We start from the raw sequence: 144179 nt of genomic DNA, 5'->3' as shown, positions 1-144179 counted from the left end.
TTTGCTAATTTGCCGGTTCCTTATTGTTACGTGCCGAGATTCCTACCGTAATACTCGGCCGGTCACGGACATTTCGGCCTTATGTTATTTTGGTCTTCTATTGGTTACACTGATAATGTTTCCCCGAGCTTGGTCGGGGTCGATTACGGGATCATGTATACAATGTTCTCGAGGACGGACATTCTGACCTCGTGTTCTGGCTCGATGGGACTCGGGGTCGATCTTCAACCCCTCATGTTCCGAACCCGATCTGTCATGTAATAGACGAGTCCGATTTTGACCGTATACAAACTTATTTTGTCCTCAAATTTTAACTAAAAATCTTACCTTTAGGACAACTCAGGACATTTTTGTCCTGAAAAATTAAACTGAAAAAACTAAAATTCAGGACACACTGGCTAATTCCTAAATAGCAGCCCCTTAGAGTGGCTACCTGGAGTCATTTCTACCTTAGAGATGAGCATGTTATGGGCCTTGCAAAACATGCTGAAACTACTGCTTCATAGTACCCCACCTGTTGTATTTTTAAGAGAAACTTTCAGAAACCACTATGTTTTAGTGGTTATTAGCTAGTAGTAACTACCATTTACTATATTATTTCTTATAGCTATGTTTTCAGGTTTTTTAGAGTATATTTGATGTATTTAAGTTAGACAGTAGCATTTCTTGGCGTGAAACGGGGGATTACAGCTAGATATATTATTGTATTCGACTGTATTTACGGCGAGAAACAGGGGATTACAACTAGATAGATTATTATATTCAACGGTATTCGACTGTATTCACGATATGTATTTGTGAATACAGTAACGTAAATAGCACAATTCATGGTCTATTCAGTTGTTTTTAAACGGAAAGTGAATCAATTAACACAAATAGACTTCTAATATAACTCAACAAACTAAATTATAAATCTGAATAAACAAATACATCTGAATACATAAATTATATTAATTAAAAAACATATGAATACATTCATGAAATATAGCGAGACAGTGAATACAATGAAATATATGGAATATAGCGAGATACATTGAAATACAATGAGAAAAAGACAATGAATACAATAAAACACATAGAATACACCGAGATACATTGAAATACAATGAAAGCCATATTTATTATATCAGCTCAATTCGAGTACTTTTTCTTGTTTGCCACTATTACACCACCACCGACGCCGACACCAAACTGATAAGATATTTGTTTACAGATTTACAATTCAAGATATTTGGCAATGTGTAACTAACTATCTCCACCGCCGTCAACAGAAATTGTGCCTTCGTTAAAGGAAGAGCGGGAGGAAAACGATTGAAGGACCGGCACAAGAAAGTTACACCAAAAAATTCTTGGAACTTGAAAAATCTTTGAGTAAAATGGTCTATGCCCTCCATGTGATATAAGTATCTCTAATTCGATTCACAAGATCCTCAAAAGACCGGCACACGAAAGTTGAAGGTCGTGGTCGGAGAATCCGGATGTCGGCGACCTGTGCTGCTAGAATCTTCCAATTAACACGAGAACTAGACCATAAATCCGACGGTGAGACTAATTTATCAACGCCGAGCATGAGATTTGAAGCCGGTATCTGAAGTAGGCCATGAGATCTGATTTGTTAAAACAAGAGAAATTTTCGTTGAGAGAGAGGGAGTGTGGAGAAAAATCTGAAAGAATAAGAGAGAGAAAAATAATACAAAACGTATTTTATGGTTTAAGGATAGGAAGTGATCATAAATAGATATTTAGCTACAAAAATTAAAAGGTAACTATGTAATATAATTTTTTAAAAAGGTATTTATTTAAAATAAATAAGATATTAACATTTGCTATAGGTAAAAATTTCTATTTTTAACCCAATTTTCTTGCTATAAGGTAAGCTCGAGTCTCTTGCATTTCCACATAACTGTTCACTGATTTTTTGCGGGCTCTTTATTTTCCCACGTAGAAAGCATAAATATCAAAGACTGACTGGATAACATTTATAACACGCACAACTATCCACGCAACATCCAAATCTATGGCTTCTATTCAACACATCTCAAAGAATTAGCAAACACCAACTTAAAGCTCTCCATCATTCCCTTTTGCATATATAATTGCCTTTTACCCCGCTGTTTTAGAAGGAAAATAAAATCTCCATATTCCCCAAAATTTAAGAACAAGAATTGATCAGCAATACAACTAAAACCAAATCAAACAAACACCTTCCAAAAATAGTTATGGCCAATTCTCTCCTCTCTTCCAACTTCATGGGTTCTCAAATCTTTGTCTCTCCTCCCACCCCTAAAACAACAAAGTATTTCCATTTTCACTCCAAAAGAAAGTCTTTAATCCCTCAATCAATTCTCAACAAAAAACCCAATTCAGATAATTCAAAGAATATTCCTTCAAAAGCTGCTTTAGCTGCTTTACTCTTTTCTTCAATCACTCCACATGCCTATGCTCTTGATAATACTACCCCTACAGTACCAACCCCTCAAGTGATTCAAGCTGAAGCAGCCAATCCCACCACTTCAAATCCATTCTCTCAAAATATAATCTTGAATGCTCCAAAGCCTCAAGCACAGACCAATCCTGAACTTCCAGAAGTTTCTCAATGGAGATACAGTGAGTTCTTGAATGCTGTAAAGAAGGGTAAAGTTGAAAGAGTCAGATTCAGTAAAGACGGAACTACCCTTCAGCTTAATGCTGTTGATGGCCGTAGAGCTAGTGTAATTGTGCCTAATGACCCGGATTTAATTGACATTTTGGCTATGAATGGTGTTGATATATCAGTTTCTGAAGGTGATTCTGGTGGTAATGGGTTGTTTAATTTAATTGGAAGTTTATTCCCTTTTATTGCTTTTGCTGGATTGTTCTATCTTTTCCAGAGATCTCAAGGTGGGCCTGGTGGGCCTGGTGGGCTTGGTGGGCCCATGGATTTTGGTAGATCAAAGTCCAAGTTTCAAGAAGTTCCTGAAACTGGAGTGTCTTTTGCTGATGTTGCTGGTGCTGATCAAGCTAAATTGGAGTTACAAGAAGTAGTTGATTTTTTAAAGAATCCTGATAAGTATACAGCTTTAGGTGCTAAAATACCAAAAGGGTGTCTTTTGGTGGGACCACCTGGTACAGGAAAGACACTTTTGGCTAGAGCAGTTGCTGGTGAAGCTGGTGTACCATTTTTCTCATGTGCAGCATCAGAGTTTGTTGAGTTGTTTGTTGGTGTTGGAGCTTCTAGAGTGAGGGATTTGTTCGAGAAGGCGAAGTCGAAAGCGCCTTGCATTGTGTTTATTGATGAGATTGATGCTGTGGGAAGGCAGAGAGGTGCAGGAATGGGAGGTGGGAATGATGAGAGAGAGCAGACTATTAATCAACTCTTGACTGAAATGGATGGTTTTTCTGGAAATAGTGGAGTAATTGTTTTGGCTGCAACCAATAGGCCTGATGTTCTTGATTCTGCATTGTTGAGACCTGGGAGGTTCGATCGACAAGTGACTGTCGACAGGCCTGATGTTGCTGGTAGAATCAAGATTCTTCAGGTTAGTGTATTCTTCTTCTCTTGGCTTCAACTTTATGCTTGTTCTTGTCTAGTGTTGGTTTCCTCATTCATTATCCTTTGGAAAAAACTCAAAAGGAGTCATATGTAGTGATTGAAATTAGCAAATTTGCAATTTCATTATGGACATACTTCATACGGTAGACAATAATGTGATATGCTGTACCTTGAGGTAATGTGAGTGTTAAAAATGCATTTGCTTGATCTATTGAAAAATCGTTGTAACTTGGTGAAAGTGTTGCTGAACAAGCCTGAAGAGTTCCAATTTGAAAAGCGTAGTATTTTTCTTAAATATTTTTTTATTACATAGGGTTCGGGGAAGGGGAAATGGGGGAGGGGAATATAAGGCGGAGAATCGAGCCCTCACCAACAAGGTGAAAGTTCAGGTAGCCAACCAACTATACTACTAAGATATCCCCTAAAAGTGTGGTTTTTACAGGTGATATATCAAAAACTGAGTATACTAATGTTAAACACAAGTCCAGTCCCCATATCTGGAAAACAGACTTCTGCTTTCTCGAAAAATATTTTCTGTTTGTTGAACTGCTTGTCTTACCATTATGCATGACAGGTGCATTCTAGAGGAAAGGCCCTTGCAAAGGATGTGGACTTTGAGAAGATTGCCAGGAGAACACCGGGTTTCACTGGTGCAGATTTGCAAAACTTGATGAATGAAGCAGCGATCCTTGCAGCTAGGCGTGAACTAAAGGAAATAAGTAAAGATGAGATATCTGATGCTTTGGAGAGGATAATTGCTGGACCGGAGAAGAAAAATGCTGTTGTCTCAGAGGAGAAGAAGAAGCTGGTAGCTTATCATGGTATGAAAAAAACTAAATAACACACTTAGTTAGTAGTCACTCTTTTTGATGGTGTGTTTACATTTGGATTACAGAGGCCGGCCATGCCTTGGTTGGTGCACTTATGCCCGAGTATGATCCTGTTGCCAAGATATCTATTATTCCTCGGGGCCAAGCTGGTGGTCTTACCTTCTTTGCCCCTAGCGAAGAAAGACTTGAGTCGGGCTTGTACAGCAGGAGCTACCTAGAGAATCAAATGGCAGTTGCACTTGGTGGAAGGTCAGATTTACCTATTGTGCAATGTTTATGTTCATCCTTTTGCACCTGTTTAGATGTTTATTACTCCAGTGTATCTTGAAGTTAGTTATTTGCCCCTTATAATAAGACTGAAGTATCAAACTGCACGCTATTTCCTCCTTGTATAGTTGCTTCTAATAGATCGGAGTGCTGGGTTCTTAGGGTAGATGATCTTATTAACTCATCCATTTCTCGACTTCCCCTGCTCTTCCAGGGTTGCTGAGGAGGTTATTTTTGGACAAGACAACGTAACAACTGGGGCATCTAACGATTTCATGCAAGTTTCACGAGTGGCAAGGCAGATGGTTGAGAGATTAGGGTTCAGCAAAAAGATCGGACAGGTTGCCATTGGAGGAGGTGGAGGAAATCCTTTCCTAGGTCAACAGGTACAATCATCATGCAAGTTATCTTTTTCGTTTCAGTGCTGCAAGAATTGTTAATCATGCCTTAAACATTTTCGTTGTTTAATTTCAGATGTCAACCCAGAAAGACTACTCCATGGCAACAGCCGATGTGGTTGATGCTGAAGTAAGGGAATTGGTTGAAAGAGCATATGAAAGGGCAACACAGATTATCACAACACACATTGACATCCTACACAAGCTTGCTCAGCTGTTGATAGAGAAAGAAACTGTTGATGGTGAAGAGTTCATGAGCCTTTTCATCGATGGCAAGGCCGAGCTATACATTTCATGATTTCACCAATATATCCTCATGAATCTGTTGTATTAACAAAATATATACATACAATTGTACACATTGAGAAATTTTCATATTTTGACAAGTTAGAGTGAAAAACTTGACATGCGCATTTACCAACCAAGCAAATGATTCTCTTCCTTTGTCATACATAGTTCTAAGGCAATCACACTCAAACAAATGATACAAGAACTTTAGGCTAATTTTGTGGTGACAAGAATAAATGATAGAACCAAAAGAATGATACAAGTCGGGTATTATCAAGATCAAGATCCTCTTCCTCCTCGTTTTTTCTCTTCGAGAATTGCAGCCTCATTCAACATGTCAGCTGCATCTTTGTGCATGTCTAGCTTGGAAAGTGCAACTGCTTGCATGTAAAATGCTGTAGACCAATCTGGGTAGACACATTGTGATTGCATTGCATCTCGAAGGGCAGCATCCGGTTGATCACACATGAGATAACAAAGACTTCTCCGTGCATAGACAGTTGGAGACACCATTGTTCCCACATCTACGAACTGCAATGAGAAATGAAAATAAGCAAATTGCCCTAATGTATATTCATTCATCTTATCCAAATAAACAAGCCAATAAACACACTCTGTTAACCTAAAATCAGCTAGATCATCATTTACTAGCTAAAAACAATGAAGTATAACAAGAATTCAAGAGACCTATACTACTATTGCAGAAAAGGTGATCGAGTAAAACTGTAAAACATCAAATGGAGCTGCAAATTTCTCCCTGCCAAATCTGCAGTAATCTCATTCTCAAAAAGGCAGTTTACGTCGTGCTACAATATTAGCATAGAATGGGCCTCTCCATTGGATGTCCCATTTAACATGGCAGATTTTACCACTCACTCAAACAACCAACATGTCACAACCCGGTGAGCTAGACCAGCTAGAGTATAGAATTACATGTCAAGAATGCATTGAGTCTATTACTTGGATTATTGGCCAAGGATGACTCACTGGTCAAACAAATAACCAAAATGTCACCAACTTGGTGAATGAGGCCACGTACAGTTAGATGTGGAAAAGTCACCATAAACACAGGCCCCATTCAGATATTGGTCTTCTGTTAAATGGTTGAATTTAGATGGCTTTAAAGGAAACTGAAACTTCAAGGAGATGCACCAAGTTTGAAATTCCAAATCAGATACATAATAGATTTGGGGAATGTCAATGAACCCAACCAAAAAGTGGCACAAAACCTGCCATTCCCACCCAAAAAGGAGACTCATGTCTCTATCAATCAAGGGAGTACTAGTTATGGCATCGAATTGTATAATGGTTTTCCGGAGTTAGTATGAATCATATTCCGGTCTAAAGTCTCGACTGCGTCAGAGTATCTTTATTGCCGATAACGACCTTACTAGAATGAATGCAAATACCTGAGAATAGCAATCTATGGCCGTTTTAAAGTCCTTGTCCCGAAATGCCAAGTCTCCCCGTTTTCTTGCCTCTAACATATCCCTCATCTGCTGAGTCCACTCTTGGAAAGACAACTGCATCATTGGGTGTCCAGCATTAATATAAGGATGTCAAAGAAACAGACACTTCTGCAGTGGCAGTTTGGGTCAAAAGAATTACCTCATTTGTCCCTTCATCGTCTTTATAATGTGTCATTACCAAAATCTGATGAATAGCTGTGAGATCCATTCTCGAACAAGCATCACCCATTGCAGAAAGAGGGTGCTGTGGAGTTGGTGGAGCTTCCTCAGGCTTAGGAATACCCAACATTACATGAGATGCGACCTGCAACCAGAATACCAGCAACTCCTTTCAACCTCTAATTGAATAAGACAAAGCAATCGATAAGAGTCTAGACTAATGAAAACAGAGTCAAAGTTCCTGCCAGAAGCAGTTGCTCATAATTGCCCATGACAAAAAGAACAGAAGATGTGCATACATTCATACAGAAAGGCATGTGGGGGCATCTTAAGATAGAGGAGAAATGAGGAGGCAAGATTACATACACGACATGAGGTAATTTTGCTTGATGAAAGACCAACAAAATTCAACGACAATATGAGCTTTTTTCGCATATCTTTTGGAAGGGGGGAGGATAGAAAACAAGACATCAAGAAAAATAGAGTACATTATGGCGGTAGGACTAACATCAGGTTTACTTTGCAATGGACCAAGTGTTGAAACGAGGTCTTTGGTATTTGGTCGCTCCCTGGGTTCATACTGCAAGCAGCGTGAAGCCAGATCAAATACAACGGTTGCCTCTTCTGTCGAGAAATTTCCCTCCAAATGTGAATCCATTAATAGAAGAATGTTTTTGCCCCGTATCATATCAAGTGCCTGAAACATAAAGGAATGAACTGAGCACATAAATTTCAAAGTTGATACTTAAAACAGTTGCATAAACGGGGAGAAATTATAAAACAAAAATAAGGTAAACACAAATAAGGAATGCTCTTCCGAGAGAAAGTGAAAGAAATATACTCAACATGAATGTTAACGTCACACGAATTTCTTCCTCTTCAGTTAAAAAGTTAAGCAAAGGTACATAAAAAGCATGTGGATGTTTAGCTTAGTCAAAACAGTTTCAAACTCCATTCCCGGCCTAATGTCCAACTGCCCTCCTATTACTAGTCCAACAACAAAAGTCGTATATGGTCCCTTGTATCAAATAATTTCCAGAGCACCAGCACATAAATGCAGCATGAAGTGTTCCCATCATCATGAAGTGGCACTCCCCGAGACTTGCAGCAAAAAGAAATGGATGTACAACTGACAAACAGACTCTTAGAAACTTACATGACCAGGAGGAATATGTTTTCCACTTAGCAGATCCAAAAGGACAGTTCCATAGCTGAAAACAACACTTTCTTGAGTAACTCTTCCTGCAAATAGACAAGAAATTATTCCTCCCCTAATATAAGTTAACAATGAGAAAGATGATAAATAGAAAGCGTTAGATATCAATAGAATCACTAATGCAGCTCATAATGACATCTTGCCTTTTTCAATTGTCATATTTAAGTTCCATCTCCCCCTTCTCCCGAAAAAAACATACTGAAAGCAGGAATGTAATAGAACTATCAGAACATAATAGTATAACACCAGCATCCCATGAGTAATACATGGTTATGTAGGATTGGAATTCCAAAATCACTCTAAGGGTCTGAGATACATGAAAATCTCTTCTTAGTGAACAGCCCTACGGGGTTATCGTCCCATCCCCACCGCCACCACCCAGCTACCAATTTCAAGTATCAGACTAGTGATAGTACTTGACCATCAAGTAAAATCTTAAGTGATCATCTGTCAAAGAGAAAATGAAAACACCAACGGAATCCGCATATATAACACACATGGAATCCTCATCTCTTTTCACATAAGTGCCAACTTCCAGCCAACAGGACAGAATGATTGTATTGTGTGAGGAGATTTAGCCAACCCCCAAAAGTTCCGATCCCACATAACATCAGTATCCAATACTCAGGAGGTGTATAAGCTCAAGTAAGAAAAAGTTAAAACTCAACCGAGAAAGAAGTTAGAAGCTTTACCATTTCTTAAATACTCAGGAGGTGTATAAGCAAGGTTCGTGCTATAACTTTTACCATCCCTGCTATTTTTCATCAGCCCAAAACAAGAAAGACGGGGATCGCCATTCTGCCAAATCATTTACCAAATTAAGACATTGGTACAAGTAAACTCAGAAGGCCAGATTACCTCTTTTATTCACTGGAGGGAGGGGGGGGGGGGGCCCTAGAATGTAAAGAGGACAGTTCAAGCTCAAAAAGAAGGGGTCCATCAAAACACCTCGTCGAAGAGAACTCTATATGCGTTCAAGTCATGGTATAGTGGTCGACCTTCACTGCTACAGTAATCCAATGCTTCAGCAATATATAGAGCCACCCTTAAACGCATGGCCCATTCAAGGGTTTGATTCTCCCCTGCAGAGAAGGAAAGAAGCAAATGCAGTTCGCAGAAACCATGAGATGAAGGAATATATAAATTGCATCAGATTAAATAGGGACGAAACTGCATGCTAAAACAAGTATATAACCAGGAGGTATATCACGAAACTTGTGTATCAAAAAAATAACCACACACGAGACATACAGATATAAACCTCTTCAACACCCTTCTCGCATTTCCATGCTTAAAAATGGAAATGTCGTGCTCGTAGATAAAGCCCAGCAAATGTCTCAATTTTCCAAGTAACGTCTTTCATCACAAAAATTTAAGTTTTTAGTGCCCAAAACAACCATCTGCCTCTCTAATGCGCAAACGAAGATCATAACTATCAACTACTAAGATACAAGTTAGTCGATAAATCAAAAAACAAGGTTAATATCTCCAAACACTTATCAGAGAATGCAGTTAATGTTAACTTAAGCTTTTCTTCAACTATGAGCAATCAAATAATCTTGATTTTCTCCCTTCGTTCCTATTGAAAAGCAGCAAGATTGAAGCTAAAAAAACAGAAGTAGCAGTAAAAGATAAAGGCATACAGTGAAACAGATGTTTAGCAAGTGTATCATTTGGCATGTACTCAGCTACAAGCAGCCTCTCATCCCCATCAGAACAGTACCCAATCAAATTAGCCAGCCGTTTATGCCTCAATTTCCCAACACCTGATGCTTCATCCTGTAGTTACAACAAACAAAAAAATCAAATAAATTCACATTAAACCAACAACAAGAATTAAGCCTCAATCTTAAACTAGTAGAAGTCGGCCATATCCATTCCGCTCTATTTGGGTTCATTTCAAATAGACATTAAACCCTAACTTTAAAAAATGAATAAGCAAATGACGACTCCCAAAAAAACAAATATATTGAAGAAAAGTCCAATACCGCAAACTGTTTAGGATCAGGCCAAGCCGTTTTAGTAAATTTCTTAACAGCGATCCAACGCCGATTCTGCAAACGGCCCTTGTAAACCATATTAGGTGCCTTTTCACCACTTTCAGAAACTATAAACTCTGAGCTGAAGTTATTCGTAGCTGCTTTGAGCTCAGAGAGTGAGAACTCCGAAAAAACCGGTACACCACCATCACCCACGGCGGCGCCGGTGCCGTTGGAAGCGCGTGGGTGGCTCACTCCTCCATGGCGCTGATCCTTCTCTGAGCTTAACTCTTGCAGGATTGAAGATTGACAACAACCCATTGATAACTCGTTCGAGTTGACTCAGTAACAACTCACTCACGAACTCCTTTCAATTACTAATAAACACCATAACCAAATAACAAAATACTAGTGCTATGCTACCAATCTTATTCCTCAAAAGAAACCCAAAAAAAAAATAAAAAAAAATACAGCTTTATATGAATAAATTAATCAGATAATAGCTTGGCTTTTTGTTTTTTTTATTTTTAATATACAGCTAGGAAAAAGGGGATTTGAGCTATGGAAATGATATGAAATGGAAGAAAGCAAAGTGAAAGTGAAAACACAAAGCTTTGATTTTTCATTGACCCATTTGTCTTTCTCTTACACCTTTTCTGTTCTGACACAGCTTTCTGTGTTTACTTTGTACCTTGTTTTGTCCTGAAAATAATTCATGAGGGTATTTTCGTCCATTTATTACTGTTTGAGATTGTAAAAATCCCGCGATAAAGAATCTTATAGATTATATTACTGTGTTTACATAAATAGCACCGTTATCAGATTTTGTTGGGTTAGTTATTGCGGTATTAGTTATTTCATCCTTCCATGGGTATAAAAAATACAAAAATTTCGAGATTAATTATTTTTCTACTAATTAAATATAGAATAAATTCTTCTTAAATTTAGTTTCGAGATTAATTATTTCTTGTCCCTCGTACCAAACGAGCCCGTATAGTGCAAATAATTTTTGGCATAATTCTCGATTATACAGTTATATTTATCAAATAAAGATTTTTTGTTTGTCAGGGCATATGGAGATAAGAATTGTAAAATTTTAAAAAAAAGTTTTAAAAAAATTCAATTAAAAATAGTATTTAAAAATTAGAGTTGTGTTTTGACATTAATATAATTTTGAGTTTTTTTGAATTTTTCTGAGTCATCTGAGTGAATAATTTTGAAAAATAACTTTTTAAAGTTTTTAAAAGTTTTGAAAAATTTAAAAATTAATCTTCAAGTGAAAATTAAAAAATTTATGGCCGAACACTCATTTTGAAAAAAATAATTCTTTTTGGAAAAAAGTGAAAAAAAAAAATTGATGGCCAAACGGGGCTCTTAATTTTGATAATTCATTACTTCATACACTAGTTAAAGTTAGCATTACACTGGACCACACATTATTTACTTATCTAATAGGCAATGACAAGCAAATTTATTGACAAATTATCACTCAATTTATTGCGTAAAGTAAAACATAATATATTAATGTTTCCTTAAAAGCAAATTTAATTATATAGCTAAGATGAGAGGAGTTTGTTTGATTATCTTGTACTTATAATCAATATCAGGTTAGATAAGAAAAGTAAGTGAAAAACCATTAGTATTAATCCCTTGAGGTGGAACAATTTAAAAAGATATAGAACCAAAATTTTAAAATTAAAAGGAAAAATGTTACTATTTGATAAACGCGTGTTCACAAGTGACGGTGACGTGGTAGATTTTATCGTCCATTTTAGTTATATGGTATTATTTATTTTAAGTTCAATTAATAGTTTATACCGTATTAACCTTCACTTAATAACTCTTAACTTTATCTAATTAATCAAAATCCTAATTTTGATTTGGAGACGAGTGAATTTTTACATTTTTTCACCTATTCACCTACATATTTTTGGGAATTCACACGTGACACGTCAAACAATTTTTATATTCTAGTACCTTCACGTGCATTTCCTTTTACATATTTGACCTTGTGACTCATGCAAACGCAAAATTTCTGACCCACGTGGGCTTCGTCCTTCTGCAGCGTCTTCATAGGGCCGGGAGAAATTAAAAAATGGCCAAATTTACAAATAATAATTGAAAAATAGTAACTTTTAAAAAAATTTAAATTTAGTCACCTTTCATGTCAAAGATAAATTTAAACAATAATACTGTTTAAAATTCGTAAAATATTAAAGCATAATATGCTGGAGTTCGAATTTTTTACATGTGAACTTCCACCATAACATACTGGAATTTCATAATGTGCTGAAGTTCCAACATAATATGCTGGAAATCCATACACAAGTGCTCTAATCTCCAGTATATTATGCTTGAATTTTTCGTATGCTGGAGTTCCTACATAATATGCTGGAAGTTCATACACAGGTGCTCCAATCTCCAATATATTATGCTGGAACTTTCCGTGTTGCAGCAAAATAGTGGCTATTTTTCAATAACTTCATAAACGCTACCTATTTTTTAATTATCAGTTCGAAAACTGGCTAGCCCGTGCTATTTTGACCGTAGGATCTGTGTGCAAAGACAGTAAAAATGGTGTGTAGTAGCCACTAATTAAGGGTATCTTTAATTTTTATCCACTAATTATAATACTCAGCAAAAATAACCACCACTAATAGAAAAAAGACAATTTTACCCTTTCTTCCTCTCTTTCGCGTTGCATTTTCATCTGGAATACCCAAGGTGACTTCATGGTCGGCCTCCTCCATGCTTGGTCAACAGCATCAATCCCTCAATCCCTTATATGTGCACATCAATCCCTCAATCTCTTATATGTGCACATCAATCCCTCAATCCCTTATATGTGCACATCAATCCCTCAATCCCTTATATGTGCACATCAATCCCTCAATCTCTTGTCTCTCTCTCTCTCTAAAAGAAAATGTCGGAACCCCTCTTCATTTCACACACTATTGTTGTTTCTCTCAAGCACAAACTTCAACTTTCAAAACCCAGAAACTTTATAATAAATCCATGGATGAATTGCAGTTCAGTTCGACTCACAACTACTGCCACTGCCACTAAGTGTAGTGGAAAAGTGAATAGATGGTCCCTTTATAGCATGAATGCTCTTGTAACTGGTGGCACTCGAGGCATTGGGTACTTTTTCATTTGCTAGTTCATGATTTATGTTCTGTTTCAAGATATTTATAGTGTTCAGTCCATCTACAATTAAAAGCAACTATTATACATATTGTTTCCATCATACAAGTCAAGAAAATGGGAAACAAAAGACATATGTTATAAAGTAATCCTTGTAGAATTAAGAACAGGTGTACTGTAAGTGCAAGACCAAGATAATGATTGTCTGTCCTTAACATTTAAACATGGAATTAAAAGTTAAGGACTTTCAGTCCTTAACTTTTGAACAAGAAATTAAAACTTAAGGACTGTCTGTCCTTAACTTTTGAACCAAAAATTAAAACTTAATGACTGCATGTCCTTAACTTTTGAACCAGAAATTAAAAGCTAATGATTGTCTGTCCTTTAACATTTAAACATATAATTAAAGTTAAAGACTGTCAGTCCTTAAAATTTAAATATGGAATTAAAAGTTAAGGACTGTCAGTCCTTAACTTCTGAACCAGAAATTAAAAGCTAAAGATTGTTTGTCCTTTAACATTTAAACATGTAATTCAAGTTAAGGAATGTCAGTCCTTAACATTTAAACATGGAATTAAAAGTTAAGAACTGTCAGTCCTTAACTTTTGAACAAGAAATTAAAAGATAAGGACTGTCTGTCCTTTAACATTTAAACATGGAATTAATAGTTAAGGACTGCTAGTCATTAACATTTAAACATGTATTTAAAAGTTAAGGACTGTCTGTCCTTAATCCTTGTAGAATTAAGAACAGGTGTATTGTAAGTGCAAGACCAAGATAAGGATTGTCCGTCCTTAACATTTAAACATGAAATTAAAAGTTAAGGACTTTCAGTCCTTAACTTTTGAACAAGAAATTAAAACTTAAGGACTGTCTGTCCTTAACTTTTGAACCAAAAATTAAAACTTAAGGACTGCATGTCCTTAACTTTTGAACCAGAAATTAAAAGCTAAGGATTGCATGTCCTTTAACATTTAAACATATAATTAAAGTTAAGGACTGTCAGTCCTTAACATTTAAATATGGAATTAAAAGTTAAGGACTGTCAATCCTTAACTTCTGAACCAGAAATTAAAAGCTAAGGACTGCATGTCCTTTAATATTTAAACATGTAATTAAAGTTAAAGACTGTCAGTCCTTAACATTTAAACATAGAATTAAAAGTTAAGGACTGTCAGTCCTTAACTTTTGAACAAGAAATTAAAAGCTAAGGACTGTCTGTCCTTTAACATTTAAACATGGAATTAATAGTTAAGGACTGTTAGTCCTTAACATTTAAACATGTATTTAAAAGTTAAGGACTGTCAGTCCTTAACATTTGAACCAGAAATTAAAACATACAATTTGAAACTCAAGCTACAGGACTTTGTATACAGAAGAACAACAACAAAGTGAAGGACATTTTGTCCTTAAGTTTTTTTATTCAATTTGTAAAATAAGGCCAGTAGAATCAAAGTTAAGGACATAGTGTTCTTATTTTTTTTTTTTTGAATTCAATTTCTAAAATGAAGACACTATGTCCGGAATACAGAATTATCATAGGAGGCGATGTCTATAACTTTATCAATCCTCAGTTGATCGCCGCTTTGTGTAACTGCTGCTGCTGCTCGTTTCTTCTCTTTGTGTAACTGCTGCTTGTGTTGATAGCGTAGGTATAAGTTATACCAGAAGGGTATTTTCGTCCAGTCAGGTATAAGTTTTTTAAAGGAGTGGCTAAAGTCTAAATACATTGAAAACAGTGGCTTTAAAATAAAAGCCACTGCTTTTAGTGGCTATTTGTGCCGTTCGCCCGCAAAGACAGCATTCGCAGTTTCCGATTTTTCACGCCCCAATAGAGGCCCAATTGCTCAATTCAAAACAAAATTGGGCTAAATATTTTGGTCAGAGTATGGGTCTAAGCCTAGTCCAGTCAAATTACGCCTTACCTCAACCCAATTCTGAAAACAAAGACCATTAATCTTTCTTCTATGTTTTAGAAAAGCAACAACAATTGTTTGGGCTAAACCATCATTGTGTACTTTCTATCTTGACTATAGACTCCAAATTAATTTGTTAAATCGGGGAATAATATGCTTATTCACTTTCTTTTTTCCTTCATATTTCTGTTTTCGTACACGTAAAACTTTGAGTTTTAGCAAATTAATTTTGTTTTCTCATATTGTATTTTCTTAGTAGAGCAATGACGGCTTGTATGAGGCGATAATATGCTCGTCTTAGACTTGGTCATGTCTTTTGATTGATTAGACTCATGCAACACGTAGCGCCATTGAGGAAATGTAGACTAAAATGAGCCTAAATAAAGGACATGATGGACAATGAAAGTTTATATAACTAACTTCAATTTGTTGGGATTGAAATATACTACTCTCCGTTTCATATTAAATGAGGAAGAGAAAAAAAGAAAAGACTTTTGAAATTTGTGGTCTTAAAATCTTAAGGGGTAAAAAGTTTGTGGGGCCATGACATTTGCGTGGCTATAAAAGCTTTTCATTAAGGGTAAATGAGCAAAATGAAAGAGTTTAAAGTTGCATTATTTCCAAATTTAGAAATGTGTCATTTATTTTGGAACAGACTAAAAAGGAAAGTATCTCAGTTAATATGAAACGGAAGGAGTAATAGTTGTTGCAATAACTGCTTGTATACGGTGCGTCTTGCTTTTTTGGTCGAAGCTTATCTTCATGGACGTTGCCCCGTTTCACAATTAAATATTTGGATGTGAGGAAGCCAAATGGGCGTATGGCCTCCACTTGTTTGACCTCTTTTTAACACTAGTACTAATTGTTGTTCAAGTTCCACGGTCAACGGTTGATTAAAGATGGCAAAAATGAACTTATACTAGTAATTAGCGTCTTTGAAAAATTTCTTCCTCTAGGGTTTTAAGTCTATTAAGTTGTCCTTTCGGGATGCCCAGTTGATTTGGAGGACGATCATCTATATATATGACTTGGGATCGATCCCCCTCATTGATAGACAAATCCTAATTAAACGTAATGAATTGTAGATCTAAGATTAAGATATATCAGTGATATGGGACCATGTTCAAGAATAATAAATATCACGTATATGCTCAATGATTGTCAATGAATATGAGAATAATTGCACGCAATAGATGTGTCAAATGGCAATAAATGTAAGTAAAAGGAATTTATCACCCAAATATTGAATGAGGTGGAAGATTTATTCTTCTGACAGCAATGTGTGACAATAAACTATGAAGATGGACAAAGTGATCTTGGATCTTGTGAGTGGAAAAAGAGAACAAACAATGAAATCGAACAGGAACGACAAGACAAGCTTTCGTATATACTCTTGATAGTCAACTTCTTACAAATATGTTCTTATCTGAAAGGTGAAGAAATGATGGGCAAATTCTAGTTAAACATAATGAATTCTAGATCTAAGGTTAAGATATATCAGTGATATGAGACCATGTTCAAGAATAATAAATATCACGTATATGCTCAATAATTGTCAATGAATATGAGAATAATGGCATGCAATAAATGTGACAAATGACGATAAATGTAAATAGAATAAATTTATCACTCAAATATTAAATGAGGTGGAGGATTCATTCTTCTGACAGCAATGTGTGACAATAAACTATGAAGATGGACAAAGTGATCTTGGATCTTATGAGTGGAAAAGGAGAACAAACAATGAAATCGAACAGGAACGACAAGACAAGCTTTCGTATATACTCTTGATAGTCAACTTCTTACAAATATGTTCTTATTTGAAAGGTGAAGAAATGATGGGAAAATTCTAGTTAAACGTAATGAATTCTAGATCTAAGATTAAGATATATCAGTGATATGGGACCGTGTTCAAGAATAATAAATATCACGTATATGCTCAATAATTGTCAATGAATATGAGAATAATGGCATGCAATAAATGTGACAAATGACAATAAATGTAAATAGAATGAATTTATCACTCAAATATTAAATGAGGTGGAGGATTCATTCTTCTGACAGCAATGTGTGACAATAAACTATGAAGATAGACAAAGTGATCTTGGATCTTGTGAGTGGAAAAAGAGAACAAACAATGAAATCGAACAGGAACGACAAGACAAGCTTTCGTATATACTCTTGATAGTTAACTTCTTACAAATATGTTCTTATTTGAAAGGTGAAGAAATGATGGGCAAATTCTAGTTAAACATAATGAATTCTAGATCTAAGATTAAGATATATCAGTGATATGGGACCGTGTTCAAGAATAATAAATATCACGTATATGCTCAATAATTGTCAATGAATGTGAGAATAATGGCATGCAATAAATGTGACAAATGACAATAAATGTAAATAGAATGAATTTATCACTCAAATATTAAATGAGGTGGAGGATTCATTCTTCTGACAACAATGTGTGACAATAAACTATGAAGATAGACAAAGTGATCTTGGATCTTGTGAGTGGAAAAAGAGAACAAACAATGAAATCGAACAGGAACGACAAGACAAGCTTTCGTATATACTCTTGATAGTCAACTTCTTACAAATATGTTCTTATCTAAAAGGTGAAAATCCCCTTTTTGTTCTTTATCTCTTCCTATTTATAGGAGATATTCCTGAGAAACCCTAAAAAAGTACAACTAAAAGAATATTCAATGGAATATTCCTTCTTTCTATTCTAAACTTATCCTACCGTTATTTTCATACACCCGTTGCACGACCTCGGCACTAATCTTTCTTAAGACGACTCCTCACCCTTATGCCGTGGTCGGCTTAATCTTCGACCACGTCCATTTGCAGCTATTAAGCCAATACAGGGTTTACCTAGTGCGCAAAAGAGTGTCCAGCACAGAGTGCTCACCCGAAGGACATAGACTATAACGACTGCGAATTTTCCTGGGTTCCAAAAAAAAAGTCTATTAAGCTCGGTAGTGAGCATATGAAAATACTCCAATTATCGAAGACCTTATGATAGTCCTTTAATTAGCCAAATAATAGAAAAATACGCCCTCAAGTTCGTATTATTTATATTTTAAAAGGATAATTTTGTAGCCCGTAAAATAATATATTTATAGGGTTAATTATCAGTGTATTTGTCTAAACAATCATCAATCCTTTCTTAAGCTTCTCGCTTAATCAATATTCTACTCATTAGAAATAAGGGTAGATTTTGAAAGAAAAAAGAATGCATTAAAGGACTTCATATTTTCTTACAATGTAAATATTCAATACTTTAAAATAAATTCAATTTATCAAAACGACCACTAATATTTGGGATTGTAGAAAAATCAACCTACTGCTCACCGAAAAGATTGCACCTGGTCTTGTTCACTAAGGACAGATCTAAAATATCTTATATAATGAATATGAATGTGATAAAATTAGAAAAATTCATTTTCTTTTTCATGAAATATCTTCTAAAAGACACTCACAGTGTTCTTCCAGACACAAAAACATGAGTCCATGTTTCTATCTTCTTTTTCTGTTTTTTTTTTTTGTACCTAACGAAAGATTATTGTAGTGTTTTTTTTTTAAAATCCCACCCAAATTAGAAGGATCTATAGTGTTTTCACGCTTTCCCTCCAGCGTAACCCGAACTCAGGACCTAACGGTCGTGGGCGGTGGCGAAGCCAGAAATTTTTCTAAGGGTAAAATCTAATATTTTACCTATACATACAATATAATTTTTCGACAAAGGATAGTCAATTGACAATTCTTATAAGATTCTAGCTTCGCTCATGGTCGTGGGTGGAGGTGCTTTACCAACTGAGAAACCCTCACTTATCAAGATTATTCGTGTTAAAGTAATTATTAAGACGATAACAATTATTCTTTGCATCTTCTGGCATTTATTCCGACAAAGGATGGACATATCTGCAGATTATATTTATATTTAACTTGGATATAAGATCTCTGCAATAAGCAGACGATGAGAAATCCAAAAAAGAAAAAGAGAAATGCAAGTTGTAAAACCAAGAAACCAGAGCCAATTCACGTTGATTCCTCATGAGACTGCATTATGCGAAGATAAAGCTAACATTATAATGAAGAAATGATTGGTTCATTATTTTGTAGTAATTGATGAAAAAAAATGAGTAGTTCTCAATTATACGTAACAAATCATGTGCAAGTTGCTTTTGTTCATTATTTTTGCATCTATTTTTTGAGGATTAATTTTGTGCTGTAGATGAATAATCCAGTTCACATGTCGAATGTCGACTTAAGAATAATGGGCAATTTACTAATTAATGGAAATAGTCACTTATATATATAAATCTTAAAAGCAGAAGTCTATAGTTCATTCAAAGAATTGACGATCAAATATATAGGGGAAAAAAAACTAATTCTTGGTTTGCATAACTTATACTGTTAATTACTACTATACATTTCTTACAAAATGGTACTATCATCTAATTAAGGACGAAAACTATTTCTCCATTTGCTTTGAGTCGAATAGTTAGATCTGGATTAAAAAAAAAAAAAGATATCTTTCTGAATTGCCGGTCCTCGTTTAATTTAGCTGGCGTTTGGACATAGATTTAGTTAAAACTTAAAATATATATATATATATATATATATATATATATATATATATATATATAAATTGTGTTAAAAAATAATTTTTGAAAGTTGAGAAGTTGTATTTAAACGTGCATTTTATTTGAAAAAAATTAAAGTTTTATTAATGAAAGAAAATATTTCATCCAAAAGCTGATTATATTCCATGAACAAATAATATTTTCAAATTTTTTTTGAGAAGAAAAAAATCAAAATCTATGGCCAAAAGAGATGTTAGACAATAAAGTGTATATAGTTGTTTTTAAGTCGTTTAGAATTAAGGTGTAATTACTGTTTTTATAAAAGTATATATAAAGAAAAACTATATGGTGGAACTAGGACATTGGAAAGTTCATGAATTACTGTCTTAAGATGGACTTATTATTCCAATGTATTACCCCACGTAAAAGGTGTCAAATTCAACAAAAACAACTACAATTGGCATTACCTTTAGGAAAAAAACTCGACAAAATTTTTTCAAAGAAATGCAGATTAATTATAAACAGTAAATTCAATTACCTCACTTAAAATGCTATAAAATTAACAAGAATCTTCAGTATATATTTAACAGTAAACTTGTCTTCTTCCATTAAACAAAACAAAGAATTCCGAAAAAGTAACATTTCAAAGACGATCTGCGATGAAAAATTAAAGAAAAAAATATATATCTATGCATCATTATTTAATCAGAGAGAGCCTTGGAGCAACGGTAAATTTGTCTCCATTTTACATATAGGTCGTAGGTTCGAACAGTGGAAGTAGCCACTAATGCTTGCATTATGGTAGGTTATTATGGTAAGTTGTCTACATCACATTTCTTGAGGTGCAGCCCTTCCCCGAACACTGCATAAACGCGAGATGCCTTGTATACGGGGTATCATCATTTCTTTCGCCCTCTATTGTGTGAATACATTGAGCAATGAAACTCTAGCATTAAGTAAACTCCTAAACACTTTCTCTCCACCACTTTCAATTCCACAAATACAATCTTCCAATTCATGCATTTTTTTAGACACCATTTTCACTTCTTCATCACCTTTTTTTCTCAAACCCCACAATAAACTCTCCAACCCCATTTCTATAAATTCCACAATACCTTCATTTTCTTTCACTTTCTTTATTTTCTTTCCTAATCCAATCCAAGAGCAAGTTGGTTTTGGAAATGCCATTGATACCCCAAGTCCATTAAAAAGTGCAATTGAAACCAATTCTGTCACTTCTATTATATCTTTCATGACTTCTGCTAGCTCTGCATCTCCATCTGGCACTGCTACGCATTGTTGTGGTACAATATATTTTCCCATACATTGCACGTTAGACACAAGTTTTTCCATTTCTTTAGCCATTTTTCTCAAAGCTTTTGCATAGGAAGCAATCTTGGATTCATCTTTGCGCCTTACAGCTACCTGTTGAAACATAATATAATTAAAAGATTAAAAACACACTCCATTTTAGATACGACGATCACATAATTCAACATGCTATCAGAGTGAACAAGATCGATTATTTGAATTCTATAGCCTTTTTGAGGCTACTCTTTATTCTATCTCCTAAAATCATGTGGGCTAAATTTTGCCTTTAAAATAGTTGGATGATTTTGTTTTTCTTTTGTAGACAATTTTAACTCACTCAACTAAGTAGGGGCCAAAATTTAAAGAGTAGTCTAAAAAGGTCATTTGTGTCATGCACCGACAGGAAATTTTGGTTCAAATTATACGCGGGAAAGGGCGGGACTGCAAGGTTCTATCGTACGCAATTTTACCTGTACGTATTTCTGTAAAAAACTGTTTCCATGACTCGAACTTGTGACCTCTTGGTCATATGACAGCGTAACTCAAAACATAAAAAAATACTTTCATGTGTATACTTATGAAAAAGAATCAAGTTCACATGCACAGGAACGAGTAAAGACACATCAATTTTTTTTGAAAAACTTAAGTTTAAACTACCTGAGCAGTTAAATGCTCTTCTTTGAACGTGAGAATCAATGTCTGAAAAATTCCATAAACGTCAACAAAGTGAAGGAAATCATCTAGAAGCTTCTCGACCAAATCAGAATGGCCATGTAGAGATTCACGAGTTTGTGGAAGCTGAAGAAGATCATCAAGAGACTCATGAACAATCTTGAGTTGATTCAATCCATCACAAAGCCAAGCTGAAGTTCGATTTTCGGGCTTTTTAGCCCATGATTTAAGCTCGTTTAAATCATCTTTGAGCTGAGAAATTAAAGGATGAGATCGACAAGGAAGACTAGCTGATCGGACGTGGAAGGTTTTTTTGGGTTTATTTGAATGGTTAGGATGATTTGGAAAAGAAAGAGATCGACGGAAATTGGCCACCATTTTTGGTGTCATTGTTCTTGATTTTGATAGTGTTTTTTCTTTTCCCATTTGGAGAGAGAGATGGGAATTTTGTGAACAAAAAATGAAAGGGGTTAGACAGTTGAGAGTGTTTATATATAGGGACAAAGAGGTTTTGGATCTATAATTTTAGATCATGGGTGTAATGTATTATTGTCCTAATTAACTACTTCCATCTTTTTTATTTATCACTTTAGCCCCAAAAAATAATTTGATCCAAATAATTTTCACTATTGAAAACTAAGAATGAACTATTGTTTTTTCTCAAAGTCAATCATATTCCTTCAAGAAGGTATGGAGTAGTGATTAATTACTCGCTACTTAAAGAAAGATAAGTAGTAATATTATTATTTAGCCAAATATTCTTGACTCGACAAGTGAGGTTTGCTCAGTTGATAAAGTACCTCCATCCACGATCGCTAGGTCATGGATTCGAGTCACGTTGGAGAGGAAGTGTGGAAACACTATAGATCCTCCTAAATTGGGAGGAAATTAAAAAATTTAAAAATGATAAAAAAAAAAAACAAAACTCAGGGTATATGTAGAGCCAGATCTAGAATTTCTTGGAATTGATCAATGTTCCTCTAGCTAATAATTTAGCATTCAACCAAGTACATCATTCAGTCTTTTTGGAGCATGTGGGCCAACATATAATATTATGCATCAATATAATTCTATAAAATACCTAATTTAACAGAAAATCCATAGGTTCGCATGCCCTATATTTTAAGCAATACATACGCTATGTATAAATATGTAAAAAATTACAAGAAAATTAAAAAAAATATTACATTTAAACATGATTTCAAAAACATAGTGAGTTTGATAGTAAAAACCTAAATATTAAATTCATCAAATCAAAACTTTAATTTAGATCATCTTCAGCTAACCCCAAAAGTAAAGTAAAAGAGCATATATATTAAAGAGAATAAGGTATAATAGATCAAGAAATAAATCCAGCTGTTTGGGAAGGCAAAAAGGCAAAATCCCGTTACAAAAGCTGCATGGGAGATTGGAGATGATCTGTATTTTGTAATTCACAGGTTATTCTGGTTTTCCTGTTGTGCTGGAGCCTAGACATCACGTGCAACTCACACCCTGTCCTCTTTAATTTACTGTTTTATACTTATCCAACTGTTCAGAGCGTGGCACATGGAGGACAAAATGCGGGAAGTAAGACTCATATGGTTCGGGCACATTCAGAGGAGGAGCATTGATGCACCGGTGAGGAGGTGTGAGCGACTGACTGTAGTGGACACGCGGAGAGGTAGAGGGCAACCTAAGAAGTATTGGGGAGAGGTGATCAGACAGGACATGGCGCGACTCAGGATTACTGAGGACATGGCCCTTGACAGGGAATTATGGAGGTCGAGCATTAAGGTTATAGGTTAGGGGAAACTTGTGAATATTTCTACAGCACAATAGAGTGAGACTAGCCAGTTAGGAGTTAGACTAAGAATGTCATTGGTCGTCTATTGATGCAGGGCTTTACCTGCTAGTTGTACTATACCAACCATCTATTTCGTATTTCGTATTCTGTATTTCATATCTCTTATATTGCTGGTATTTTATTATGCATTTTTATGGTACTAATATATCGACTCCTGTTGCTTTTTTGAGCTGAGGGTCTCCTGGAAACACTCTACCCTTCGGGATAGGGATAAGGTCTGCGTACATATTACACTCCCCAGATCCCACTTGTGGGATTATACTGGGTCGTCGTTGTTGTTGTATACTTATCCAACTGTTCTAAGCTAAAACCTTTTGTTGCTGGTAGAGCAAACAAGTCAAATTAATTTCCAGAATGTCATTCTTGTACTATACTACCACTTGTGTAACAATTATTGGCTGTTGCGTTATTATAATATTTCTGATTTTTTTTTTTTACAGACTAAACTGTTAGTATGGAATATAGATACTGCCCATATTATTAATATTTCCTTTAATATGTCCTGGTTTATTTGGCGTTATAATTTGGAAAATGATAAGGGGAAAAACGAAAAGTTTTTCTTTTTTTTCTTCATATAGTTAACATAGAATACAGTCAAACATCTCTATAATAGCATCCATATATAACAATCATTCAATATAAAAGTCAAGTTTTTTCTCGAAATCGATTTTTATATTATGTTTTAATATATGTCCTCTATACAGGGGCGGATTTATGCTTACCGAAGCGGTGTCACGCGACACCGCTTTGTCGGAAAATTTTACTAAATATATATATATTAATACTCTACGGAAACAGATAACTAGGAAAAAATGACACCACTTGACATAAATTGTGTTTTGCTGTGTTGGTAATGTACTTGATTTTTCTCTAAGAGGTCAAAGGTTCAAACCTCAACTAGTATATTTTTCTTTTGCAAATTTAATTCTTTTATAAATTTCGACACCACTTACAAAAATTAATTGAGCAGCGGTTCAAAATTAATTTCTGGGTTGTGAGTCGCGTTGTCTTTTCAAAATAAAGAAAAAGCTTCGTATTTACGTGTTGAATGCGGTGAAATTAATAGTGGAATGTAGACCTAACTCACGTGTCCATTTATATAGTTGCCGCAATCAAAGGAAATCAAATAGCATACATATATACCTTTTTTGTGATCTCTTCAAAACGTGTGTATTACATTAGGTTACACGTAGGCAGAGACGGATTCGGGATTTTAATTTTATGAGTTTTGATTTTGGAATTATGACTTCAAGTGTTAATAACTGGATTTTGAATTTAATATTTATACATATTTCATGAATATAAATCATCAAACATACTATTTGAGCAAAAGTTACTAAGTTTGATCGAATCCGTAGGGCGGCTTGTGCCTCCGCCCCTGATTGTAGAACTATACTAGGTTTGTTTTGTTGTTATACGCTGAAAAGGAAACAAGAACGTACAACCGTTGCTAGTCTAACGAATTGTCTTTCCAACAGAAAATTTCATAATAGTATTATCTTAAAGGCATTTTCGCTCCTAAATATATAATTTACAGCTAGGAATTTAGGAAAAGTCAATCATTTTATGTCTATTCACATTATTGGCTACCTAGCAATAACAAAGGACGTTGCATGCCCCATGCAGTTTAATAATTGAGTTAGGTAATAAAGACCTTTTTGGTTAAAGATCGTTCGAGAAAGAAAAGCTCTTGTGGGTGGTATCCTTTTATTTTGAATTTCTTTGCTTAGCAGTTGAAATTAATTAGTAAAACACATATGATTGAAAACCATAAACAAGTTTTTGGGATCCAAAGTGTAGAAAAGGAAAATTTGCGTCACCTTAGCAAAGAAGAAAAGGTTTGGACATGCAAATATAAAAATAATAATAATAATTAAAAAAAAGAGCGTGAAAATCAAAGAAATATCATACATAGAAGTCCTTCCTGATTATCCTTCGTTTGTAAGCCTGATCTTTTACTTCTTTTATACTACTTTCCTTTATTTATTACGTATCTCTTAAATCTTTGATTGAATTATTTAATTATTCACCCACTTTTACGATTAATTCAGATTTACCTTACGTAGGATTCATTTAATAGAATTCTCTATGAGAATTTCTAAATTCCTAAAACTCGAGCGGAGACTTTAGATAAGAGTAAAGAGATTCTTATCCATTCCATCACATTTCCGTGATGACTACTGAGTGGAATAATTTCGTCCATCACCCGAATAACCGTTGCATGAAGAAGATCTTTTAGGATCTTTTAGGATTATGTTAGTGCTTAAGTTGAGGCCATTAATGCCCCTTAATTTGATCTTATCTTAAAATCAAGCTAAGCCACCATTTTAGGGCTTTTTACTTCAGGAGGCTTTGAGTGCAAAGAATCAGAATAAGAACAACCTGTAATCTCAGAAACGTTACAGTTGAAAATATTTTCCTTTGGTGGTCCTGTTGGAATAATAGTCATCGACGAGGCACTAAATTATAAGAGTGTATGCTCAAAAGTCAAAGCTCAAACTATGATTTGATTTTGAGTAAAATATATTAGCAGTTGAATAATGTTATAACCAATTCTGTCAACACGTCGTAATACTAATATGGTAGCAATATGCATGCAGGTTCAATAGAATATATTTCTGAATTTCGACGTCCGAATTCGGGATTTTCATTAAGAGGAGTCAAAATATAAAGAAATAAACTCACCTAGAAGTCAAGGGGTGTCATTATATAATATATATACATATTGTAAAAAAAGAAAAAATACCGAGCGAAACAGTATAATTTTTCGACAAAGCATATGGCTCTGCCACTGCATCCTACATGCCAAAAGCAAGTAGAGACTCAGAATTCACGACGTTTAAATTCAATATACGTCACTGCTGACACAATATCCAGCGAAAAAATGTAAGTACTATCGCAAATTAAAATTTTATTTTCCCTGAGTAGTGTAACTCGGTAAACTATAGTTGGCTGCCAAAAAAGTTAAATATATGCTCCACTATCAAGGGCGGAGCTAGCATATCCGTTAAAGGTTCAACGAATCCAATAATTTTGATATGTACCTTGTATTTGTCTAAAAAAAATTATTAAAAATATATAAATCGTTAATTTAGAATTCCGTAAATTAAAAGGATTAAAATCTAAAGCTGATATTTTCAAATCCTAGCTCCACCTCTGCCCACAATTTTATGTAGACGATTTGATTATTAATTATTTTTGCCCTTCTAAAAAGCTCCCTATTTTGCTCCTCTGATGATTCGAACCGACAATCTCAGGGTCGGAAGTGGAAGATATTTATCACTTAGCAATCCTCTCATGTGGCCAGGGGCGGAGCTAGCCCGTTGAGTACGGGTTCGATCGAACCCAGTCGTTTTGGTCTCATCCATGTATGTGCCTTAAAAATTCTATTGAATATATACAAATTATTAATTTAGAACTCAAAATCTTGAAAGGATTAAAACCTCGAACCCATAAGTTTCAAATCTTGGCTCCGCCTCTGCATGTGGCCGATTTTGGCGTGTATAATGAGCTTGCATGAGAACTAGTATGAAATTTGTTCACAAAAAAACAAGCGTTGAGAGCTCAGCTGGCAATGTTGGCTATTAAGTCTACATATGTTTAATGCACAAGGTGTGGATCACCCTGTCAAACTCTTATTATAGATTTTTAGTTCGACTTTCCTTTCCTGTCTCCATTTGTTTAGATATATTTAGGTGGTTGAAATTATTGGTTCTGTTTTTGATATTTGAAAATAAAATAACACAAATATACAATCCACCTATATATATTGCAGCAGAATAATTCAGTTATAATTTTGTAAATTTGTAGCCCATTAACAATAGTCCAATGTTTGAAAAATAAGCGTTTTTTTTTTTTTGCAGATCTTCAAGCACAAAAATACGGTGATTTTTTTATTCTTCTTCCCCAAGTTTGTATATATTTCTATTCTAGCTACAAAAATTCAAATTCATATGTAATGCAACTTGAAAACTTTAAATTTTCTTTTTTTCCAAGTTCCAAATAGCATAAATAAAAAATAAAAATTGAAAAAATTATTGTACGTTCATGATTTTGCAAATAAATCAACAAGAAAAGTCGATTTATACATAGATTGAACATATAAAATTTTAATTTTAGATTTAACTGCACATGTGCATTACATATATAATGATGTATAACAAACTTGTATATACAACCTCTAATAATGTATATCAGAAAAATAAGATAAAGACGAAGAAAAGAAGAAAGGGTCAAACATCCATGGATGTCTATTATACACGTACAATGTATATACACACTTATACATTAAAAATATATCTAATTTATACAACATCGTACGCATATATACACACTTATATATATTTATACAACATTGTATAAGTGCATATAAACACTACTTATAACAAATTTACACCAAAAAACACCTTTTGTCCATCACCACATTACAATTTTCGGTGGTTGCTGGTGTTGAATTTTTCCGGCGAGATTTTGGCATTTAAATCTGGGCTTCACCAGTAGCAAAGGATGAAACAAAAACTAAGAGAAATAAGAAAATATGAGACGAGGTCGCTGGAGATGCTCTTTTAGGCAAGATCTGATAGTTTTAGGCCAGATCTGATAGTTTTTGGACTGATATGCCAAATTTTATTGTGGTTCCTTAACCTCTCTTTGTCAATTAACTCAAAAATCGAAATCTAATTGACATAGAATGCGAGGATTATCACGAGTGTGTACAAAAATTCTGTAATTTTTAGGGAGAATGAAGAGAGATTGAGTATGCTAGGAAAGAAGAAAGAAGAAAAGAAAAAAAACCCTAGAAGTATGTCTTTAATAATGGGCTAAAGCTATAAGATTTTTTTCAAATTATATACAACCTGGACCAAATCAGATAAAGACTTCAAACCTAGGCCATTTTTAGTTGGGCTGTTGTGCCAAGTGATTAAATACGTAATTCTTTCTTCTTAAAAAGTTTTCAAAGGAAATTTTTTGGATAAAAATAAATTACAAGTGTAAATTTGTATTTGATAATGAGTTTCCTTGAGAAAGATTTTATGCAAAGGCAGATATAGAGTACCGGTTTTGGACTCATATGTCATTGGCGAAATCAGAATTTTTATTAAGGGTATCAAAATATATAAAAATTAAACATACAAAAAAATCGAAAAGAGTCAACATATAGTATATATATGCATATAATATTTTTTTGCTTACTTACGAAGCGTATATTTTCCACGAATGAGTGTAGATTAACACCCTTTGCTATAAGGTGGCTCCGCTACTGACCAATGCTTTTGATGCGGAATATAAAATTTATGCGTAAAATTTATAAAATTGGCAATAAATAACAGATATAACACATAACTTTACAAATACAATGAGTTTAATGCTAAGATTATCAAAGGTTAAACCCGTAATAATGTGTAAATCCTGAATCCGGTTAATGCCATCTTCAGATGATATTGGAATATAATTTGAATTTATCTCATTTGAATATTATACCATTTATATCTCGGGACATCCGATACAATTGAAACAATAATATAAAACTGTAATATTATTTTACATTTGCTTTAAGAGTCAACTTAGCACAATGAACTAATACACACAGTATACTATATTTGCTTTAAAAATTTTGACATAGTGAACAAACTCGAAGAAGTTACGTGGTTGGAATTTATTCTCCCTAGGAGTGGAGTATGGGTTGGCAATTAAAGTTGAAACAAAGTAGGCGACTTTTTTTTTTGTTGTACTAGTATTAGTACCCCCACAATATACGAATACTCTTGTAATCCCATAAAAACTTTATAAACTTTATATACATAAATGAATAACTATTGGCAGAAACTCAAATATTATAACCTCACATATATAGAGTAATATTATATGGAGTAATAATTAAAAAAATATTTAGTAATATCTTAATTAAAATTATAAAAATATATTCTATTGTTGTCGCAACATAGTACCTCTCACAATATCAACTCACACAATTTATTGCCTTTAGGGTTCCTATGATAAGAAATATAAGAATAATGTTGAATAGGGTGTATTAGTAATGTTGAGATTAGTTATGCTGACACTATTTCTTATCACTGTTTGGTTTGGTGTACTAAAACATTGCATAATTTTTTTAAAAATTGATTGTTTACAAAAATACCTTTCACATTCTTTAACTTTTTACACTATTTATATTGCAACATTTTTATTACCCTCCGCATTCTTTACTTTCTCTAAATTCATCTTCTTTTACATGAGAGCAAAATTAAAATAGAAAACTAATTGAAATATTGGAGTTAAAAGAGAATAAAAATTTAATTTCTATGACATATAATATAACATAACAATTATTTAAAAAAATGGGTAGATTTTAACAAATAAAAAGAACTTCAGTTTATACTTTGAACGAATCAAATGTAGGATTACATATGATATTATTTTGATTATAGTAGAATACTAAAGAAAAAAATTAATTAAAAGATCACAATATAAAAATTATACAAAGGATTTGGAGGGGTAATTATGTCTTTAACCATGTTTATGCAAGTATAAAATCCTTGCATTGCTAATATCATGGTTTGTTATAGGGGTGTACATAGGTCGGGTTGGTTCGGATTTTATAATTACCAAACCAAACCAATTGTGTCGAGTTATTAAAATCTAAATACCAAACCAAACCAATAAAACTCGGGGTTTTCAATCTCGGATTTTCGGGTTATTCGAGTTTTTCGGATTTTTTTCCGGTAAAATCTTTGTATAATAAAACATATAACGTATGCTCAAAATATTTCTTTAATCCTAGTAAGATACAACTATATAAAGTATTTTTCAAGAAAATAATATAAAATATGAGATGTGTCATGGCATTATCCAAAAATATTCAACAATAAAGACAATAAAATTTTGTAATATAATTATTGCTAATTAAAAAGCTATAATAAAAATAAACATAATCTAAAAGTATTAAGTCATGCTAAAATAAATAGACTAATAAGGGAGTATTAATTACATGACTAAACGTTAAAGAAAAATACAAATAGGTTATGCATTTTTATCTAAATTATTGCAAAAAAAAAAAGATATTCAATACATTCTCGTTCGTAATATTGAATTGAATGTCTTTTATTAGCATTAGTATTGATTTAATTTTGGTTTGGGCTTTTGTTAGCGTTATTTAATTTACTAATATTAATGGCTATAAAACTTATTGGAGCATTCAAAAGTTCTAAGTCCAACCTTGTAATACCTTAAAAGATAAAACTATAATTTTTTTAATAAAAATTTATAAATTACATCACAATAAGTATATTTATATATTAAATATATTTAAAATTTCTATATATGTAATGTCGGGTTTGTTTGGTTTCGGTTTAACTTTCTTTAGTTAAAACCAAACCAAACCAATTATGGTCGGGTTTTTTTTCCAATACCAAACCATAGTCGGTTTTTTTTCTGGGTTTGACTCGGATTATCGTGTTGGTGCGGTTTATCGGTTTCCTTTGTACACCCCTAGTTTGTTATGTATTAGTTATACATAGGATAATACCAAATATGATGTATAATTATTATACTTATATTAGTTATACATACGTTAAAAAAATATAGTACCAAATAAATGATTAATAATACACAAAGCGAATGCTTGTAATACACAAGTAGCTTCATTTTTTAAAATATTATCCCCACAATACATTGGTGTATAGCTTGATATCAGTTCCGATTGTTCCTATGTACATTTATAATCGATTAACTTTCTTCCAACATTATTGGATAGTTGATCGAATCAAATTACTTGCCCATGACCATTCTCTTTTTTTAGAATAACTTTAAAATTGTCTGAATCTACACTATCTCCATCTCACATTTTGATTCTAAAAACTGAATGCTAATTGGTCAAAAACTGCATGCCAAATGACTTCTAATTTCTATTGAAATTAACTAACAGTGAAAATTTCATTAAGCGGAAGAAATATAGTAAAATATCTGAAATATGAATCTAATACAATTGTTTAAACAAGACTACCTAGAACTGGAGCCACAGCTTCACAGTCGGTCTAAGAGTACTACAAATAAGGTTTGAAAGAAATAAATACAATACTGTCTCTGGAAATATATGAAAGAAACAACAATAGTAGACAGAAGGAGACGCCAAGGCCTGCAAAAGCCTACAAAACTACCTCGAGTCGCTTGATAAACCAGAAACAGCAATCTCACTACGGTCCGAAGTCTATAACACTGGGATCTGCACAAAAGAGTGCAGAGTGTAGTATCAGCACAACCGATCCTATGTGCTGGTAAGCGCCTAGCCTAACCTCGGCGAAGTAGTGACCAGGCTAGGACCAGACTATCAAATAAACCTGTGCAGTTTAACTATATACAACGGGAAAAAAAAGAACAGTAATATACAATCAAGTATGGGGAGGGCGGTAACATGCTGCGGGGGCATCGAATAACAATAGAAGAACAACAAATAAATATGAGGATCACCACGTTTCAATTGAAAGTAGAGAGGGGAGATCATGTTGCGGGGTACAACAAGTATCAGCAGGAAACCAGCAATTTAATATAGAGAAACTGTAACTCAGTTATCAATAAAAATCAGGAAAACAAAGACAAGTGCATGACATCACCCTTCGTGCTTTAACACTCTCTCACCAAAATAATACACGGCATCACCCTTCGTGCTTTAACACTCTTTCACCAAAACAATACACAACATGACTCTTCGTGCTTTACACTCTTCCTCACCCAAGCAACAATCACAAGGCAAATAGGGTAAGGGAATCTATAACATCGAAATAAATCAAGTGACAACAGAAAATCAGTAAATAAACGGAAAGGACAACATAACTCAATTATTAGCAAGAATCAGGAAAATCAAGGACAAGTGCACGACATCATCCTTTGTGCTTTTACTCTCATCCTCACCATATAATCAAGTAATGAAAATGTGCACGGCATCACCCTTCGTGTTTTTACTTTCATCCTCACAATATAATCAATATAATCGACACGGAATGGTACATCATGTGGCACGACATCACCCTTCGAGCTTTACACTCTTTCCTCACAAATCATACACGGCATCACCCTTCGTTCTTTAACACTCTTACTCACCCAAACAACAATCAGAAGAAATAAGGGCAAAGAAATAAATGAAATCACAATAAAATCCCGGCAAGGGAACAATAGTACAACAATCAAATCCCGACAAGAGAAACAATATCAAAATAATAACATCCTCGCAAGGGAGACAATATCATGATTCTCTCTCTCCTTTCTTCTTTCACATTTACTTTACAACTCAATACACAACTTGAGCCAATGCTCTATAACGTTCAATAATTCTATTCTTAACTTGAGTCAATGCTCTACAATGTTCAACAATTCAATTCTCACCTTGAGCCAATGCTCTACAATGTTCAACAATTCAATTCTCAACTTGAGCTAACGCTCTACCATGTTTAACAATTAAATTATCAACTTGAGTCAACGCTCTACCATATTCAATTAACAATAATACTTTCACAAGTCATATTCCTCAATAGAAATTATCATATAAAGCATGAACAATACGAAACGGAGTCACATTAATCATAGTATAAAACTCACGGGCACGCTTGACACCAACGTATAGATACTTGTCACCATACCTATACGTCGTACTCAACAAATAACACATAGCAATTAGGACACAACTCTTAATCCCTCAAGCTAAGGTTAGACCAAACACTTACCTCGATGCCACGAACACAATTCATGTCTCAATTATCACTTTACCCCTTGATTCCACCACTAATTCGCTCGTATCTAGCCACAAGTTACTTAATTACATCAATAAACGCTAAATGAATCAACCCCAGTGCATGAAAATCAGTTTTCCAAAGTTTTACCCAAAAAGTCAAAAATCGCCCCCGGGTCCACATGGTCAAAACCCGAGGTTCAAACAAAAACCCAATTATCCATTCTCACATGAACCCAAATATATAATTTGTTTTGAAATCAGACCTCAAATCGAGATCCAAATCTCCAATTTTTGAAAAACCTAGGTTCTACCAAAAACACCCAATTTCCTCCATGAAAATTATTAATTTTGAGTTGAAATCATATTAAAAGATGTTAATGATTGAAGAAAACGAGTTAAAATTGACTTACAATCGATTTGGAAGAAGAGTTGTCTTTGAAAAATCGCTCAAGAGAGTTTGTGTTTGAAAAGATGTGAAAAATGATTGATTTTTGGCTAAGTGTAAAAAGTTGCAGGTTGCAGGTATGGGAATTGCGAACAGGGTTCGCAATTGCGAACCCCGACCTTTGCTAGGTTCGCATTTGCGAGTTGGGAAATGCGAACAAGGGATCGCATTTGCGACTACTGGCTAGGAGGGGAGGCATCGCATTTGCGAGTTGGGAAATGCGTACAAGGGATCGCATTTGCGACTACTGGCTAGGAGGGGAGGCATCGCATTTGTGACAAGGCCTTCGCATTTGCGAGCGAGGCTTCGCAAATGCAAAGCCTGCAGGCATGCAAATGCACAACTGAAAGTCTGCAATTTCTATAGTCCAAAATCTACCTTGTGGCCTATCCAAAACTCACCCAAGCCCTCGGGGCTCCAACCCAAACATGCTTATCAACCTAAAAATATCATACGGACTCGCTCGTGCATTCAAATCACTAAAATAACATCAACAACTATGAATTTAACATCAAAATCATGAAATTTTCTTAAGAACATCAAACTTCCAATTTTCTCAAAAATAATCCGATTCACGTCGTTTCAAATCCGTTTCTTACCAAATTTCACAGACTTATCTTAGTTTACATATAAGACCTGTACCGGGTGCCGGAACCAAAATACGGGCCCGATACCATCGACTTCTAATCACAATTCATTTCCAAATCTCATAAATAATTTCAGAAAATAATTTTCTTTAAAAAATTTATTTCTCGAGCTTGGGACCTCGAAATTCGATTCCGGGCATACGCCCAAGTCTCATATTTTCTTACGCCTCCGGGACCGTCAAATCACTCGTCCGGATCCGTTTACCCAAGATGTTGACTGAAGTCAAATTAATTCATTTTATAATCAAAATTTATTATTTTTCACAGATTTTCACAAAAATGGCTTTCCGGCTACGCCTCCGAACTGCGCACGCAAATCAAGATGATACTAAAAGAGGGGTTTTAAGGCCTCGAAATGCAGAATTCACTTTTAAAACAAGTGATGACCTTTTAGTTAATAAAATTAATATATTAAATAAATAATACTAAAAATATTATTGATCAATTTAGACAATAATCTGAGTAGTAGAATAAAAGACTAAAAGCAAATAAAAAATTTATTACAAGAAAAAAACTAAATTCATCTCTAATATATTACAACGGGAGTAGCAAACGCAATATGGATAATTTTATGTTATGGTAATGCAATAACATGGACAAAGAATTAAAAAAAAAGGAAAAAGTTATGTAAATAAATAATTTCAGTATCGAGATATATAGAAGAATAAGACTTATTTGATCTCATTTACTAAATTAAATCTTTTATTATTCAATTATGTTTTGAATCTTATATGGCAATTTTAAATTCAATTTTTTTATGGATCTTTATTTATTTCAATTCTGTTTAAGCTCCTTCATTACAGTGAATATTATCAGTTGAAAGGAAGACTGAGATGGATTTTGACTCTTATATGACACAAGTTTGATTTACCTTGAATACGGTATCTTGCAGGTACATATTTTTTTTAAATTGGTATTTGATTAACCATCTATATTTATTAGAATTTATCCAATACGTTTAATACAAATAATTTTATTTTTTAGATTAGATAATACATTACGTTGATTGTAAGAAGGAATCATGATTAAATAAATTATTTTTATCGGCAACAAACCAAGCGGCAATTTGATTTTATTTATTCAAATGAATTAAACTTAAATCGATCCATAGATACTAATAGCAATATTATTATTATTATTATTATTATTATTATTATTATTATTATTATTATTATTATATGCACTTCTCTTTTTAATCTATTATTATATTAAACACCAAATAAAATGATTATATAAAAGTTTTATAGTAGGAAATATAATATATAAAAAAAGGAAGAGAGTGTAAGTTTTATACTTTGAATTAAGTTTATAATAAAATTAATATATTAAATAAATAATACTAAAATATTATTGATCAATTTAGACAATAATCTGAACAGTAGAATAAAAGAATAAAAACAAATAAAAAATTTATTACAAGAAAAAAACTAAATTCATCCATAATATATTACACGGGAGTAGCAGACGCGATATGGATAATTTTAAGTTACGGTAATGTAATAACATGGACAAAGAATCAAAAGAAAAAAAAAGAGAAAAAGTTATGTAAATAAATAATTTCAGTATCAAGATACATACAAGAATAAGATTTATTTGATTTTTGAGAAAAGAAAATTTTTCAAATAATAATGAGAGAAGTCATACTATATGGATAAGATACACATATCTAAAAATATTATGATAAATAAAACTAAAACAAAAATACAGACATTTGACATAATTTGAAGAAATGGTCCAAAACACAAAAACAGAGAGGATGCAGCAGATTTCGAGCCATATGAAGATTCGTGAGGGACGAAGATGAAGACAATATGAAGATGAAGAACAAGATAGTTGTAATTTGAGCCCAAGAAACCCAAGAACTTTTTGGGAATTCCAGTTTCACGAAATTTTGCAGCAGTTTCCTCTACTTTTAGAAAATCTTGGCCTCGATTTACTTCAATCAGTGCCCTCTTCTCTTCTGCTTCCCTGTGAATTACAACCATCTTATTCTTCATCTTCATATGGCTCGAAATTTTGTTCTTCATCTTCATAAAACTTGGAGACAGTGAATTTTGAGCCAGAGGAAGACAATATGAGGGACGAAGATTTGCTGAGTTAATGGTTTTTGCGATGAAAAGAGTTGTTGGTTCTTGTTTTTTACGCTGTATTTTTATGTATGCCATTGTATTCATTGTCTTTTTTATCATTGTAATTCAATGTATCTCGCTGTATTTCATGTATTTCATTGTATTCACTATTTTTTCATTGTATTTCAATGTATTCCGTTGTATTCTATGCATTTTATTGTATTCACTGTCTCGCTATATGCCATGAATGTATTCATATGTTTTTTGTATTAATATAATTTATATATTCAAATGTATTATATAATTTCTCTGAAGATTTCTATGTTTTTGGGGTATTTTTCGGTTGAAAATCTTTTTTATAACGGGAAATACAAATTTTGTGTGTTATAATTGAGTTTGTTGAGTTATATTAGGAGTCTATTATGTTAATTGATTCACTTTCCATTTAAAAACAATGTAATCCCCTGTTTCACGCCGTGAATACAGTTGAATACAATAATCTTAATCTGTCTAGTTGTAATCCCATGTTTCACGCCATGAATATAGTCGAATACACTCGAATACAACAACTGATTAGCTGGACTTCCCTGATTCACGCCTATTTTTGCTACTGCAGTAGCTTAAATACAGCTAATACATCTTATAACAACAGAAAACGTATCTATAATCCGTAATATAACAAATGGTATCTATAGATAGCTAATTACCACTAAAGGATAGTGTTTTATGAAAATTTCTCTAGAATTAATAAAGCATGCCCAATATTTGTCTCATGTTAGTCTAGTAAGTTAAATTAATTTGCTGGTAAAAGAAGAAATTTATTCAAGTACTTTAAAGGCAAGTTTTAGCTTATTGAACTAAATTCAAGTACTTTAAAGGCAAGTTTTAACTTATTGAACTAACAATAACAACATATCCACTGTATTATTACAAGTGGGGTCTGAAAGGATAGAATGTTCGTAAATTTCGCTCCTACTTTATGAAGGTAAAGATGTTATTTGTGATAGAGCTCGCTGAAGTAACAAAAATATAATTTAAATAGCGGTATCAGAAAAGGCCATTGAAATTCTCTATTTCTACAATAACATCCACTTCGTTGTAAAAATAGCACGAGATAGCTAATTTTCGGACTATTAATTGAAAAAAGTCAGTATTTGTAAAGTCAGTGAAAAATGGGCACTATTTTGCTGAAACACAAAAAAATGCAGCACAATATGCGAGATTATGGATCTCTTGCGTATAAACTTTCAGCATATTATGTTGGAACTCCAGTACACTGAAAGTTCCAGTATAATATGCTTGATTATAGAGCTCATGCATATAAACTTTCTGCATACTATGTCGGAACTCCAACACATTATGAAATTCTAGCATATTATGCTGGAAGCGTATATGTAATTATGCTGGAATATTTTTTGGATTTTTAAGGGTGTTTTTGTTCAGATTTTATCTTTACATGAAAAGGTGCCTAAATTTTAATTACTTTTGAAATTGTAACTATTTCTCAATTACCAGCTTTAAATCTTACTATTTTTTTTTTCCCAACTTGGTTGACATCATGATTTAGTCGACCCAATGTAAAAGAAACCAAGCTAATAAGGAGGACCGTGCAAATCCTTGAAAAACTACCCAATGTAGTTGGCCTTCAATAGTCTATAAATATATATACTTTAATATATTAATATAATTTATATGTAATATATATATTAATGTATATTTAAGGAAATTTTACTTCCTATAGCAATAATTGGATTGGATTGATAATATTGTGTGTTATAATTGATTTAGGTGAATTATATTAGGAGTGTAACCCGTTAAATTAGCAGTTTTCCGTTATTAAACAACTGAAGAGATCTATTATTACGTTGTATTCGTGAATACATGGTACGAATACATGTGAATACAATGGCTGACAGCTAGACTGCTCTTTTTTAGCTGATTTTTGCTATTCTATTCATGAATACAGTAGCTCGAATACATCGAATATAGTATCATAACAACTAAAAGGTAGCTACGGAAAGTAATTAAATATATGATAGCTATATAGAAAGTTAATAGCCACTGAACAATAGTCATTTCGAAAATTCCTCTATATTTAAGTAGCGGCTGTATCCAGCCAAATATGCTAAAAGCCCCAAGTCCTTTCGGAGCATCATGGGCCAATATCGGCCCAAACAATTCACGTCTATAGCGGGCGAGTCTTGAAATTAGCCAAATTGAACTTTCCTTCAGCTCTCCACTACCTGGCGTCGCTTTTGCTTCTCTAGCTCCTCCATCTCCCCCGACGCCGAATTCCTCATTTTTCTCCTTCTCCGGCGGAATCGAAGTGTATGCTCCTCTTTATCTCTCACTCTCTCTACATATTATCGTTTATCTGTCTGTCTCTAATACACAACGACAATCTTAGTTTATTTTTTTGGCCGCTATTTTACTGGAAAAAATGTTTTTTTTGGTGAATTGGACTATAATATTCTGTGTGCTCCCAGGATTTAAAGAAGCTTAACTCCAATATCTTAGTTTCCTGTGAGTTTTTACTAGTTAATATACTGGCCGGAATTTGTGACTGTGCAAGTTTTTGGCCAATATTATCCCTTATATTTGAGGTTAGGTCTATTTTGGTCCATCAAATATAACCCTGAGCATATTTACTCCTTTAAGTATGCTAAGTGAAGCAACTTTAGTCTCACTGACACACACAATGTGTTAAAAAAACTAACGCTGTTACCCAACTCTAATTCATGAACCAAATCTTCTGCTCTGAAACAAAATGTTTCCTCTCCTTAATGACACAAATTATCACTTTAATTCCTCATTTTTAGATAATGTCTTCTAAACTGACACACACATTGTGTTAAAAAAACTAACGCTGTTACCCAACTCTAATTCATGAATCAAATCTTCTGCTCTGAAGCAAAATGTTTCCTCTCCTTAATGACACAAATTATCACTTTAATTCCTCATTTTTAGATAATGTCTTCTAAAATTTTGACCTTGAAAATATCCCCTTCTGTGCCAGTTATCAACGAGAAAATGACACTGTATAGCCGCTGTAAAAATAATAGCCGAAAAAATGTATAAAATTTGTATATTTTTTTTTTGTATATATATACATTTTGTATGTTAATATACAAAAATTATACAAAATTTATATAAATTTTCGGCTACCAGATGTGAATAGTTTCTGAAACGGGCTAAAAGTGATAATACACCCTGGTTATTCGTTTGCTTCAATAATATGCCTAGAAGTGATCCTGGCAGCTGTATTTTTTTTTCAAATTTTAACTTTTCGTTTTGGAAAAATCAACCGAAATTTTTAAATGTATATATACGAAAATAAATATAAATTTTATATATTTTTTCGACTATTATTTTTATAGAAGCTATACAGTGTCATTTTCTCATTGAAAATTGCCACAGAAGGGGATATTCTCAAGGTCAAAATTTTAGAAGGCATTATCTAAAAATGAGGAATTAAAGTGATAATTTGTGTCATTAAGGAGAGGAAACGTTTTGCTTCAGAGCAGAAGATTTGCTTCATGAATCAGAGTTGGGTAACACCGTTAGTTTTTGAACACATTGTGTCAGTGAGACTAAAGGTGCTCTACTTTAGCATACTTAAAGGACTAAATATGCACAAGGTTATATTTGAGGGACCAAAATAAACCTACCCTCAAAGATAAGGGACAATATTGGCCAAAAACACTGACTGTGCACTAATTGGACATTCGTTAAAATCAATTTTCTGTAAAAGCCTTTTATTTGTGCAACCATCAAATTGCTGATTCGTTGATTGAATAGGACTGTTTTGTATACTGGTTCCAGATGGGTATTATTGCTGGTTTGTATTGAGAAAGACTGGTGCTTTCTTGCTTGAATTGACAAGGGCTTAGTGGATTTTGCATCTATGGAGATAACAAGTTAAAATTTGAAAAGCTTAACGTGGTTTTAAGACTCAAAATCAATCTATGGTGTAGCATTTTCTTGAAGTCACTGGTGATGGACATCTTTACGATAATAAAATTTCCATAAAGATTAAAGTAATAGCTGTGAACTTATACCACTGTATAGTTCTGTAATTCGTGCTATGGTTTTCAGTATGTGCTGTTGTCTTGTTGATATATATCTTTTATTAAACAGACTTGAGTATTTTTAGCTGTTTCTTTTCTTGAATAAGCATTTTGATGAGTGATTCAAGGGTCTATGGCTGGTTACTATAGAACATTTTTTCCCTTGCTGATAATGTCTTTTCCGCATGATGATGTTTCAGAGGAAATTTCGGCAATATTCAACAGTATCAAATATAATGGGGATGGTATTACCAGCTGAGCAGGCAGGCTATGCTGAGATGGAGAATGTTGAGATTACGGATACAGAGTTGTTCTATCATGTTAGAGGTGCCCTTAAATCTGCTCTCCAGGTTGGTCTCTCTAAAAACATATTTTGAATAAAAATAAAACTATACACTGATAATTTCTTGGGTTGGGTTTGGATGCCCATGCCACTGCACGGGAAATCAAGTTTGAACTGTATGAATCAACAGATTGAATTTGTTTCGCCGCAACCCTTTGTTTCTCATTGTTTATTTTGGCTAAGTTACTCATCAAAAAATAAGAGGAAAAGTATCTTTCCTGCTAAGATGACTGTTTCAAATGTTTGCTTGAATACAAGCATAGGTGCTCCAGATTGATTGACCGTGGTTGTCTTCCTGTGGAAGATGTGACTAAAACTAAGAAATTGTCACATCAGATAGGGGCGTGCCTATTATCTACTGAGTATGAACTGTGCTCCAAGCTGGTCCTCGAGGATTTCTCCGTTAGAAAAAGATTGATGAGGTGAGGTGCATAAGCCTTGCATGAATTTGACTTTAGATAGAAAATGGAGGGAAATTGGTAGGGCTTTTGTGAAGGTGATGTATATTGAATTGAGAAGTAAGAGGGCTCAGGTTCGAGTATTATGCATCTGACGTGGTATTTTAACTGTTAATTTCTGAATGGACGTAGAAGTGGTTAGTTAGACATGTTCTCTTCTGCCCCTCTCTTACTCCCTATATGTTTCCTTTTTTTCCCTTTCTTTTTGGTTGGGAGGGCGGGGAGGAGGGCGTGGGGAGGGGGAGTGGTGGTGGTGAGTGGGACGTGACTTCTCTCATTTATATTCAGCAAGCACTTGCCAGAGAAATGTTTTCATTTATTCCTTGTGCTTAAATTACTGATTGTGTTTTGTCTGTTTCACTTTATTTACTTTCCTGGCACACTTATCTCATTTATATTCAGCAAGCCAAATGTTTTCACTTATTCCTTATGCTTAAATTACTGTTTTTTTTGTCTGTTTCACTTTATTTTTTTTCCTGGCAAACATCTTCACAGATGTGGGTTGTCTGTACCTTCCTAGTTGCTATTTTCACTGGTGCATCTTGTGCAGTTTTTATGAATTGTGCTTCTTTATAGTCTCCATATATTTGTTATAGCACTGCAGAGTGAATTTTATAGCTGAATGTTGCGTGTATTAGGGTGATCCGGACAAATATAACCAGCTTGTTGGGGTTATGCACTGTAAGGAACGCCTTGTACCCGAGGAGGTTGCCCTACTGGTGGTATGTTTCCTTGGAGATTGCACAGGCAATGCAATCACTTTTTGTGGTGGTTTCTTTTGCTTCATGTTTTAATTTTCATTTTGTTTGGTCTTCGCATTTCAGACATGTTTAAAAGCTTTGTCAGGATCAGTTTCTTGTCTAGACATTGTTCATCATCAAAGTCTCCTTTCATCTGTAAGTTCTAAGTAGCTGTATTAACAGTCTGCATCTTTTAGATAAGAATAGAAGTTGGTAAGCTTGTATACTTAAATGTCTTATTCGCCTCCAGATTTTAGGAATGAGCATGTGGAACTATGGGACTGATGTAATGGATGCTTTGATGGAATTACTTATATCCTTGGTATGTGGCTTTAGTGCTGCAATCTTCCATGTTTGTGTCTAATTGTGTCTATGATCATGAGTCTTCTCCTATTCTGTAGGCTACATCCGGTGGGCAGTATGTCGATTTGTGCTTGGAAATGCTTGTGAACAATTTTGTGCCGCCTCCTTCATTCATATCGTTGTTGAATCAGCCACGTGGCATACTACGAAAGGGCCAAGTCATTGATCGTGTCCATTCAACTTTAATAGACATTGCAGAGTTAGTTCCTCTCTCCCCCTTGAGACTTGAGAAGATAGTAAAGGAGAAGATGCAGAAGATGCCAATCAATTACACAAAGGAACCAGTAAGTGCAGATACATGCTTTCTTTACAAAGAAGATTCTTCCACCATGCAGCTTATTAAATGTTCTGGTTCTAGTGACATTTTTTTGAATTAGTGAACCTTGCATCACCAGAACCTTTTGTTGATAATCTATTTCTTTTGTGTTGTCCTCCTTATTGCTGGAAGCTCCTAAATTCTTATCCATGTTTTTTTTCTTTGCCTGAAGTTCATCATGGCATATGTGGAGAACATGTTAAAACTGGAGGGTGGAGCAATTGGTGGTCTTGTTGGGGGAACTATGCTTGTGGCAATTATGGATTGGCTGATAGATTTGGATGTAAGTTGTTTGAAATTGAAGCTTCGCTCTGTCACTGTGTAGAAGTTGTTGCATTAACTTATCTTTCTTCTTGTCCTTGAGTTTCTTAGGTAGACATTGCATGGGATGAAATCTTAAATGAGGATTTCACCAAATGCATCTTTGATATGGAGCTGGAAGATCTGGATGGTCCAGTAGATGACGGTCAGCAAGATGGTGACCAGGTGATCTTCATCTTTTTACTGATATTCTTCTGTATGTTAGTGTTGCCAACTTGCCATTGCCACTAGTGTTGTTTCTTTGACTCTTTTTTTTTCTGGGATAGTGCGGTTGATGGTGATATATGTTTTCATTTCTTTTGAAGCTGAGAATAAGAAAATCACGTATCTGTGTAAAGATATTAATGTTGCAGTTATTTGGTTCACTTTGCGTTGTCTCTAGCCGGAAAAGCTTTTATGAGGGTAGTATGGAAGGAATGGAAGGAAAGAAATAGGAGATCATTACAAGTGGGTGACACTTGAGAGTGATTTTGTACATGTCCAGAGTAGTCTTGTGCCTCTAGTTTATTTTTGGTGCACACTTGATTCCTGTTTGTATAGATGATTGGGTGAATTTTGTACAGAACCATGTTTAGCCTAGCTTTCTCTACTTTTTGGTATACTATGTGTATATGGGGATTTCCCAATATTTATAGAATCATATACCTTATAACAAAATATGGTCTTAATCTTGAAGAATCCAAGTAGTTAAAGAATACCTGATGATTCAGAAGAGGACTTCATAACATTTCTCTTTAAATCTGAGTCAACTTGAGAAAAATTTGCCTTGTCAATATTGTGTGAACTCTGACCAGCATTTAAGTGGTCAAGAGTACTATTTTCTTCCGAATTATTTTCCTTAATAAAGGTCATATTTCCCACAGTTCTATTTTCACCCTTCCCGTATTCGTCTACCGACATTTCCTTTTTCATGGTGTTGATCTTCTGATCAAAAGATTGTATACAATTGGATTAGGGTCCAGTATATTCAAAATTGTCATCAATTAGAGAGAATTACAATACCGTATTACCGGCTTTGGCAAGATTTTTTATTTTTGTTCTTGTAAATGGTTATTTTTTCATGTGGTGTGCGGTTGTATCCCTTTCTCCACTTTTTGGTCAAGCTAGTATTTGATTGTATCTTGTATAAATACAATACACTAGGCATATCGAAAGTACTTATTATAAGGAAAATACAAAGAAAATAAGTAGCTTTGAGCTGATGATTGATCGAATTCTGTTAAAAATTTTCATCTCTCTTTGATTCTTTTATAAGTAAAATTATTAGAGCGGTCACCAGAAGCTCGATCTGCTGACCACAAGGTTAAGAGCATTGCACTCTACAGACTGAGCTCATCCATCTTTTTGATTTGGTTTTTGCCATCATTCTTTATATACTAACTAGCTTTTTACTCTCAGCTCCGAATTTCTTGGATGGAACGGCTTGGAAATGCCAGTGCTCAAAAATTGGATAGCTTGATGGTGCTTACCTTTGAACACCTTAACTTTTGCCAAGAGAGTGGACGCCTGAGTCAGGTAAACTGGACGCATCAGTGTCTAGTTTCTAACTCTTACATACTTTTCTTACATGCAGTTGTCTTTCATATGTTGTAGGTTTTTGAGACTCTTCTCCAGTCTTTTCAGCATACTGTTTTGACAGCATACAAGTCTAAATTTGCCCAGGTAACATGCGTAATATCATCTCTGACACTTGGGCTAGTCTTTCATTTAGTGTACTCGTTCATTTCCAGCACTTCTCGAACTTGATGTACACTATTCTTCTTAGTTTCTTTTTCTTACTTCTATGTGTACCTTCTTGCCCTTTTGAAAATTAAACTTAAACTTCTTGCTGATATTGCAGTTTGTCATGTTTTATGCCTGTACCCTGGATCCTGAAAACTGCGGCAGGAGATTTGCTGATACACTATTTGATATATTTAAGAGCAGTATCTATCCACAATGGAGGTGAGGATTATAGAGTTTCGAATCTTTGGCTTCTTTTTCTTGCTTTTCCCGCCTGTTGCACCCTGACACCGTATTGCTGATCAATTAGCTTAGTCATATCTTATGGATACACAAGCAACTGCTCGCTCAGTTTGCTATTCAATCTGATTGTTTAGAGGATTGCACTTTATGTAAATGGGTCAATGGGCTTAGGATTCTTTCATCTTTGAACGTAATTATGGAAGCTAATGAATAGTCTGTACTCCCTGTTTATAGATATATTTATTGTAATTTTGAATTCAACTGTCCCCTCTTTTTTGAATTTTGTTGGGACACTGCTTGGGGTCTCAACATTGGTCCCTCTATGATCCTGTCACTGAATTTACATGCACTCAGAGTAGTATTCTGTACTAAGACTAGCCGACTTTATGCATATGCTGTTTAGATAACATGCCATCAAATAGTGGTCCTTAAAAGTCATAGATTACTGTGCTTAAGTATCTTTTCAGTTGTGTTGGATAAGACAAATAGAAGTACTGAAAGTCATTGTCATTTCCTTGTCAGAAGGTAATGAAGTGCTTCTCGGTGATCTTGTTTTTTCAATTTCAAATGCTACTGAACAGATTTGATACTCTCTGGGAGTGGATAAATTTGATAGCTCTTTGCTTTCTAGTTATACATTTTCTCATGGTTGTTGGGAGGTAGTAATACTTTTATTGTTTTTTTTGCAGAATGAGTGCTGTTGCCTATCTTGCTAGTTATTTGGCTCGTACAAAGTTTTTGTCTATCTCATCTGTTGCTGAATATGTAGAAAGGTTTACTCGATGAACCTAACCATCTTCCTTTGCACACAATACTTTATAGTTGTAAGTTGCTCCCCCTGGTCAGTAATAAATTGAGGCACATCCCAAGTCATGGATTTCTTTCTTTTTGTGCGAGGATCAGTTTGGTTGAATGGTGTTCCACTTATTGCTCCAACCAGAGTGGTGGCATCAATCCAAAAGCTCACAAGGAATTCTATGCTGGGTGCCAGGTATTTGACAGCTTTGATGTAGTCAAAACCTTTAATGGTCTGCCCCACTCCCTCACACAGACAGATCCTTGTTCATTTTTGTGAAGTTATTTGTGGTGGTTTCTATTTTTAGGTGAAAGAATGACTATTATACTATTGTACTGTCAATCTTGAGACCAAGAGAATAGATCAGTGTCAATTCTGTAATCAGCAAATGATTCTCTTCAAGTACTCTTGGTATTGGTTGTTATATTGTTTCAGGAGTGCAGGGCTTTTTTCTGTTGTTAGTGTGGAATTAAGTAAAGGCTTTCCGAATTATATTCCTGGGGCTAATTTTATTTATATACCATGTGAGTGCTGGGAAGGGGAAAGGAAAGTGTTGGAAAGTTAACTTCCATATTTTGTGCATTGGGGGAAACTTTGAGACTTTGAGAAACTTTGAGAGAAGTGGTTAAAGACTTTGAGAGAAGTTTCCCGTATTGTGGGAAACTTTGAGAGAAGTGGTTAAAGACTTTTTCTTTAAAAAGACTTCTTCCAACTTTAATTTTGCAAAACATGTAGGGAACTTGAAGAAAATTTTAACTTTACTTTAGCACAAAATTTTCAGAAGCTTCGTTAACATCTAAACAAATTGTTACTGATTCTGTTCATTGTAATGCAGGCCATGATGTACATACTTTGTTTTCGCATGAGATCAATGCTTGCTTATCCTCGTATCAGGTCACGGCTCTCAAAGCACATAGAGGATATCCTGAGGCATCCATTGAGCCCATTAATGGTAATGCATTCACACACACACACACACTCTATCTCTCTATGGATTTCTTTTGTTTTGTATTTTATTTTTATTTTTTATTAGTTCGTGCGGATAGACTATTCGTGCTGTAAGCTTAGAGAGCATAAGAAAAATAAATTTGAGTGAGATTAGGTGATTCTATGGAATTACAGTGCTTTTAGATTTAGAGGTTAGACAGACCATGTTGCATGGGATAGAGTGTTGGCAGGTCAAGAATTCTCATGTCTAGAAGATGAGAGTAGCTGAAATGAGGATATTGAGATGGATGTATGAGCATACTAGGTTAGATTAGATTAGGAATGAAGTTATTCGGGATAAGGTGGGAGTGGCCCCTCGGGAGGATAAGATGCGGGAGACCGGAGACGAGGCTGAGATGGTTCGGGCATGTTAAGAGGAGAGGCTCAGAAGCCCCAGGTAGGAGGTGTGAGAGGTTGACCTTGGTGGGTATGAGGAGTAGAGGTAGGCCAATGAAGTCTTAGGTATATGTGATATAGAGGTAGGCCTAAGAAGTCTTGGGTATAGGTGATTAGGCGTGATATGACACAGCTGGAGGTTACTGGGGACATGACCCTTGATAGGAGGGTGTAGAGGTCGAGGATTAGGATAGAAGGTTAGTAGACAGTCGAACGATTCCCTTTGTCTTCCTTAGTTCGATAGCGTTAGTGTTAATTTGTTATCCCTTTATTCTTAGATTGCTATTACTACCATTTAATCGCAACCTTGGCTTCTGTAGTCTTTTTATCTTGTTGCTTCGGTCCTCTTTTTATCTTGTTGTTAATACTTGTTGCCATTACTTATTTTATCTTTTCTTTTAGCCGAGGATCTTTCAGAAACAACCTCTCCGCCTTCAAGGGTAGGGGTAAGGCTCCGTACATCTCACCCTTCCCAGATCCCACCCCCACTTGGGGGAATTCACTAGTTTTTTTTTTGTTGCTGTTAGATATAGAGGTTCCGTCGTTCGGAAAATGGTTAGATGCAGATTCAAAACAAAACTAAAATAGAGGATTTTTTTTGGGGGGGGGGGGGGGGGGGGGGATTTTGTGGATGGAAAGGCAAATTCTACAGAATTGTTGTAATACCAGCAAGTTTCAGGGAACTGAAATGTTGGGCTGATCATATCAATGGGATGCGTTGCAGACATTAAGATGGATGTGCAACCAGCATAATTAGGCAAGACTAGGACTGATCACCATTAACAAAAGCAAAGATTGATCGAGATGGTATGATAATGTCTTCCACCTCCAAATACACTCATTCGTGTGTGACATTGTGATGATTAAAGGTGTTAACTAAAGTCATATGAAGCAAACTTTCAAAAACTTAATATCTCTTGGGATTCATGCGGATTACCGAAGAACAGAACATAGTGGAAACTAGATTGATATTGAGGTCTATTCATTGTTGGTTTCATATTGCATAGTCCGGTATTTGTAAGTATTGTTTTGAGTTCGGTTAGATATTTGATAGCCGATCCCAACTAGTTTGTGATTGTACTGTTGTACAAGTTCATTCTGTATTTTCTTTGATATTAGTGCTCTCTAACGTAGCCAATAGTTGTATATCTTTCTCTGTTAGTGGATTCTGTACCAGTCTCCAATAAAATATTTTTTAACAGGTATGCTTGCCATCAGTAGTGAAAGAATTCCTTTGGTTGGCAAAAGTAACTAATCTTGATGTTCCTCATACTTTTTAACAGGTATGCTTGCCATCAGTAGTGAAAGAATTTCTTCGGTTGGCAAAAGTAACTAATCTTGATGTGCCTGATAACTTTGTATCAAGTGGTCTGCTCGAGTCTGATCTTTCAATCTCTTTTGGTGGTAGAGAGAGGCTTGACATGTTTTTCCCATTTGATCCTTGTCTGCTATTGAGATCTGACAGGTTTGTTTCTACATTGGACTATTGATTTCTCAAGTGCATTAATTGGGTTGATCTTGATTGGATATTCAAGTACCTTGGGAGATAATATTTGTTCTGCTAATTGTATTAATTAGTATGTTCTTATGTCTCATCTCTTATTATATGTTTTGAAGATTCATCCGGCCAAATTTTGTGTACTGGTCAATGGTTCGGAGCTCATATGACAATGATGATGATGAGGGTACTAGTGATGAAGACGATGTTGAAATTTGTACTGCAGGGAAGGGGATGAATATAGCTGATGGAGTCGCCCGAAGTTATGATCAGGATCTCGATGAATTTGATCTTGAAATGAGCAAAATGTCCATAACACCTAAAGTTGCTCAATGGTTTGGAGGTGAATTACGACCTGATATGCAGATGCCTTCAAGAATCAGACCATGTCCGGAGTCCTTGTAGAGATTAATCTGCCTGTTTGATTGTCGTGAAAAAGAGGAAATGCTTGCCCTTGCATGACAAGAGTCGGACCATGCCATTAAGAGTTGGAAATGCTTGTCCTCGACCTTGGTTGGCCATGAGCAACACGTGAAGATAATGCAATATTTCCTGCCTGCTTCACATCCCATGAAATGTTAGAGGTCAATTTTGTATTTATAGCAAAAGCTATTTGTAATATGTAGCAATAGTCGTTCCGATTATCAGAATTAATGGTGAAAATAGGTAAAGTTCTCTTGTATTTTCTTGTGGGTGTTAATACATTACGCCTAATATAAGTGTGTGTCCATATTTAGAAATGTAATGCTCCAGGCGAAGAGTGCAAAACATCTATATTTTCTCTAATCTCACTTTTATAGTATAAACTAGTTAAATTACCCGCGCGAAATAAAGAAAAAAAATTAAAATTAATAAATATTTATGTCATAATATTTGTAAAATTCTTGTTAATGTTTACTAGATAAATCATATTATTAATTAACAGAAGAAGAAACTTTTTTTTCCCCTTAACATAAATTGATCATAATCAAATAAATAGTCCAAAAGAGAGAAATGGCCATAGAAGCGCTAAACTCACTACCATAATAAGTTTCACAGGTCATGTGAATGTAGTGCCAATTTACGGATTGTTCAATAAGGAAAATGAGGAGAGAAAAAAAAGATCCTACGTTGCAGATCGATAAGTCAGTACTCAATACATTCCTAACAACTATAGGACTATCTGGTTCAACTTACATCTTGTTTGGATGGTTGTTACCCATTGTATCGTATCGTATTGTTACTTTAAATACAATATTTGTTTTGATTGTTACTTAAATTTTATTGTACCGTATCGTTAAATCCATCGTTACATAACGACGAAATGTGCCACTTTATGTAACGACCGATTTGGTGTGGTCGCGTCGTTACCTTGTCTTTTTCTCTCAATCTCACCCTTTATTATTATTAAATTATTTTATTTTATCATTTACCCTACTTTTTTATATAGTAATTTTACCTTGTATCATAATTTTTCTTTATAATATTGCAAGTTTATTCTTCATATTGTTGGTGCGTGATATCATGAAATGATGGCAAACGACACAATCTATTCAAACATTGTATTTATCAAACGATACAGTACAGTACAATACAATATGATATGATACATTATGAAACGATGTGTAACAACCATCCAAACAAGTTGTTAATCTTACATTGTCAACCAGATAAATAGTAAAAGGAGTTATAACTTTCTAATCAATAGTGTACTCTAGCAACTATGCAAAATTGTCTAACGTCCACCTCTTATAAAAGATAAAAAGCACATGCAAAAAGGAAATATAAGAAATGATATTAAGTGCTGGAATATAAGAAAACCAAGGTAGCATACCTGATAACCAAGTACGTACTCATAGTCCATTCGTTGTAAAATTTCAATCAAATAGATACAAACATTGGGTATCTATAGCATCCCTTTATAGCCATCCAGGTTTCATTTCAGTTACAATTGTTTATTCACACGGATGTTTAATGTGCAGTTACACAAATATTGGGTCAGTTACAGACCTTTGGGCTTATTCAATAAAAGTAATAAACGTTGTTATCCAGGTACTAATTATTTGACGAAGAGAAAAGTACATTAAATGCATTTGGACAAATTTATTTTGTAAAAACAAAACGGCTTGGAGATATATTGTAACTGAAAGATGTGTACTTAACAAAAGAAAAATGGGAAATAAGTGGGAAATATCAAAAAAATGAGAAAAAGATAAATAGCAATTCTAGTCTAAGAGAGGTGCCAACTCATCTTTTATTTTCCCTATTATATATATATATATATATATATATATATATATATATATATATATATATGTTATTTAACTTCTCTACCCTTATAATTTAGTGCTGATACCATACGAAAACTTTACAACGTAATTCAAGTTTATGGCCTTAAAACGCTAACAAATGAGTAATAAGCATGGCGAGGCAGTGACTATTGTTCCTTAGGTTATTTTTTATTGTTCGAAAAATATTTGAGGCGATCCGGGTTCAATCGCCTTGGCCTATATAGAAGGCGTGGGCTATAGCATATGAAAATTAGGGAATCAGGCGGAATTTCAATTTTATGTCCCTAAAACGCTAAAAAAATGAGGAACGGTCATGGCGAGGCGGTGAATATTGTTCTTTAGGTCATTTTTAATGGTCCAAAAAAATATTTAGGCAATTTGTGTCTGGGCGCTCGGGCCCATGCAGAAGGCGTAGGTATAATACACGAAAAATTTGGAATCAGGCGGAATTCAAGTTTTATGGCCCTAAAACCCCAAACAACGAGGAACGATCATGGCGAGGCGGTGACTAATTGCTTAGGTCGTATTTGATAGTTTGGCAAAATCTTGGCACCCTGGCCCATGTAGATAGCGTGAGTTATAACATACGAAAATCTGGGAATTAGGTAGAATTCTGGGTTTATGGCTTTAATACGCCAAGAAATGAGGAACGACCATGGCGAAGCGGTGACTATTGTTCTTTAGATCGTTTTTTATGGTCTGGGAAACTTTTAGGTGACCCGCGTATGATTGCCCAGACCCATGCAGATGGCGTGAGCTATAACACACGAAAGTCTGGGAACCAGGAGGAATTCCAATTTTATAGCCCTAAAACGCCAAAAAACAATGAATGGTCATGGCGAGGTGGTGACTATTATTCCTTAGCTGTTTTTATGGTCTCGGAAAGTTTTAAGCGATCCAGGTCTAATCGTCCAATCCCATGTAGATGGCGTGGGTTATCGCATACAAAAGTCTAAGAATCAGGCATAATTCTAGTTTTATGGCCTAAAACGCCAAAAAACGAGGAACGATCATGGCAAGGCGGTAACTATTGTTCCTTAGGTAGTTTTTATGGTCCAGAAAAATTTTAGGCGATCTGTGTCAGGATGCCCGGACCCATGTAGATGGCGTGGGTTATACCACATAAAAATTTGAGAATCGGACGGAATTCCAGTTTTATTGTCCTTAAAAGCCAAAAAACGAGGAACAATCGTGGCGAGACAGTGACTATTGTTTCTTAGGTAGTTTCTGATGGTCCGGTAAAATTTAAGGCGGTCCAGGTCAGGTAGCCTGGGCCCATGCAGATGGTTGGGCTATAGCACAAAAAAATCTAAGAATCGGGCGAAATTCTAGTTTTATGGCCCTAAAACGCCAAAAACAAGGAACGGTCATGTCGAGGTAGTGAATATTGTTCCTTAGGTCGTTTTAGGTGATCTAGCAAAATTTTAGGCGATCCGGGTCCGATTGCCTTAGCCCAGCCAGATGGCGTAGGTTATAGCACACGAAAATTTGCGAATTCGGAAGAATTCCAAATTTATAGCCCTAAAATACAAAAAAACGAGAAATGATCATGGCGAGGTGGTGACTATTTTTTCTTAGGTCATTTTTTATGGTCCGATAAAATTTTAGGTAATTTGGGTATGATCGCCCGGGCCTATGCAAATAGTGTAAGTTATACACAAATCTGGGAATCAGGCGAAATTCTAGTTTTATGAACCTAAAACTTAAAACAACGAGGAAAGGTCATGGGGGGCAGTGATTATATTTCCTTAGGCCGTGTTTGATGATCCGACAAAATTTTAGGGGATCTAGGCTCGGATGCCTGGGCCCATGCAGATGGCGTGGGCTATATCACATGACAATATCGAAATCATGTAGAATTCCAATTTTATGGCCCTAAAAGGCCAATAAACAAGAAACAGTCATGGCGAGGTGGTGACTATTGTTCCTTAGGTCATTTTTATGGTCCGACAAAAGTTTAGGCGATACAGGTCTGGTCGTCTGGGCCCATGTAGATATGGACTATAGTACACGAAAATCTAAAAACAAGCGGAATTCCAGTTCTATGGCCCTAAGACGCAAAAAATGAGGAACAGTCATGGCGAGACGATGACTATTATTCCTTAGGTTTTTTTATCGTCTCGCAAAAATTTAGGCGATTCGGATCCGGTCGCCCAGGCCCATGAAGATGGCTTGGGCTATAACACATGAAAATCTGGGAATCGTGCGGAATTTCAGTTTTATGGCCCTAAAATATCAAAAAATGAGGAACAATCATGGTGAGGCAGCGACTATTGTTCCTTAGGTCATTTTTATGATCTGGCAAATTTTAAACGATCTGGGTTCTATCGCCTGGGCCCATTCAGATGACGTTGGCTATGACACATGAAAATCTAGGAATTGGACGAAATTATAGTTTTATCGTCCTAAAAAAAGAAAAACGAAGGAACAGTCATAGCGAGGCGGTGAATATTGTTCCTTAGGTTGTTTTTGATTGTCCGATAAAATTTTTGCGATCCGTGTCTGGATGCCTGGATTCTTCCAGATGGTGTAAGCTATAGCACACAAAAAATTGAGAATCAGGCGAAGTTCTAGTTTTATGGCTCTAAAATGCCAAAAAATAAGGAATGGTCATGGCGAGACGGTGACTACTGTTTATTAGATTATTTTTATGGTCCGACAAAATTTTAGGCGATCGGGGTCCAGTCGCCCGGGCCCATGCAGTTGGCATGGGCTATAACACACGAAATTCTAGGAATCGGGTGAAATTCTAGTTTTATGGCCCTAAAACGCGAAAAACAAGGAACGATCATGGTAAGACGATGACTATTATTTCTTAGGATGTTTTTGATGGTTCCGCAAAAGTTTGGGCAATACGGGTCCGGGCGCCTGAGCCCATGCTGATGGCGTGGGATATAGCCTACGAAAATCTGGGAATCAAGCGAAATTCTAATTTTATGGCCCTAAAACTTAAAGAATCGAGGAACGGTCATGGCGAAGTAGTGACTATTATTCCTTAGGTCATTATTTATGGTCCGACAGAATTTTAGGCGATCCGAGTCTGGACGCCGGGGACCATGCAGATGGTGTGAGCTATAGCACATAAAAATCTAGAAATCAGACGAAATTCCAGTTTTATGACCCTAAAACGCCAAAAAATGAGGAACGGACATGGTGAGGCGGTGATTAATGTTCCTTACGTTGTTTTTGATGATCCGACAAAATTTTAGGCGATTGGGGTTCAGTTGTCCGTGCCCATACAAATAGCGTGGGCTATAGCACACGAAAATCTTGAAATCGGGTGGAATTCCAGTTTTATGGCCCTCAAACTTAAAAGAATGAGGATTGGTCATAGCGAGGCGGTGATTGTCGCAAATTCCAATCACCCAAATTCATGCAGATGTCGTAGACTGTAGTACACGAAAATTTGAGAACCATGTTGAATTCGTGTTTTATGGCGCTACAAAGTCAAAAAATAAGGATCAGCCATGGCGAAGCGATGACTATTGTTCACTATTTCATTTTTTATGGGCCCATAAAATTTAAGGAGATTCGAGGTCGGTTGGCCAAATTCATGTAGATGGCGTGGACTATTGCACACGAAAATCTGGCAATCATCCTAAATTCCTATTTTATGGCCCTAAACGCCAAAATGATGAACGGTCATGACGAAATGATAACTACTACTATTCATTAAGTCATTTTTTATGAGCATGCAAGATTTTAGAAGATTCGGGGCGAGTTGCCCGAATTCATGTAGATGGCGTGGACTATAGCACACAAAAAACTGGGGATCATCTTGAATTCCTATTTTATGGCCTAATACACCAAAAAAATGATGAACGTTATTGTTCATTAGATCGTTTTTATGGGCCCACAAAATTTTAGGAGATTCGAGGTCGATCGCCCAAATTCGTGGATTGTAACACACAAAAATATGAGAATAGTCCTGAATTCCTATTTTATAGCCTTAAATCGCTAAAAATAAGGAACGATCATGGCGAAACGATGACTATTGTTCGTTAGATCATTTTTTATGAGCCCGCAAAATTTTAGGAGATTCAGGACCACCCACACAAATTCATGCAGATGGCGTGGGCTATAGCACACGAAAATATGTGAATCATCATGAATTCCTATTTTATGGCCTTAAAACGCCAAAACAAACTAAAAGTCATGGTGAAGCAACAAGTATTGGTCACTAGGTCATTTCTTATGTACTAATACACATGAAAAAGTGGATATAATCACAAATTCGTGTTGTATGACCACAAAACACTAAAAAATAAACATGAAAGTCGTGGCGAAGCAATCAGTATGGATCACTAGGCCGTTTTCTATGGACATACAAAATTTCAGGTCAATCAGAATCCCTTAAAAATTCTACAAAATCAACATGGACTAATATACCCGAAAGAATAGATATAATCATAAATTCGTATTGCATACTCCCCAAAACACCAAAAGATGAACCCTAAAATCATAGCGAAGTGATGAGTATTGGTCACTACACCGTTTCTTGTGGATCTACGAAATTTCAGGCCAATTAGAGTCTGTCAAAGAAATTCTACAAAATCGATATGGACTAATACACACGAAAAAGTGGATATAATCACATATTGTATGCCCACAAATAATAGACTCGAAAATCACGACTATAGATCTACGAAATTTCAGGCCAATCGAATTCTATCAAAACAATTCTACAAAATCAGCATATACTAATACATACGAAAAATGAATATAATAATAAACTCAATGATTCGATATAAATTACTTTTTGAAGGAATTGCAACGTATGTTAGGCCACTAGCCTTCTCTTTTCCACTTATGGCCACGAGATTTTGACAAAACAATCCTTACAGGGCATTTAAATGGTTGGACCAAGATCAACTATAAGCTTATGGATTCGAGGCACCAAACAAATTATGAATGAGAAACTATCAGCTATGTCCATTTATAAGTATTATAAAAATTAGCTAATTTATAAAATATTATTAATATTAGTCATATATTACTAATATTAGCCAATTAGCTATTTGTAGCCATAAAAAGGTTAAAATTTTGCTTTCTTTTGAGTGGATGTTATTAGAATAAATTGGGTATATCTTAAGAAGCTTGAATCTCAGTTTGGAATGACTTGGTGGAGTTTTGAGGTGGTTTAAATTGAAAATTCGAAGTAGAAGATGAATATGAAAAAAGTGATATGTGTATCATATTTGTATCAAATGTGTATCACATGTATATCCATGTATACCTGTGTGTGAGATACATCCGTGATACATATTTGATACATGTGTCGCAAAAGAATTTTTTAAACTCGATTTTAACTACGAATTTTGATACCATATCAGTCCAAATCACCTTCAATCTTCCTCAAATTTTGTATATTGACTTATCTATATGTTTTCAATAAATTTCAACCATACCCATTGAAAAGTATCCTTTTTTTGCTTAGATTTTTGGAATCTTATATATATATATATATATATATATATATATATATATATATATATATATTGACTTATCTATATGTTTTCAATAAATTTCAACCATACTCATTGAAAAGTATCCTTTTTTTGCTTAGATTTTTGGAATCTTGTATATATATATATATATATATTGTATTTCATCACCTCATTTGCTACCTCATTTACGAAATTTCCTTTTCGTCTTGCATCTAATGTTGCTAATCACGCTTAAAAATATGGAAGGAGCTCTTTATATGTGATTCTTGGAGAGAAAGAACCTTATTTATTGTGTTTTCAATTTTTAATATGTGTCTAGCTAGTTTTAGCAAGTCAATGATTACTGGCTAGAGGTTAGGTAAATTTAGACTTATTTGAGACATTTCTGTAAGATGTACGTAGCCCAGTGCATTGAACCGATTGACATGGCAAAAACGTTGAATCTTTGAATTAGACGCCTCATTGTTTTCAAACTACATGTTTCATCTTCTAATTGGTTTCAATAATAGGTTAAGAATTCAAAGTTGTCTGGCAATCAAAAGATTTCATAACATGTATTATGCTATTTGCCATTTCTAGCTCATCTAACTGGTAGTAAAGATCATTTACGAAGCACTGCTTGTTTTAGATAAACATTGTACCATCACACAATTTAGAATGACAACAACTAAGATACCAAAACTGGAACTTGTTACCTTTTTCGTGAACTAGGTTCAGTCAAATAAATAGATAGATCGCCCTTTCCTGTCCTGGAAGTTGATCCCCGTTGCCCAAAACCAACAAAGGTTCTAACAGTCAAGTAAATGGTGGGACCTCCTTCCGGGAACTCCGATTAACTTATCTTATTGAGTGCAATCCTTTCTCTATAAAGCTAAGCACTAGTAATATCCGTTGAGATATCCCAAAAAACACGCGATGTCTACAAAAACACCTAGGTATTTTTGTAACTCTTTTTGTTTTCCTGAGTCGAGGGTCTATTGGAAACAGCTTCTCCATCTCTGCAAGGTAGGAGTAAGGCCTGCGTGCCCCAGACCCTACTATGTGGGATTATACTGAGTACGTTTTTTTTTTCTTTCCGAAGAAGGAAAAAGGAATAAAGAATTGAAATATAGAAAAAAGCTGCGTGGAAGGCTAGAAAACTATATACATAGTTTACCTATACTATGTTGGATTTTGCTTTGAAGTTAAGCAGATGCTGATAAGCCCAATTGACAAATTTGAGACACTGGAGGAGCCTCCCAATAAGCTGTCTTCTTCTTCATTTCTGCAAAATCCCTCACACATTGCTCCATTCTTAAATCTTCAACTCGCCTTCTCGCTGCAGCCAGTTTATTACCTGCCACTTCATCGAATAATTTCTGCCACCCGCTCTCCCACTCGGCATGAGCATCACAGAGCTGAAGGGTGTTATTGGCCCAATCAGTCCAGCTCCATCCTTTGTACAGTCTGTTCATTACCAGCCCAACGCAGTGGTCAGTGCATGAAGGTGTGCAAGGCCGGCACTTGGCACCACTTAATGGGCCTGGACTAGAAAGTGCTGCTACTGGAACACCAAAACGGGGTGGTGGAAAATCATAGCTACGATCCGATACAACGCAGAATGGGAGGCGCTTAGTGATGTAGGGAACTTTGTGGATAGTCAGTTGGGCCTTGAATGCGCCCTCTGAGTTGAGGAGATGGTATCCAGCTGAATCCAGCTCAGGAATCAAAGAGAGCCGTGAAAGAGCAACTACAGACGTGTTGTAGTCACCGAGACCAAAGCGATCATTTAAGCCACTGTAGGATGAACCTGGAGGAACTAGGTAGGCACCTGGAATGAAGTCGTCGGGCAATAGTGGGGCGTTCCAGTAGCCATCAACTCGGGTACGAATTATCCAGTCATAAGTGAAGTTGTTCCGGCGTTGATGAGCTTGTATCATCGTCAAGCAGCCCTCAACTAGGTTGAAATATTGCAGCAGACCCTGCCATACAGAACAGTAAAAAAATTTGTTGCAATTTCCGGAATTAGAAAAAGCCAGTGTAGCTTATTAACATCAAACCTAGGGGAATATGGCTATAAATACTTTTTATTTTTCAACTAAGCAGATGCAGATAATGTATGTAAAAACTAAAAACTAACCTTGCATTTGCCTCTGCAACTATGAGCTAAGTGCTAATGAACTCTGAGATTCACCTCTACAACAATGAGCCAAGTGCTACTGAACTCTAAGAACCATGGTTCGATCATAGTATCTCACGATGTACAACTAAACAATGAACCAGTGATCTATCATACAAAATGGTAAGAAAGATACACAATACCACAATAGCAATTTAAGTCCAACCAGTGCAGTCAGTAGCACTGCCCCGAATTAGGTAAAGATTGAGCTAGAGCAGTACTAGTTGCGCTTGAATTAGGTAAAGCTATACTACCATAAATTTAACATGCTCACATGTCAGACTAATAAAAACCATATTTAATATGAAACCTACTTTTCAAGTGCACTTAACACTAATATTCAACCATCATTAATCCGACAAAGGACTATTCGATTGCAAAATCTAATGAAATGGTGAACCATTCAATGGTGTTCCTAGTGAATACTTTCATTTTCCAATTAACAGTTCCCCTTCTCAAGTAACTAACACAGGGATTACGTGTCCTCAAATCCTTAACATTTTCTTATTTCTTCCCAACAAACCTTGGATGGTTTCAGGCAAGAGCCCACAGAATTGGTGAAGAAGCTCAGAAGGTAAACCTATAACAATTTGCACCTGAGATGCCACACCATCCAAACCAAATTTTGCCTACATTTTACCTACCTTCAGTATTATACGTCGTCCCTAACCTCTCTTCACTTTATGGAATCAACGTTTGTTTAGGTGCCAGATTCATCACTCTGTGAATATATCATCAGTTAACTCAATTCCAAACTAGTTAGTCTTAGCTATATAAATTGACGAACTCACTCAACTTTCTCAAAGTATTATGAGAGGATTCATCAAAATTAGACTTTTCTCGACCACGTACTTACTATCTCCCACCAGCAAATCTGCACGTGTTGTAACTCTGCCCACAAAGAATTAGGCGGAAGAGAAAAAATCACTGACTACTATTTTTATCCTGACTGTGAACTTACTGCAATTTCCCTCCTCAACTCGAACATAGAACGGTGGAGTTAGATTTCACCAAAGTATACGAAACCAAATACCAGAACAAGTGTCGACTGCTAACTAACAAGAGCCGCCAGCTACAACTACCATTTAACAACCTTCCAAAATTGGCTTTCAAGGTACAACAAATACACCATTAATATCTAATAACTGTTAAGATCCTAAAAAACAAAACACTTATGCCACAAAACATTCTCCAATTGGAATCTTCTTAAACTAAAGCTAAATTACTAATTAAGCTAAACAAACAAACAAAATTCCGTACACAAAAAACAAACAAAAAACAGTGAGTTTTTTTACCTGTATACCATTTGGTGAGTTGCGAGGGCTGAGAACTCGGACCTGAGACTCGGTCATGTTAATTGGTTTTGGCCGGAAAATTTTAACGGCAGAGATTCGCGGAGCAGCCTTTAACAAGGAGAGCTTATAAGCTTTAGAATCAAACGGGCTATGAAGATAAAGATCAGAATTCGGATACTCGTTCAGAATCTTCTGGATAATAGAAGGTCCAGTTAGTTCAAATCTACGAGCCCCACCCACTAAACACACTGCAATTCTAGACCGATCCAACTCCTCCTTCGTCGCCGGTTTATTCAACACAACCGGCGAAAACAACGGCTCATCATTTCTAGACCGAATCTCCGCTTGATTCGCAAAAACCGGCGGGAGTAAGCTAGACCGGTTCATCAAGGAGTTAGGAGGAGGAGGAGGAGGAGGGACATTATTGTTGAAAACGGATTTGAAAGGGGCAAAAGTGGAAAAAGGATTGTTGAAGGTGAAAGTGGAAGTAGTTATGGTGGGAATGGAGGAGAGAGAGAGATAAAAGAGGAGAGAGAGAGGAGGAAGAATTAAGAGTAAAAACTTCCAATCAAGATCTGAAGAAACCCATTTTGAACATTTTTTCAGCAGCAGCTTCATTTCTGATTCTGGGTTCTTTCTCTTCGTTCGAAATCTTGAGTTTCGTTTCTTCTTCTTCTCCCATAAATGGAAACAAAACAAAAAATTAATCTTTGTTCTACAAAAACTGCTGCTAGTATTCAAACAGACTTGAGTGTTTAAGCCATGCACGCTAAATGAAGAAAAGGGTAACGAATAATATTGGATTTTTCGACTACTATTTTAGTACCAAGAACGGAGGAAACCTGAATTTTATGAATGAACGTTGAATGACTGCTTTTTCTGGGTAAAGGTTCAGAATATTATTGTCAAAGTGTGATGATGAATCTCGATTGAAAAAAAAATAGAAAGAAAGAAAAGAATATGCATAGGAGTATATAAACTTAGAGAAAATACATAAGTTGTCCATCAAACTTGTTCGGAAAAATTATTTACACACCTTAACTTTACGGGCGACCTATGTTTATCCTATTCTTGTTTGGAGTGAATTTAATACCCCATTGGTAACACATAGTCAGTCTTATGGTGGGATGTGTAGTACACGCGTGTCACGTGTCAAAAACTGCTTTATTTTTTTTCCACTTATTTCGTTACTTTTTCTTGAACTCTTTTTTTTCCATGTCATCTTCGTCACCGCCTACACCACCATGCAAGATCCAACACTTTCAGCTTTAAAAAGTAGGGAAAAATTCCTCGTCGAAAAAATGAAGCCGGCAAATCCCAAACTTTTCAGCCAGTTAAAATCCTTCAAGCTTCGGCAAAATTTATGTCCAAATAGAAAAGCACTTTCAAATTTCAATAAATTATAACTTATCAATGGCTTCAAGGCGAGCTATTGATCCGTAGGCCATTCTATGCTCTTCCCTCTTTCAAAAGACTCTTTTGTAGGAAATATTTTACAAAAATCTCAAGCTCTTAATTTGACGTTATATAAACTATATATATATATATATATATATATATATATATATATATATATATATATATATATATATATATAGTGTGGAAAGTACACATGGTATTGTTATTACTGAAAGGTGGTGGAGAGTATTTCTACTCGGGTAAAGAAAAAGTAGAAGAAAAAAAGAAAAAAAGTAGAGGGGATGGAGGCAGATACAGTAGGGGAAAATGGAGATACAGTAGTATCTTGGACGGGAAAAGGGAAATGGTGACAGGAAGAAGAAAAGGTTGAGAGAGAAAAAAATAAGAAAAGAAGAATTAAAAGAAAAATGGACGCAAACAGTAAAAATGTATGTCTATTTTTAATCATTTCCCTCTTACACGCGAGTTTTGGAGAGTGAAACTACTGCCTTTGCCATGTCACCATTTAGGGTGGTATTAAATTCATCTCAAACAAAAATAAGGGGGATATAGGTCGCCCGTAAAATTAAGGTGTATAAATGATTTTTCCGGACAAATTTGATGGGTAACTTATGTATTTTCTCTATAAACTTATAATTTATTTATGATATCACGGATTCGAGCCGTATAATCAGATGATAAACTGCCTATATTATATCTTCAAGGTGCGGTCCTTTTGGAACTCTGTGTGAGCGCAACATAATTCGTGCACCGAATTACCCTTCATATATTATATTTCATTACCTGAGAAAAAAATAATACTCCCTCCGTTCTAGTTTATGTGAACCTATTTCCTTTTCGGTCCGTTCCAAAACAATGACCCATTTCTAAATTTGAAAATAATTTAGCTTAAATTCAAATTCTACCCTTAGTGAGAAGCTTTTATAACCACACAAATACTCTGGACCCCTTTTTGACTTGTTTAGGACCACAAATTTCTAAAGTTTTCTTTTTTTCTTAAACTTCGTGTTCAGTCAAACTGGTCCGCATAAATTGGAACATAGAGAGTAATAAGTGTGATTGCATGCTATTATCCTAGACCAGACCATGGATCTAACTTCCATGTATTATAGCTTCTTTGACCAAATTTCTCCCATCTTAGTAGCACTTTTTTTATTAAAAAAATGTGTTTTATTTTCAAAGTTGAAGTATTTGGCCAAGCTTTTGGAAGAGAAAAAAGTGTTTTTGATGAGAAGCAGAATCAGTTTTGGAGAAGTAGAAAAAAAGTAATTTCTTTACAAAAGTACTTTTTTGAAAAACACTTTTGAAAAAAATACACTTAGAAACAGTTTTTAAAAACTTGGTCAAACATTAATTGTTGCTCAGAAGTATTTTTCAAATTAATTAGTCAAACACAAACTACTTCTCACCAAAAGCACTTTTGAGAAAAATCAATTTTCAAAATAAGCTGATTTTTGCAGCTTGGTCAAACAGGCTATAAATATTTGTCCTCGATATTTATTAACACTTAATTAAAGTAAGAGTATATATATTATTTAATAATAATTTAATTATATATATGTGTGCGTGAATATACATAATAATACTATAATTTATTTATCTATTTAGTGTAAATACCGAATACAGAAAAATAAGTGGATAAATCTGAAAAAAGTAGATGCATCCCTTTGTCCCAAAAGATAATGTAGTAGCTCAAAATTCAAATTTATATTGTCATGACTCATGAGTTAAACGTTATTGCTATTCATTTGTGTTTTCAATAAAAGCCATTCTTTTAAAATTTTGTATTCTCCTTTGTTTGTCCATACTTGACATTCTTTACGATTGTCATCAGGGGCGGAGCTAGAGATTGAGTAACAATTCGGCCGAACCCAATAGCTTTGGTGTATTTTTTGATAAAATTCATTAAACATGTACAACTTATTAATTTAAAACATAATAACTTAAAAATAATTAGAATTCCGTACCCATAAGTTCTCCTAGGGCTGTGCACGGATCGGATCAGATCGGATTTAGCATATTTCGGATTCGAATTTCGGATTTCGGATTCTAGAAAATGCAATCCGAATCCAATCCGAATTATATCGGATCGGATCGGATTTTAAAGTTTGGATCGGATCGGATATCGGATCGTATTATTATGCCTCAAAATTAAACTAATATGTATATTTTCTTTGTAAAAGAGGCAATGCATTAAGAAAAATTCATGTTTATGCAATTATGAGAGTACTATGGTGCCAATATAGCTAAATCTAGCAATTGTAAAGGTAATAACTTGGAGGTTGATGTAAATTAAAGTGTAGTATTTATACATGTCCTAATAATTTCGAATTTCGGATTGGATTGGATTAAAATATACCAATCCGAAATCCGAACTTTTAATAAACATAATCCAAAATCCGATCCAATCCGAAATCCGAAATTCAAAATTGAATGGATCGGTTCGGATTTCGGATATCCGATCCGAATGAACAGCCCTAAGTTCTCCGCCTCTTATTGTCATTTTCTTTTTGTCCTTTTCTAGTTTTGTAAAATCTTTGCATGTTATGACCTTTTTTTAATTAAAATCAATATAGTAAAAAATTGATTTACCTTTTCCTTGTTAACAGTGTTAAAAGAAAAAAACTCAAAAGAGTATGAATGAAATGGGAAATATAATACTGAGTTAGTACTTAGTAGGAGGAATAAATACAGGGAATAAAGGTTTGAAAAAGTGAAAATAATGCAAAACAGATCGAGCAATTGGCATATATTCTTTCTGACTAATCACTTCCTAGTCCATTTAATTATTTATATTTGTAATCTCAATGCAGACGACATCAGTCATGTGTCATGGATTAAGACTTGTGACAGATGTAATTAGCAAAAAATATTTATTTGACCAAACACCATAAAATATTACTCCCTTCGGTCCAAAATAAGTGATTTTTTGGGTGTTTTCACACAGATTAAGAAATTTACATTTTTACATTAATTAGCAACAGAATTGACCATATTAACCTTTATTATCTCGCATAAACACTCATAACACATATTCCAACACTAGTTACTCCAAGAAGAATGTAGGAAAAAAATAATTAATTCATTTTTGAAATCAGGGAGGAGAGGCGAAAGAGAGATTTTCGAGCCTGCAAGCAGCAAGCAACAACGGCGTGAGCCTCCAGATGCCTCCAAGCAAGCGAAGGTTTTCGGGGTAATCGTCGCGCGTCCTTCCCATGCTCCGTGACAACGACGGCTACTTATTTTGGACGGGAGGGAGTAGTAGTAAAATATTGGTGGATTCTAAATTTTACGTGGGATAGGACGCCACGTGTAGCTTGTCAAGTTGGACACTAATTTTATGAAGAAGCTTCTCGACAAGTGCTTGGTCATGGCTCACACATTTTAAATATCGGTACATCACATTTTTCATTCTATTATTATTCTATTTTAATTTAAACAATTAAATATTAATATAAGAATAATTTTTTGAGACACAATTCTGTTCTCGAGTATAAATTTGTTTAATTTTTAAAACCATTTTATGAAATAATAAAGTTGTACTGTGATTGTAATTTGTACTGAGAAGATGAAACGCGAGAATTAAATTACTTTAGCTTAAAGTGGAATATCAATATTTTCTTTTAAAAAAGGTAAGCTATTTTTGGACGACTGAAAGAGAAGACAAATTAATTCTCTTAGACAAATGGAGTGGTCTTTTATCAATGAAGTAAAGACAATTCTTGAAGATTAAAGGTTGAAATCCTAATAGAAATAAAAATTACTAGAATCTCATTTTGATAAGTGTTGTAAAGTAAAATAATAAGGTATTTGGGATAATTCATAAGATTTAAGTTATACACACTAACGTATAAATGTTATTTTTTAGGGAACCTTACATAAATGTCCCGAAAAAGTTCCAACTTACCAATTTCTAGCCATTAATCATAAACTTACTAAAATTAGTCAAACACATATAAAAATTAAAAACTCAAAGAAATAAGGTTCTTTCTCTCCAAGAATCATACACAAAGATCTCCTTCCATATTTTCAAGTGTGATTAGCAATATTAAATACAAAATGGAAAGGAAATTTCATGGATAAGGTAGCAAATAAAGTGATGAAATACAATATATATATATATATATATATATATATATATATATATATATATATATATATATATATATATATATTTAAAAAATATGAGCAAAAAATAACTTTTTCAATGGGTATGGTTGAGATTCATTGAAAACGTATAGATGAGTCAATATACAAAATTTAAGGAAGATTGGAGGAGATTTGGACTGATTTGGTATCAAACTTCCTATATAAAATCGACTTCAAAAAATTCTTCTGCAACACATGTACCAAACATGTATCAAGTAGGGGTGTACAAAGAAAACTGACAAACCACACCAATCCGATAATTCGAGTCAAACCGAGAAAAAAAACCCGACTATGGTTTGGTTTGATTTGGTTTGGTATTGAAAAAAAAACTCGACCAAAATTGGTTTGGTTTGGTTTTAACTAAAGAAAGTCAAACCGAAACCAAACCAACCCGACATTATATATATATATATAGAAGTTTTAGATATATTAGATATATAAATATATTTATTGTGATGTAATTTATAAATATTTCTTTAAAAAATTCATAATTTTATCTTTTAAGGTATTATTTTAAGGTTGGACTTAGAACTTTTGATTGTTCCAATAAGTTTTATAGCCATTAATATTAGTAAATTAAATAATGCTAACAAAAGTCCAAACCAAAATCAAATCAATACTAATGCTAACAAAAAATATTCCATTCAATAGTTAATACTACGACGAGAATGTCTTGAATATTTATTTTTTGTTTTGCAATAATTTGGATAAAAATGCATAACCTATTTTTTATTTTTTCTTTAGCGTTTAATCATGTAATTAATACTCTCTTGTTAGTCTACTTACTTTAACATAACTTAACACTTTTAGATTATGTTTATTTTTATGGTTTTTTAATTAGCAATATTCTTATTACATAATTTTATTGTCTTTATTGTTGAATATTTTAGGATAATGCCATGACACATCTCATATTTTGTATTATGTTCTTGGAAAATACTTTATATAGTTGTATCTTACAAGGATTAAAGAAATATTTTGAGTACAAGTTATATGTTTTGTTCTACGAAGATTTTACCGGAAAATAAATCGAAAAACGAGAAAACCCGAGATTGAAAAACCCGAGTTTTATTGGTTTGGTTTGGTCTTTAGATTTAATAACCCGACACAATTGGTTTGGTAATCGTAAAATCCGAACCAACCCGACCTATGTATACCTCTAGTATCAAGCATGTATCTCACACGCAGGTATACATGGATATACATTTGATAAATATGTATACACAAGTGATACACCTATCATGTTTTTTATGTTCATGTTCTACTTCGAATTTTCAATTCAAACCACCTTAAAACTCTATTAATCATCCCAAAACTGAGATTCAAGCTCATTAAGATGTACTCAATCTATTCTAATAACGCTCATTCAAAAGAAAACAAAAATTTGACTTTTTTGACTACAAATAGCTAATTGGCTAATATTAGTAATATTTTATGAATTGACTAATTTTTATAGTAAGCTACTTATAAATGGACATAGTTGATATTTTTCCTATTTTTCACTATTTTTATATTATTAGTATGTTTTAGTTTTTGTACCTTCTAGTGATCAACTTAGGATAGTTTCATGTGATCAAGGAGTCACAATTGTTAATGGATTCCTAGATTCTGATCTTTATTGCTTCTAGCTTAGTTTTTCTTTTGGGATTATCAGACCCAAATTTACCAGAAAAACTAGTTTTAGTACAACTTCATATAGTATGCTCTACAATGCAGACATTATTTTCACTATTTACTAGTACTAAGAGTTAATAAATTACCAAAAAAGATTCTACAAGATATTCTACCATGATATATAAATATTATCCCCCATACCTAAAAGGCAAGACTACCCTGTTTGGATTTGTAAAAAGTTTACTAGTAACTCTAGCTAGACTTGGAAGTTGCTGCAGAGTACAATCAAGTTGAACTCGAGAAATACTTAAAACATGTCAAGCAATGGAAATTTGATTTAAATTCCTAAAAGAATGAAATAAATTAATAGTGGTAAATTATCTTCTTTTACAAAATGAGAGTTGCCAAATACAATCAAATTTTGAGAACTTGTCAACTACCAACATCCAACATAAACCATGTTTCATAAGAAACCACCTTGTTCTGGTTGTCATTGTAAGGAAGGGGGAGGCAATTCATCTTCTGGAGGTACAGATGGACCAAAATCCATATTTGGGAATACACCAGGCGGTCTTTCTCGAGGTTCGATTGACAATAATTGAGTTGAATCCCCTACTACATCTGCCCATCCATAGTGAGGTTCGGCCCTAAAATAATAAGTAAAACATGTTAATTCAATATACAGTCAGACCTCTCTATAACATCCCTATATAACAACATTTCACTATAAAAGCCAAGCTTTTGCGGAACCAAATTTCATGTTATGTTATAATATATATTCTTTATAACAGCACTTCGCTATAATATCCAAAAATATTCGCAACAAACGACGTTGTTATATAGAGGTTTGACTGTATAGGAACTATCCACAACATATGGTACTTAAACGAGTTCAACCTCTATACACTGACAGCGTGAAAGAGTTACCTTATCCGATCACCTTTAAATGATAAACACAAGTAGCTGTACATAATATGTGGAACTAATTACTTGGAAAATAAAGCAAGCAACTTGCTAAAACACGTTAAATTACACTGCTAGAGTAAAGAAACTGTATATAAGTTAAATCCTACTTATATTAGAAGAGGTGACCATAACTTACTCGTAATAAGTTCCTTCATCCACAACGATGTCCCAACTTTCACCCGTTGTGCTCTTGCCATACTTGTGCACTTTGCTGATTCATGGAAACAACATTATCTTCCGTTTTAAGTTTCCAAAATGTAAAAAGTGCCATGGAAATGGACGTGCAACCGATAAAATATAATTTAATTTACTGAATACAAGTTTAAATTCATAATTGTGAGATACCCGTTACCAAAGTGCTCCTCTCCCCATGTCCTTGACCATCCTGGAAAATTAGAAAAATAATAATAAGAAAAGTTTTGGACGACTAGTTACCTTGAAACTCAAAATAAGAAACACATATTACATGAACTTATATCAGCTCTTCCAAATATTTGCAAAATATTCCATTATAGCTTAACAATTATTAGTACATGAAATTATGCTAGTTGCTTTGTAAAAGATTAATAAGCATTCAGAAAATACCAACTTCATTATGTAGCTGCAGTTGTTTTAAGCTGCAACATGTAGATTCACACCCCTATAATTGCTTACTTATAGTACATCTTTCTATTGTTTATCCTTTTTAATAATTTCCCAAAACATATTTCTTCCTACTTGAGGGTGTAAATGAGTAAACTAATTACTGTTTCTTCTATGACAACTGGGAAAGTTCTTTTTGCAGCTTAACTTTAAACATGAAATTTTTTTAGTAATTGGTTTTTATATGTTTTAGCACCTAAGTCCTTTTGGAAGGTAAAGTTGTAATTCAAATGAACAAAAGGTAGGCATACTTTCACCGCGGGGTGACACGTGCCAAGTCTCCCCTTGTCGTGAACCAATGCCAGCAAAAAATTTCTCTTCCCATTTGTCTCCCCATTTTGTTCCAAGCTCAGTTTCCGCCCACTTGTCTGTCCTGAGAAAAGGAGCATGGAACTATAAGCAACATAAACCAACTTGTCATTAGCAACTCAAGATTGCTAAGGAGGATTTAACAAAAAATTTCACCCTTCACAAAGCTAATTGTTTACAAATTTCTGCCATCACCAACGATATTCAGGAAAAGGAGAATAATGACAGACTTTTTACAAACCTCACTTCAAGCTATTTTGTCTAGCATCAGCTGAATTTCAATTATATGAAAGTCCAATTCTAGAGGGCGCATCAGTGGGGACTGGGGACTTATAAGGATGACCATAACGTTAAGGATTATCTCACCAACAAATTCTGGAACTTGATAACAAATGCAGTAGCAAAATCAAAGTCCAACATTAGAGCACACCTACCCACGCACTTATGACTAGTTGCAGTTCTAGTTTACTACTATGTTTCTTGAAGGACAAAGTCAAAGTATTTGTGATTGCCCATGTGACATAGGATGTATAAAACCAGTTAAAGGCAAAATTGGTCGTAGGACATCAAACATGCCAGCAGTTTAGCAATGAACACTGTAGTAGTTATGCTTTCACCAAAACTCAATTGCATTAACCAGGCAGGAGTCTGGTTTTGAAAATGCACACTAGAATAGAATAAAGTGTGTACCATTTAAGAACAGATCCTCTTCCGTCATAATGCTCCCCCCATTTCTCCCACCAAGACTGTTCATTTAATCTGCCATACTTATGGGCTCCTTTCTCTGTCCAACCCTTCGCATCATATTTTTCCCACCTGCATATAAAATAACATGCTTATTGAATTTGCAGGTAATTCCACTGTGCATGACCAGGTAAAACAAATGTTCCCCTCAAAATCTCTTACCAATTTTCATACCACCCAGCATTCTCTGTGCCTGATTTTGCTTGTTTTTGTGCACTCCTTTCTATCCTAGCAAGATTACTGCAGATTGAAATGCAGCACAACACAATTTTAATAATTTTCTCGGCGCAATAAAGAAGTACTCGGCAGCTAATAAGATCACTGAATCTAAGATAATGTGTAATAACCTCCATTCATCTTGGTGAAGAACTTCCCGCCATGTTTCCCACCATGAGTCCCCTTCAGCATTTTTCCCAGATTTCTCCACACCTGCCAATTATCCAAAAGGATAACTTATTAATGTTTCATGAAGTGCAGAAATAAAGGATGAAAGTGGAATAACTAAAAACAGTTGTAAGATGGATAAATTAGCCAAATGCAGCCACATATTACATAGTTGAAAGAAAAAAGCAAAAAGCCATACCTAGTTCTTTGTATCCGGTCCAATCACTTTTCTCCCACCACTGTCAAGGAGATCAACAAATCCAATTAAATGCATCCACCTGGGATGGTACTTGACAAGGTTATAAAATAATGTCTAAACTGGAGCTTAAAATCCAAACAACAGTGATGAACGACAACCCTAATTTCCTTATCCTCTTACACACTCCACAAACTAGGCTTAGATTCGAAGTATTTTTCAACAGAGGTGTGAAGGAGAATTCCAATATTTTCACTTATCAATCATAAGCAACTATTATTGGCCAACAAAAGAACTAGTTTATTGTAATAAGCCACAACCAATACTCTAAGATGTACACCACTATGACTTATCCCTGAGCCCAATAAATGATTATATACAAGCATCCCCAGGCTCTAACCAAAAAAGTGAACTGCATCCGTGTTCAGGAAAGAGAGTTAATTTTCTGATAGCTAAACATTCCCCAAATTCCAGGCGTTTTTTATATGTAGTTCCAGGAACTTATGACTGGTTCGATACTCCACAACCCTAACCATAGGAAAAAACGAGCAACCAAATCTAGCAAAGAAAATTAATTCTCCGTGGTGACTAACGGGAGTGGTTCTTAACTAAAATAACCTCTACTTATCTTACTCGTGTCATCAATGTAGTTAAGAGACATCATAGTTCTGTGTTCAGATTTTCACTTCAGTTTAGTACCTGCAATTTGTTCTTGGATTCTAATAAAAATATTATGAGCAGAAATGACAATAAACAACACAACTGTACATCAGGTAATTCATTTATGCAAAAATGTGATATGTCAGTACTCGGAAAAAAAATAAACAACGCAACTGTACACCGATCACAGGATTAAAAACACATGTACCGTTTCTTTCCATTCTAAGGTACCATCATTGCTCTGACCACCCATCCTTGTCCAACGGCATCGGTATCCATTGTCACCAAGGTCTTCTCCACTCTCTCGGTACCATGTACTGCCATCTTCATTTTTCCCAGTTTCATTGACATTATCATTTAACAGACTGATGCCCCAGTCTTTCTCATTAGCAATACCAGTGTCTATAAAAGGAAGAATAATCAGGAAATTTATCATCAGATACCACTAAGACACTAAGACCCTACATAGGTAAAATGCAATGAGGGTAACTGTTAATATCATCTGAAAAGAGAAAGAATGTTATAAAGCCGGGACGGAAGGAACCACAAGTACCTCGCTTTGGTGGAGAGTCACGGGACTGAGGGCCTGAATTTCTTGGGATACAACGTGAAAAGAACTTTTCTGGCTTTGAAACAAATCTAGACCTGCATAACGAAATGTTGATGAAAAACAAAATTTTCAATAAAAACAAACATCACTTGCAATCAATCGAAAAGGAGGCACAAAGGAGAAACAGTGAGTCAATAACTGTGAAGATATTCTAGGATACTAGAAATTCAAGACTAATTTGGAATTTCACATCAAGATTATCAAGCCTACAATGAATGGCTTGTTAATGACCCTTCAGCAAAGGTTATCATCTTTCTATGTAAAGACTATTTAGTAGTGCAGACCAAGTAGTGATATCAACAAAATGCCGAAAATTTTAACAACAGGATACCTCTCTCTTCTCCATTCCTTAATGATGGCGGAGATCAATCCAAATAAACAGTGAAATTAATTGTATGAAGTGAAACAAGCAAGCGTGACAAATTGCTAAGATATTCCATTGGTAAACTCACACTTTTTGAGGCAATAAGTTATGTGGTAGAAAAGATCACGAGACCCAACTTGCAAAGTTCTGCCTTTGAAGAAAACAAGAAAAATCTAATCTTATACAGATTCATATTAAGATTGCTGAAAGCATCATATTTGAGAGGGTTTATGTGTTAATGATTATATACATAAAATTCCTACTTTGTGTTGAAATGGGGAAGAGCAAACATACAAATATCTACACCGTACAAATGGCAGAAAGAAAATCTTTTCCTTTTGTTTGCACTTGGGCAAATTTTAACGTCTATCCCAAACAAACCCATGTGATGCCTTATCAGCTTCAGCCAGATAACAGGTAAAGTTAATTTCTTTTTCTGATAAGGAACATGTAAAGTTAATTTCTTTCAAAAATATATATATCACATTGCTTTTTTGAAAAGCAGAATATCCTAGAAACTAAGAAAGGTTGTGACTTTAGCTCGTATAATAATCATAAATCATTAATTAGTCTAACCAACATTGAGGAAATGCAGTTTCAGCATATACTAAATCCTATCCAAATAGAATTCTTTACTCCAAATATGACATTGTTCAAAACCTTTGCAAGGGATATAGCACTAACCTATTAAAGAGCTCAAAGAAAACCTCAATATATGTTCAACAACAAACAATATGAACCACCCATTTTGCCCCGTTTCGTTCGATTACTCATTCAGGCTTCTCTAAGTTATTACTTCGACGAAATTTAGTTTTTCTTCTATGAATTCAACTCTCTATTTTTACTTACTGTTTGTAACAAATTGATATCCAAGCTACCATACAATAAAGAATGATCAGAAAAAATGTAACATAAAAATTACATTTCCCAAAAAAAAAAATGACACCTTTTTATAATATTTAGAAATAATTTAACTTTAAATTTCTCATTTTATAATTAATGAGATGATTTATTGCCACAAAAATGTCTCTGTCATATTCTAGACAACAAATTCCAAAGACTTTCTGTCTTAAAACTCAGTTCTCAATCAAACAATTTCACATAAATTTATAAAGAGTGACTTACTGAGGAGAAGGAAAGGGCATAGAAGAAGAAGCTTGAATCCTCATATAATTAGCACTGATCTTCTTAGCATCAAACCTCCAATCCTCACCTCCTCCACTTTTATCAACACCATTCCCTGAATTAATTGGCATTGCTGAATCTGAACAACAACATTTTATATTACTAATTAACTTCCTCTTCTTCCTTCGGAACTCCACAAATCCCCCATTATTACGGTAATAATAATAAGCAGAGGGTGATACATCAAGCTTAGCCCCTATGGGCGCTGTGAATCCTCTAGAAGAAGCCGCCATTATTATTGTTCAGGAAAATGCCATTGGAATTAGTAGAGAATGTGTTGATTAAGCCCTAGAAATTGAGGTTTTTAGGCAGCTGAAAGAATTGGAAGAGAGAAATTAGGAGAATTTTTTTGGCTACTTATAGAAAAATATTTTTGACGGTGAAGAGGACCAAAAAGTAAGAATTGGTTAAAAAAAAGGGGGGGGATTATCTCGAAAAATATTTTAAGTTTTTAGTGTGGGTATTTGCGATTGGGTCCAGTATCTTGTGATTTGTATCCATTTTGCCACACTGGATTTGCCACGTTTCCGTTAGTGAATCAGCTTTCTTGGACCCTCTCTTTGCCAATCCCCTATTAACAAAATCACAAATGGCAAATAAAAATATTTTTTGTTTCTAACCCATGTTTCATACTCCCATTGAGTTTTGACTAATTTACCCTTTGGCCATAAAAAAGATTTTACTTTTTTTCGATTTTTATTTTATTTTTTTCCGAAATCAGTATTTGGTCATAATTTTTCAATTTTCGCTTGAAGATAAATTTCAGAATTTTTCGAATATTTGAAAAACTCCTAGAAGCTGTTTTTCAAAATTTTCACTTAGATCACCTTACATAAAATTAAAAATAACCCAAAATTGTATTCATCTCTAAATACAACTCTAATTTTCATATATCATTTTCACTGTTTTCTGAAATTTTACACTTCTTATGTCCAAACGCCCACTTAGAGTCACGTACCTTATATTTGGTTGATTAAAGGAGAAAATGCTCTTTACCAAAACAAAACAAAAAATATTTCAAAGTTCGAACCAGACACATCTAATTAAGGATGAAGAGATTTTATTTATCCATCGCAATCTTGATGGTGAAAGATTATTATGATTTAACAATACCAACCATTTGTAATGATGCTTGCTTTGTTTTCAATGTGGCTTACATTGTTTCGATTTGAGTACTCTTAAGTCATCATTTAATTTGTTAAAATGATTCAGATATGTTATGATTTTCTTTGGGTAGTTAGATGTGTTATAAGTAGTTATGTTTTTGTTAAGTGGAATAAAGAGCAACTTTGTGGACTTAAAATGCATATATTTTTATTGAAAAAAATATATACTATTTTTATCCTAAAAAGTGGAGGGTCATATATTAGTATGTGCACAATTAATTTTCGATTTGAAGTCAGATATTGATTTTTAAATTTTTTGAAATAAAAGTACCTATTTTGTGATTGCATGAGGTGGGTTTATATTATAAATTACAATATAAGGTATTGAAAAGATCACATTTCAAAAAAAAAAAATCATTATTCGATTGCTAAGGTTTCATTCTCTTTAGAACAACGAAATTACTTGAATTTCCTTTCACACTTTTTAAGACGTAGAACAAAATGGTCAGTTATAGGGGTGTTCAAATCGAATCGGAAAACCGCACTAAATCGAAAAATCAAACCAAACCGATTAAAAACCCGACTATATTTGGTTTGACTTGGTTTGGTATTAAGTAAAAAAATCCGAACCAAACAGACATATACTGGCATTGATATTGTAACCAAATCAAGGCAGGCAAGAAAATAACAAATGCTGATACATTTCTTTCAACCATCACTTCTACTAATCAGGGGCAGACCCAAGTGGTGAGAAGTGGGTTCAACTGAACCCGCTTAGTCAAAAAATAATACTGCGTATATGTATAAATTATGGCTAAAGCAAGGTAAATTTTGTATAGAAATTATTTTTGAACCCGCTTATACGGCTTATAACGCTTATGTTAGTTATGGACTTTTCCGAATGAACCCGCTTGCACAAAATCCTGGGTCTGTCACTGCTACTAATATATGGTTTACAAAACCAATAAGGCAAGAGATCGTCGTCACCGGACCGTGTGATTTAGTGATCAATGAAATGAAATGAAAATTATATTAATAAATAATAAAATATGCAATTTTTTTAATTTACTTATGTCTAAATGGCGAAGTTATTTAATATATGTTATTGAAAGATAGTAATTATCCCGTGCAATAATCCAAGTACGTATAAACTTGCCCAAACATCACCTCGCGCATCGATGTAGGTGGGACTCAGACTGCTCCAATATACATCCTATCTTAGTAGCTAATAGTAAGTAATTATTTCAAAAAAGTCTTCTACTTTTTTCATCTAAACGAATAAACGATCGCCTGGGGGTAATTTGCTTGAAATTTTCAGGTACATTGTTCCTAAAATTATAAAAAATAATTTTTGAAAGTTAAAGTTGTATTTGCACATTAGGAAAAATTACACTCTCGAAATAACAGCCGTAAATGTATATTTTTTGTATATAATACATTATGCATGTTATATATAAAAATTATAAAAATTTTATATACTTTTTCGGCTACATAATGGAAATAGTTTCTGACGCGGGCTATAAATGAAAAAAGCTAAGTTTGTGAGTGGACGCAAAAATTTCTTCAATTTTTTTTTCAAAAACTAATCAAATTCCAGTCCAATGTTTTCAAATTTTCTTTGGAAAATTAAAAAAAAAAAAATCTATATCCAAATGGGTCCTTAGTTTTTAAGAGATAATATTTACGTAACAAAGGTACGAGTATAAAGTTCTTCTTTTTACTTTTTAAAATATGAATAGTTCACATGCAGCTCTTGAAACCAAAATCACCTAAATACCTCTTCCATGCAAAGTGGTAATATTCGCAACTAAATGGTACACAAACTTCAGTCCGCAATTTTTATTACTCCCTCTATTCTCAAAAAAATCTACTCTTTTTGTCACAAAAAGAATTGCCACTTTGCATGGAAGAGGTATTTACTTGGGGCAAAAAAATCAATGATACTAAAGAAAAGAAAAGAAAAGAAATTAACCATAAGATTCAATTGCAGTGGGCAGAATCATTTATCTGGTGCAAGGAAGGTAACCTCCACTTCCAACTAAAAGGTTGTGAGTTCGAGTCTTCCCAAAAGCAAGGTGGGAAGTTCCTGGAGGGAAGGATGTTGGGGGTCTATTTGAAAACAGCCTCTCTATCCCAGGGTAAAGGTAAGGTCTGCGTACACACTACCCTCCCCAGACGCCACACTAAGTGAGATTATACTGGGTTGATGTTGTCGTTAAGAAGCAAGGCAACGGTTAGAACCATTCGCCGCTCTCCACGTGTCAACAAGAAAGTGTGATGACTTGGCACAAGGCACATGCTGACGCAGAAATCTGAACACTGCGGATAAGCCGACTCATCATATCATCCTAACAAATGATTCCTGACACATCATTCATGGTGAAAAACAGCTCCACGTGTACATGAAAAAGATGACAAATTCTTTTTAAAATAATTCTGACCTTGACTTTTGCTGTGAACTAGGAAACCGAATCACTTTTGACAAGTTGTAGATATGCTATCCCTGTGTGTTTGGATAAGCTTAGAGTCACGTCAATAACCAGTTAGGGGCAACAAATTTCCAATTTGGAAATCTAAGGGTTGAAAAATTTTATAGCCACATCCTCCCCTCCATTTTCAAACATTATTTGGCACCTTCTGATTTAGCATCATATCCACGGAACCAGGTAAAATGCTAACAAAAATCAAATAATAAAAACTTATATTTACGTTTACACCAAATCAATAAATGCATACTCATATCATAATCATATGATAGACAAATCAACCAGTCAGCCTGAAATACTAACTGCGATCACAATGGTCTCATGTTTTTACAGAACAATAACATAGTAATATCTATTCGCCGAAATAGACGAATAGAGTAAAAATTTAAAAAAATAAGGGCATCATGAACCGGGTACTCTGTTTGTTCAAGGAAAAGTGGTCATCAACACAGAAATTAACACTTGGCCACACAAGAATCTGTCGACTTTAGTGATCTTGTGACATAGTCAGCTGGACAATAACATTGGGTGGATCCCATTATGAAGTACCTGGTCGGAAGTTTATGAAAAAGTTCATGACATCACTCTTTTCTGACCCTCTACAACGTGCAAAGATATGACAACCATAAACTAATTTGAATGGAAAAGCATGAAATGAACTGCAAACGTCATACTAGATAAAATCAAAGAGATCTCTAGCAAAATTCTATATTCCACCTCAGCAGCATTAACTCCATTGTGAACACATGGTTCAATTTCAAGAATACAAGTTTGACAGGGGACATACTGTAGTGAAACAAACATGAAAAGAGATGAGAAATGGCAAAGAGATAATGAGGTCGTAAAAGGGATCAAGAGTAAGTACGTACTTCGGTTGTTCTGATTCATTTTCTTGGCAGATGAGGCTTTGTCGATTCTACAACCACCTGCTTACCCACCCCAAAAAAAGAAGAGGAAAAGCAATAAATTAAGACAACAAAACACTTAGCGCCAATTCTTAATTTATATCAAGACAAAATTCTTAAGACTATTTAACGTGAAATAGAAATAATAAACTAATTTTCTAAGTACACATGCACAATTGTGGGAACATTCTCTATGTCATCCTGAAATCTGGACTCAGAATTCCAACACAAGAAAAGACATCGATGCAACAGAAACCTCCACTTTATATTCCTTATAAATATAAAAACATAGAATTATGTAATCATAATTATGATGTAAAATGAATGCATTAATTGGACAAGCTAAAGACGGTTGTCAAAACTAATTAAAGATGGATGTTAAAAATTTGGACAAAATTTTCTATTGCCTATTGCCCAAAAAATCCAATAGCATTTGCAGCAATACCTCCTAGTGTTAATGCAGATCAAAGCTAGAGTAATTCACAGACTGCAAAATCTGCTGGTTATTTTCCAAAGACAACATGTATACTTCTTGGTTCTTCTGGCAAATACCAAATAGAGATCTTACCCTTCCATCATATGATAATGATGCAAATATCCACGGCTCTCGACAGCTCCAAGCAAGTCCTACAACCAAGATGGAATAGTCAACTGCTGCTTACAAAGTAAGCTGATGAGGCAACAAGAAGTGCTTACTTACCATACACACTGTCTTCATAGTCACTATATGAATTAAGCAATGGATCGACAGGCCTATTAGGGGAGTCAAAGCTGAAAATCCATAAACTTCATTAGATACAGTGAGAGAAGACATTTTCAAGTGTTTTTTTTTCTTTTTCTTACTTTTCTTTTTTTTGCGGAGAAGGGGAAGAGGGTTTAAGAAAGCACCTCTCTGAAGTTGGTTTGTCGCCACTAGGAGGAGAAGCCCGCCACAGATTGACAGCAGAATCAGTTCCAGCGCTCTGCCAAAGATTTTGTTTCAGCAACAAAATATCAATGGCCAAAGTAGAACACACGACTTGTTTTTAATACTAAAACCCCATATGCATAGTAGATAAGACATAGGACATGCTGTCAAGAGCTTTCAATGCAAGTTACAGAGCTACAAGCAGTTAAACATCCTATATCTAAAAAGCATAAGATAGATTTTTTTTTTTTTTTTTTTTGGGGGGGGGGGGGGGGGGCGGGGGGGGGGTATACCCAACTGTGCTCTGTACATAGAGAGGATAGACAAACAGATACAGAAAATGAAGAGAAGAACCAGAATTAAGTCTTCATATTCGGGATTGCACTTGACAGTCCATGTCCTGGGAACAAACATAAACTGCATTTACTCAATATAGAAAAGGAAATTCAGAAAGAAATTTATAATCCTTTACCCTAACGAAAAAAGTGAAAGACCAGACAATAATCTTATATAAAGAACTCAATTAACTAAAGATAAGGTAAGCAGCCTCATTATTGCCACAAAGTAGTACCAGTGAGCATGTCCAGGGAGCTCAAGGACTGGAAACTTCAGCATTCTAAGATCCCATATATGTATCCCAGATTCATCTTCAGCAGTTACCTGCAGAATTTAAATACATCTTCACTGACACCAAACGCCTGCTTTCTTCCAGGGAAAGAAAAAGAAGCTAAGACCAAACTACTTTGATATTATAAACAGAGAGTTGAAAATTAAGATGGTAAAGTTATGATAGCAATACCTTGCACATAGAAAACTAATACCACTTTCTCCTGTGTGTACCCATTTTAAATCTTATGAGAAAAAAAATGGAGAACCTAAAGCATGGAGAGGTAGCAAAACCAGATTTATTGAGTCCAACTAACTATTCATATTTCACTTTGATGCTTATTTGGTATCTTATTATGTTCTCTTTAAGAAATTTAAAAATATTGTTCCAAACACGACAGAGAAATTCCTCAACTTGATCATGGTTTCTTGATAGAAAAGTTCCAAGAACACAGGATAATCATCTTCATATAAAACTGGCATGTTAAAGATGACAAACTTCTATTTAGGTAGATGGAGACATTAAAATACACAAATATGCGAACTTCTTCAGAATTAAACAACAAATCATTGAGCAAGAACCAGAAGCCTGAAAGAGAAGTAGAGCCATTAGAAACACCAGACCACAGCCATACACTTTAGAGGAAGTACTATCCATGTCGTGACATTCTTCTCATTCCATCTCTCTCCATAGAATGATCACTAGCAGGAAACAGAAAGTAGAAAGTAGAAGATAGTATGTTTAAAGAACTGAAAAATATAATCCTTTCCTTCTTCGAGCAGCAACAAGAGTACCTCCCAAATTTCCATATTGAAATTGAAATATTAGTATGAAAAAACAAAAGGAAAAGGAAAAAAATGTTTCCTAAGATGGGTCCACATTAGAGTGTCAACTCCTAACATTGTTAATATTAACACATAGGCGTACATGCAAACAACAGATACACTTCACACATTCATAAAAACTTACTCAAAAAGATTTTTTTTCATTTGCAAACAATGGACGATAAATCAAGCAAAAGATGCAACTTAATAACTTCACAAATCTATGTACTTACAAGCATAAACTTTCTCTTCACATTGTAATCCAAATTACGGACATGGGGATGATCAATTGAGGTCGTTTTCCTGCAGTGGAATTAGCCATGATGTAAACTGTGTCTTGATAATTATTCAATTAATAGGACAAAAGCAGAAATAGCTTTACGTGTACCTAAAAAAAGAAAGCAATTAAATAATGCAGTGAGCAACTTTTGTGCCTTAAAACTATTACCCTTTGGGTAGTAAGCATACACCGCGTTATCTTTGGGACCTTGAAACTATTTACTATTAAGTTTCTTTCTTAATCAATGCCACGCTATGACTTGGATCTATAGTTTATAGCACTAGATTCTATGAAATAGATGCAGTACGTGCTTTATGGGTTTTTCCTCTGTATAGATTAGGCTATATCAAGAACATGAAAATATTCTCTTTTCCCCTCCTCTTTCAAAGTATGTTTTGTCCTAAGAGACATAGTTGTCCATGCCATGCTACTTACTTTACTTCCAAGTACTCTCTTCCATTCTTTTCTGGTATGATTTATCTTGAGCTTTTTCACAAGTGAACAGTGACTAACGACAACCCATGAAACAGAATATAGAGAATGAAGTACCATATTCACTTACTTCATTGTCCGTAGATCCCAAAGTTGGACTGATGATTCACATGTTAGCGCTAGAGCATTATAATCATGAGGATCCCAGGCGCCCCCAGATAAAGAATGTAGCACACCTGCTGATTCTTGTGATTGTACCTAAATTTTGTAGCAGACCTGAATAAAAATTAGCCCCACAAATCAGAAGTAACAACACTTTTACAACTATGCTTGACGTTCTCTGGAGCTAAGAACAGTGATAACCGAAGATGAAACACACAGAAGCCTAAGGTAAACTACAGACCACCTTGTATTTCAAACAAGGGCGCGAGAATATACCAACCAAAAGAACATCTCAAGATAATATTATTTCCAGCCCAGTAAATAGGTTTAGCTGTAACAGAAGTACTCTATAGTGCAAATTACATGTTTATTTTGAGCGCTCTACTACTAGTAATCAAACAGTTCGGTACTTAAAACATCCAGCTATGAGGAACACAAGTGAATTTTCAGCCAACATCTATGCCATTTCAAATTATTCATCAGCTTTCACCCTGTATGTGTTAACAATGTATTACTATTCGTATGTTCCTGGTTCACAGCATTTTCAAACTATCAGAAGGTAGCACGATTGTAGTATTATGCACTGTGGCTTTGCTTCTCCAACCCCTTTTCCCAAGCCAAACGATGATAAACTTCTTGCAGTAGCATAAAAGAAATGACTGTTCAAGAAAGCATGTCTGACCAAACATGAGCAGCACTTTTCTCAAATGAAAATTAAAACAAAATCAAGACGAAGGATGACAGATCTAAGTAGCCATATGCTGGAATATACCTGTGCATTCTTCTTTGAAGTATCAAAGCTCCAGAGGAAAAGATTCTGCTCATCAATGCTAACCAACTTGTCATGCCTTCCTGTTGGCCACCAAAGTGTGCTGCCCACCATTTGCAATACATTTAAGTGTCCGAGTAAATGAAATAGATAAGACCACCATTTAATAGAAAAATTAAGAATAAAAAGGATGAGTCTTTGAAGCATGATAGACCAAAAGAGAAGGATCATAAACTGTTAACTACTTAAAAACATCTCAAGCACGAATTAAAGAACCAATTTGTTAGTAATTTACAGCTATCGAATTTCAATTACGTGACCACCATCTCATAGAGCTCGCAATACTATAAGATTAAGCAAAAAATTGTTCAAGCAGCAGAACTGCTAGTTGAGACCAAAAGCTTTGAATTGCTTCATTCCAGAGAGCAAAGCAAAGAAAAGGAATAAGCATGAAACAGAACACAGAAAGAAATGATGATTTTTGAAGTATTAGGATTTTTCCTCCAAAACCATAGGACTGCATTTTCGATTATATTTGAAGCACTCATGAATCACGGCATTCCATTTCGGGAGATAATTAGGTTAGCTTTGTCGAAGGGTAGTGATAGTTCTAGAGTCTGGGGAATGAACCTGACTTTAACTATCATCCAAAGTGTGAGAAGATGAGCGTTATACAACTGGGATTTGCTGATGACTTACTACTATTTTGCAGGGGCGATGTGAAGTCTATTCAAATGCTATTTGATTGTTTCCAGGAATTCTCAACAACTTCTGGACTAAGTGCTAATAGAGACAAAAGCTCCATTTATTTTGGAGGTGTAGATGCAACAGTTCAACAACAAATCATGGAATTAACTGGGTTCACTAAAGGAGAGTTACCAATAAGATATCTTGGTGTTCCCCTGAGCACCAAGAGGCTCTCAGTGCTTCAATGCCAACCTTTGCTGGAAAAGATGATGGGAAGAATTCAAAGTTGGACAGCGAAATTCCTCTCTTATGCAGGAAGAGTCCAGCTGATAGAATGTTCTCTTTTCGGTCCAAGTATTTTGGTCACAGATATTTGTATAACCCGCAAAGGTAGTTAAGCTAATTGAGGCAACATGTAGAAAATTCTTATGGACCGGAGGAGTTGAACTATCAAAGAGGGCTTTGCTTGCATGGGATAGAGTTTGCTATCCTCAGGTAGCAGGAGGTATGAATATCCTTGATATTTGCAGCTGGAACAAAGCTGCCATATGCAAACTATTATGGAATTCGTGTAGCAAGAAGGATAGCCTATGGGTCAAGTGGGTACATAACTATTATATAAAGGAAAGGCAAGTATGGGAGGTTGCACCAAAACAAGCATCCTGGGTAGTGCAAAAAATCTTAAAAGCCAAAACCTATGTTGAACTAGCAGGAATAAATGCTAATGAGTTTCAATCACTGTCAAACTTCTCTATTAGGAAGCTGTACACTAAAATGAGAGGTGTTTTTACTAAGGTTTCATGGAGGAAGCTAGTGTGTAATAACTTAGGAGCTCCCAAATGGATATTCATATTAAGACTTGTGGCATATGGAAAATTGCTTACTAGAGATAGACTAATACAATAGGGACTGGAGGTTCCATTGGCTTGTCCACTCTGTAATACTGGGAACGAAAGTATTCCACACTTGTTCTTTCAATGTGATATGTCTTCCTATATCTGGAAAAAGGTCCTAGCTTGGCAAGGGATAAGCAGAATGGTAATGGATTGGTAAGAGGAACTAAAGTGGGCTGAAGTTTATGCAAGAGGAAGAAGAGTCGAGGCAGAGATATACAGAATGGCACTTTCAGCGAGTGTGTACTACATCTGGAAAGAAAGAAACCAACGGGTATTCCAATGTATGCAGTCAGATTCGAAGCATATTATGAAACAGATTATCCAAGAGATATGTTGTAGAGGAACAATGCATGCAAGATTAGCTAGGAAACTTGATCAATTAAATTTCTATCCTTAACTTTGTGGTTGTAGTAGTTAGCCATGGTGTAGTTGTGTGATGATATGGTTGGCTTTGTAGATCCTGATGTTGGGGCATCATGTCCATCAGCCAGTTTGTTTCTTTTTTCTTGTGTACATATTTTCGATTGGTAAAAAAAAAATTATTTACCAAAAAAACAATGTAACTGTTGGAAATCATATCATCAATATATTTAGCATAAGAGCTAATGTAGCATAGGAGATGATAATAGGAGGTATAATGATAATAGAAGTTAATGAAGCATAGGATTTCATCGGATCATAATTTCAATTTTTTTTCTTTTTTGCAAAATAAGATGCAATCATGCTTATATGTACATAGATGGAAGCTGCTGTCAGTTGGGTAAGTTTCAATATTAAGCATTAGAAGCTACAATCGCAGCATTCATTCGAATGATTAAATGAACATACGGAGTTTTGATGATTAAAAAAAACAGAATTTTGCACACAATGCATCCTGTATTTCTACTCCTAAGCCTTAATGTTTATTATTTATTATAAGCATGACAATCTTTGGAGCTCAGGGGCTATGTTTACCATATAAAAAGGACTTACCACTTTATCTTTGAACTATGAGCATCAAGAGCCGCAATCTTCTCTAGTTGTGGAGAATTCAACTGGCCATACAGCTCAGGGATCTGCCATATTGCTGCCCCATATGTTTCACCTGCAAACAAATAGACCATCATCATAGAACCTAGTTCTCAAAAACATCAACTACCAAAACCAACCGCAATTGCATTCTAACATCTAATGAATGCCACAAAAGGCAACTCAAATGCAAGGAACGTCCTTGCGATCTTGCTTAAGCAGACAAGTGAAGATCATAAATTCAACTTCTGATGCTACAAAATTAAAAAGAAACAAACTATTGCTCAAACCACCAAAGGATACTAGTTTTATTAGGGGTGTGCATTCGATTTATCGATTCGATTTTGACCCTTATCGATCGATTATCGATTTGTACATATGCTTATCGTTATCGTTTCAATAAGGTTTCGATTTCGATTTATCGATTTTTGGGGCTTATCGATTCGGTTATCGATTACACCAATAAGAAAATTTGCGGGATTCTACGGAAAGTATATTGCTATAAACACGCCTAACTAATATGGACAAAAAGAAGCTAAAATAAGATGAACACCGTTTATAACATAAAATTTGTGTTAACAAGCATATGCAACGAAACTAAGTAAGGGATCAAATGTATGCTACCAACACTCCAACGGTATAAAAAAAAATGCATGGCTAATTCTATTTTCCATTAATTTGAACTTCATTCCCTAAAGCTTTAAATATGATCCGTCCTTAAATGTGGTTGATGAAATAATAGGGTTAGGGACTTAGGGTAAAGGAAAGGGTATTAAAGAATAAGGGTAAATAGTATATCTTATCGGTTTATCGATAAACCTATAACCGAAGAGGACAAAATCGAAATCGAAATCGATAACTCGATAAGGAAAATTTTGAAATCGAAATCGATGAATCGATAAACCGATAACAAATAATCGATTCGATTTATCGATAAACCGATTCGAATGCACACCCCAAAGTTTTATCAAAAATAGGAAAACACCAAAATCAATAGCAGTGTGGTTTGACCAATTAACTAGCACCCAAGGGTGTGAACTAGTGGTCAATGAAGTCAGGAGAACCATGAGGTCGCAGGCGGAATAAAAAGATACTAGGTAATTTCTTTCTATTTGTCTACGCCTTGGCGGGCAAAGCTATCTGGTACCTATGTTGGTGAGCTTGTGGGAGGTAGCAAGTACCGGGTGGAAGAGTCAAGGGGCACAAGCTGACCCTAACACTACTGTCATAAAAAAGAACTCCAATTAACTACGCATCAATCCCAAATTAATCCGCTCAACTATATGAATCTTTTGTAGGAAATTGACACCGGAAAATAACAACACTGCAATAATATTATTTGTAAGCAGATATACGAATTGGCTTGAGTCGTGCGGGCACTGTCCTAAGAAACTATTTCAGCAGTGTGAAATGTCTCTCCAGGATTAAACAAGCCTACTTCTATTTGAGAGGATACAGGAATCAGCAAAATATTAAATTACAAACCCAACTATTTAAAATAGGAGAACAAAGAAAGTAGACTACAAAATTTTGAGGAGGAAAGAAAAGGAAGCTGAAGAGGAACGAAAAGGCAAAGGTAAAAGATGTTAATGAATGATGGCTATTTTGAAGGCCTATTTATAGGCTATAAGAGAAGCTTAGAGTATGACAAGTGTATAACACTTGTTTTGAATTTCCCATGCAAGATTGCCACATGGAAGGATATTTGTCCAATTTTTGGAAATATCACAACAGTTCCCACATATTTTCAAAAAATACAAAGAGGAGTAAGATTTATTGGATTTGTATGGTCCAAATGCAATAGGTTTGGTGTCTTTTGGACTATGAACCAAACTTAGACCAATAAAACTTAACTCACAAAATTACTGGTGAAATATAATATTTCTATGAACCACAAATTCTTATTGTAAGTCAGAGATTTTATCAATCACATTTCGACCCTCACAATTTTGTTGTTCAACGCGGTTTTGCGCCACTAGGTCATGCGGTGCCTGGTTATTCATGAGAGCTCTAGAGACTAGGCCAAAATCTCATAGGAGCGGCCCCACTCCGCTCTCATATAGGTGAATTCATCAAGTGTATACTGCTTTTAAATACACCATCCATAAGGACTATGAATTTCATTAAGAGTTATAACTCATCCTCTCAATTAGTAGCAGTTAAGCACTCTCCTTTAGTGCTTCAATGTCAATATCGACTTGTTATTTCCCATATGAACCTACTTCATGGGATCTCCAATCACATAGGTTGGGTTACCATCTCTATTGACAACATGTCGGCCTTAACCCCATCTCTTTTGAGGTTTGAAGAATTAATTTTCTTCCCATTGGTTTAGTCAGAGAATCGGCCAAATTAATTTCTGACTTCACATAATCAATGGAAATTATTCCATCTCTCGGCAGCTGCTTTATGACATCATGTCTCAATTTCATGTGTCAACTTTTACAATTATAAGATTTATTCTTTGCTATAGCTATTGTCGCTTGGCAATCACAATGTATAAACATAGGAGGCAATACGTCCTTTATTGAAGGGATATTAGCTAAGAAGTTTCTTAGCCACTCAACCTCAGAATCAGCTAACTCCAGAGCTACAAAATCTGATTCCATAGTTGATCTAGCAATGATCGTCTGTTTAGCTGATCTCCACGATATTGCACCACCACCAAAGGTGAATACATAACCACTAGTGGATTTTATTTCATTTGAATCAGAGATCCAGTTTTCATCACTGTACCCTTCTAAACTAGAAGGAAATCTATTATATAGGATACCATAATTCATGATTCCTCTATAATATTTCATTAGTCTATCCAATGCATACCAATGCACTTGGACCATACAAATCTAGCAAATCTTACTCCTCTTTGAATGAATTTTTTGAAAATATGTGGGGAAATTGTTGTGATATTTCCAAAAATTGGACAAATGTCCTTCCATGTGGCAATCTTGCGTGGGAAATTCAAAACAAGTGTTATACACTTGTCATGTTCTAAACTTCTCTTATAGCCTATAAATAGGCCTTCAAAATAGCCATCAATCATCAGCATCTTTTACCTTTGCCTTTTCGTTCCTCTTCAGCTTCATTTTCTTTCCTCTTCAAAATTTTGTAGTCTACTTTCTTTGTTCACTTTTAAATACTTGGGTTTGCAATTTAATATTTGTTGATTCCTGTATCCTCCCAAATAGAGGTAGACTTGTTTAATCCTGGATAGGCATTTCATACTGTTGAAATAGTTTCTTAGGACAGTGCCCAGCACGAGTCAAGCCAATTCGTATATCTGTTTACAAATAATATTATTGCATTGTTGTTATTTTCCGTTGTCAATCCCTACATCTTTAGCATTCATTCCACTCCATCGACAGTAGTAACTATTAAAATCATGAATATCACATTAAACAAATTCAAGCAAAACAGAACTGTCATGAGTAGATACTAAATTCCACTTTTAATTTAACAAATCTAAAAGATCACAGAAGAAACAACACACTATGTTCATTCAAATCAACTCAATCCAATGTTAAGAAAACGAGAGAGTGAACAAAGATAAATCATTAGTCGAATATACAGTTAAACTGTCACGTGCCGATAAAACATCGAGCTTCAATAAACAAAAAATTCAACAGAAGAAAATACAAATATATTCGTTCAAGTCAACTTGATCCAATGTTAAGTAAATGAGAAAGCTAACTAAGAAGATTCATAATTAACTTTAGTAAAGGAAAATTAAACAATAAAACTTACCGGAAGAGAAAACAGTAGAGAAAATACGTTGATCGAAAGGACATGAAGCAAGGTCCCAGATCTCGTTAGGGTGAGAAAATAGACCTTCACAGATCAATTCAGTGCCAGCTGAAGAAAGCCGAATCAAATGTACCTGCAAAATGCCGCATTACTGGGCAATTCACGTCTACTCGTGACGAATTAGGATGAAGTATGAAATGAAGCTAATTGAATAGTACCTCATTTTCTTCTTTGAGGCTGAGAGTTCCGGTGAGGAAACTGGTGTGATCCGTGTCGGCTTTCACATCGGCGATGCACCGTGCCTTATCAGAAAAAAAAAACGAGATAAATCAGTGAATTATTAGGGTTTATGCGAAATGAAAGGAGGAGAATTCTGAGGATTGGAGTTGAACAGACCTGATATTTGAGACCATAACCGATTCCATTTGATCCTCCTTGCATTGATTCGCAGCGTAGAGCTTGAGCTTGAGCTTTTGGCGGTTTGATTTTTACTAAGTACAGATCTTAAAGTGACGAAATTTTAACATTAATTGCGTGAGTGAACATAATCGCATTCTGATAGTGCGATTTATAAGTCGCCTACAATCCATTTGCTGCTTTTTTATTAACTTTAAGTTACACTCATTTTACTCATGAAAATAGTGGTTCACCATATGTGTTTTGACTTCTCACAAAATAAAACATTAGTGAGAGTTTCAACCTTATAGCCGGTTTGTCCAAGCTTATTTTTGGCTAAAAGTACTTCTTTTTTTTTGTCAAAAGCACTTTTGGCCAAAAAATAAGTTGTTTGGCCAAGCTTTTGGAAAGAAAAAAAGTGCTTTTGAGGAAAAGCAGAAGTTTTGGAGAAGTAGAAAAAAAGTAGTTTATCTCCAAAAGCATTTTTTTGAGAAGCACTTTTGAAAACAATCAAAAAGTCTTGTTCCTGTGTGTTTACCTTGAAAATGGTAACTACAATTATCTTTGATTTTGAGGTTTTAAAAATACGTGATTTATTTTAATACTAGTTGTACGACAATATATGCTAAGTGTAAGTAAATAAAATAAGAAATACAAACCAATAGGGTCAGAAGGTCGGGCCTCGAGCTGGCTGGAGCAGGGCCTCGAGGTCTAGATAGGGCTAATAGCAATGAGCAATTGATGAAGAATCAATGATAATGAGGGCCTCAAATATGGCCTTTTGCGGTTAATAATGAGCAATAAATGAAGAATAAAAAATGAACAATGAATGGATAATGGAAGAATAAGTAATAAATATATAGAACAATTGTTTAAGCAAAGAGCGGAGAATGTTGTATTGTATTTAATATGTTGTGTAATAATCTGAATCTCCTTACGAGACGATAGGGTCCCCTTTATATAGGAAGGGCGAATCCCAAAATAGTACATGTCTAATAAATGACGAAGAAATGCTACTAATACAGCTGTATAATGGCTCAGTACAGATTTGTACTATTCTTGCAGACTCTGTCATTCCTTATCACGTGCCCTCGGGGGTTTCTTGCCCTTCTATGAAGGTCGTCGATTTTCATACTGTCTCGAGGTACACCATGGTGAATCTTCGACGTACCCTGTCGAGGCGAATGCTTCGGGGATGGGCCTTGGGCTGTGCTATGATCCCATCGAGGCCGGGCTTGAACTGCCATGGGAGCCTTAAAACGGCCTTCCCTGATTTTCGACCGTATACACTATGAACATATACTGCCCTTTCTTTTTCAACTCATTTCCGTAGTCATACCCCCAAAACAATATAAAGTATCTATCAATTATTATTCCCAATTTTGCTGTTAATAATGATTTCGATAATTGTAATCTTGATGTTTTTGGCGAGACAAATATAACCAGTGCAATTCGAGGTGTTATCGGGTTACACAAAATGCATAGCAGAAGACATAAAGAGTCATGGTTGTGGCAGATACTTGGTTCTGAACTTAGAGTTGGAAGTTCAAAAACTAAGGACACTTGGTCCTTAACTTAGAGTTACAAGCACAAAAATTAATGATAGGTAGTCCTGAAATTCGAGTTCCAAGTTCAAAAGTTAAGGACATGTAGTCCTGAACTTAGAGTTACAAGTTCAAAAATTAAGGACAAGTAGTCCTAAACTTAGAGTTACAAATTCAAAAACTAAGGACAAGTGGTCCTGAAATTTGAGTTACAAGTTCAAAAGTTAAGGTTATGTAGTCCTGAACTTAGAATTACAAGTTCAAAAGTTAATGATATGTAGTCCTAAACTTAGAGTTACAAGTTCAAAAACTAAGGACAAGTAGTCCTTAACTTAGACTTACAAGCTCATAAATTAAGGACAGCTAGTCCTAACTTACATTAACAAGATCATAAGTTAAGGACACTTGGTCCTGAACTTAAAGTTGGAAGTTCAAAAATTAATGACACTTGGTCCTTAACTTAGAGTTACAAGCATAGAAATCAAGGACAAGTAGTCCTTAACTTAAAGTTACAAGCATATAAATTAAGTATAAGTAGTCCTTGATTTAGAGTTACAAGCACAAAAATTAAGGACATGTGGTTCTGAACTTCGAGTTCCAAGTTCAAAAGTTAAGGACATTTAGTCTTGAACTTAGAGTTACAAGTTCAAAAGTTAAGGACAGGTAATACTAAACTTAGAGTTACAAGTTCAAAAACTAAGGACAAGTAATCCTTAATATTTACACAACATTCATGAAGTTAAAGACATCATGTCCTTAATATTTATACAACATTCATGAAGTTAAGGATACCATATCCTTAATATTTATATTGCACTCATGTCTAACACAGTGATATTTTTGTCCGGACGGGTAAAAGATTATTAAGCAGTGGCTAAAAAGTAAATACATCCTAAACTGTGGATAAAAAGTAAAGACATCTTTAAATAGTGGATAACTGTGCACTTCCGTTAAAATAGCACGTTCTAGCCATTTTTCGGTCTGGTCATTCAAGAATAGCCAGCGTTTGCCAAGTTATTAAAAATTAGCCACTACTTCACTGCAACAGAGACCGGTCCAACATAATAATATGCTGGACCGGTATATTTTGCTGGCTCTAGTATAATATACTGGAGACTGGAGCATTGGTGCTCCAAACTCCATTATATTATGTTGGACCGGTATATTATACTGGAACTCCAGTATATTAGACTAGAGTTCCAGTATAATATATTGGAACTCCAGTATATTATGCTAGAGTATTTTTCCGGATTTTGAACAGTATTTTCCTTCAAATTTATCTTTACATGAAAAATGGCTAAATTTCGATTAATTTTGAAACTATGATTATTTTTGAATGACCACTTGTAAATCTGACTATTTTTGAATTTCTCCATGCACTTCCCCCAATAAAACACTTAATCAAGAAGCCCACCAGATGACCCGAAAGATTGGAAGGCCCAAAATCATCACTGAGTCGCTCCCAGTGACGCTTGACTCATTCCTCTTCCCATAAGCTTTTCATGTTGTTATCATCAATGGAGATAATAGGGTTTTAGCTAAGGAAAAAACAAAAAGCAATTCGCTTAAAACATTTTTAAATGTCGTCGCTGACGTTGAAACCAACATTTCTCTTGCAATCTTACGGTTCTTCGTCTGTTGATAATCGACGGCTTTGTTCTTTAATTAGCTTCCAGAAGAAGAAAACATTTCGCAAACAAAGATTTACTTTGAGAGCTCAATCCTTCGATTCATCTCAAAAAAACAACGAAAATGACAGTAAAAACGAGTCGAAACCTCCCAACGGCTCTATGGTACTCAAATTTTCAGTCTTTGTTCTTTATTTGGAATTAGTGGAGTACTTTTTTTAAAGTTGAAAATGTTGGTTTGCCCAATATTGTAACAAAAATGCAGGCAAAGCAGGTTGAAAGATTTTAAAGTTAATAATGTTTATTGCAGCAAAAGAGCAGAAGGGAAATTCTATTGGAGTATGTACAAAATGTACAACCAGAATTCATGGAGTTGTTTGTCAAAAGGGCCCCACAACAGGTATTTGCAATAAAGTTTTATACTTTGAAGAATTTTTCCTTTTTAAATTTTTTTCTTGTGCATTTTCACTGTATATAGCAGGCCTAATTGGCCCAAATAGAGCGGAATAGATGTAGAGGACTTGTATAGATGAATCCAACTATTTTGTATTCAGGTAAAGCTGTTAGGTTTGTTGATGTAGTGACGTAAATATAAGTGAAAGAGCTAATGTAAATGAAACTTGCTTGAAGTTCAAGGTACTAACGTGACATGTTTTGATAATTCTTATGTATGCTAGGTAGTTGATGCGATGCGCCAAACTGTGACAAATATGATTGGAACTTTACCTCCACAATTTTTTGCCATTACTGTAACCACGGTAAGTGGCTATGATTTCAAGGTTTTGCGAGCCGTAATATCTGAGATGAGACGTGCTTTGATTATGGGCGTACATGTCATCTCTGGGGCTGATGCTAATTTTGGGCGATGTTGATTTTTCTTTAGGTGGCTGAAAATCTTGCTCAGCTTATGTATAGTGTGTTGATGACTGGATATATGTTTAGGAATGCTCAATTTCGACTAGAATTGCAAGAAAGCCTGGAACAGGCTGCCCTTCCTGAAGCACAGGAGGAAAAGGTAAGTACTTTTTGGTGTGTTGATTTTGTTGCCATTTTCTGGAACTAAATGAATTACCACTCTTTACTGCCAAATAATGTATCAGTTTCAATTTGGATAATTTACTTCAACATATCTTGGTTGTTTTGGAGTTATTCGTGTCTTTTCTCAGGTTGAAGTCTCTTAGCATCACTCAGGGGATAAATGACACTTAACACTAAATAGTAAACGGATTAAAACGGGCAAATGAAAATTTAAAAATATTCCTCAACGTAAGGCTGATGGGAAGTGAGCATCCATTCTCTTATCTTGGGTAGGTGCACATCTTCCAAGTTAGCAGGGTAGCAACTTGCTGTTTTTAATACAAGAGATGGAAGGGTAAATGGTATCAATCTGTTCATAAAACTATTTCTGGTTTGTCTCTATTTGTCCTCCAGAAGACTTTGACCGGAAAAGAACATATGATTTTGTTTAAAGATCATGATGTCACAATAAAATGTTTGACTGGATAACAGGGAAAAGATTTTAGTAGCTTTTTAACTTTCAAACTTATTCATAGAGAAGCTTTCAGTTTGTCCCGGTGTCTATGTTTCCTTTTATTTCTTGTATCCCCCCCCCCCCCCTCTTTTTCTGCTTCTGCTTATGGAACGTAGAGGGTTACAATCTTTGTTCCACTTTTCTAAATTAAACCTTTTGAGTCCTTCTGAGAGTGGTTGCTGTTTGTCTAGTGTGTTTCACAGTCTAAGTTAAAATGAATGCAGTCGAAGTTAGAATTTCTTGGAATTGTTATATCATACTGTCAACTAGAAGTCTTCAATAAAACTATTCTTGCATTACCGGTGATTTTACGTTATGACTTTTTTTACAATTTCTATGATGTTGTCTCAAGTATCCACTGCTCAAATACCTTTTTTTTCTTTTGTTTTTAAAATAATGAATATTTGCTCTTTTTCTTTCCTGTCCTTTTATCTTATGGTCCATCTGAAAATACGTGTCCTTTGCTGGATTTGTGAAGTGTGAAGTACTTGTCTGTCAGCTGCTAGAACTGCTGCTTGAATTTGGTTGCAAAGCCAATATTTCTGATGAGTAACTTAGCACCCTTTTTACTGTTCAGGATTCACCAGATTATGCATCAGGTACCCAGAAAAAGGTGACTGGAGAAGTCATAAGGTGGAATAATGTAACAGGCCCTGAGAAAATAGACGCTTTGAAGTATATTGAGTTACTTGAAGCAGAAGTAGAAGAATTGAATCGTCAAATGGAAAGGAAATCTGGTAGCGGTTATAATGAGCTGTTGGAATATCTGAAGACTCTTGAGCCCCAAAATATCAAGGTCAGACAGCTTGCTGCTTGAATTTGGTGAGGGTATTTGACATTCGATGTTTTAGAGCAGGTGGGGAGGATATTTGAACATTCTGGGATTTTTTGGTGTAGGTAGTTATTGCTTAAAAACTGTTTGTTTTATATTGGTCTTTCTGATTTTGCTTAACCACTATGGACGAGTAATATCTATTTCACAGACCTTGAACTGCTGCTGAGTCCATGGGCAGGCTATATACAACCTTACAATTGAACTTTTATTTATGTATTTGTATAACTGTGTAATTCTAAAATCTAAATGGAGGAGGTAAATTTTTTAATGATTTTTTTTATGTAATGACATATTGCAGGAGCTGACCAGTACGGCTGGAGAAGATGTTGTGCTCGCCATGAATTCATTCATTAAGCGTCTCTTAGCTGTTTCAGATCCTAGTCAAATGAAGGTATAACATTTTCATAGTGCAGTTGTTGCTTATAAGAGAAAAATATTAGTCACAGTGGTCTAAGTCTCGATTCATTTCTGCAAAGATTCTAAAAATTCTTTGGCTGGCATGGCGTGGCGTCTGTACATATAGAAGATGCTTAAATATCACTTAATCAATATTGATTAACTTAATGTATCCACAGATCTTTTATTATGGAGATGTGTTCAAAACTCTCCTCTCCTTGTGCCCAGTTTGGTAAAAGTGGCTAGCTATCAACTATTGACAAGCATATTTATCATGTATTATTTTAAAATAGCAAAGGCAAAGCCTAGACAAACTATGTATACTTTTGTGTTCAGTAACATATGCAGCAAGTACTGGAATGTATGAACATGTTTGTTGGTATGCTTATCATTTTCCTTTCATATGGAATGCAGACTAGTGTAACAGAGACAAGTGCCCCAGAACTTGCCAAACTGCTATATTGGCTCATGGTGGTTGGTTATAGCATACGGAATATTGAAGTCCGCTTTGACATGGAACGGGTACTGGGTACTCCTCCAAAGCTCGCTGAGCTGCCTCCCGGTGAAAATATTTAGACACATATAACAAGTGTCTATTATAGCAAGCATAAAGAGTTGAAGCAACATGCCTTTTGATGAGCTTTTGTTGTTCGAGAGGGGTCAATATTAAGCTTGTACGACTATCTGGGAGGACTACAGCCAAAATTGGTTTTAGTGGCATTTTCTTCATTCACCTCGCTACCCCACTCCCCTTGTTATTCTCAGATTGAGAGCATTATTAAACAAGAAGCTGTACTAAAAATTGATACACAGTACAAATGATGTAAGTTATTCTGATTCCTCACCCTCAAAATTGTACCTCTCCGTTGACGGGAATGAGAACTTGTATTCCAGAAGAACTAGCTTCCTGATATCTGATCTAACGACTTGTTCTTTGAAGAATTACTAATAATACTACCGGTTCTTTTTATCTTTCTTAATGTTTTGATATTAAGAAAACCATTTAATAGCATTAAATATAAAGGGTATTTGACTAAATTTCTCTAGTCTCTTCACTAAATGAGTAAATAATAATGATTATAATAGTAAACTTTGATTTGAAAAGGATAGTTAATGCCTTCTTGGTTTCCTAAAGCATAAGTAATTTGCAACAAATAACAGGGACTGCGATGGACTGTCATTTGTTTGGTAAGATACTAAGATGAAGTATTTTGTTGGTCTCCACTACAATTCACTATAAATTGCTAAAAAAGGAAAAAGGAAAATCGCTAAATTTGCTATTTCGTATATATAATGTGCATGGCCGTATGGTTTTGCTGGTAATATGAATTAATTTCCCCTAGTAAGTGTCAAGGCGTTTATGGCTTGAGAAGAGTAGAAGAATGTAAATGAAGCAACTAGAGTCACGTTCAAGTCAGACACAGGGGCGGAGCCAGAGTGCGGCATGAGGGTTCGCCGAACCCAGCGGGTTTTGTTCAAACCCTGTAATTGTCTTAAGAAATTTATTGAATTTGTACAAATTATTAATTTAGAACCCAGTAACTTAAAATAATAACAATTTCGAACCCATAAGGCTCAAATCATGACTCCGCCTCTGCTCAGACACCATGCCCACTTTTATTGGAAGTAAAAGAAAATAAGGTCTCACACATGTCAAGGCTCTTTTCAACACTAATGTACATACCTGTTGGCACAACAAAATGGAGGATCAGTGAAAAGAATCCTGCCAAACTAGATTATTTCGTGAACATATTTTCTTTTTCTGGAGAAGGATCAAAAATACCCCTAACGTATTAAAAATGACTCAAAAATACCTTCCGTTAACCTTTTGGTCCACAAATAGCCTCAACGTTTTAATTTGGCTCAAATCTATCCTTTCATTTAACGGTCCATCCATGGCAAAATTTGAGACTTTACAACAGCCATGTGGCACCTTATAAACATGCCACGTGTATTTTTCAATAATAAAATTAAAACCCACCTGTTTGTTTAAAAGTATCCAACCCACTCCTTAACTGCAGAGAGATAATCCCCTGACCCATTTCCCAGAGAAAAGATTCTTCCCCCCCCCCCCCCAAATCTTGTACTGACATTTTACCAAAACATAGTGTATGTTTCGTCCATTTTTCATCAAATAAACAACTTTAAATATGCAGTTTTAGATATATACTAGTCTCCATTACATCACTTTAGTAGCTACAAATTCGACGAAAATAGATCCTGACAATAGTAAAAAAAATTCATTCTTTGCACTTTGTTCTCTGATGAAGTTGAAAGAAAGAAGAGGAAAAAGATTATAAAGGAGAAAATGGACTTGCAGAACCCTACTTGTTTGAACGAGGATGAAAGAATGGGGTACAAGGTTTTGATAAAAAGAAACGGGTCAGGTATCATGCGGCGGGTTGGGTACTTTTAAACAAACGGGTGGGTTTTAATTTATTATTGGAAAATACACGTGACATGTTTATAGCATGCCACATGGCTATTGTAAAGTCTCGGATTTTGCCATGGATGGTCCGTTAAATGAAAGGATAGATTTGAGCCAAATTAAAACGTTGAGGCTATTTGTGGACCAAAAGGTTAACGAAGGGTATTTTTGAGTCATTTCCAATACGTTGGGGACATTTTTGGCCCTTTTCCGCTTTTTTTTTTTCCCCTAATTTGTTCTGCTGAAACCTTTGGCTGCTACTGCTGTACAATCAGCAAGGCATAGCACACAAAATTGCCAGGATTTCATACGATGGAAGATTCTGACTTTGACTACCTATGACACCTGGTATTGAAATGACAACCATATCCTCGTTAACCCATTCCGGTCCTTAAAATATCAAGACTTTGCAGAATCAGAACCGAACGCTGTCATACCAGGCGATTTGCAAGATTAGAAGAGTCAACCAACGTTGTCCAACCATGAAACCTTCATAGAGAACCACTCATTGAAGCAAGATTATTTGAAAGTCTCCTGGCCCATTGACTTTCACTAGGTGACCACGATACTGGATATCCAAGTATGGCACACCATCTTAATTGTAGTAAGGCAACAGTAAGATATTCCTTTGAGTCTTTGAAAGGCTCAAGAATCTGGGACTCGTCTTCCAAGTCTTCACCAAGAATTAGATTTTCGAGTTCAGTTTGCTTGTCATCCGCAATGTTGTCACACCCAGCAATCATTCGCACACTCAAAACTTGCAATGCTTCCATGGCAGTATTGTAGAATCCATGGTCTATGTATGCAGCGAAAACATGACTGCAAGTTGATGGATCTGGCAGAACCCCATGGACGTGCATCTGCTCCACAATGAGCTCGATGACATCTATTCTTCCCTGGAAAAAACAGTTTCATGACCTAGTTAGAAAGCGTACAGATTTTCTTCAAGCAGTAAAAGGTAAAATGCAGCTGGAGTTTTCATTTAACTTAACAGGTGGATGGGTTCATTCAATTTCCCGTTAAACTAACAGTCCTCTCCACTCCCCCTAACCGCCAAGCAAGTAGTTTCTTCTTTCTTCTCCTATCTCTAGCATCCTAACTCCCCCAGAATCCTCCTCTCCACTGCCATCTATGATTAACATTTCTAAGAAAGTGTCCAGCGCCCTTCTGGAAGAAATCTAAGCTGAGAAAACACTACCCCTATATTTGGTTTTTTTTCAAGCTTTAAGGAAATACCGGAAAGAAAAAATGATACCCCATTTGAATTCAGTTACTATCTTGAATTCAGTTACTTCTATTTTTTGCAATAGAAGTAGAATTGTCTTGAATTCAGTTACTATCTTATGGTAGCCCAAGACAATAATAATTGAAACAGCAAAAAGATTGATTGTGAAGCTTCCTTCCTACAATTTCAAGTTGAGGTACCAGGGTTCCACCAAATAACAGAAAAGAAATTCAAATAAAACCTTTTTTCTGTGCAACAATTTCATGTTATTCTATATATATACAATAGATTTGGCTTCTAATTCACAATTATCGAAAATAAATAAATATTGGCTCTACTAAAAGGCAAGGATTTTATTAATAACAATACAATACCTTATAGGTTGATATTTTAGTTAATTACCTTCTCAGATGCCACTTGAAGAATGGTGTTATATAAAAGTACATCAAGCTGGATCCCTTCTGAAATTCCTTGATTCAACAATTTTAATGAACCATCAAAGTCCTCAGATCTCAACGATATCTGACAGCAGAAACAACTCAGTTCTCAGATGGAACATCAGTGGGCACCATTTGCATATCAAAATAGTCATAAAGGGAAAAATAAGCTGGTGAACAATGACCATGCGTCATAGCTATCTATTAGTTCTTGTAGTACATTCACCGAAAGAAAGGGAACGCTTTTTATTCACCATAAGCTAAGATCTAGTGTACCACTAGGGCAGATAGGTGATGGTTGTGGCAAGGCATTTTGTCCCAACCAATTGCCTATATTTTCGCCCCCTTCCAGCTCAATAAAGTATCAGACAAACCCAAACTGTTGCAGCGTTTTAGAAAACCAACAAGTTAGTTATGGTGGTCTTGGGTTTACGAGGTTTAGTGAATCATTTGATTGATTTGGCAAAGTTTATAAATAGTCAAAAAGTTAGCGGGATAAGTGCTAGAAAGCACATACTGTCCACTTCATAAAAAGTCCTTTTCAACAAATAACAAAGGCTAGATGCTTAGGCCAAGTTTGTGCAAGTTTACTTTTTATTTTTATTTTTCTAATGATCCAGCTTCCGCAGATTAGTGAGAATAGCTAAACAAGACTAAACAAATACCTTTAACAGACCAGTTAAAGTCACTGCTTGAGGATTGAAACCATTGTGTAACATCATAGAGATCAGGGTAAGTGCAGATCTGAAACATCCAATAATGCTACAGCAATCAATCATGATGTTATATGTTGCAGCATCGGGTGGAACTCCAGAAGACACCATAGATTTGAAAATCTGCGTTGCCATTTGGCTCTGAAAAGAAAAAAATAGACTCAGACAGCAGACACAGTGTAACCGATATAACTATGAAACAGATGCTTATATAGTAGAAATCCTAGGTTGATTACCTCTTTAGCCTCAACAAGGGAATGCAAAACTGTATTATAGACAGGTGTGATCATATAAGTGTCATAACGAGAGAACCGATTCTCCGCAGCATGTAAATATTGAATCAGCTCCTTTATCATCCCCTCTGTTCCAAGCGCTTTCAACTGGAAAATAAAGAAGAGTAAAATCCACGGATATTGCACTAAAGCATGCAGTCAATATAATACTGGAACTTAAGTCTTTTTAGTATTAGGGCACAAAACAATGGAGTATCTGCAGTAGAAGCATAAACAAAAGCTGCAACGTATGGAGCTGTTTCATAACTCAATTCAGCACTAAAATCACTTTAAAGATATGTGGCACTTAAGATGCTCTACAAATCTTAAGTGAGAAGACGTTGACCGATTATTTAATCTGAAAATGGTGAAGTCATTAGATGTTATATTACATATGCTTCCATAAACAATAAACTAATATTTAAATGGTGAGATAGCCTAGTTGTAAGGGCCTTCTATCTCAACCATGAGGTCCGGGCTCCAGTCACTAAGGGAGAAGGGTGGTGACAAAACACTGTTGGTCTCCTAGGTAGATGGATTTGGAGGAGGGTGAGGCTTACCCTATCAAAAAATAAAAGATAGTTTTTTGTGTATATGAGCAGACACTATCTCTCTTTCTTGTAATCTTTTACTTGCATCCACTGGATGGTTTTAATGAATTCCCCTTAATTGAAAAAAACGATTTAAACACATTCCTGTACAATATTTGACAATTATATGAAATACTTTAATTCTCAAAAAAAATTATATGAAATACTTTACTGATTATTTAACAAAAGATTAAATAGAGAAACACTATTATGAAAATGCACATACAAATATAAATAAACTATTCGCATAGTAGACATTAGATTAAACAAACTATGACATCTTCAATATTTAAAATTCAGTGACCCAAATCATAGCAGATTTACTCATTCAGATCATCATCTCTACTTAGCTAAGGAAGTAAAACAGTAATCAAATAGATCAAAACCTAAATTTGTTTTAGTTGAGGAAAAGTATCATTTACCACATTCTTCAATGACAGGTGACTGTGCTGAAGGCCGTATTTCATCATATCCATTTCTATAGCATTTATCCTTTTAGCAACATCCACTTGTGACAGCATGTTGCCCTCTTCATAAGGTGAATTCACATTACCAAACAATGAGAATAGCAATTCATATGTCCTGATATTTGGCTGGAGATTCAACTTTTTCATCTTAGCCAATATCTGAACTGCTCGTTCAGGTTGATCCTACAATATTAATTTGTAAAAGACTCAAAAACTGGACATCTCAGTCTAACACAATTGACAAGAGAGATGCGCAATTCTACCGAAAAGATGCTGAAAAAACAAAGTGATGCTGGATATGGCAGAATTTAGAAGACCCTAAAGCAATATATCTCTTAGTTACAACAAGAGGGGGCGTTATCCATATTTGAAATTCTAAAACATTTAAGTCAGAGGGTAGTTATAGTGGCAACATTTTAGCTTGACATACAAAACTCTTTTGCTGAAAGCTAGCTCAAAAATCTCATATTCCTTATAAATCCTGAGAAAGCAAAAGATATGACAGTGATATCAAGATGTGAAGGAAGCAAGAATATGCTCAGAGAGATAGTTTTGACTGGCTAGAAAAACAAAAGTCTGGACAAGCTGATTGGTCTTTTTGAACTATCCACGAACCTACTTCACTGAGAGTCAAAACCTCACCAGTTCCGACTGTACTGATCTAAGGATGGGACCAGTGATGATCTACTGCTTTGAATTATATTGTATTTTTTCCGAAACAATTATGTATGTCTTACCAGGACATCACATGCTTCAAGGAAAGCATTATAAGGACGAGGACTTCGGATTTCGGCCATCTCATCCAAGAAAGCCTCTGCCCTGTCGAGTTGTAACTCTCTGCTGCAGATGACTGCTAAAACAGCAAGAGTTGAATCATGAGGCTTAATATTTTTCTCTTGCATAACCTTTAGCTGCAAAATTTGAAAAACTACATCATGTCAAACTGAGAAAACCACGAGCAAGTACTATCCTTGGAGAAAGAGAAGTTCTAAAGAAGATTCCCATGATAATAAGTATATCTTACCACTTCCACTCCATCACTAAATCCTCTTGTGGTAACAATTGCCCTAATGAAGCCATCATATGTACTCCCTGATGGTTGCAAACCAAGAGTTTGCATCTAAACAAAAGAGATGACTTAGTGAAAAACAGACAGGAAATTCCTTTATGATATTGAGACAATTGTTATTGGCATATATTTCTGTGTTCAACGATGATATGTGTCTAGCCATATCATTCTAAGGGCAACGACTATCCTACTGATCCCTGCACTCACATTGACCAAATAGAGACATAGCAACTGGGACATCGTAGTAATACCTGTAACATTAACTGCTCAGCCAAATCACAATTTTGAACTTTTGCACAAGCATGCATGACATCATTGAAGGACCACCTTAAAAGCTTTGTAACAGATGCACTTAATGGTTTTTTTACTGTGCTTATTTCAATGCTGCCAATACTTTGCCTTTCCAAGTCAAAATTGGTGCTACCCTCTGTGTTGAGAGATGCATCGATGAAACTCAGGTTGCCAGTGGAAGGCGCTGGAATATCCAATCTTAAATCACAAAACCTTCCTTCAGCAGTTCTACTTATGTAAGAGTTTTCTCTAACAACCAAGCTCACCATGTGTTGTAAGGTTGTGTAGGCTGATTGCAGATCTCTCAGCTCCGTAAAGGACCATATAAACTTCCTAAGAGAAATAACGCTGAGACTGTAATATTTACTACATTCCTTCCAGATTTCATGGACAGCAGACAGGTTTTGCTGCAAAACTGCAAGCTGAAACAATGAGCTTAGAACAACATTTATTCAGACAAACAATTAAACTGCTGTCTTAAGAACTATATTCAACATTTAAAAAGCTGATTTAAAACAAAATGAAACAGAAATAATTAATTGCATGGTGCATACTACCTAATTTGGTTAGGAATGAAGAGGGAGGAGTGGATTAAAGGAGGTGAATAGTTTATTTGCCTTGTTCCTGGCAAGGGAAAATCTGATTGCACAAGTTCTCATTTCACTTCTTGTTAAGACAAAGGAGAAATGATCTCCAAAGCACTTCTCGAGAACAAGAGATAAAATTTAGTAGAATATAGATCATACAAATTAGTGAAGGCAATGTACCAGAAAGTAAACCATATTATCCAAATAATTATTGCTGGAGAATATTTAAGTTACCAACCGATGCTGAATAAGAAGCTCCTATACAGCATATCATATAATCACAAGTTTCACAGTTGGCTATCAGATTAGATTTCTGCTATACATCAGGAATCAGTTGGAGAAGAACGCAACCTACTGGAAGTACCGCCTTTTAATTACCAATGCATAATTGATTTTATATCACAGCATGGGTTGTTGATCTACCTATGACTAAATAGGTGGAGAATTGGTTTAATAGATTTCTTTAGTGGGGACTGCTGAATATGAAATTTTTCGTTACACAAAGTTCTATGGGTTTTAAGGTGTTATAAGCAGAAAAGAAGCATCAAAACTGGGGTTTATATGAATCAGTTATATAACCAGAATTAACATGAAATCAACGGAAATGATTCATTGGGAATATAGTAAGAGGGACAACTGGAAGACAAATAAGATTTTAAACTTTAACTACAGGACAATAACATTTCTGTTGAAAGACCTCTAGACGCACCTTGAGAAACTGAGCATATGTTATCTCATTCTTTCCCACCATCTGATGCTCCATCAAACCCATACATTCATTAGCATAATCTACTGTATGTGTTTCAGAACAAGCCACCAAGAAGTTGTTATAAACAGGCAACATAGAATAACTATTTGGGTTTTCTTCCATGATACTCATCAAACTGAGTGCCTGAATGAAATAAAGAAGAGAAAACTTTAATATGGAGCTTATGAAGCAAATCCTTTACAAAGGGAAGTATTGAAATACGTGTCTTGAAAGAGATATCAGATGGAAACACATAAATGACACATGGCAAGGAAAAGACAAATATAATTTCTCAATAATAATGCAAGCAGTACAACAGGTAATTAATCATTCAGATAGGATGTCACTTGAACTTCCAAAAGAATATCAAGAAGAAGTCAGATAAACCGACAATGTGATACGCAAACTACACCTTGCAATAAATAATATTATCCTCCATCAAGCACCTAGATGTCAGTTGTCCAATTAAAAGTCTGGCAATTCATAAACATTCATCTTCGGACAGGTAGAAAAAATACCATTGAGAGTTGAAGTTTAACAGTTATTCGATAAGTTCTTTTAGAGCCAGTCTATGCTAATGTGGAAAGCAAACCAGATGCTAGTACCTCCTTCAAGTAACCCCCTTTACAGAGTGCTCGAGCAGCAAGAAAATAGCACTTGGCACTAATGTCGATTTCCTTCTCCTCCATAATCTTCCAAGTCTCCATCACAAACTACAGCCAGAAAAAAGAAGAAGAAGCACAAAACTTCTTCAAGTTATTGTTCAGACGAGACAAAAATATATTGCAAAATGACATTCCAGAAAGCCTGCTTATTTGTTCTTAGTAGAAGTAAAAGACATTAAGGTAGTTGGCACAGGATGTCAATAATTCTTTGTCTGGGTACCTAACCTAGCATATACAACATAGTTGATTGACCATTTAAACTATCAGTGGCTATGAATCTGCAATATGTGCTCATCTTAGAACTTTTCACTAGCACAAACATTACGTGCCACATGAGAAGAAAGAATTGGACGTCTATTTGCATACTTACTAATGGATCAGGCAATCTTGCGCAAGTTTGCAGGATTGAAGCGAAATCATTGGCGCTCAATTTGTTGTTTCCAAGACTAAAGTCATAGAGAAGACTAACAGCTCTGCTTCTCTCTCCAAAGACAAGTGCATCAACAATTTGTTTTTGCCCTAATCCTGAAACAGGCTCCTCGACATGCCCTAAACAACGAAAAGACCAAAAGATTAACTCTTTTCTCCTCAACATTCATTTCCAATTGACCTTACCGAATTAATATTTTAGTAGGACACCTACCACTTGTACGCAAAAACAAGTTACAATACTAAGGGATGATTTACTACGCAAGTTAATAGGGAGATTGTTATTCCGTGAATAACAATTCATGAATTGTCATGTAATGAATAATAACACAAGCACTATTATGCATAGATTGCAACACCCTAATCAAGAATAAAGTTTTTCGTAGTATTGCTAATACACGTAATCTTATTCCATATTCTATTTTTTAAGAAATAATACTTGATTCCTGCACAGGTTATGTAGGTAGTGTTTTATACTAGAAATCAAATGCTGTACTCATTAATGTAAATTACTATGACGACATTTTTTTATCTGATACACAAAAACAGTCAGGATAAACATATATCGTATGCAGGGGCAGAGCTAAGTTGTTCAATTGAATCCCCTTCGTTTAAAAATAAAACAATGCAAATAGAGTAAGAAACAAATTTTTTTGGTATATTTACACTGTTCAATCCCATTGACAGAAGGAAAAATTCTAGTTAAGTGACAAAGGGGGTTCAAAAATTGTTTTAAGTAGTAGGTTCAAATTCCAGGAATGACATTTCTAGTGGCTCCGGCACTAATCATAAGCATATCCATTTTTCATTTCTACATAGATACATGAATCTTGTGTATTCACATTCACAAATACCAACAAGTTGATGATTTATCATTTTATACCGCTAGAGGTAGTGAAAGTTCTCATAGCTTGGCTAAAGCCTCCAATTTCCTTTCCTCCCTACAAAATAAAACTCTATTAGAATTCAGCTTCATTTAATTCAACAAAATGTAGCAAAACTATAAGCAAAAAAATAAGATATAAAAAAATTAGCTTACATTTCGAATATCATTTAAAAGTGTTTGCACTATCGAACTCGCGCGGACTTTCGATCTGGTAAAAATAAACCTATAAGAACATTATATATCCAAAAAATGCAAGCAATTGAGTGAGTTTTGAATAATAAAGAAATTGTACTTACAGAAGTTTAGGCATGTTCACTATGCTTCCTATTAAATAACTTAAAAACTTTCGGTTCAACAATTTAATAGACTTAGCAGCGCGAAGAAACTCGCCGGAGCGGCGAGTCTATAATGTCCGGTAAATCTATCGAGAATAGGCTATAGCTAGCCACCTCCGGCGAGTCGCGAGAAGACACTGGTTGCTGGGCTTCTTTTCCTTTTTCAGACACATTACTGGGCTTTGGCCCACGTTACTGGGATTCCGTTGTAAAAATTGCACGGGCGTCCTATTTGGACGCCCTTTTTAACATGTAGTCGCTTTGTTTTTCTATTGGTACCCGTACCTGTTTTTTTGTTAAAAGCAACTATTTTGCCCTTCTTTATTAAAAGACTACTTTCTCTCCAAGTATACGCTAGTCCTCTACTGTCTCTGTCTCTCACTCCCGTTATTCGCGTTTGTTGATTTGTTCTTCTCTGAAATCAAACGGTTTTCGTTGTTGTTTTGATTTTTCAACTGCTAGTCGTCGTTGTTCCCACATTACGATTTAATCACAGGTACATTGCAATAACTTTCTAGGTTTTATTTTACGATTTAATTTCTGATTTTGGTTTTGATAGTCATGTATTTATGATAGAATATTTTCTTAGGGTTTAGTTTGATAAGTGCATTAGTTTTACTTTTACGATTGTGTTTTTAGGTTTTTTGAACGAGTGTTTATGTTGTTGATGAAAATTCTATATTTAGGTTTTTTGAACGAGTATTTAAAAATTTCGAGTATTAAATATATGATACTATTTAGGAGCTATAGTATTATTTGTTTTATAATAGCTCAATGATACCTTAGATAAACAGAATTTGTGTTTTGTTTTTTGTCAAAACTACAGCATGTTTTTTTGCTGAATGTTTTGTGTTTTTAACTGGTGAAGTTCAGCTTTAGGAGCTGAAGTTTTTGTGTTTGTAACTGGTGAAGTCCAGCTTAAGGAGCTGAAGTTTTTATGTTTGTTACTGGTGAACTTCAGCTCTAGAGCTGAAGTTTTTGTTTTATAACTGTAGAACTTCAGCTCTAGAGCTGAAGTTTTTGTGTTTGTTACTGGTGAACTTCAGCTCTAGAGCTGAAGTATTTGTTTTATAACTGTCGAACTTCAGCTCTTTTGTTTTATAACTGTCGAACTTCAGCTCCAGGGCTGAAGTTTTTGTCTTTGTAACTATCGAACTTCAGCCTTCTTAGGTATTGAAGTTTTAACTGATCTTTTTGATAATGTCCTGATGTTATTTTTTGTAACTTTTACTTATTTTGAACAGATGACTCCTAAAGCACCTAAAGATCCTAATGCAGCTAAAGTAGACAAAGCACCTAAAGCACCTAGACAACCTATAATACCCCCAGGTCCTTATGTCCCTGCTCCTCCACCTACAAGACCAGGGCAAAGATATTTTGAGTTTGGAGATTGGTTTAACTGTAAGGGTTACTAGAAGGGGAACCATAATTTGAAGAAATTAATTGCAACTTTCTTGACTCCTACACAACGGGATAAGCTTAATAATGGTACATTTCGATACATTATGGCTATGGAGAATTTCCAATGCAGCATGAAGTTGGTTCATTGTCTGTGTCTTTCTCGAATATTCACCAATGATCGAGACTCCATTAGTTTCAAGATTTTTGGTCATGATGTTTCCTTTACCCTTGAAGACTTTCACATTATGTGTGGTTTGCGGATCACAACACATAATGTTGAAAAACCAATTAATCGAGAGAGCAATATTCTGAAGCGGTATTTTGGTAAGTCCAAGGGTGTGACTTTGAAGGATATTCGAAGTTTTATGACTCACAATGAAATTCTAAAGAATATTGTGAATCACGTACACGTATGCGAGAGTGATGATGATGTTGTTAAGCTTATGGAAATTCTTGTTGTAGAGTCTATTTTATTTGGGAAAAATACCGAGTCATGTGTGATGGAGGAGTATGCATCTATTATTGAAGATGATAAGGTTTGTGCTGAATATCCTTGGGGTAATGTGGCTTATGAGAAGCTCATTTATTCACTGAAACATGCATTGGACAAGCAGAACAAATTACATACAACTGAGTATAAACTTGGTGGATTTCCATATCCGTTATGTTCTTGGTTCTATGAGTGCTTCCCAGATGTTCGGGAGAGGTATATAAGAGAGGATGAGTACCTTGATACCCCTCAGGTTCCCAGGATGTTACGTTATGTATGTGCGGGAGAGCCTAAATTCCCTGAACTTTATCATATGTTTAATACTCATGAAGTAAGTTACTTTTTTTTATCTTTGTGTTAATATGTTGATGTATTAGTTTTTTTCTCCTCATAATATACTTTTTTGTATTAAACAGAGATATCGCGACTTTAGGGTATTGGATATAATTCCTACAGAAGAGGAATTGAATTCAATACCTTTAATTCGTTCAAAGGTAGTTAATGCAGTTCCTTCAACTGGTGAATCACCACGTACTCTGAGTCGATCAAAAGAAGCGAATCGAATTCTTATTATTGGTGAATCACCACGTAGTCGGAGTCAATCAAAAGAACTGAATCAAACTCCTTTTATTGGCGAATCATCTCGTACCGAGAGTCGTTCTACCCGTTCTACATCTGACTTTGATGACAATGAATTACTTGAGACAATATGTTCTGTAAGTTTTGATCTGAAGTTTTTTGGTTTTGTTTTTGTAAAAGTACAACATGTTTTTGAGCTAAAGTTTTCTTCTATATCTGAATATTTGTTGTGTATCTATTCTAGAGGTTTACTAAGGAGGTTCAAAGGCATGCAGAAAAAGAAAGAAGCACGATCGTGAATGAAGTTTTCGATAAGTTTAAAAAGGATGAGCATTTGCTATTGTTGATGTGGTTTTTGTAAAAGTGAAAGTAAGCTAATTTATAGAGAAGTCTTTTTATTTCTGCTGATGTTATTCAGATTAATCATTGTTAGTAATTTTTTTTCTAGGAATATTTCGATGAGAAGTTTGAACAATTGTTTAAGATTGTCAACAAATCAAATGAAATGGACGATGACAATTTTGATTTGAGTAACCATCGAGAATATGATCGGGTGATCGACTGTTACGAACCTCCATCGGATATTAATATTGTTGATGATGCATCAGATAAAGTTGCAGATGTAAATGCTACACGTGAGAAAGCGGCTTTTGAAGGCGATCAACATGTTTAGAAACAAGTTGAAGAGGAACGTTCCAGTGCTGATATATTGAGCAGAGATGGAAATGATGAAGAACAGTTAGCAACTGAGAATGTTGGAAGCAAGCAATGTGCAGATAATCAAGTTGAAGAACATGTTGCTCATGCTCCATCGCGTAAAGTCGCAAATGATAATGCTACACGTAAGGAAGCGGCTGGTGAATGCGTTGAACATGTTCAACAACAAGGTGCAGATGATCAAGTATACTGAAAAACATGCATTGAGTTGTTCTTTGGAAAGCAATATTGGATAGGGCAATTTGTTTGATGGATCACTAGCTATTTGCAAGGAAATTTTAGGTGGTGATACGCAGGAAATTGTTACTACAGGTATAAAGTGTGAATTTTATAATAGTTCATAAAAATATATAACAAAAAAACACAAAACATGAAACAAAACTTCAGTTGAAGATTTTGTTTTGTACCTGTCGAACTTCAGCTCTAGAGCTGAAGTTTTTGTTTTGTAACTGTCAAACTTCAGCTCTAGAGCTGAAGTTTTTGTTTTTGTAACTGTCGAACTTCAGCCTTCTTAGAGATTGAAGTTTTAACTGATCTTTTTGATAATGTCCTATAGTGAATATGTTATATATATATAACATAACTCAAAATTTTTACTATGTTATATATATAGAAAAACTAGTTGATATAGTCCCCCTTTTTATGTATATGCAGTGGAAGTTGAAACTAGTTGTGCTTCAATTGACACAACTCAAAAAGTCTCTGATGATGCTGAATTAAATGAAGGTAGAGTTAAGAAAAACTTTCCAGAGAATACTCCAATGCTCCTCGACGTTGGTGCACAATTGAATGAAGCTGGAAATGCTGATCTCGAGAAAGGCAAGCAGCCTGGGGAAACCACAGTGGAAGACAAACATCAAGGTATTCTATAGATCATAAATTTATTACATTTGATCGAAGTATATTTTTTACAGTTTGAAACTTTACATATTTTATTTTCTTTGTTATGTTTTTGAATGATTTTTCAGAAAGACTCGAGGCAGCTCAAAAAGAATTTGGTGAGCTTATGCAGCTATATAAAAAAGGAGAAATACATTTATTCACACCTGTTGACTCACATACAGGTGTGAAGTGTGTTGGTATTATTTTATAAAATTTAGTCAGTATTATTTATATTTTTTTTATTTTTTTCGCATGAAGATACATGCATATCTGAAGGTAAAGGAAATGGATCTGTTGGAATGCAAACACCATCTGTGTCTCAATACTTAGACCAGATAGTTATTTTCTGCAATTCGATTACAAGCTGTTTTTTTGCCTAATGTGTGTTTTGTATCAGTTTTATTTATGTTTATATTTTCCTTGCTTTTGCAGATATCATCTGATGCATCGCAACTTCTTCCAAATCCTAAGAGAAGGAAGATTTCCAGTTCTCCTATGTGTGACACCAGTGATATCCCCAACTTTAATTTATGTTCATTTTCACTTGGTAGTACACAAGGGATTGATTCAGAAGGTAATTTTGTTGTTGTTGTTGTTGTTCGTGAAGAGAGATAAGAACGTCGTGAACAGCAGGGAGTTGGTCAAGTATTTGCCACTATGGCTGTGGTTTCTCCCCTGCTGGTGAACAACATCAGTTAGTTGTGATGGAACAGCAGGAAGAGCAAGCAAAAGGAAAACCAGAAAAAAAAGAGAAAATGATTCGTATGGAGAGTATTTGGTTGAGATCTCCTTACATAGTTCATAAACGAAAGGAAAGGGGGCAAGATTGGAAAGTAGGAAAGAATATACGAAGGTGTCCCTTCCATTATGTTAATCAAGACAGTGGATTGATGCAAAGATTTACAGAGTGGTTGGAGATGGATGCCACTGAATATGATTCTAATCCATTCAGATTAGCTGGAATTGATATTTGAAAATCATTCTTTACCGAGCTTATGGATCTTAACTCTGATCTTGCGGATGAAATAAGTTATTAAGTTTGTTTTTTGAATTGGTTTTCAACTGTATTTCCCAAAACTTTAGCTTATTTTTTATAGTAAAGTTTTTTGTACTGTAATTTGAAAAACTTCAGCTTTATTCATATTAAAATGCTGAAGTTTTTAGCTTATTTGCTAACACTTCAGCCTAACCATGCTGAAGTTTTTGACATGCATTCTCTAGTTTTTTTCAAAACTTTTAAATCAAACATGCTGAAGTTTTTTAGATTATTTTCTAACACTTCAAACTAAATATGCTTAAATTTTTGTCATGCTGTTTGTAGTTTTTTCACATGTTATCATTTGTTGTTGTTCATTTGCAGTATATGGATGTGGGCATATATTACTTGCACAAAAAATATTGCTATCACCTTCCAGCTTATCCAAATCAAGATTTGCAGTAACTGATTTAATTTTTGATCAGTATATGACTAAGCTGACTGGTATTCATCCTTCAGAAGAACAGATGGATAAAATTAGAAAAAGGAAGCAAAAGAGAACGGAGGATCAAAAAAAAGAGCAAATCAAAGAGAAAGAGGATATCCAAACAACAGGCTCAAGAAGAAGAAGAAGAAGCGGTTATTCGGCCACTTACGGACTTTAGTTGGTTTGAGGAAGAATCAACGAATGAAAAGGTGGCCAACTACGTAAAAGGCCTCGACCTTTCCTGTGGTATCTCATGGGCATCTGCCAAAAAAGTATTCTTTCCATCGACTTAAGCCAATGACGGGCCAGAGATCTACGCACTACTTTTTTGGAATTCTGGACTTTAAAGATAAAATTATATATGTGTATGATTCCATGGGCAGTGTAACATATGAGCGTGCGGTTGAACATGTCAGAAATTATGCCCGGTTGATCCCACATTGTCTCAAAAGCTTGGAATTTGGGGCACACAATAAATTTTATAGGGATAGTCCTGTGGAAAAATTTCAAATTAAGTGGATGAGTTTACCGCATCAGACTAACAAGTACGTGTTTCACATATGTTTTACCATGCATCTTATGTTTATTATTTTTTGCCCTTGTGTTAACTATTTTTCATGTTCTTTTTGTAGTGTTGATTGTGGTGTATTTGCTCTTAAGTTAATTGATATGCGGTTAAATAAAGAAGATGTCTTCAATTTCGATCAAAGTCAGTCATTGACCTTCAGGAGAGAATTGACTGTCAATCTTTGGGCTCATGGAAAGTGGAAAAAAGATAGCAGCTATGAAACTCCAGAAGAACAACAAGGACATGATTATGGAGATTTTAAAGAGACTGTGTATGAATTTTTTGATTAGAGGATTGGTTGCACATAATTTGTATTTTGTGAATATACATTAAGTATTTTTTATTTCACTTTTGTTCATACAAATATGTTTCTGTCTTTTATTATGAATTTTAAGTACATTTTTGTTGAATAAACTTAAGCATGAAGTAAATGACTTCTGCTTTTTAAGTTGAAGTTTTGGTTAAAGTCATAATAAAAGTGTCGACTGAAGGACAAAAACTTTCGCTTATCAGATGCTGATATTTTTAGAAATACACTAAAAAACCTCAGCACGTTGAGCTGAAGTTTTTTTGAAAAAGCTGTACGAAAAAACTATTGAATCCAACAAAAAAACTTCAGCTTAGGGGAGCTGAAGTTTTTAGAAATACACTTAATAAGTTCAGCACATTGGGCTGAAGTTTTTTGAAAAAGTTGTACGACAAAAACTATTGAATCTAATACAAAAACTTCAGCTTTATCCGGCGCTGAAGTTTTTAGAAATACACTAAATAACTTCAGCATATTGGGCCGAAGTATTTTGAAAAAGGTGTACGACAAAAACTATTGAATCCAATACAAAAACTTCAGTTTTATCTAGCGCTGAAGTTTTTAGAAATACACTAAACAACTTCAGCACATTGGGCTGAAGTGTTTTGAAAAAACTGTACGACAAAAACTATTGAATCCAATACAAAAACTTCAGCTTTATCCAGCGTTGAAATTTTTAGAAATACACTAAACAACTTCAACACATTGGGCTGAAGTGTTTTGAAAAAGCTGTACGACTTTAGCATGTTTTGCTATATTTTTAACTTGATACTTATCTTTTTTGCATTTTCTAGCTACTTTTTGTCATTTATCACCTATATCACCTACTTTTTGTGGCCTTATTTTTTACTATTTTTTATTGCATTTACCAACTACTAGCATTTACCTCTTACTTGTTTTGCCAACTATTTATCTTGTTACATTCAATTTCTCTGAACAAAAAACAGTTAACAATATCTTCAGCATTTATAGATATTAAATTGATTAGGTCCACTCTTTGGCTATATTAATGATCTCTTCACTTGAAAATTTTCATTGTCGTCCATAGACTTCTATCATATTTCTTTAAATTTATATTCAAAGAAAAACAAGAAAATGTTGGCAGAGACATGCTTATTGAGTGTAGCAGGGATTTCATGGGAAGCAAAGATAATGAAGGAAAAGTCTAAATACTTCATATGTGAAGGAGAGTGGCCAGATCAAACACTCGAGCTTCTGGACAATTTGCTCTTTTTACTAGTTGATAAATCTAACTTTTAGTAAAATTGTCCTGGGGCTCGAGTATTTGATGTGGCCACTCTCCGTCACATATGAAGTTTTTTGGACTTCTCCTTCATTATATTTGCTTCCCATGAATTTCCAGCTGCACACCAGTAAGCATGTCTTTGCCAACATTTTCTTGTTTTTTTTCTTATGAAAGAAGACGGGAGTTGCTAAAAAAATTATAGTACTAAACTTTGTCAACCTATGTGTGACAGAAAACACTTTGGTGGAATTAAATTTGGTAAAATGGAGGGTGACTGTCTTATAGCTCATGGTGCTGCAGCGAATTTACATGAACGACTTTTCACACTTAGTGAGCCCTCACAGATGCACATATGTGGTCCGTACAAATGCAATAGTATGACAAATGTAATTCAGAGGTCCGTACAAGGTGGTAAAGAAAGGTGCTCGTATTGCCGCTTTTGTGAATCAGTTGAAGACATAGTGAAGGTTCATGGAATTTTGTTAAGAAACCCAATAAGAGCAACTAGGACATGACTATGGCGAATATGAAGACACTCTGTCAATTTTTTGAATAGAAAATAACTTGTAAACAAAAAACTAATTTTTTTCCCAAGGATGTAAGCGAAAACAAAATTGGATTGTGTGAATATACATTATTTTGTATGATTTATGTGATGTCTTTTGAATTTTTGTTCTATTCGCATTAATTAGTTTTTTAGTATACTTGGATTGATTCAAATATGCTAAACATCAGTATGAAGTAAATAATTTCTGCTTTTTAAGTTGAAGTTTTGGTTAAAAGTCATAACAAAAGTGTCAAATGTAGGACAAAAACTTAAAATTTTTCTGCGGAAGTTATTTGAAAAAGCTTTACAACAAAAAATATCGAGTCCAGGATAAAAACTTCAGCTTATCAAGTGCTGAAGTTTTAGAAATGAACTAAATAACTTCAACACATGGAGCTGAAGTTATTTGAAAAAGCTTTACGACAAAAACTATCGAGTCCAGGAGAAAAACTTCAGTTCTTCAAATGCTGAAGTTGTCAGAAATGAACTAACTAACTTCAGCACATTGAGCTGAAGTTGTTGAAAAAACATTTACAACAAAACTATTGAATGCACGATGAAAAACTTCAGCTTATTATGTGCTGAAGTTTTATAAATGAATTAAATTACTTCAGCACATTGGGCTGAAGTTTTTGAAAAAGCTTATGACAAAAACTTCAGCATGTTTTGGTATTTTTTTAAGTTGATACTTATCTTTTTGCATTTACTATCTACTTTTTGTCTTTTGTCACCTGCTTCATCTTTCATTTAAATTTGTTTGACCATATAGTAAATGATCCGAAAAGTTATTTTTGAGGCTGAAGTTATTTTTTTTACTATAGAAAAACTGTGTGCTTATTAGGGCTGAAGTTACATTTCTTTTTGCATTTACCACATACTTATTTTACCGCCTACTTATCTTGTTTCATTCAATTTCTCTGACCGTAAAACAGTAAAAACACCTGAAAAGTTACTTTTACATTTATAGATATTAAATTGATTAGGTGAACTCTTTGTCTATATTAACAATCTGTTCACTTGAAAATTTCATAGTCATATAGACTTCCATCATATTTCTTTAAATTTATATTCATCCTTAGTCTTTAAGCTTTTGTTAAAGAAAGAATGTCTGGTGGAAGCAGAAGTAGGAAGCCTAATTTTGATGAAATCATGCAAAAATGGGAGACTTTGAAGTGTGAGTTGTACAATAACAAACCGATGGCTAATCTTATACTTTTGTGGGATCAAATAAAGGCTGATTGGGAGAGAATCAGGACACAGTTCTTTGCCAATGAATCATTCTAGAACAGGCTTAACCTGGAACGTTGTTGTGGAGGTTATTCAACCTCGTTCGACAAGGTTGTGCAGCAGTTTGATAGTTTTCAGTTTTCCAGCTGGAACGACTATTCCGAGCTGCAAAACAACCTGAAGACTCTTCTTTCTCTTATGGACAGATTAATCGTTGAACAAAATCAGCTGCGTGATGAATTCGACAAGTTGAAGATTGTTCTCCTTGGATTCAATGGTCTTTTGCCCGACTACCCTATAGTTATCTACGATACTGATGATGATGAGATATTTAGAGAAATTGAGGAGTACTGTGATGATGATGATGATGGTGGTGGTGATGATTGTTAGTGTTTGTAATCCTTTTTTTTATGTTTTAATGCTGTATTTTTTTGTTTACTTCAGCCCAAAGAGTTGAAATTTTTAAGTTCATTTTGTATAACTTCAGCCCTGAGAGCTGATGTTTTTGTTTATACTTTGTGTGTTGTTCTCATCTCTTTTTGTATCAATGTAATTCTCATCCTCTTTCTTCTTAGCTTTCTATTGCATTATCCTTGTTATTTGTTGGTATTTGCTTTATACTTCTTAGTTGGTTCTTATGTTTAGTTTTTGTAATTCTTTTTTATGTTTTTATGCTGTGCTTTTTTGTTTACTTCAGCATATTAATTATTAAGTTCATTTTCTATAACTTCAACTTAGAGATGCTGAAGATTTTGTTTGTACATGACTTTCTTTTGTGTGTTGTATACATATGTGTGTGTGTGTGTGTGTGTTTGTGTTAAGGATATGTATTTCACATACTGTAACCTGAAGTTTTTTCTCACAGAAGTCATTGCATACTTTTTTAAAATGCAACCAAACCTGTAAGCCTGCGCAACAAAAATGAGTGATTTGTACTTTAGCAGTATATAAAATAGTCCAAGAGCTTCTTTTTTTTTATTCCTATGAAAAAAATCACATTTCAAATATATCATACAATAATGAAAGTCTAAATTCAGACCAAGGATTATTGAAGGTTGGAGTATTTTTCGGTGTGTTTCTTTGAATATGGATGAGGTGCTGGAGAAGACAAGCAAGTTGTTCTGTTATGCCCAACTTGTTTACATCGACTGCATTTGGTAGACTTAAATGGTACTGATTCATTCACAGGTATATGCCTCTTCTTTTGTCTTCTTCCTTGTAAAATCTCTACATTGGGAGGTTTGTGATCTCAGATTGTACATTTTGTGGTATATCCCATGATTTTTGATCTCCCACGGTATTCACATGTCCTTCATATGTTTTCAACCATGTTTCCTTTGAATACAAATTTGAGCAGTAATCAGATTTCTGCAGATATCTCTTATTAATAGCAGCAATTGCATGTGGACAGGGCAATTCATCAAGTTGGAATTCCAGGAAGTCACAAGTTCTCTTCTTTAAGTCCACAATGAATTCGATTCCTTCACTATTTATTCTGAACAACATTATATCAAGGTTGAACACCTAACAAGGAATAAAAAATTAAGACAAACTATATTAGTGTATTATTGCTTCAAAAAGAAAAAGTATGATTTTTTTTAATGTAAGCAGTAAATCACTGCAACAGATATAAAAAACTGAAGTTAATAAATATACTCACAAATATTTTACAAGCCAAGTCCATATTCTTAGTCATCTCTTCTTCTGCCCATATTGATACTCTGTGAAAAGTTTCATTTGCCTTTTTTCTCCGTTCGTAAAACTACTCTCCTAACTTTTCCTGGATGAAATCTAACATTCTTAAAATTGGCATTTCTCTCCCTTTCAGTAAAACGAAATTCATGATTCTACCATGTTTGTTGTTAGCATATCATAACGTCGCCGTGGGAACCACGATCGAGTCCATCTCTCTAGAGGCTCTTCCATTTTGTAATTGTATGTTTTCTTGTCAATACTTTTGGGTTGGGACATTAACTGATTAAAATCTTCACATTTGTATGACCTTGCAACACTTTGAAAAAGATTTATTACTGTGGCTTTTGCATGTCTTTGCTTTAAATTTTTCTCAAAGTGATAGAGGCAGATACCATGGTGAGCTTCAGGAAAAACTTTTCTAATCCCATTTGCAATCAATTGGTTTCTATCTGACAAGAAAACCAATTCACGACGGACTTGAATTGCTTTTCTCATTTCCCCGAAGAACCAAATGTATGCCTCATTGTTTTTTGATTCTGCTACACCAAAACATAGAGGAAAGATTTGATTGTTTGCATCCTTTGATACAACAACAAATAGAACACCACGATATTTGGACTTTAAAAACGTTGCATCTACTGCAATAACGGGTCTACAGTAGAACCAACCAGCTACTGATGCTGCAGGAGCAAAGAACATGTAAGCAAATCTGTACAGTGAAACACAAAAAACAAATCATAAGGTGTGAAGTTTTTCCAATCGGAACATTTGAAACTTCAGGCTGATGGTTACCTATTCTGCGCATCTCTTTTTATGCTTGTGTACATTCCTGGGTTTTTGCACACCATCATGTGTAGGTATGAAGGAAGAATCTGGTAGTTCTCTTCAGGTGACACCCTTATGCAAGCAACAACTTTTTGAATAGCACGCCATGCCTTGTGATAACCAATGTCAATTCCAAATTTCTTTTTCATTTCATTTTCTACAAAGGCTGGTGTAACCTTTATCTTTTTGTCTCGAACATGTTCTATAATTTGTTCACTTATAAAATTTGATGTAGCATGCTTCTGATCTGATTTTCTTGCATCAACCGAGCATTCATGGATGTTATGATATTTTATCACCCTGAATAGTGTGGAATTTTTTATTCTGGTAGCACGTACATTCCAACCACATTTGTCCACGATGCATTTCAGCTCGTATCTCTTTGAACATGATCTAACAGCAGTGAATTCAACTTTCTGGTTTATCTCCAAGCTGCAGAAAAATTTAGTCATGTTTTGTTTGTTCTAAAAAATTGATCCAACTCTTACTTTCTCAGGCAACGCATCGTGCCTAAGTATTTTACATGGTGGAGATTCTTTTAGCTGTTTCCTCACCCTTTTTCTTGATTTCTGAGAAGCACAAGAACTTTCAGCAGTTTCTTCAATTCTATCTGATGTTATCAGTATATTCTCCATGTTTACTTCATCTTTATTGTTGCTTATCATTGCAGAAGGTAATAAAAAGGTTTGTTGGATTGTGTGTTGGTTGTAATTTGCATTATTAGTTGTCCTTCTTCTTCTTGGTCATCAACAAACTGGTTTGAATTTATTGGAGGAGGGGTTAATTATTGCAACATTATATATTCTGAAGCAGCTGTAATGTTAGAAGGTTGTAGCTCATTGTCTTCTTCCATTATTGGTTGTCCTACTTCATGTTCAAAAGGTTCTGAATCTATCGCATATGCAAGAGATTGTTTGAATGCTGCAAATTCTGAATGTTGTATTTTTTCGATGATGAAATGACAATTCTTGTAGGGTGAATCAGTTGTAAGCAAATGTATACAGGTACTGAGTTCTTCATCTGAAGTTACAAGCATTCCTTTGCTTGTATTTAGTTTGATATCAAACCATACTTTTAGCGCATATCTGGTTGAATCAATATTTGCAACTTCACTAATTTTCTTCAGGAAAGTATTGAATGATATGTGCTTATTAAGTAGAACAAGTTTTGTATCATGATCCAAGTATTTGAAATCAGGAGTCCAACTCCCATTGAAAGTTATAACAATGCAAATCGAACTCATCCTTGCAGATTCATTTTTAGTGGCAAGTATTAGGAAAGTGAACAAAAGAATTTTTAGGTTGTTTGTGCTGAAGTTTTTACAAATGAACTAAATCACTTAGGCATCTTCTGCTGAATTTTTTTGGAAAAAGATGTATGACATAATTAATGAATGCTGCACAGAAAACTTTAGCTTTTTAAGTGCAGAAATTTTTAGAAATAAACTTAATAACTTCAGCATATCAACTGAAGTTTTTTTGAAAAAGCTGCATGACAGTGATTCATGAATGCAGGGACAACAACTTCAGCTCTTAAGTGCTGAAGATTTTAGAAACGTATTAAATAACATCAGCAAGAGGAAAGACAGTGCAGGAGGAAAACTTCAGCTCCTCTTGCTGAAGTTTTTAAATATTAACTAAAAAACTTCAGCACTTATGCCGAAGTTTTTTGTGCATTATGAAATTTTAATTGATGTTTTATTTTTTTGATATGAAGTTTCTCCAAAAAATGATAATAAAATACATAGTGCAGGAAAAAAACTTCAGCTCCATTAGCCGAAGGTTTTACAGATTAACTAAAAAACTTAAGCACCTGTGCCGATGTTTTTTGTGCAATATGAAATTTTAATTGATGTTTTATTTTTTTACGCAGTGTAATAGGAAAACTTTAGCTTTTAAATAATAACAAAAAAAACTTCAGCACCTATGCCAAAGTTTTTTGTGCATAGGTGTTTTAAATATTAAAACACTCATATAATGTTTTGATATAATTTTTTAGCATATTTGTCGGATTAGAATGTTAGAATTCATCGTCAAATAGATTTAGAATGCAAATTCAGCATATCAGTGAAGTTCGTCAAACAACTTCGATCAATCAATCAGAAAACATATAATTCAAAAACTATTTTGAATTCTGGAGATGAATTTGAATACGTACAATTTATTAGAATTTGAATTTGGAATTTGAATCTGGTTGCGAGAGGCGATCTCAGGAGAGACTGACTGATGGAGGAGATACGGAGGAGATCTGGAATTTGAATCTGGGTATGCTTGATGCAACTTTTATATGTTTTGGAAGGGGTATAATGGTCATATTATTACGGATTTTTTGTTAGTTGGTTACGAAATCAATAGTTTTTAAAAATAGGGTATAGGTTAAAAGGTGGCATAAAAATAGGGTACGACTGCAAATGCCCCGATTCGGTTCACTTAATTTTGGGCCTAGAATTATACGGACTGAAACCGGGAGAAATTCAAAAATGGTCGTTCAAAAATAGCCCAGTTTCAAAAGTAATCGAAATTTAGCCACTTTTCATGTAAAGATAAATCTGAGCGAAAACACTGTTCAATACCCGAAAAATACACTAGTATATTATACTGGAGTTCCAGCATAAGTATGCTTGAACTCCAGCATATTATATTGGAGTTCCAGGATAAGTATGCTGGAACTCCAGCATAATATGATGGAGTTCCAGCATAAGTACACTAGAACTCCAACATAATATATTAGAGTTCCAGCAAGTATAATTGTCCACTATAATATACTGGAGTTTGGAGCACCGGTGCTCTAGTCTCCAGTATATTATACTGGAGTCAGCATAGTATACCGGTCCAGCATAATATGTTGGAGTTCATACACAGGTGCACCGAACTCCAGCATAATATTATGCTATTTTTACCTAGCTAGCTCGTGCTATTTGTACGGTGCACCTGTGTATGAACCTGTGTATGAACTCTAACATATTATGCTGGACCGGTATACTTTGCTGACTCTAGTATAATATACTAGAGACTGAAGCATCGGTGCTCCAAACTCCAGTATATTATACTGGACAATTATACTTGATGGAACTCCAGTATATTATGCTGGAGTTCTGGTGTACTTATGGTGGAACTCCATCATATTATGCTGGAGTTCCAACATACTTATCCTGGAGCTCCAGTATAATATGATGCAGTTCAGACATACTTATGCTGGAACTCCAGTATAATATACTGGCATATTTTTCGGGTTTTGAACAGTATTTTCGCTCAGATTTATCTTTACATAAAAAGTGGGTAAATTTCGGTTACTTTTGAAACTGGGCTATTTTTGAACGACCAATTGTAAATATGGCTATTTCTGAATTTCTCCCGTAAAAATAGCACGGTATAGCCAGTTTTCGGATTGGTCATTCAAAAATAGTCAGCGTTTACCAAGTCAGAGAAAAATAGCCACTATTTTGCTGCAACAGAGACCGGTCCAGCATAATATACTGGAGTTCGGTGCACCTGCGTATAAACTCCAGCATATTATGCTGGACCGATATACTTTGCTGGCTCCAGTATAATATACTGGAGACTAGAGCACCGGTGCTCCAAACTCCAGTATATTATGTTGGACCGGTATACTTGCTGGAACTCCAATATATTATGCTGGAGTTCTAGTGTACTTATGCTGGAACTCCATCATATTATGTTGGAGTTCCAACATACTTATTCTGGAACTCCAGCATAATATACTGGCGTATTTTTCGGGCTTAAGGTGTTTTCACTCAGATTTATCTTTACATGAAAAGTGATTAAATTTCGATTACTTTTGAAACTGGGCTATTTTTAAACGGCCAGTTGTAAATCTGGCTATTTTTGAACTTCGCACGCTAGCTAGTTTTCGGACTGGTCATACAAAAATAGCCCGCGTTTGCGTCATTGAAAAATAGCCACTATTTTGCTGCAACACGAAAAGTTCCAGCATAATATATTGGAGATCGGTGCACCTATATATGAACTTACAGCATATTATGCTGGAACTCCAACACGCAGAAAGTTCCAGTATATTATGTTGGAACTCCAGTATATTATATTGGAGTTCCAGCATAAGTATAGTGGAACTCAAGTATATTATACTAGAGTATTTTTCCGAACTTTTAACAGTATTTTCGTTCAGATTTATTTTTATATGAAAAATGGCTAAATTTCGATTACTTTTGAAACTGTGGCTATTTTTGGATGACCACTTGTAAATCTGACTATTTTTGAATTTCTCCCGATCTTTCCATGTGAAACTGATATTTATTTTTAATTTTTAATGCAAGGGAAATATATTTTGCAGTACCTCGTTGTGACGACCCAACCCGTCGTCTCATGAGAACCGCTTCATTTTTTTCCCATTTTATGCTTCTTCATATTTCGTTATCGGTATTCGGTGTGTTAGAGTTAAATCGGATTGGTTTTGATAGGAAATAATACACTTAGTCTCTTTAAGGAAGGCTTATTTTGAAAAAGTCAACCGGATGTTGACTATTGAGTTAGAGGGCTCGGATGTGATTTGCGGTGATTCGGTTAGCTTCGGGGGATGATTTGTGACTTAGGAGTGTGACCGGAAGTAATTTTGGAGGTCCGGTGTAGAATTAGACTTGAATTGGCGAAGTTAGTATTTTGGCGACTTCCGGTTGATAGGTGAGATTTTGATCCGAGGGTCGGAATAAAATTCTGAGAGTTGCTGTAGCTCCGTTAAGTGATTTGAGATATGTGTGCAAAATTTCAGGTTATTCGGACGTGATCTGGTTGGGTTTTTGATCGAATGCGTGTTTTGGAAGTTTTAGAAGAACTTAAGCTCGAATTTGAGGTAATTTGATAGTTTTTGGTGTTGTTGAAGTGTTTTGATGATTGGAACGAGGTTGAAACATGTTTTAGGATGCGTTGGTGCTTTTGGTTGAGGTCCCGGGAGGCCTCGGGTTTATTTCGGGTGAGTTTTGAGCGAGTACGGACATCCCGGAACTTAGAAAATGGACGGGGCAGTCATTGGTGCGCGGGGCGCGGCCCTTTTTGCGCTGGGCGCGGTGGCCTAGCGCGGGGGCGCAGTCAAGTGCGCGGTCCACGCGAAATGAAGTCCTGCAGGTCGTCAGTCCAACTTCGGAAGCTCATATCTTTTGATCTACAATAAATTTTTGAGGTGATTTAAAAACGAAAGTTGTATCCCTTCATGTCTAGTTTCCAGAAAGGTAAAGATATAACAATTTGGACATCTGTAGCGAAAGTTATGGCCAAAATACTAAAGCCTATCCCTGTAGAGCAAGACCTGCGCGGCCGAGGATGTTTTTGCGCGGACCCCGCTGGTTTGCGCGGACCACGGTCATTTTTGTGTGGTCAGCGGTGTCGGAATCCGAGGGGTACCCTATAAATACGAGGTTTTGGGTTTTATTTAATATTTTGACCTAGAGAGCTCGGATTTTGGTGATTTTTCGAAGGTTTTTCAAGAAATTCATCGGGGTAAGTGATTTTAACTCAGTTTTGACTAGAATACATGAATCTATCACTGAATTCATCATTTAATTCGTGATTTGAGATGGAATTTGGGAAGAAAATTGTGGAACCTTTCAAAAATATAAAATGATGATTTGAAGGACCAAATGGTATCGGAATTGGATAATTTTGGTATGGTTGGACTCGTGAGGGTATGAGGATTCTGAAAATGTAACTTTTACCCGATTCCGAGACGTGGGCCCGAGGCTCGAGTTTTGCTAATTTTGAGATTTTTGATATTTTTCGAATGTTTTCGCTTGGGCTTTGTTCCCTTAGCATATTGTGACGTATTCGTTCTAATTTTGGATAGATTCGACACGCGTGGAGGCCAAATCAAGGGGCAAAGGCGTCGTGAGCTAGAGAATTAGCCAGTTCGAGGTGAGTAATGATTTTAAATGATGTCCTGAGGGTTTGAAACCCCGGATTTGCACAACGTAGTGCTATACTAAGTTGAGATACACGCTGTGTGACGAGCGTGAGGTTCAATGCTATGGGGATTGGGACTTGGTCCATCCCGAATGATATTTTACTACATTTTTTTGATTGAGATATATACTTTATTGTTGTGAATTGGGCTTGCTGCCATGCTTGGGACCTTGTGCCGACATGTAGAACCCTTAGGGGATTTTCGACTGGTTTTCCTCACTTACTTTGTTAAAGAATTTATATCCTCACTCATGTTTCCAATTGTTTAAGAATGATACGAACCAAATTTTTGAAATGTTAATCATAAATAGGAGGAGATATGAGGGCCGAGATCCCGACCGTACATTATGCCCGAGAGGTTGTGATTTTTAAATGACTGAGAGGGGTCGAGGACCCAATAGTGAGGACATTTTATATGATATGGATCGGGCTGCGCGCCGCAGCAGATATATATATATATATTATACATCATGGATCGGGCTGCACGCCGCAACAACTACTTATATGGATCGGGCTGCACGCCACAGCAATTATGTAACGCTTGGGCTGAAGGATCCCCTCCGGAGTCTGCACACCCCCAGTGAGTGTAGTCGACTATTATTAATATGGATCGGGCTATACGCCACAGCGATATACGGATCGGGCTGCACGCCGCAGCGGTATATATGTTTATTGACTCGGTTATCGTGAGAAGTATATGAATTGAGAACTGAGGATAAGAACGAATAGATTAACTAAAATGCTTAAGGAGCGGATTTATACTGATTACATCTGTTTTACCTGGTTAAAAGAATTTCACATGATTTCCTTATTCACAGATGTTTAAATGATTTTACTGTTTTGATATAGAACTGCTTAGTGCCTTTACATGATTTCATACTGTCAGCCATTATTTATTGTTGTTACTCACTGAGTCGGAGTACTCACATTACTCCCTGCACCATGTGTGCAGATCCAGGTATAGCAGAGTCCGCACCTGAGCGCTGATTCCTTCCAGGCTAGGCAGTGATTTGGAGTTGCGAGGTAGCTGTTGACGTCCGCAGCCCCTTGTCTCTCTTATCCTCTATCATTTATGTTTTCTTCAGCCTATTGTATCGGATTTCGTACTTTGTAGACCTATAGCAGATTCTGTAGTAGCTCATGACTTGTGACACCCCGGTTTAGGCTGTGTCGGGATGGTTCCTGCTGTTATTATCGTTAAATTCCGCAATTTATGAGTATTATATTATATGTTATTACTGTTATGATGATTAACTATTTAAAAGAGGTATTCCATTTTGGTCTGGCTAGCCTTGTCTTCACGAGAGGCGTCATCACGACCAGGTTCGGGGATTGGGTCATGACACTCGTATATTACTAGTAGTACTAGTATTAGGGTACGTGCTTTGCGCGTGTAACCATACTGATGAGTATAAAATTTAAAATAATTTACTTAAATAATATTAACTTATGTGATTGAGTTATAAAATAAAATTTTAAAATATACAAGTTTTTGAAATATTTTCATGTAAAACATTTTTCTTCGTACCAAACACACCCTTTATGTAATAATTATATTATTACAACATATTCATATATGTTCTTTATGACAAATAAAACACTTGGCAAGTAGTGTTGATACTCAATTTTTTCCTATGTATTTCTACCCAAAATATTTCCAAAATAGCATATACGTGCATATATCAGCACACCCAAGAGTTTTGGTATTTTTAATGATTTTTAAAACCAAGTTATTGCCTATTTTAATACCATAAATCCAATAATTGTTCCCAAAATTATTATTTTTGGTGAATAACTTATTTTATCCTCATATTTACACCAAAATATAATTAAGGTGATATTTGCACATTTTTGCAAATTTGTTTGGCATTTTAAAAGCTAAATTGCATATAATTATAATTATGGCCTATTTTGTAATTGATAGCATCTTATAATTATAAAATTAACCCCAGCATTTTAATTAATATTTATATGATATTTGTTTACTCGGTACTTTTAATTTGTTCTTAAAATCGTTATTGCTATTTTTTATAAAACAAAATGGGAAAAGTGGCTATTTACAATCTAGCCTCAATTGTATTTCAATTTCAGCCAATTTGGCACCCCTAATTAACCCAACTCAGCCCCAAATTCGAGCCCAAACTACCCAACCCAATTACCTTTAACCCGACCCAGCACCTACTCAACTGACCCAACCCATAACCCCGTTCAATCTCGGTCGTTGGTCACTTAGATCAACGGCCACCATTAATTCTTTCCTTTTTAATTTCAAACGACCCCTAAACCTACCCCATTCTTTTAGAAGCGCCACCTCTAATTCCTCTCTTCTCTCAAACGCTCTCGTGCTCTCTCGAAACCCTAATCGCTCTCTGCCACCTCCAACCCCAAATTCACCAGAATCCATGGTTGTTCTGACCATGGACAACCTATACTCACCCCTACTACTCTCACGTGCTTGATACCTGAAGTTTCAAGGCTAGACTTCAAGGGTCTTTTCCCAGACCTTCGTCGATTCGAGGTTTTTAGCCATCTCCGGCCTTGCTCCGGCGTGTCTTAGCCTCCAGAGCCTGATTCCAACCTTATCGACTCCAGATCTGATCTTGTTTCTTCCAAGACTTTCTCATTTCTAGGGTTCTCAAAAACCCTAGCCTATTCGAGGTTCTTTTTCGTTTATTTGTTTAGATCTGTGCTTGATCTGCGCCATATTTGATGTTTTATGCGTTTTCCCCAAATTTCCTTTTCCAAATCTTTTGATTTCAAACTAGGGTTTCTAAGTCTGTTTGTAATGTTTTGTTCGATTCATCTGCTTATCATCTCTAAGTTCGACTGGTGTTGAAAACCTAATTTTTGGAGATTTGTTTGAGTTTCTGAGTCTATCTGTTTGATTACTTTGTTTACACCAGATTAGTATTGAAAACCCTAATTTTTTGGGGTTTTATTTGAGATTCTGAGACTGTTTATTTGTTTTACTTGCTTATCGCCTCTAAACTCTACTGATTTCGAAAACCCTAGTTCTTTGGGGTCTGTTCGAGTTCTTGAGTTTGTTTGTGCAACTCACCTGTTTGAAATCGCTCCGTCTGATTCCTTTACTTCAGCATCTCGTTTTCTTTATGTGATTCCTTTGTTCTGAGTTCTTGCTACCTGTCAAACTCGACTATGATTTTCACTCGACTCTTTGCATGCCTCTGATCCTTTTCTCTATTACTAAACCACTGAAACCTGACTGTCATGCTTCGAATGCTTGCTCTATGCTACTACTGTATGTTGTTCCTTTTGTCATAGCTTGGCCTCACATGTCTATTACTTGTGCATTCCTTTATATACTGAGTCCCTTTTGTGATTGATTTTCAAACCCATAACTGATTTCAAAACTTTTCCCTCTTACTCGCCTGTTAAGGGTTAATTGATTCTCTTTCTTGGTTTGGCCTTACCAAACCCTTTCCAAAAATAAGTACAATCATGTACTTGGACTTAAATACCTATTGTATGATTTTACTGCTCCTTTTATGGCAACAACCATTCTGCTTACAGACTGATTTTCTTTCCTTATTTTTTAATCCTGTTAGTATCCGTTTGAACAATAATCCCTTGATTAAAGGGAAGTCTTGTGTTAATTGATTCTGATTGTGATCATGCCCATATTTGTGTTAAAGCTATACTTGTTACCTTATTCTTTACTCATCTTCAGTACTATAAGTACCCCCCATTCTCTTTTGCATGACACTCACTAACACATTGCATATCACAGACACACACAACATAAGTCACTACTTCTTCTCTCAAATACTCTTTGTTTTTCTTAAAAGCATTCGAGTTTTTCTCTGAACTCATAAGCTAGAGTCCTCTTCTCTGATTGTGCTTTGGCTGTAAGTATTCTGCTTTTCTTCCTACTTACTTTTCTGCAACTGGTATGTCTCTTCTTGTTTAAATTCTGCCTCTCTCTTATGTGTTTATGCTTCAATCTTCTCTTTGTTTATTTTACTGCTTTTTGCAAGTTTGTTTATTCCTGCTCCTATATGAATCCTCATCCCTATATCCTTTGTATGTTGAGTTATGGTTCAAAAAACATGAAAACACTTGATATTGTTGTTCATGTATATGGACTAGACTCCCTGAGTCCTAAACTCTTTCAATTCCCATTACCCTTTCCCTTTATGTGTATTCTGAGCCTGAGACTTTGGTCTGGCAGTGTCCTAATCACTGTCCAGACCATAGTCTGACCTTCAATAGGTCTGTGCTCTTCTTTGTTAGTTGAACATGCCTGGTCAGGGGTGTGCCAGCCTATCCTATGGCTAGGCATGACCACCAACATGCCATGGCACTCCCTAACCCCCCTCTTGCACTTACACTTATTCTTAGAAACTAAGTTCTGACCCTCTCTTGTGAGCCTTGCCATGGGACCCCCTGAGCTCCCTCTGAACTTGGACACCTGAGGGCTGGCCCTTCCACATTGCACTATAACTCTTTCTAATTAATATCTTGGGTGTAAGCACTGCCTGGAGTTCTTGAAACTCCTTGGATCTCTGAAATACCCTAGATAAGAGAAGGCTTTGGAAATCTAGATCTCGGAAGTGGTTCAATCTCATATTGTTAGATACTAAGTCTGAATTAGGCTGCTCGGATGTAGCTATATATTCTGATGTACTTTTATTTCTGTCTTATTTTTCTGGTCTGTAATAATTTGTATAAACTTGGGGATCTAGTGAAAAGGGGAGGGGATTTACTTTTATGCACAAAGGGTAGAAACCATGCCTATAAGACTTTTACTGTTAATCTATGCAATCTCACAAGTAGAAACCATGCCTATAGGATCTAACTTTCTGATTTCTGCAACTATACATATAGATACCATACCTATAGGGATTTGCATTTCTGCATTTATAATGACATTAGGCAAACTGTTAGGTTTAACGATAAATCAGCATATAGATATCATGTTTATAAGGCTGTTAACTTTTAAAAGGTATTAAAATCAGTAACTCGTAGAGATCATGCCTAAAGGAACTTCAAATCAGAATTGTTTCACTCGTCTAAAACAATACTGACCCTTTTTGCTAAAACAAGCGACTTTCTGCAAGTTTTCTGAATCCTTAAAACTTTTCTTGCAACCAAATTAGTGCATTTTTTCCTTCTTGATAAATATTCTCAAATCTGTGCATATTTTCTGAAAACTTACTGCTTTCCTGATAATTTGACAAATATTTTTTCAAATCAATCTGAATTCACTTCTTTATACTTATCTGATAAACCTTTTGAATCTGTCTGCAATTCAGTTCTTTTGTTAAAACTCGACAACTCTTTTTCTTAAACAAGTATGTTTTCTGAAACTCGTTTTAAACCATTTTCTTTGTATTTAGTTTGCAATCTTTTCTGAAACTTATCTTATTCTGCAACTCCTTTACAATCAGTAGTTCTGTCCCACACTTAAGGTAAAGTTGACTAATTAAAGTGTCTAGTCTTTAACAACTGCATTCGAGCGAGCCTAATGTGGCTTCCTATCTAAAAGTATGAGTTGAACCAGTCTGCTTATCGCTTTAATTTTAAAGACCAAACCAGTACATGCAAGACATGCTAAACTCCATGGCTTATCTGATTTAAGGAGGTTTACCTGAGCCTTACCTGCCTATTTGCTTTCCCCTCTACTTGTATTATGTGTTTTTGATTGACGCCCTAGTATTTTTGTCCTTTGAAAACTCTCAAAAGGCCCCAAATATATTTCCCTTTAGGATTAGTAGTCCTAAATGCCTCCGGGACTGATAGGATTGGGACGGGTACTAGCATGCAATAAGTAACGAAACTTCCGCGCTTTAATACCTTAACGGGGTGGGATGGGTAGAATATTGATATGATGACCGGTGCGCTAATATCACGTGCGACCCCTCTTCTGAGGAGAGATTGCTGGATATTGCATTAATGTGATCCATATTGTTTGTAAACCTAGGACCCCTCTCCCCTTTACTTGTTAATTTTTAAGTTTTCTTTTAAAACTAATTTTCTAAACTCTCTACTTCTTCAACTCTTAAACTTGTTTGCAAAACTATGTGAAGACCTTTGCTTTATTTTTCTACCTGTCTTCTTAAAGTCACAATTGTAGCATGGCCGAGAACCACACTTGTGGATCCTGAGGGGTGCCTAACACCTTCCCCTCGGGATAATTTCTAGCCCTTACCTTAATCTCTGGTCTCTTTATCTCAAATTCTTCTAAAAGTGTCCTAATACACTATAATCATTAGGTGGCGACTCTTAAACTTCTAAACCCAATTCTCGAAAGGGAATAGAGTTGTCCTCCCAATGTCGTATACCCGATTTCGACACACGTAGAAAAAGGGGGCGTCGACAGCCTGGCGACTCTGCTAGGGAACTTCTTTAGGCTTTTACCATTGCATGTTGCTTGTGACTTTACCATCTCATTAATTGCTTTATTTACTGTCTTTTATTCTTTCACTACGAAACTGACTTGGCTCTTCATGTCTTTTCTTTCCTTTAACTTCTTTCCTTTACTGCTTTATTTCAATACTGTTGTGATTACTGCAATTACTGTAATCATTTATCTTATGAACGTGGAAATACATGTCAATTTGTTTCATTCTTGTAAGTTGTATCTTCAACATCATATTCCACTCGTGCCAAACAAATACCATAGCAACGCTTATAATGAGTAGTTGCGCTCTTCCAATATTATCACCCTTTAAATTCGGCAAAGGCGTATTTGCGGTAAAACCAGTCGATCAGCGATGCAGTCAATGGTTCCGTGCCTTTCCCTCTTGAGTTGTCCGCTCAAGGGTACCTGTCTAATACCCCAATAGAAACCTTACTCTGTTCAATTGTACATGCATCATAGTCAAACCTAGCCGAGTCAGTTATGTTGTCCGCAAAATGACTCATTAAGATAGACTTGTCCAAAGTCCATCGGGTTTCCCTGAAACCCAAACGGACACCTACATGTTCTGTGTATTTATTTGGAGAACTAAATGCTTTTTATGCTGATTATTGGTATTAAATAGTCGAGTCCGGTGGGGGTGAGGTCTTAACCCTTTTGTTTTGCAGAAAATGAATGACAAAGTTCCTGACTTCGGTATGGTAAACATACCTTCACTCTTGCAGACTTGGTGGAGAAACCTCTCATCGAGCAACCAAATCAATGAATGGAAAGAGAGAGTCACCAAGGCTAGTGAGAAGCTAGAATACCTGGAGTACAGCTTGCTGGAATTGGAAAGGAAAGTGAGGAAAAGAGTCATCGACTGTCAAAATGCTGAGAAAGGCAAAGGAAAACGTCTGGCGATAGCATTTTTACTGGAAAATATGCGCGAGCTGGAGGACTTGATCAACGAGAACATCCAACCTGAAGAAGGTCCTTCTGGTACCAAGTAGTTAGGAGTCTTTCTTTTCACTTTTAATGTAATAAGGCCAATGGCCATTAGTGACATTTTTACTTTCCGCTATTTTAGTGTCGTTTTGGGATTCGTCTTATTTTGTCAATAAAATGAGGCATTTAGCATTATAAGTTCTCCAAATTAATTTGTCGCTAGGCCTACCTCGGGCACAACGAGACACCCAAATTAGGACATGATTTACATCCTTGCACAATGTGTTTAAATACTGTGACATTTTTCTTCATAATCCGCACTAACTTGTTACCTTTTTTGTTTTCTTTTATTATTCCCCTCCCCAAAGGTTAGTTCGTGCATTCTGGCACCATCATCATACAATACAAGATCCAAGGGCCCTCCACCTCCTCCACCTCCTCCTCCTCCAAGTCCTATCCGGAACAAGAACAAAGGTAGAATGGGAGATTCAAGCGCCATAAAGGAAATTGAAAGAATTGAGATTCCTCAAGGTACCCTGATTTCTAAGGAAACTGCTGCCCAACTTGAGCAGAAGTTATTGAAGTTTCAAGAAGAACTGGACCAAGTTCGGAACTTGGCAAATTTATCATTCTCTCTCACCGCTCCTGATGTCAACTTTCCAAATGCTCAAAATCCCGCACCTCCACAGAACACCCCACAACCACAGATGCAACCCACTCATGCTCAATACTACAACACATGCTACACTCTAAACAACACTCCACTACTCATTCCTGAACCACTGAACACCACAAACGACCACCTCCACAACACTCCCATCTACGTAGATACCGTACCCCACTACACTCAACCAATCTCAAGTGCACCTGAGTCTGATGACAAGGACTCTCTTATCATAAACTTAGCAGCAGAACTCAAGAAGTTGATCAACCGAGTCCAGGGCATGGAAGGAAACAAAGGTATAGAGGGGCTGGATTATGAGGACATCTGCATTCAGCCAGATGTTGAACTTCCGGAGGGGTACAAACCTCCCAAGTTCGAAATGTTCGATGGCACGGGAGATCCTAGAGTCCATTTGAGGACATATTGTGATAAGCTGGTCGGAGTCAGAAGGAATGAGAAAATCCGTATGAAACTCTTCATGAGAAGTCTAAAGGGGGATGCTTTATCCTGGTACATCAGTCAAGACCCCAAGAAATGGCCAAGCTGGGTAGGTATGACATCAGATTTCATGGATAGGTTCCGATTCAATACAGAGAATGCATCGGATGTATTCTACATCTAGAATTTGAACAAGAAGCCTACCGAGACATTCCGCGAGTATGCTACTCGTTGGAGATCAGAGGCTGCTAAGGTTAGGCCGGCCTTAGAAGAGGAACAGATGAACAGATTCTTCGTCCGGGCTCAGGATCCACAATATTATGAGAGGTTGATGCTGATCGAGGGCCAGACATTCTCCGATATCATCAAGCTGGGAGAAAGAATTGAGGAAGGCATTAAGAATGGTATGGTTACTAATCTTGAAGCATTGCAGGCCACCAACAAGGCTTTACAGTCTGATAACACGTCCAAGAAGAAGGATGTGAGTGCCATGATGGTTGCACAGGGAGCCAAATCACCACTAAAATACCACACTTACCCGTCACCTCCACTTACATATCAGCCTATCCCGAATTACCAAGCACCCGCACCCTCTTACCAAAATCCACCACCCGTTTACCAATCATCTCCACCTCCCACATATTAACCCACTTCACCCAGATAATCTCAACCTGCTCCTGTTTACCAAGCTTATAATGCCCAACCCTCTCACTTCCAATCACCTCCCACTCGCCAAAATTTCTCTAGACCCAGACCAAATTTTGACCGTAGACCTCCCAAACAATATACAGCCATCTCTGAGCCAATTGACCAGCTGTATGAGAAACTTAAAGTTGCTGGTTATGTCTCCCCTATCCCTGCCATAACTTTACAAAATCCTTCCCAGTGGGTCAACCCTAATAAGACCTGTGCGTACCACTCCGGCATGAAGGGACATACCATTGATGAGTGCTGCTTGTTGAAGGACAAGATTCAAACTCTGATCGACAATAAGGTTATCGTAGCAAAGGAGCCTGCTCGTAATGTCCACAAAAACCCTCTGCCTGATCACAAAGGTGGAGATATTCACATGATCGAGATCGAAGATGACTGGGACCCCAAGGGGTCGATAGAATTGATTGTTGAGGGCGATGAGCCAAAGAAACCGGCGGTCACGCTTAACCCAATTGTTGTGTAGAATCATCCCTCCAAGGGCGATGAAGTAAATATGTCTATACCTCTCGAATTTGAAGCACCTTCTTCTATAAAGGCGCCCGGACCAATTAAGGTTGAGTTTGGAGTCCCGAAGGCACCTGCACATTTCGAAGTTGCTATGTTACCACCAAGGGTACCTATTCCTGTAGCAATGTCATGCATAACACCGTTCCACTCAAATGCCATACCATGGGATTACACAGCTGAAGCAAGGAGGAAAGGGAAGACCAAGATGGGAGAAGCAATTGCTGCGCAGGGTATGACCAGAACAGGCATGGTTTACACTCTAGAGCACCTAGCTGAGTCCAGTAAGCAAGCCTCTGGACGGACTACTGAAACTGGGCCCGATGATCTTTGGAGGAAAATACAAGCTAAGGAGTATTCTGTCGTTGAGCAGTTGAACAAAACACCAGCGCAGATCTCCATCCTAGCTCTTCTACAGAGCTCTGACGCACACAAAAATTCCTTGATGAAGATATTGAGTGAAGCTTATGTGCCCAGCGACATAACTAGAGGCGAAATGGCAAATATGGCAGGACAAATACTGGAAAGCCACAAAATCACCTTCCACGAAGATGAGCTGCCACCGGAAGGACTGAGTCACAACATGGCCCTGCGCAACACTGTGCAATGCGAGGATTACTTCATCACTAGAGTCTTGATCGATGGAGGCTCCAGCCTCAACATCTGTCCGTTGATAACTCTTAGAACATTGGGAAAGAGCCTGCATGAGATCAAAGATGGATCCATCAATGTCAAAGCCTTCGATGGGTCCCAAAGGTCTACTATCGGAGAGATCAGCCTATGCTTGCAAATGGGGCCAACCTGGTTCGACGTTGACTTTCAAGTGATAGATGTCCCAGCATCCTACAATTTATTGTTGGGCCGACCATGGATCCACGTCGCTGGAGCTGTGGCATCGACCCTGCATCAGGTAGTGAAGTTCGAATGGAATCACTAAGAGGTGATTATTCATGGCGATGGTAGCAACCCCATATATAGTCGCTAGACCATCCCGATGATTGGAGGCAGAAGGAGAATAGGCGGAGAAATATACCACCACATTGAAAGAGTCAACGCTGCAGATAAATGGTGGGATAACAAGATTTAAAGTATCCTGAATTGGTGTGGATACAAACCTGGAAAGGGACTCGGCAAAAACCTCCAGGGAATCGCCAAACCCATCAAGCTGAAGAAATATGGTACTGCATTTGGTTTGGGGTATGAGTACACTTGGGAGGAGTTCAATCACTGGTCGCCACTATGGCGCGGTCCCTACTACCCACTGGAGCATCCGATACCTCACCTGGAGCAGATTTTCCAGTCGGCAGATACTATATATGGGTCAGAGGAAGATGAAGCATTGGAAGCCGTGAAGAATCTGTTCCTGGAGGATGATGATATGGACTACTGTGTTATTTTCGAGGAGGAAGGGGAGGAAGGCCCTTCTATACAAGTTGTGAACCGAGGAGAGCGCCTCAACAATTGGTCAATCGGAATCACCAGGGCCCGGAAAGCTTCGGGGTAGCAAGGCTAAACAAAAGCACCATGCATCATATTTTTACCTTTTACTAGCTGATTTTATTTCCGCACTGTCTTTTAATTTTGAAAAGAGCTCTGATATTCAAAATAATTATGAATTCAATCGAAGCATTTCAGTTTATTATATATCTCTCTCTTATTATTTTTTCTATCATTCACTTTATTTTACACAACATTACTATTACTTGCCTTGACTATGAACCAACGATTATGACTTGCAACGAGACAACGCAACAAACAGATATGGCTTCAGAAGAGGATGATATACCAGAAGAGGTCGTCAGAGAGGTTGAGAATTTTGAGAATAGGACTAAGTCTAACTTGGACGAAACTGAGGTCATTAATCTGGGAGATACAGAGAATGTCAAAGAAACGCGCATCAGTGTTCACCTGTCACCATCAAAAAAGAAAGAATACACGGAATTACTAAAGGAATATGAAGACATGTTCGCCTGGTCGTATGGTGATATGACTGGTCTCAGTACATCCATTGTAACTCACAAACTGCCAACAGATCCAACATGTTCGCCGGTAAAGCAGAAGCTCAGGAAATTCAAACCCGACATGAGTTTGAAAATCAAAGAAGAGGTTACCAAGAAAGTCAAGGCCAAGGTTCTCAAGGTAGTAGAGTATCCTACATGGTTATCCAACATCGTGCTAGTGCCAAAAAAGGATGGGAAAGTTAGAGTTCGTGTTGACTACCAGGATCTTAATCGGGCCAGTCCCAAAGACGACTTCCCCTTGCCTAAAATACACATTCTTATCGACAACTGCGCCAATCATGAGTTGCAGTCTTTGTTGATTGTTTCGTTGGGTATCATCAGATATGGATGGATGAGGAAGATGTAGAGAAAACGGCTTTCATCACGCCATGGGGAATGCACTATTACAAAATGATGCCATTCAGTTTAAAGAATGCTGGTGCCACCTACATGAGAGCCATGACTACCATCTTTCATGACATGATACACAAGAAGATCGAGGTATATGTGGATGACGTCATCATCAAATCCAAGAAAGCCAGAGATCACATGGAAGACCTAAGAAAGTTCTTCAATAGACTGAGGAGGTACAATTTGAAACTGAATCCCGCCAAGTGGGCATTCGGGGTTCATGCTGGAAAATTATTGGGTTTCATCATGAGTCATCGAGGAATAGAATTGGATCCATCAAAGGTCAAAGCTATCCAAGAATTTCCGCCGCCAAAGAACAAGAAGGACGTGATGAGTTTCCTAGGGAGACTCAACTATATTAGTCGGTTCATAGCTCAGTCCACTATCATTTATGAACCTATCTTCAAAATGTTGAAAAAGGATGTTGCTACCAAGTGGACTGATGATTGTCAGAAAGCCTTCGACAGAATCAAGGAATACCTATCAACGCCACCAGTCTTGGTTCCGCCTGAGCCAGGAAGACCCCTATTGCTTTACCTTGCGGTATTGGATGGAGCATTCGGTTGTGTTCTGGGACAACATGATGAAACAGGGAGAAAGGAGCAGGCCATCTACTATCTCAGTAAGAAGTTCACACCGTACGAGGCCCGGTATTCTCTTTTAGAATGCACTTGTTATGCTCTGACTTGGGTCGCGTAGAAGTTGAGGCATTACTTCTGTGCTTACACTACTTATCTCATATCCAGAATGGACCCTTTGAAGTATATCTTCCAGAAACCTATGCCCACTGGCAAGCTCGCCAAGTGGCAAATCCTGCTAAGCGAATTCGACATTGTTTATGTGATCCAGAAAGCAATCAAAGGGCAAGCCTTGGCGGATCATCTCGCCGAGAATCTCATGGACGGAGAATACGAGCCCCTAAAAACGTATTTTCTTGATGAAGAGGTATCTTTCATAGGAGAAGATATTGCAGAATCCTATGATGGTTGGAGGTTGTTTTTCGACGGAACTACGAATTTCAAAGGAGTTGGCATAGGAGCATTCCTAGTATCAGAAACCGGCCAGCACTACCCGGTATCTGCCAAGCTCAGGTTCCCTTGCACCAATAATATGGCCGAATATGAAGCCTGCATCTTGGGGCTCAAAGACATGAACGTTCAAGAGTTGCTAGTGATCGGGGATTCAGGCTTGCTCATACATCAGGTTCGAGAAGGGTGGGCAACCAAGAACTCTAAGATACTTCCCTACTTGCGTCACATACAGGAGTTGAGGAAAAGGTTCACAAAGACAGAATTTCAGCACGTCCCTGTAAGCACGTGATTTTTGCCTTATATGAGAATTACTCCCAAAAAATTCAAAATAAAATGATTTTTATTTTGGTGTGCAATTTTTTTGAATTTTTGTGGTATTTTTGTGTAATTATTTGTATATTTGTTTGTGCATGTTTATTTGTTAAATTAATAAAAAATACAAAAATATGTCGCATTTTGCATGTAGGATTTAATCCTACAATTGTTGGTAATTAAGTTTGTTTTACAAAAAATGAAAATCACAAAAATAGGCATCTTTTGCATTTTTAGCATTTAGTGTCCAATTGGACAATTTCATGCTTAATTATTACTTAATTGTGTGTTAATTGTTATTGGGAGTTAATTTGCGCTTTCATAACTTAATTTAGTTCTATATGATAATTTAAGCATTTTTAGAATTTAGTTTTAGAAAAATAAAAGAAGAAAAGAGAGCAAAAAATAAAGAAAATCGGAATTGGGCTCAAATTTAAGTCATAGGCCCAAAGAGACCCAATCTTCCCAAACGACCCAGTCCATTTCGAAATGGGTCGACCCAGTCCATAACCCAAAAGACGCAAACCCCTTTTTTCTTTCATTTTTCATAAAACAAAACAAAACAAAAAAAAACCAAGAAAAACCCTAAAAACTAACCATCCGCCCCCCCTCTTTTCTTCTTCCTCTCTTTCTCCTCCTACCCCAAGCTCCTCCCATGGCAGCCCTTCCCCCTCACACCCCTGCCCCCCTCACGTCAACACACACAACACAACCACCCTCACCCCAACGACATCCCCTCGCTGCCATGGCTGCGTTTTTCAAGTTCGTCGAGCAACTTCTCCGCCACCATTGCTGCCCGTAGTTGCTTCTCCTCCTGCTGCTACGTTTTCTTCTTCTCCGACACTGTTGCTGCTGCGGTTTTTCATCCTTCATGTTGCTTCTGCGTCATCCAAACAAACCACCACAACTGCTGCCCGCCGCGTTCAGCCATGGACGAGCTTCATCGAGATCCCATGCTGCCGCTGCATCTTCTCCGACACTGCTGCTGCTACTGTTCCGTGCTGCTGCTGCTGCTCCGTCGAGCTCCACCAGCAGTGTCACCACTGCATCACGACTTCCATGGCTACGTCTTCTTCGTCGCGTCGCGGATGCTCCCCCATCGCTGCCATGGCAGCTCCTTCGCGGGTTGCTGCTGCGTTCTTCTTCTCCATAAGCTGCTGCTCCTGTGCTGCTACTATTTCAGCAGCATGGCAGCAGCATGCTGCTGTTGCTTCAGCTCTCGTCGTCGCCAAACATCCCTCCAGCGAAGCTTCGTCCATTGTTTAAGTTTCCGGGCAGATTCGAGTGATTTTGGTGTGATAATCGTTTCCGGACAGATTTGTTTTCATTCAAGTTCATCGTCGCTTCGATCTGGTTAGTAGGTTCGAGTTTCATGTTTTCCGTATTTTGTTTTGATATTTTCGGATTTAAAATCGGTAAATGTTCGATTTTTGTTTTGTTCATGTATATCGTTGAATTAACTTTCTAGTTTGTTCATATGTTTGTTGAATTAATTCATGTGTTTGTTCACGTATTTTATTGATTGAATTAATTGTTTTTCAGTTTGTTTCATGTGTTTTTATTTATTTTTGTAAAAAGAAATTGTTAGTTTAATTTTAATGTTGTTAGATTCAAAAAGAAAATTGCTAGTTTAATTTTAATGTTGTTAGATTCAAAAAAGAAATTGTTAGTTTAATTTTAATATTGTTAGATTCAAAAAGAAAATTGCTAGTTTAATTTTAATGTGGTTAGATTCAAGTTGAAATTCAATCAATTATTTCTTCTTCGGTTTATTTTTATTTGTTTAAAAGAATTTAGTTGTAATATAGAAATATGTTAGTTTAATCACTTAAATCGTCCATTTTTGTTGTTTAATATAGATTTAATTCGTATTCATTTTATTTGAAATTCGTTTTTAATTCAGTGATTTAATGTGAGTTTATGTTTTGGTTTTTAATTTTTTGATTTAGTTTGAATCATGTATCTTTGTTGTAATTTTGTTGAATTTAATTTGAAGATCAATTGATTATTTGAGTTTAGAGTTTCAATCTGTTTATTTATTTTGTTTAAAGTTTAATTTGAATTTGAGTTCATGCTTTGAATATATTTGTTTGTTATTGTTGGTGAATCTGAAAATAGGTTTGATGTGTAAAAACATTGTTAAGTCAAAATAATTCAAGTTGTTTCTTTGTTGTTCATCATATAGTTTGAGTTTATTCATAAAATCTGATTAGGAATTGGTTATAGCTGCTATATTTTGGTTAGAATTGATTAGTTGAACTTGTTATAGCTGACGGGGTAGATTGGTAAATTACAATATTTTCAGGGTCAAAATGGTAATTTCAGTAAGGTCAGAGGGGGTATTTTGGAATTAAATTTCCGAACAATTGTTTATTTTGAGTGCTCTGTCAATTAAGATTAAAATAATATTAAAATAATCAATAATGGGGGGACAAGATATAATGGTGGGGAATAAGATATTTGTTTAATGTAAGCATGGGGAACAAGACATAGTGGGATTGCGGGGCTCAAGAAAAGTTGTTTAAATAAATAATAATTGTATTTTTTTATGTAGTAGTGGGTTTGGTAGGAGAAAGTGATTTTAATAATTGATTAAAGGGTTTGGGATATGATATAAATAAGAAAGACTTGAATCAGATTTTAGGGAGACAGAATAAAAAGGGAAGAGAATACAGAAGAGAGAGAGAGAGATAGAGAAAAAAGAGAGCTGTATATTAAAGAGAGAGAAAATTCCGAAAATACTAAGATTCAGAAAATAAAAAGAAAAACATTCTGGAAATTCAAAAGAAGAATAGTATACACCCGATATACAATTTAAGTATTCTGATATACGGATTCAGAAATTAAGGGTTGAACATTAATTAGTCCTTCAAATCTGAAAAATTCCTTTGGCTTCTGTTCGTTGATTGTTGCCGGTGTTTTTTTTGGGATTTTCATCTTGATTTTTAAATGTGTCACTGGTTTCTCGTTCCTGGGTTGTTACGGTTGCTGGGTGTTGCTGTTGTTGTATGCTACTGAATTTCTGCTGATCTCCCTTTTCTTTTGCTTCCAATATCAGGTACACGACTGTAATACTAGCTATTGCAAGCTAATAATGTGGAAGCATGAATACATATGAAGAATGAAATTTTGAAGTTTTAATTTTGCTTTTTTCTTTGTTCCTTTTGTTGATTGTATTTAAGCTATTTCATGTATTACTGAATAATAATTGGAATAAGAAAAAATAACCTAAGTTAGTTTTTAATGAATCGGTTTGGCAAAACGGGTTAATTCACTAGTTATGAAGGTTTCAAGATTATCAACAGTAGGTTAATCATGAACAAGTAGCTAAATTTAACTAAGGCATGAATTTAAATTAAACTTCGTAAATTAGGCATTAAGGCATGATTTGAGTTCAAGCAAGATTAGAAGAAAGTTTAAGTCTAATAAACTTTCTAATAAGCTTTAGTAATTATGGTTAAATCTAGTTTCAAATGGTTGTGAATAATTAATCTCAATAATTTTTTTATAACAATGCTGAATTTTAATCTAGCTATATTTGATTCTTTTGAATATTAGTTGTCGAATTTTTATTTTATTTATAATTTCGAAATTTTGAGTAAAATTCCTTTTCATCAATATTTGTATTAATTTTGCAATTAGCATGCCATGTTTTCTTAAAATAAAAAAAGCTAGTAATTAATTAGGATTTTCTTTCTTTATTTTAGAGACTAATTTTAATAGAAAAATGTTGTCGCTTTAAGATTTGTCCATTTAAAATAAATGAGACGAGCCTCGCTTAATAAAATGTATAGATTGCGGGTCCCTCATAAAATGTATGTGTTAATTACTTAGAACTCGGGATCGGCCGCTTAGCGAACTTCACGGCTGTCCCCAAATAATAAATACGCTAATCGCTTTAGGCGCGATTTAATTAATCTTACCTTCTTAAACTCGGGTGCGCATTTCATGCGACCCAAATCCAAATCCCAAAACATTGAATAAAACTGTGTTCCGAATTGCGGGTGCATTTCATGTGATGCAATCCAAAGACTTGTTTTTAAACGATGTTCACATTCTTTTAAAAATATAATAATAAAAGCGGTAAAGAGTTAAAACTTTCACATAAGTTCATATTTGTATAAAAATCAGATAATCAAGCCGAATATGACAGTTGAGCGACCGTGCTAGAACCACGGAATTCGGGAATGCCTAACACCTTCTCCCGGGTTAACAAAATTCCTTATCCGGATTTCTGGTACGCAGACTGTAATATGGAGTCATTCTTTTCCTCGATTCGGGATTAAAATTGGTGACTTGGGACACCCTAAATCTCCCAAGTGGCGACTCTAAAATAAATAAATAAATCCCGTTTCGATTGTCCTTTAATTGAAAAAAATTCCCTTGTACCCTCGCGGGGACGGAAAAAGGAGGTGTGACAGCTCTGGCGACTCTGCTGGGGAAAAAACCCAGAACCACTGGTTCAGGGTTAAAAATTCGAGCTTATATAAATTGTTTTATTTGGTTTTATCTGATTTTGTTACATGTTTTGGCTCAATGTGCTAATTGGTTGCCTTTTATCGCTTTGATATTACATGAACTGTACATAAGCTGTGCCGAAACCCATCTTCTCTCTGAGTCTTCTGAATCATGAAGAAGGGTGTACTTCGTACGACTTCTTTTCTGTATAGTGTCAAATCCCAATTTAGAACGAGGTTCGGATAAGTAGCTAAGCCGGTGAAGCTTCTGTATTCCCAGTACGCTGCCCCCCCTCGGCTCGAGCTGTTCGCTCGGGTAAGCCAGGTCTAGAACAAACACCCAGGTTCTGAACCTAGTATAACAAAGCCACATGCCGGATCCCTAGAAGGAACGCTTATTTGCATCATGCGCATTTGACTTAGGGGACTCAACACAGGGGTTGAGTCCGTCTAGGACTAGCAACCTGAAGTGAAAAGACCATACTGTTGCATACTGTGTGCTTTATGCATTTACTTGTTTCGGACTTGCATGTTGACCGGCTTTGAAAAATCGGGAATATTGGAAAATTGCGAAAAAGGGAAGTAACTATGTAGAGAGTTAATTGCCTATTTTAGAAAAAAAAAAGAAAAAAAAAACCAATGCCCCAAATACTGGCGAAATTTTGGGAAAAATAAAAAAAATATATATATTTTTTATATAGTTTGTTTTACTCAAAAAAGCAAAAGAAAAAATAGAAAAGAGTCTCTTATTTTTAGGTTGAAGAATAAGTTTCATTTTGTTGAAACGAAAAAAAATCTTCACTTTGTTTTGTTTTCAAAATGAAAAAAAAATAGAAAAGGAAAATAGTTTGTCTTGCCATGGAAAATGAAAAAAAAAAGGGTCTTATTTTTTTAAAATAGTTTTTTTTTATGAAAACGCCCAAAATCGAAAAGGAAAAGAGTCGTGCTTTGAAAGTGGGTTTGATATTTGTTGCCAAAATGAATAAAAAAAAAGAGTTTAAAATAGTTTATGTTAATGGCCCGAACTACGCGGGTTTGATTCTCACCGGATGTGAGATACGTAGGCAACCCTCATCGGGTCCAACCCCCTTTTTGCTAAAATAGCCAAAACCAATAAATAAATAAAAAACGTGTCAAAATTTTAATTTTGTCATAAATAAGTCAGACGGTGTCCAACCTCCCCTTTTGCTAAAAAAAATAGTAGCCAAATAAAAATATGTCAAATTTTAATTTTGTCATAAAGAAGTCGGGTGACGCTGTTTTATCAAGACATAGCCGAATGTTCCCGAAAGGGACGCCAGGAAGGCTGACTTTGCATAAACAGCCACCTTTGGGTCATTTTTTAAGATTTGGTCCGGTTGACCCACACAGCCTTAAAAATCTTCGTCCCCGAGGCGTTGAAAGGCCGTGTTTGCAATGTGGAATTTTCTATTTTTGAAAAATGATAAAAAGAGTCATAAATAAGTCAGGGTGATGCTGTTTTTGTCAAAAATAACCGAATGTTCCCGAAAGGGACGCCGGAAGGCTGACTTTGCATAAACAGCCACCTTTTGGGTCATGTTTAGGATTTTGGTCCAGTTGACCCACACAACCTTAAAATATCTTCGTCCCCGAGGCGCTGAAGGGCCGTGTTTGCAACACCAGGTTTTTATTGTAATTTGAAGGAAAAAAAACAAAGAGTCATCGGTCAGGTGAATACCGTTTGGATTTTTGGTCAAAATAAGTCGAGCCAGCTTCGGCCGCGTCTTAAACCGTTCTTGCCGAAATAGCCTTAGAGTATCTTTCAGTTGTCGAAAGGCTATTTTCGTAAAAGAACGGACAAGTTTGTAAAGTGTCAAAATAATCCTCCCCGGCCTCAAAATTCATGTGAGATTTGGAAGGGGCCACATTTGCAAAAATAGCCGTTTGGTTGCATTTGTTAAACGGGGAAAGGAAGCTGGCCTTTTTATTTCGAGGTTATAAATCTTTAATTAGAATATGTGGGTTGTTTGATTTTCGAGTTTGTAGGTCATCTTCAAACCTTTGAAACCCAGTTTATTTTAATATGAAAATTGAAAAAAAATGATTAGTATTGTTTATCTTTTATTGGTCCGAACTACGCAAGGTCTGATTCATGCGGGGTCATGATACGTAGGCAATCTCCATAAGATTCGACCACGACAAAAAAAAATGAAAAAGACTGGAAAAAAAAGAATGAAAAAAAAGAATGAAAAAAAAGAAGAAAAAAAAGGGAAAAAAGATGTTGAGGACCGACTGAGTCCATTCTAACCTGTTTTGTTTTGAAGCGCGAAGAAAGTTAAGGTGGTTGGTTTGTGGTAAGCCGGACAATGACACCCAGAATATCGCGCGGAATCCTTTACCTGCACATCATGATACACACTTTGCGGGGATCAGGCCTGATGACATAAGCACTCGAATCCTATTGGGGAATTGTTGACTAAGGTTGATGATATCGAAGTTGGCAATGGTCTGGACAATACTGATGTGAAGCTCAGTGGCTAAGATGCCAATTTTGATAAAGTGGGAGGACGCTCCGTTCCTTGGTTAGCAAGAGAGAAGCTTGTGGTGGCTTATTTTGTTGTCATTTCTGTTGTCCGGATTATTCTTAGGGTTGGAATCCGAATATTGTCTTGTGTCAAACCTTCTTATCTTTCTATTTTGTCATAGCGGTCTGTTTAAGTTTTGTCCAGGCTATTTTAGAATTTTATTCTGGTTTGTTTCGTTTGTTTTGTTATTCAAACCATTTCACCGGTAATCTAATGCAAAATTTGGTCTTTTATTATTTCCCGTCATCTTTTGTTTGGTCCTTTTATCATTTTTTTTCTAGCGCCGATTCTGGTGACATGACATGCGCACACAATTTGGGCCTGATCTTAAAAGATAATCATAAAACCATTGGGAGGTGATCAGAACATTTAAACGGAATAAAGATGGTTTGAGATTATTCAGAGCTCGAGTCATGTGGAACTGGGGCAAGTAAAACACAAAGAAAACCGTTTAAAAGCAAGATTCGCCAA

The 144179-nt window shown here is 35.5% G+C and overlaps 10 protein-coding genes across 17 annotated transcripts; 3 read left to right on the top strand and 7 right to left on the bottom strand.

Moving 5' to 3' along the window:
- Positions 1 to 1959: 1959 nt before the first annotated feature.
- Positions 1960 to 5452, top strand: LOC107816214 (ATP-dependent zinc metalloprotease FTSH, chloroplastic-like). Its single transcript, XM_016641914.2, has 5 exons — positions 1960 to 3518; positions 4107 to 4353; positions 4428 to 4611; positions 4844 to 5015; positions 5104 to 5452. Exons 1-5 carry the CDS (start codon positions 2220 to 2222, stop codon positions 5323 to 5325), a joined length of 2124 nt encoding a protein of 707 aa, XP_016497400.2. The 5' UTR covers positions 1960 to 2219; the 3' UTR covers positions 5326 to 5452.
- LOC107816215 (serine/threonine-protein kinase BSK1) lies at positions 5421 to 10820 on the bottom strand. The gene is made up of 9 exons (XM_016641915.2): positions 10148 to 10820; positions 9803 to 9938; positions 9108 to 9241; positions 8852 to 8957; positions 8100 to 8185; positions 7452 to 7640; positions 6924 to 7088; positions 6725 to 6838; positions 5421 to 5846 (listed from the first exon to the last, which is right to left on the bottom strand). The coding sequence occupies exons 1-9, from the start codon at positions 10457 to 10459 to the stop codon at positions 5595 to 5597; spliced, it is 1494 nt and encodes a 497-aa protein (XP_016497401.1). The 5' UTR covers positions 10460 to 10820; the 3' UTR covers positions 5421 to 5594.
- A 9627-nt stretch (positions 10821 to 20447) lies between these two features.
- LOC107816213 (uncharacterized) lies at positions 20448 to 22237 on the bottom strand. Its single transcript, XM_016641912.2, has 2 exons — positions 21756 to 22237; positions 20448 to 21212 (listed from the first exon to the last, which is right to left on the bottom strand). The coding sequence occupies exons 1-2, from the start codon at positions 22194 to 22196 to the stop codon at positions 20703 to 20705; spliced, it is 951 nt and encodes a 316-aa protein (XP_016497398.1). The 5' UTR covers positions 22197 to 22237; the 3' UTR covers positions 20448 to 20702.
- A 16420-nt stretch (positions 22238 to 38657) lies between these two features.
- On the top strand, positions 38658 to 49491 carry LOC107816212 (uncharacterized). Of its 3 annotated transcripts, none has more exons than XM_075226030.1 (17): positions 38715 to 38829; positions 40769 to 40918; positions 41175 to 41333; positions 42008 to 42091; positions 42194 to 42265; positions 42360 to 42431; positions 42511 to 42756; positions 42961 to 43071; positions 43161 to 43274; positions 44508 to 44624; positions 44703 to 44771; positions 44950 to 45053; positions 45764 to 45847; positions 45978 to 46065; positions 46706 to 46822; positions 48537 to 48718; positions 48871 to 49491. In XM_075226030.1, the coding sequence occupies exons 4-17, from the start codon at positions 42044 to 42046 to the stop codon at positions 49154 to 49156; spliced, it is 1710 nt and encodes a 569-aa protein (XP_075082131.1). In that variant the 5' UTR covers positions 38715 to 38829; positions 40769 to 40918; positions 41175 to 41333; positions 42008 to 42043; the 3' UTR covers positions 49157 to 49491. The 3 variants fall into 3 exon arrangements, with proteins under 3 accessions (XP_016497395.2, XP_075082131.1, XP_075082132.1); XM_075226031.1 differs by having other exon boundaries at positions 38720 to 38829; positions 41170 to 41333; XM_016641909.2 differs by lacking the exon at positions 41175 to 41333 and having other exon boundaries at positions 38658 to 38829.
- Positions 49492 to 57164: 7673 nt separating this feature from the next.
- On the bottom strand, positions 57165 to 60867 carry LOC107821817 (uncharacterized). Its single transcript, XM_016648279.2, has 2 exons — positions 59922 to 60867; positions 57165 to 58429 (listed from the first exon to the last, which is right to left on the bottom strand). The coding sequence occupies exons 1-2, from the start codon at positions 60537 to 60539 to the stop codon at positions 57653 to 57655; spliced, it is 1395 nt and encodes a 464-aa protein (XP_016503765.2). The 5' UTR covers positions 60540 to 60867; the 3' UTR covers positions 57165 to 57652.
- Positions 60868 to 67410: 6543 nt separating this feature from the next.
- On the bottom strand, positions 67411 to 73572 carry LOC107816210 (protein EARLY STARVATION 1, chloroplastic). Its single transcript, XM_016641907.2, has 11 exons — positions 73104 to 73572; positions 71558 to 71649; positions 71213 to 71406; positions 70348 to 70387; positions 70112 to 70193; positions 69927 to 70004; positions 69711 to 69836; positions 68963 to 69084; positions 68415 to 68454; positions 68206 to 68280; positions 67411 to 67750 (listed from the first exon to the last, which is right to left on the bottom strand). The coding sequence occupies exons 1-11, from the start codon at positions 73394 to 73396 to the stop codon at positions 67594 to 67596; spliced, it is 1299 nt and encodes a 432-aa protein (XP_016497393.1). The 5' UTR covers positions 73397 to 73572; the 3' UTR covers positions 67411 to 67593.
- Positions 73573 to 76709: 3137 nt separating this feature from the next.
- LOC107816209 (WD repeat-containing protein DWA2) lies at positions 76710 to 88673 on the bottom strand. Of its 5 annotated transcripts, none has more exons than XR_001654889.2 (15): positions 88373 to 88673; positions 88195 to 88278; positions 87977 to 88109; positions 84197 to 84308; positions 81645 to 81744; positions 80841 to 80968; positions 80232 to 80301; positions 79139 to 79227; positions 78922 to 78967; positions 78549 to 78622; positions 78361 to 78431; positions 78229 to 78287; positions 77625 to 77681; positions 77430 to 77541; positions 76954 to 77304 (listed from the first exon to the last, which is right to left on the bottom strand). XR_001654889.2 is itself a non-coding variant. In XM_075226029.1 (14 exons), the coding sequence occupies exons 1-13, from the start codon at positions 88415 to 88417 to the stop codon at positions 77640 to 77642; spliced, it is 1053 nt and encodes a 350-aa protein (XP_075082130.1). In that variant the 5' UTR covers positions 88418 to 88673; the 3' UTR covers positions 76710 to 76772; positions 77625 to 77639. The 5 variants fall into 5 exon arrangements, 3 of the variants coding, with proteins under 3 accessions (XP_075082130.1, XP_016497390.1, XP_016497392.1); XR_001654890.2 differs by having other exon boundaries at positions 77268 to 77304; positions 77473 to 77541; XM_075226029.1 differs by lacking the exons at positions 76954 to 77304; positions 77430 to 77541 and adding an exon at positions 76710 to 76772.
- Positions 88674 to 91335: 2662 nt separating this feature from the next.
- LOC107816208 (uncharacterized) lies at positions 91336 to 95199 on the top strand. The gene is made up of 7 exons (XM_016641902.2): positions 91336 to 91709; positions 91855 to 91944; positions 92222 to 92302; positions 92428 to 92559; positions 93653 to 93871; positions 94209 to 94301; positions 94721 to 95199. The coding sequence occupies exons 1-7, from the start codon at positions 91497 to 91499 to the stop codon at positions 94880 to 94882; spliced, it is 990 nt and encodes a 329-aa protein (XP_016497388.2). The 5' UTR covers positions 91336 to 91496; the 3' UTR covers positions 94883 to 95199.
- Positions 95200 to 96449: 1250 nt separating this feature from the next.
- Positions 96450 to 105632, bottom strand: LOC107816207 (pentatricopeptide repeat-containing protein At1g76280). Of its 2 annotated transcripts, none has more exons than XM_016641900.2 (14): positions 105410 to 105632; positions 105267 to 105321; positions 105111 to 105168; positions 104169 to 104347; positions 103739 to 103846; positions 103095 to 103277; positions 101759 to 102220; positions 101463 to 101558; positions 101176 to 101349; positions 100394 to 100621; positions 99346 to 99489; positions 99062 to 99250; positions 98362 to 98481; positions 96450 to 97630 (listed from the first exon to the last, which is right to left on the bottom strand). In XM_016641900.2, the coding sequence occupies exons 1-14, from the start codon at positions 105421 to 105423 to the stop codon at positions 97226 to 97228; spliced, it is 2415 nt and encodes an 804-aa protein (XP_016497386.1). In that variant the 5' UTR covers positions 105424 to 105632; the 3' UTR covers positions 96450 to 97225. The 2 variants fall into 2 exon arrangements, with proteins under 2 accessions (XP_016497386.1, XP_016497385.1); XM_016641899.2 differs by having other exon boundaries at positions 105267 to 105336; positions 105410 to 105574.
- Positions 105633 to 116102: 10470 nt separating this feature from the next.
- LOC142167462 (uncharacterized) lies at positions 116103 to 118030 on the bottom strand. The gene is made up of 4 exons (XM_075227613.1): positions 117884 to 118030; positions 117363 to 117811; positions 116727 to 117279; positions 116103 to 116399 (listed from the first exon to the last, which is right to left on the bottom strand). Exons 1-4 carry the CDS (start codon positions 118028 to 118030, stop codon positions 116103 to 116105), a joined length of 1446 nt encoding a protein of 481 aa, XP_075083714.1.
- Between the last annotated feature and the right edge of the window lie 26149 nt (positions 118031 to 144179).

Source organism: Nicotiana tabacum, chromosome 12 (genome assembly GCF_000715075.1).
Source record: "Nicotiana tabacum cultivar K326 chromosome 12, ASM71507v2, whole genome shotgun sequence".
Lineage (NCBI taxonomy): Eukaryota > Viridiplantae > Streptophyta > Magnoliopsida > Solanales > Solanaceae > Nicotiana > Nicotiana tabacum.
Note: the sequence above shows the minus strand (reverse complement) of the source record. Positions and strands in the feature narration are given on the sequence as shown.

Bases quoted from the DNA above. Each gene is read 5' to 3' on its own strand.
- LOC107816214 (XM_016641914.2), top strand. From the start codon at position 2,220: ATGGCCAATTCTCTCCTCTCTTCCAACTTCATGGGTTCTCAAATCTTT. The intron at 3,519-4,106 runs GTTAGTGTATTC...TATGCATGACAG, and splicing joins GTAGAATCAAGATTCTTCAG to GTGCATTCTAGAGGAAAGGC. The intron at 5,016-5,103 runs GTACAATCATCA...GTTTAATTTCAG, and splicing joins ATCCTTTCCTAGGTCAACAG to ATGTCAACCCAGAAAGACTA.
- LOC107816215 (XM_016641915.2), bottom strand. From the start codon at position 10,459: ATGGGTTGTTGTCAATCTTCAATCCTGCAAGAGTTAAGCTCAGAGAAG. The intron at 7,641-8,099 runs GTAAGTTTCTAA...TTTATGTTTCAG, and splicing joins AACATATTCCTCCTGGTCAT to GCACTTGATATGATACGGGG. The intron at 7,089-7,451 runs GTTAGTCCTACC...TTCTGGTTGCAG, and splicing joins CATTGCAAAGTAAACCTGAT to GTCGCATCTCATGTAATGTT.
- LOC107816213 (XM_016641912.2), bottom strand. From the start codon at position 22,196: ATGGGAAAAGAAAAAACACTATCAAAATCAAGAACAATGACACCAAAA. The intron at 21,213-21,755 runs GTAGTTTAAACT...ATGTTTCAACAG, and splicing joins AAGAGCATTTAACTGCTCAG to GTAGCTGTAAGGCGCAAAGA.
- LOC107816212 (XM_016641909.2), top strand. From the start codon at position 40,805: ATGGGGATGGTATTACCAGCTGAGCAGGCAGGCTATGCTGAGATGGAG. The intron at 42,266-42,359 runs GTAAGTTCTAAG...ATTCGCCTCCAG, and splicing joins ATCAAAGTCTCCTTTCATCT to ATTTTAGGAATGAGCATGTG. The intron at 46,823-48,536 runs GTAATGCATTCA...ACTTTTTAACAG, and splicing joins ATCCATTGAGCCCATTAATG to GTATGCTTGCCATCAGTAGT.
- LOC107821817 (XM_016648279.2), bottom strand. From the start codon at position 60,539: ATGAAGCTGCTGCTGAAAAAATGTTCAAAATGGGTTTCTTCAGATCTT. The intron at 58,430-59,921 runs GTAAAAAAACTC...TCTGTATGGCAG, and splicing joins ACTCACCAAATGGTATACAG to GGTCTGCTGCAATATTTCAA.
- LOC107816210 (XM_016641907.2), bottom strand. From the start codon at position 73,396: ATGGCGGCTTCTTCTAGAGGATTCACAGCGCCCATAGGGGCTAAGCTT. The intron at 70,194-70,347 runs GTATGGCTTTTT...GATAATTGGCAG, and splicing joins GACCGGATACAAAGAACTAG to GTGTGGAGAAATCTGGGAAA. The intron at 70,005-70,111 runs GTTATTACACAT...TTCAATCTGCAG, and splicing joins CTTCACCAAGATGAATGGAG to TAATCTTGCTAGGATAGAAA.
- LOC107816209 (XM_075226029.1), bottom strand. From the start codon at position 88,417: ATGCAAGGAGGATCAAATGGAATCGGTTATGGTCTCAAATATCAG. The intron at 88,279-88,372 runs GTCTGTTCAACT...TTTTCTGATAAG, and splicing joins GTTATGGTCTCAAATATCAG to GCACGGTGCATCGCCGATGT. The intron at 80,302-80,840 runs GTAAGTGAATAT...ATTCCACTGCAG, and splicing joins TGGGATCTACGGACAATGAA to GAAAACGACCTCAATTGATC.
- LOC107816208 (XM_016641902.2), top strand. From the start codon at position 91,497: ATGTCGTCGCTGACGTTGAAACCAACATTTCTCTTGCAATCTTACGGT. The intron at 91,710-91,854 runs GTACTCAAATTT...TGTTTATTGCAG, and splicing joins AACCTCCCAACGGCTCTATG to CAAAAGAGCAGAAGGGAAAT. The intron at 93,872-94,208 runs GTCAGACAGCTT...GACATATTGCAG, and splicing joins TTGAGCCCCAAAATATCAAG to GAGCTGACCAGTACGGCTGG.
- LOC107816207 (XM_016641899.2), bottom strand. The intron at 104,348-105,110 runs GTATAAAATGAT...TTCGTTGTTTAG, and splicing joins AACTTTCACTACCTCTAGCG to GGCATGTCGAGGAGCCTGTT. The intron at 99,490-100,393 runs GTAAATGATACT...TTTATTTTCCAG, and splicing joins ACCTGTCATTGAAGAATGTG to TTGAAAGCGCTTGGAACAGA.
- LOC142167462 (XM_075227613.1), bottom strand. From the start codon at position 118,030: ATGGAGAATATACTGATAACATCAGATAGAATTGAAGAAACTGCTGAA. The intron at 117,812-117,883 runs GTAAGAGTTGGA...GAGATAAACCAG, and splicing joins ACGATGCGTTGCCTGAGAAA to AAAGTTGAATTCACTGCTGT. The intron at 117,280-117,362 runs GTAACCATCAGC...TTCACTGTACAG, and splicing joins AAAAGAGATGCGCAGAATAG to ATTTGCTTACATGTTCTTTG.